At 43.7% G+C, this 144,179-nt stretch overlaps 2 protein-coding genes across 2 annotated transcripts; both read left to right on the top strand.

Moving 5' to 3' along the window:
• Positions 1 to 91,433: 91,433 nt before the first annotated feature.
• CALM2 (calmodulin 2) lies at positions 91,434 to 104,818 on the top strand. The gene is made up of 6 exons (XM_052649499.1): positions 91,434 to 91,514; positions 97,073 to 97,103; positions 102,816 to 102,959; positions 103,075 to 103,181; positions 103,579 to 103,714; positions 104,176 to 104,818. Exons 1-6 carry the CDS (start codon positions 91,512 to 91,514, stop codon positions 104,202 to 104,204), a joined length of 450 nt encoding a protein of 149 aa, XP_052505459.1. The 5' UTR covers positions 91,434 to 91,511; the 3' UTR covers positions 104,205 to 104,818.
• A 3,713-nt stretch (positions 104,819 to 108,531) lies between these two features.
• On the top strand, positions 108,532 to 143,568 carry STPG4 (sperm-tail PG-rich repeat containing 4). Its single transcript, XM_052648238.1, is given in 8 exon segments — positions 108,532 to 108,564; positions 111,253 to 111,312; positions 112,403 to 112,660; positions 124,098 to 124,162; positions 124,374 to 124,428; positions 139,843 to 139,947; positions 143,447 to 143,546; positions 143,549 to 143,568. Coding segments are annotated over 8 exon segments (696 nt in total).
• The last annotated feature ends 611 nt before the right edge of the window (positions 143,569 to 144,179 follow it).

Here is a 144,179-nt window from a genome sequence, read left to right as displayed (position 1 = left end):
TTCAGATTCTCTCCAAGGCCCCACCCACCTCTGCTATGCCAAGCCTATCTCAGGCCTAGATGAACCAGATTTGCAGGCCCTGGAGGAGGAGCCAGAGGGTGTCAGAATGTCACCTGGTGTCAGTGGAAGGTCAGAGCCAGGCCCAAGAAGTTCTATACTTGTTGGTTACTATTCTTTTTGTTGGTTTCCGACTCTACCCATTTCCTTGCTGACCACCAGGCTTCCAAGCCACCAGACAGTCATGGGCCTTCTCTGGCTTTTCATTAAAGTCACAGTCAGACTGACTATGCCATGAGCACAAAGCCCTGCCTTAAAGGAGGCTATTCTGCTTCATGTTATATTCAAAAACAATGCTATTTAGTTAACCTGTATGTTAGGCAACTACTCTGTCCTGCTTGTGGAGGAAATGGCCCCTGCCTTTGAGGTGTTTACAATGCAGTTATGAAAAATAGAAATTAATAAATACAGTATTATAATAATAGATTAGTAGAGCACTGACTGCATACCAGGTGCTGTGGCTTTCAACAAGGACTATCTCATTTAATGCACAGCAACATAAGCGTGTGGCACACCAACTTTTCTCCTGAGACGTAACAGAGGTAGAAAGAGCTGAGGGAATGGCATTAGAAGAACATACATTTAAATTTAAATCCTGTCAAGTACCAGCTGTATGTACTTAACCAGTCTGAGCCTTAGCTTTCATATCTGCAAAACAGGAGTATTTCATACCCGTCTAGTAAAGAGCTGTTTGTGAAGGCTAAGTGCGATAATGCCTATGAAGTACTTAGCATGTGCGTAGGATGGAATAGATGTTTATGTGTTTATTCATCATTTTAGAAATGGGTACTGAGTACTTATTATATGCCAGGCACAGCTGTAGGTACTGAGGATAAAACTAAATAAAACACAAAGTCTGCTTATGTTCTATGGCTTATTCAATCTTGTTTCTTTTCTGACTGTGTATTCCCATACATGTTCATGTTCAATAGCTCATTTTAAGTAGATATATATTCATTTACTTCATCTTTGCATTATCCTGGTCAAATAGGGATAAAAGAGGATTAATTCCGTGTGATGGACAGAGAAACAGAGGCCTAGAGAGATAGCTGATTTACGCAACACATCGGTAAAAAACTTTAAGCCACAGATTGGTATCCTGTTTCACAACCTTGTCTCCACCAGGAACTCTCTCTTTTGGGATAAGTTCCAGGTAGCCCCACAATTCTCCCTGGGGCTTTGAGCTTTCTAGAGAAAGTTCCTGCAGAAAGCTTCCGGCTGGGGGTTCTAACCCCTCCTGCTCTCAGGTGCTGTGTATGCGGGTGGAGTGTTGAGCATCCGGGCAGAACGCTCCACCAGCAGAGACAGACTGGGTCTATTAAGATGGGGAAGAACAAGGGGAGAAAGAGGTGAGTGGTGATTAAGCCCTTGCTCATCCCAGCCCCATCCAGCCTTTAGCCTCTGCCCACTTAGGTTCTTTCCTGCTGACTCCTCCCATCCCTTCCTCCAGACTCAGTGGATGGATGAGGACCCAGCAGGATCCCTTCGGAGTGGGAACAGCACCACACTTACCTGTGTATAAGGTATACAGGCTCAGCAGATAAGAAAACTTGTGTTTAGTAAAGCTGGCCCTCATATTTATTACTATGTAGCAAAATTTATCCCAAGCAAAAGTCCAAGCAAAGGGCAGAGTTGCTGTACGGGCCTGTTCATACATAGAAGAGTTACTTAGAGGTGCAAAACATTGAAAACAAGCTAAATGTCCAACAACAGGGGCTTCATGGAGTCAAACTGCGGCTGTCTCTACTGTAAAGTAGTAGTTCTTGACGTGGGGAAATGACTGTGGTGTATTGTTCAAGGATAAAAAGCAGGCTGGAATATCAGGGAAGACCTCCAAGGGGAGGAGGAGGCCAAGGCCCTCTCTCTTTGCCCCCAGAGAAAACCTGTTTATTGGAAGAGCCCTCTCTCAACTGCCTCTAAGAAGCTTGTTTACTGCAGAGAATTTCAGAAACTGGCTTCACAGTCTTCCTCCTTGGCCCTACTTTTAAAATTTTAGAAATACTATCCTTGATGTTTCCTAAAGTCCAGTAGGAGAAAGTTCTCATGAAAAATTGAGACTCAGCCAGGGCCTTTGCACGAGCTGTTTCAGTTGAAGAAAGCTCAGTTGTTATCACTGAGGAGATAACATATATCCTGGTCCATACACACATGCACGCACTGTCCCCAACATGTCAGTTTTCCTTCTAACACATCCTCATGGCACCATGGACTTCCTCCTCCTGTGTTTCCACTGGTTTCTGGAATTATCTGATGAAGGTCTTTCTCCATCTCTGCTGTCTCCCTCCATGAAGACAAAGCTCGTGCCTGCTGGTGCTCACCACTCTCTTTCCCATTCAGCACGGTTCCTCTCAATAACTGACGGATGCGTAGACAGGTGAGCGGCCAAGGAGTTGGATGGGCAGGTGAGCCTGTAGGATAAACAAGAAGGAGGGAGGGGAGTGATTATAACAGACCTCAAAGCAGAAAGGAGCCTGGAATCAGGACTTGCTCCAGACACAGACCAGTAGGTAGCTGCCTGTAACAAATTACAGGGTCACTAGAAAGGCCCTCCCCGCTTGGCTCCAGTGCTTGACATCCCTTTTATGAAAGGAGACAGAGCCTTCTGTTTTCTGAAGTGTACAGAGCTCAGGCATGAATCCTATGTTGCTGGAGAGAGAGGAAATGCTCAAAGGCTCACCTACATCCATGCTCAGGGGTAAATGACTGAGAGAGCCTTTCCTGAGAGCAAATTGTGATGGGAGGCTGTGAAGGAGGGGAGAGGAAATCAGGGAGCGAGGCCAGGACCCAAAATGGGCAACAGACACAGAAAAAGGAGCCTTAGGGCCTGAGGCCAACCTTGAGCGGACGTGTCATTTTGCCTTTTCTTCACTCAGTCCTATTGGGTATTAACAGACTTTTGGATAAATCGGGTTCTGCAAATATTTGACGTCTGGAAAGCTTTCAACAAAGATGGCGTTCAGAAGCCTGGCTCGGAGGCCCCAGGATGACAACCTAATTACGTTCCTTTTAATAGCTCCTTCCCAAGTGCTCAGTCAGGGACATCTGCTGAGCCGCGGTTGCACCTTCAGGGAGGAATATTTTTATCATCGAGATGCCACAAAAGGAAACTTTTGAAGGCTGGATGAAAATGGCCTCTGTGTTCCCAGAGCCTCAGGGCCCAGGTAGGTAGAGCCTAACACTCTCCCCACCCCCGCCACCCCCAAAACAGGGCCAGGCTCCTTTTCACAGGCAGAGGAGGTGTTGACTACCTAGGAAGCTGTGGTTGTTATGTGTGTGTTTGAAATTTTCCTTTTGTAGTTTTCCCAGAGGTACCTATAATGTGCCAGGCTGTCTCACCCAGCTTTCCACGTAAGCAGGGTGTCAACATGACAACTAAGGCTGATGCTAGGCCTCTCTGCTCAGTGGGAGTGGGGCCCTGTCACCGCTTCTGTCTGCTAACTGTTCTCACCCCCCAGCTCGGCTGATGCTCCCTAAGACAGACCTTTGTCATGTCAGAGGAAGGAAACGGGGAGACAAGCCAGGAACAGCAGCATTTCTCTGGTTTGTTTTATAGGAGATTAGCTTGTTAGGAAGGCCAAGCGCTGATAGGCTGAAGAAGGAGATGTGTCTGGAGGGTCCCTGGGATCAATGAACAAAATGCAAGGAGCCCTAGAGAGGCAAATACTCCACATTCTCTCCTTTTCTACTGATGAGTTCCCTGGGCCCCAGAAAGGCCAATGAACTTGCCCAAGGGATTAACATGGCCCCCTGGGTTGACTCATCTATTTTCAGCCAAAGAGTCTCTTTGTGGGGAGAACTGCTCTGTTACGAGTTCATCAAATCACATTGGTAGGTCCTTGATTGAAGTGGGGCCTCTTTACCTTGGAAGCCAGTTCTCTCTGACAGACAGACCCTCTGAAGCCAGAAGGAGAAAGCGGCCATCACTCTGCCTGGGCAGATCACCTGCTCAGCCCGGGGGCCAGGCCCTCATCTGCCCATCTGGAAGGATCTGCTGGGAGCTGAGGGCACACTGCTATGTTAGCACTGAAACTTATGACCCAGAAATGGTTTATGTTGATGGCAGCTGCTTTTCCTATTAGTTTCTAGCACATCCTAAAGGTGCTTCCGGAGCCTTTGTGCTGATAGTTACTCCAGGTCCCTTCCAGGTTTCCCATGAAGGAGAAGGCAAAAGCCGCAGCGTTTCCAAACTGGTGCTGAGAAGTGCGTGTAGAGTAGAGGGGACCCTGGTGCTTTCCTCCCCCAGACAGATCTTCACTTCCCAGCCCAGAGTCCCTGGGGGGCCCTCTCACCACACTTATACTTTGTGCTGCCCCTTCCCCTCAGCTCTCACTCGACCATCATGGACTTCTGTGGTGTCCTCGCCTTTCAACTTCAGCCTCTGTTGCTAACCAATTACCCAGTCTTTGGGGCTTCCTTTACTCACATTCTGGAGAGAGGAAATCTGGTTGCCTCAACCTGTTTTTGGCTTCAGATGCTCTCTCTTTGGGGTGCCAGTGTCTGGATGCACTGGTTTTGGGTCACGTGGACTTTCAGGGCCAACCCTTAACTGCCCTGCGTAAAGATAAGCCTGTGCTGCTTTCCCGAAGGAGCTCTGGGGCCTAGGTTTGGCCTGGGCAGTACTCAGAGTGCTGGGGAGGGAGTGTTGGAAAAACCAAGGGAGCAAAGGGCAAAGGCAGGATAAGACCTTGGTGATGGGGTCCAGCCTTGGCTCTCAAAACCAAATAAACAAATAATGATGTGTTTCAATAGGCACCATGGTGGAAAAATCTAGGAGGTGTGTGGGGAGGGTTGGGAGCTGGCTAGTGTGCTAAGTATATGAAATTGCCTTTTTCATAACCTCTATCAAGGCCACGATACAAATAATCAAGTACTACCACCATGACTAATGCTTATCCCATGCTGACACTGTTCTAGCCACCTTCCATCCAGAAACTCATTTAATCCTTAAGACAACCTCTGAAGTAAGTATTGTTCCTATTTTACCCATGAAAAAACAGACTCAGAGAGTCTAGAAAGCCCAAGTCACACAGCTAGCAAGTGGAAGAGCTGGGATGTGCTCTTCGTGGCTTTTCTGGGTAGGAGCATGTGGTCACCTCCACCAGGCTGTTTGGGTACCACTGGAATGGCCGCCCACTTCAGCATTCTTGCCTGGAGAATTCCATGGACAGAGGAACCTGGTGGGCTACAGTTCTTGGGGTTGCCAAGAGTTGAACATGACTGAGCAACTTTCACTTCACCATTCAATTCAGTCCTGACTGCCCCAGAATTTCTCCCTGTCTTTTCATGCTTGCCATTCTCTCCTGGGGTTCAGAAATTCCTGCTGTCAATCATTAAGGTAGTGGAGGACATATAACCTGGGAAGAGCCCTTGCCCACTCCCACTAGACCTTGAGTCCTCAGCAACTGCAAAATGAGCATGAAAACTTCACTCTTAGGAGTGAGTTATTAAAGCCTGGGGCTTAAAGGAAGTGGGCGAGCAGGGAAGGGCTCCAGGGTTAACCCTGAATTTAGGCTGAGAAAGAAGGAAATGCATGATGTATTGAGAAGCCTCAAGGCAGAAACCTTGTACCCCAATACCTGTCATTCCACCATGACAGTCTTAGAGCAGCCCCAACCCACAGAACTTGCTGTTGCTGATGAAAGTGCTCTATGTCTGAGCTGTCTAGGTTGGTAGCCACTAGCCTCACGTGGCTATGGAGCACTTGAAATTTGGCTAGTGTGACTGAAGAACTAACTTTAAAAATTTAATTCATTGAAATCTAAATGTAAACTGCCCCATGGGGCTGGTGGCTCTCACTATGGACTGAGCAGTTCTTGAGGCCTCTTTTGTATATATATCTCACTGGGAGGCTCAGACCAGAAGCAATTATCTGCCAAAACCTTAGTTGACGTACTGCAAGCAGGGACAGGGAGTGGGGCCGCTACCTTTCATCTGGCCGGTATGTGGCTTTAGAATCTTTACTCTGAATGCCTCCGGGCAGGGCAAGCACTCTCGTCTCCCCTCCCTCTCCCCAGGCCAGTGCACGCATTTTGCCACCTCTGATGGCATGGGGACTTGCAACCCTAGCCTTGGTAGAGGCGTCAATGGGTCTCAACTTGATTTCATTTGCTGCTTATGTTAGCCCCTAGATGGAGGCCAAGTTGAGATGATTGTGTCCATTTCGTGGGTAAGAGAATGAAGGTTCCCAGAAGCCCCTAGGAAGGGCCATTCTCCCAGGTTACCTCCCCCTCTCGTCTCATTTGCATAGACACTGGGAGCCATGGGCTGGCTTCTAGGGCTGACTTGGCCCTGCTGCAGAATGTTGCCTCTCCTGAGCCACAGGGAGCCAGGAGAGTGCCTCTTCCCCAGCACTCCATTCTTGTTTTCATTCAAACATCACCTTGATTCTTTTTTTTAAAAAAAATATTTATTTATTTATTTGGCTGCACTGGGTCTTAGTTAAGGCATGCAGGATCTTTAGTTGTGGCATGTGGGAATTTTTAGTTATGGCATGCGTGGTCTAATTCCCTGATCAGGGATTGAACTCAGCCCCCTGCACTGGGAGCCCGGAGTCCTAGCCACTAGGCCACCAAGGAATCCCATCTTATTCATTTTTAATGCAGCACAGCTGCTGTCCTGGCTTCCCTGGTGGGTCAGATGGTGAAGAATCCGCCTGCAATGCGGGAGACCTAGGTTTGATTCCTGGGTTGGGAAGATCCCCTGGAGGAGAGCATGGCAACCCACTCCAGTACTCTTGCCTGGAGAATCCTCATGGACAGAGGAGCCTGGCGGGCTTCAGTCCATGGGGTCACAAAGAGTCGGACGTGACCAAGTGACTAAGCACAGCACAGCTGCTATCCTGAGGTTTGCTCAGTACACCCTTTCCACTCAACAGTGTGCGTGCCTGTCTGCCTGGGCTTCCAGCCTTCTGTTGTGCTTTCAAAGTCAAAAACGTTTGGAGTCCAGAATCAGCAGATTCAACTGGGTGAACTTGGGAAAAACCCAACCCTCCAACTCTATCTCCACCGAAGCCTGTGCCTCAGGCCTTTTCTCCACATCCAACCTGATCCTAGCCCCATCCCAGTTTGCCATGGCCTCACACTGCTTATCTCTTGGCTTCTGGAATTTAACACCTGCTTGACCCTCTGCCCCCTCAACCACCCAGCAGGGCCTCCACTCAAGTTTCCTGCCTCCCTGACATGGGAGATCCTGCTGAACTGTCTGCCCTCTGCTTCCCCACTATTTGCCCTCGCTCTTTGGAGCCTTCCAGTTTACACTGCTATAGCACGGGGGCCAAGCAAAGAGACCTGTTTGCCATTAGGAGGTGCAGTTATATGACCTTGGGCAAGTAATTTAACCTCTCAGAATCTCACTTTCCAAAACCAGGATTTTCAGGGGTTGGGTCGAATTAAAAATTTTTCAAACTCTTTCCCAGGAGGGTTCCTCAGAGACTACTCTGATGGCCGGTGGTGTGGGGGGACCAAGTGGACACGATTTCCTCTACCTGCTTTGACCAGAGAATCCACCTGAATCTAATTAATGGACCAGCCTTCTAAAATGCTGCTGAAAGAGAGAGAGATTGAAATCTCCAGATCATCCATAATTAGATGATCCAAAAAGACGCTTACAGCTTCAACTTGGTAGAATCAAAATCTTTTCTCCCCAGTGGGCAGGCTACACAGCTGCGGCCCAAGTCAATGCCTGTGAAAGGAAGGAGGGAACCATGGAAACTTCTGTGGCATTGCATGTTTATCTCCTCTCACCAACCAGACTGAAAGACTTTGTCTTGCATTCTCCAGAGAGCTCCCAGTGAAGGCCTGCAGTCTGGCCTCAAACCCTCTTCCTAACTGGAAGATGGGGGAGAGGGTAGAAGTTGGGGGAAGGACCTCTGGAAGACAGAACCCATTACCCTGACCATATGTGCTTCTGCTCAGTCACTCAATCGCGTCCAGCTCTTTGGGACCCTGTGGACTGTAGCCTGCCAGGCTCCTCTGTCCATGGGATGTTCTAGGCAAGAATACTGAAGTGCATTGCCGTTTCCCCCTCCAGGGAATTTTTGTGACCTGGGGATCAAACTCATGTCTCCTGCACTGGCAGGCAGATTCTTCACCACTTGAGCCACTTGGGAAGCCCTACCCTGACCATAAAGTACAATAAAGCAAATGCAGATGCTCTGGAGGTGAGTCCTGCCTCCATTTACTACCTGGTGATCTCTGACAGAGGACTGAAGACCCTCCAAGCCCCAGTGTCTCAGCTAGGTAATAATGCTTATGATTTATTTATTGCATTGAAGTCAGACTTTGTATCTAGACCCCTCCCTCTTGTCTAGAGGTGCTGTGCTCAGGGCAGGAAAGAAGGATATATTAATTACTTCTTCTGAGTCCACTAAGTCCTGAGTAGAAACCACAGCTGAAAGGTTCAGAGTTGAGACGTGAGAAGTGATAGCTTGCTAGTAAAACACAGTGAGATAAGTCTTAGAAAAACAACCACAGAGTGACAGAGGCTGGAAGAGGTGGTTTAGGAGGGAGAAGAAACAGCTGGCTCACAGGGGGAGGCCATGGGCCCTCCAGCGTTGGACCAGCTCACAGTACATGGAACAAAGCCGTGGGACCCGCCGAGTCTTGGTCTCAGAGCTGTCGTCACATCTCCCAGAACCTGTGTCCGACTGTGACCAGTGGAGGACAGACACAGCCGGTCCTGGGGGACAAAGTGTGATGTCAGAGAGGCTTGTCTTCAGTATGACACCTCTTCTTTCTGTGCTCTTTCCTACCTCTCCTATCTTCTTCAGATGCCCAGAGCTCTGGGAAATAGAAGAATGAGCACCTTAGGGACAAGACAGGATGCGTGTATTGGAGTACCACACCCTCCTGGAGAGGTTAGGCACCTGATGTGAGACCTCTCTCAGAGAGGGCTGCATTCCCAGGGGATCCTAGAGAGAGGAATTCCCAAGCCAGAGTCCACATGTAACCCACAGATGCTTGTGGGTTTGGTCAGATCATGAAAATGTCAAGAGTTTTGTAAATGAAAAAATTAATTGTTGATATTAAAGAAAATAGGTATTTAATTAAAAGGACTTTTAAAAATAAAATTTAGATTTCTGGCTTCTTTTGGAAAATTGGAGAACTGAAAGTGTTGGGCATATATTCCCATTGAGCTGAGCAGCTGCTACTACTTTCCTTAAACACTCATTAAAACATCTGCTTGCTGGTTTGCCACAGTCCTCATCGCTCCCTATTGCTCCTGCGGCATCTGAAGTTGTGAACTTTGACTTTATCCAAAGAAATGACACAGGCATAGGAACCATAAAGCCAATATTCCTGGGCAGAGGAGGGTTTCCCTGCTCCTAACACCATTTTGTTTGGGAGACCACCCTTCCTAAAAGAGGTAAAACCTCCCACACAACCTCACAGATCATGAAGAGCACTCAATGGCCAAAGGGTCTGGGAAAAAACTGTGTAGCTCTGCCCAGCTCCCCACCCCTACAACCTGCCCTGTCTAGCATAAACAGCTGCCCATTTCATCAGCAGCAACAGCAATAGCTCATTCAGGCCCTAATTGTTCATCCTCTGTGACCCAGGAGAGAGTCAGCCTTGAACCTGGGCCCGGCCTGGCCTTCCAGTCTGTTCCAACATCAGGGGCCCCTGCTTTTGCCTGCTGGCCTCATCGTGTCTGGGTAGCCCTTTGTTTGAATCCTGGTCTTTGTTTCCTACTAGCCCTGAAATGCTCTGGAATGCTTTGTGCTCTGCCCTCCCACGCGAGGTTGTCTTCGTAGCTGAGTCCTTGGAATACCAGCTGCTGCCATCAGACTCCTCCAGCTGCAAGACTTCCTTCCTTCCTTCCACCTCTGCCTACCCTAGAGGCTGATCTACCCCCAGCCCCTTAGCACAGGCCTTGTCCTTTGCCTGCCCCGCCCCATGCAGGATGCCGCCAGCACAGGCAAAGCTTGTCTAGAGAGTAGGGTTTAGGTGGGATTTCAGACCCCACTCTCCCCTCAGCCATGCACCTTTGTACACAACTGCACAACTCTGCATAGGTTTGCCTGGCTGCAGAGCCCGGCCATCCTTGTTTGGCCTCATCCTCTCACTGACCCAGCTTCATTTCTGATATCCCTCCCCTAGTTTCCAGCATTTCTTTTTCCTCTTTGTCTGACACCTTATCCCGGGGCAACAAACCATGAATATAATAATAATTAACATATTGAGATTCTATCTGGAACAGTATATGAAGCACTATACACTCATTATATTTAATTCTTACAACAGCCAGGAAAGGTAGTACTGCTGTCCTCATTTTCCAGGTGAGGAAACTAAAACCTAGAGAGATCAAGGAATTTTCCAAGGCCCACCATCAGTTCAGTTCAGTTCAGTTCAGTTGCTCAGTCGTGTCCGACTCTTTGCGACCCCATGAACCGCAGCACGCCAGGCCTCCCTGTCCATCATCAACTCCTGGAGTTTACTCAAACTCATGTCCATCGAGTCGGTGATACCATCCAACCATCTCATCCTATGTTGTCTCCTTGTCCTCCTGCCTTCAATCTTTCCCAGCATCAGGGTCTTTTCAAATGAGTCAGTTCTTCGCATCAGGTGGTCAAAGTATTGGAGTTTCACCTTCAGCATCAGTCCTTCCAATGAACACCCAGGTCTGATTTCCTTTAGGATGGACTGGTTGGATCTCCTTGTAGTCCAAGGGGCTCTCAAGAGTCTTCTCCAACACCACAGCTCAAAAGCATCAATTCTTTGGCGCTCAGCTTTGTTTATAGTCCAACTCTCACATCCATACAGGACCACTGGAAAAACCATCGCCTTGACTAGACGGACCTTTGCTGGCAGAGTAAAGTGTGAAAGTGACAGTGTGAGTCGCTCAGCTGTGTCTGACTCTTTGTGACCCCGTGGACTGTGGCCCGCCAGGCTCCTCTGTCCATGGGATTCTCCAAGCAAGATACTGGAGTGTTTTGCCATTTCCTTCTGCAGGAGATCCTCCTGTCCCCGGGTTTGAACCTGGGTCTCCCTCATTGCAGGCAGATTCTTTACCATCTGAGCCACCAGGGAAGCCCCTGAGTGACAAAACTAGGGTTCAAACCTAGGTCTGTCTATTGCCAGAGCTTATGCTCCTAATCTCTTGCCTCTGTCTCCCAAATCAAAGAAAACTGGGAAGGAGACTCAGAGAAGTCAAGGATTTGTTTAAGGTCACACAGACCATCAGTGGTAGAGCTCGAACTGAAACTCAGATGCGTCTTCTGTCACCAAGCCCAGGGCTCTTTGATCTGTTGCCTCTTTCCCTGCTCTGTTTGCCTCTCAGCTCCTGGTATATGATGGCAAGTACTTGCAGACTGAAATACTCACTTCATCTGACTGACAGGCCCAGTTGGAGTTGTTTTCTCAGAGACTCTCTCCCAGTTGTTTCAGTATCAGCCAAACTGGTCTTCTGTACAAACAGGTTAGATCTTGACTCAACCCCGTCATCCCAAATGGAGACCCTGGAATTCCACTAAGGAACTATTTTCCTATAAGGGGAATAGATGATTACAATTCATTGGGTCTGAAGTCCTAACATCTTAGGATAAATATGTTTTTTTTTCTGATAAGAGGACCTAAGGGGGTATTAGAAACTGAGGTTTTAGTTGGGAGTAGGTTGAGAGTGAACTCAGGGCTACACCTGGCCCGGCAGGGCCTGAAGACAAATTTCACTTAAGGTGATTTTCTGGAGATTAGAGCATCTTGATCTTGCTTCTTGGAACCCTGAATCTCTAGATTGACCCTGTGTTTGGGCCCTACAGGTCCCTGGTCCAGCTCCTGCTCCCAGCTAGGGAGGTTAGTTCAGATACTCTTGGAGATGACCTGTGGACTGACAGCACCCTCAGATAGGGCCAGTGGAAATGCCACCTTCACACAGCAAGTCTTCACACCTGTTCCCTTTGGGGAGCCCTAGGCCTGATCACAGTCTCCAGCAACAGCCCTGCCAAGCAGCTCATCTCATTAGCCTCTGTAGTGGATAGCAAACTGTGAGAGCCTGGAAGTGCTTGGATCCCCTGTAGAAATAGGTTTCTTAGACGCCTGGGCCAGATTAAGTTTCTGGCAGCCTGGTTGGGCTTAAAAACTTTCCAAAACCTTTACTCAATTCAATTAAAATGAGCAAGGATTTACTTAGAGGCTCTGAGTGCCAGTATTGATTCTGGAGACTTCATCACCTCCTCCTATTCCAGTCCATTTTCATATCCCGATAGCAACTGAATTTTCTTAAAACCACCACTGCATAGTGCCCTGAGGCTTCAGGATAAGATAGACTTGGGTTCAAATTCCTCTGCCAGTCAGTAAATGCATGACACTTACCCTAACTGAGCTTCAGTTTCTCCATCTGTAAAACATCAACCTCAGAGGGCTGTATTTTAGAATTAAACGATATTATGCATGAGCTCAGATCAGGGTCCATCACCTGTAAGGTAGCAATCAGACCAATAAGCAGATAAAACCATAATGCCTTCCTGCTCCCATAAAACATTCCTTTGCTCAGATACCACCCCTAGGACAAAGGCCTGCCTTCACCCGGCACTCAAGGACACACACTTCCGTGTAGGGCCACGTTTCCAATGCTTAACAACCTCAGGTGGCTTGTGGCTGCCGTATTGGACAGCACAGAACAGAACATTGCCATCCTTGTAGAAAGTTGGTTGTGCAGCCCTGCTGTAGGTGATACCATAGTTCACTCACTTACCTGAGCCCCTTTCCTTGGTACAGCTTTCAGTGGAGGTATGGGGTAAAAATGATCAGCATGAGGGTCTTAGAAGGTGGGGAATAGGTGCCACTAAGCCGGGAAAAGGAGTAAACGGAGCTCAAGGAACTGAGGTCAGACCACAAGGGTAGTCATCAATATCCTCACTAGCCATGATTTTTCTTTTTCCCCCCATTTTGGCCTTAGCTTCTCTAGGGGTGCCCCAGCGGGGGTTTGGGGCTTTGTGAGCCTCTGTGATTTACTGTAGGCGACCTTTCTCTCACCACTTTTTCTTTTAGTGTATGTGCTGCCCAAGTGAGCACTCTCTCACCACTTAGTTATCCCTACTTCTCTAGCTGCTGGGAGGAGTCAATGACTGATTAATACCCTACCCCTGCCCAGTCACACTGGGAGAGTTTACCACATGATAGATCTTTTTTTCACATTTAAATAAGCACTGTACATGAAAATCTGTCTGTCAGAAGGGGTGTGCATGCACTTGTTTTTATTTAAAAAAAAAAAAGAAAAATGAACAGATCATTTTTTTCAAGACTGCGTTACCTTAAAGCGTGTGCTTCTGACACCGCCCCCTGCCCCCAGCAAAGTTGGGGGAAGGTGGATAAAAGAAAACTGACCGTGAGGTGATCATTTTTGAAGCTGAACTATGATAATATGAAGGTTCATTATATTCTCTCTAGTGTGGCTGGAAAACTTTCATAATAAAACAAGTTTAAAAATCAAGAGCATACTCCCACTGAAAGTTAATGTAACCGAGCAGACCACTTGCTCCCAAATGCCCAAGGAGATCTCTCTCTGTAACACAAGGTGCCCCTGTTCCCATGAGCTGGGGCGAGGGGAGCAGGGAGAGTGATGAGGGGCAGAGAGTGACTGTTCACCCTGGATGTTTCCATCCTGGTATCTGTTCATTTTACAGGGAACATGAGCCTCTCAGGTGTCTCTAATTCCTGATGAAAGGATCTTTGGGTCCTGCAGTCCTGGCCCTTGGCCAGGTTTTCCAGTTGCTTCTAGGTCTCAACCTCTGAAGGAGCTGTTCCCTCTTGCTGCAGCCCCCCACCTTTCACCCTCCTGCAGCCTGCGGGGATCTCATACCTCACTTTCTTCACCCCTCGGGGCTCCTTTGTTTGTTTCCCAAGGCCTTACTTGTCACTTCCTGGGCCACAGAGGATGTTTCACACAGCTGGACAATCAACCCACTGGGGAATCACTTCCCTGGACCCTTTGCTGTGCCCTATTTTGCTGTTTCAGAAGCTAGTCTGGTATCTCTGGCTACAACCTCAGTTCCAGGCCTAAGCTCTCTTATCTCTTTTATTTCCCATATCACCTACTATAAGATTGGGTATCCACCAAGGGAAAATGAACGAATGAATGAATGGGTCTAACAGGCAGTGAGCCCTTGCTCTTTCTACCTGCCACCCTCCACCCCCACTAGGGGCTCTGAACCAAAACAAGAACCATGAAGGATGGTCTGCCATTCTGATTCAACGGGGGCCAGTCACGCCAGGGAAGGAGTGAGCCACCATGATGCTGTTATTCTGTCACTGTGTCTGCGCACCCACGCTGGTTGGAGAGGGAATGATTTGAGCCTGGGAAGGGTGGTGGCTACTCTGAGTCTCGCCAGAAGGGTACTGAGAGAGAACTAGCAAAGCAGGAGAGAGGAAAGTGGGGGCGAACAGAAATCAGAGAGGTGGGAGTAGGGAGGCTCAGGGAGGAGGTGGGAGAAAGGGGGAAAGGCGCACGAGGGAGGAGAGGGAGAGAACCTAGCCTGGCCCTGCACATCCCCAGCCCTCTGACGCGGCTGTGCTGATATCTCGCGCACTAATTGCTTCAATTAATAATACCGCTCTATAAAATTTCAGCAGCTGAGGCCGAGTGAAAGGAAGGATGACATAGTGCATTAATAATGCAGGAAGCCGATCGAGCTGGGCTCCTGGGAGCTCCATTAGGGAGCCCGGCTGTCGTCCCCGCAGCAGCTAACACTTGGACAGGGCGGCCAGCGTCCTTGGGCCACTGCGGACCGCGGGGCTGAGGAGCCGCAGAGGCGGCGCCAGTGCACGGGAGGCTGGGGACGGCTTTAGCCTTCTCCGAAACTCCGGAAAGCACCCCTCCCCCATTCTTTGATCCGAACAACTGATGTTTTCTCTATCTTATGTAACTGCTGCTCAAGGTTTCAAGATCGCTGCCCTAAATCCTACCCCTCCCCCCAACCCCCGCCCAAACTGCCCCTTTCTGGACCTAGCGCTGATTAGCAGCCCCTCCCCCACCTCCACCAGTGAGGGAAATTCCAAGGCAGCTCTGATGGTTTTTGCTTTTGTTTTGAAATCTCTGTCCCATTTTTGATCTTTCATCTCAGTCTTCTCTGCTGTTTGTCTCTGGATTCTTAAGACCTCTTAGAGCGGTGATCTTCTCTCCCAAAACAAAGAACCTGTCATCCAAAACGCATTAGGCTGGTTTCTCTGAAGTTAGCAACAATATCAGCATCACCCAAATCCTCCTTAAGGGTCTGCACGTGCACAGCCCATCCCCCAAACTGTGCCCAGGCCAGTCTGAGCTGTGGAGCCAGGAACAAAGGAGCCAGTGGCAGACGTCCCCATCTGAAGCTGCAGGTTCCTATGCAGTATTATGCTGGTGCAAAGCCAGTTCTTTCCCCATTTGCTAGCAGAAACCAGACCTGGACCATCCCAAACCCACTAATTAGGGCTTCTCATTCTGGGGTCTAACTGTTAGGGGAAACACTGACTGAAACCGCCCACCCTGGCCAGTCACCATAGTAACCATTAGCGTGAATTATTTTATGACAGGAGGTCTTGGTAAGGAACATGGGACTAACAAGCTACCACCAACCAGAAGAATTCAAGAAAGGTCAAAAGGAGACACGATGTGTCCTCCCACCTCCCTGAATTCTGCTTGCTGGAATCCATCTTGGCTGAGCAATGCGTGCACCACTAGAAAGGACCCTGAGTCTGAATGATTGGCAACAGACAACCCAGAAACTAACCCATCACCATAAAACCTGAGGCTGCGAGCCACATGGCAGAGCAGTCCTCCGGGGTTCCCTTACAGCCCTGCTCTCTGGCCAGGTGCCCCTTCCTGGGGCAATTTCGGCAGAGTGACCTTTTAAAAAATGGTGTGAGTAGATATCAGGTATACCAAGGAGTGGGCTGCAGTGGACACTTGATTTTTAGCCAGAATTCGTCCTCGCATTTATACATGTCTAACAGATCCTAATTTCTATGGGATATTTACTCCTCCTTTTAAACTCAGTGAGTGGATTGTGGTTGATCTATGCCAGTCTCAGAATCCTACTCCTCTCACCAGGAGTCAGCCTGGGATTGGACATGTGGCCCAGTTCTGGCCAGTGAGACAAAGGGAGAAATTGCTAGGAAGCTCCTGGGAAAGAGACATGAGAAGGGACAGTTTGTCCTTTTTCAGTGGGATGTTTCCACATCTGGAATTGCTGTGGGCATCCTGTCAGCCAACCTATCGATGAAAGCCACTCGAAGATGGCAGAGTGGGAGGGAAAGGACTCCTTGAGACACTGAGCCTGCCCTTCCTCTGAACATGAGCTAGGAAAGATAATAAATTCCCTGCAGTTGAGGACAGTTTGAGTTGAGGATTTTTTGTTACTTGCTGACAAAAACATCATAGCTGACACACTCTCCCTGCTTTAACTGCAGTATTTGCACTGTCTGACATGTTTCACATATTGCCCTGTCATCTTTATTATATTGTTGTATTGTTACTTAACTTTCTCTGTGTTTATGTCTCATCTATGAAGTCTACACCAGCTCTTCCAACCCACGTAGATGTTCTCTGAATTCTTATAGAGCTTCCAAATAGCAGTCAAATCTGTCATCCATTCACACCAGAAATACTTACTGAGCCCCTGTTATATGCCCTGATAGCTCAGTTGGTAAAGAACCCACCTGCAATGCATCCAGTTTGATTCCTGGGTGAGGAAGATCCTCTGGAGAAGGAATAGGCTACCCACTCCAGTATTCTTCGGTGCCCCTTGTGGCTCATCTGGTAAAGAATCTGCCTGCAATGCAGGAGACCTGGGTTCGATCCCTGGGTTGGGAAGATTCCCTGGATAAGGGAAAGGCTACCCACTCCAGTATTCTGGCCTGGAGAATTCCGTGGACTGTATAGTGCACGGGGTTGCAAAGAGTTGGATACGATTGAGCGACTTTCACTTTCACTGTTATGTGCCACACTCTGGGCAAGGGCTAAGGATACAGCAGTGAGCAAGACAGACGTGGTCCCCACCCCTACAGAGCTTATAGTCTGTTACGAAATGTTTGTGTCTCCCCCAGATTCATATGTTGAAATCCTGACCCCTAATGTGATGGTATTAGAAGGTGGTGACTTTGGGAGGTATTAAGTAGGTCATGAGGGTAGAGCCCTCATGAACGGAATTAGTGCTCTAATAAAGGGACCCCAGAGAGTTCTCTTGCCTTCTTTCTACCATGAGAGTCAACAGTCCTCATAGCACTTCACATAGCTGACCTCTAAATAAGCATTCATATGTGTCAAATTAATGAAGGGATGAATGTGTAAATGGATGGATGGAGTTAAGTAAATGGTTAAACACTTTCATTCTGTCTCTTCAGTTGGGAGATTACAAATGAATCCTTCTGATGCCAGAATCCTCATGGGCAGGTCTTGGAAGAAAGGCTTCCTTCAAAAATGAATGTCCATGGGGAGTTCCCTGAGTCTCGATCCTCCTGGTGGTACCCTGACTCCTTTATTGCCCAGGTTGGCTTCATCTTCCTGGCTGAAGAGTCTGAAGGAGCCAAGATCCTAGGGTTCCTAGGCACATGTGACCCCAAACTTTCCAGGCTGGATCCCCACCTCTGCAATTGCACTGATTGGTGGCTAAGTAACCCTCGTGGATTATGTCCCAGGAACTCTGGCCTTCTCTTCTCCCACCGAAGTGACTTCCTGGCCAGAGCCTAGGAGACCGGATGCGCTCCTGCTAATGGTCTGAAAGTGCTCTCTGCTGCTGGCCCAGACTCCCAGGAGGTCGTGAGAGAGGCAGAAGTCTGGAGAGATAACGCAGACTGCTCACTCACCCCCGGGGTCTAAACTCTGGAAACGCTGAGCAGCTCCATGCTTGAGGCAGTCCAGATGACAGCCAGCAAGGTTCGCTGAGGATAGTCTCAGCGGACTGTTAGAGCCGGATCCTGGGAGGCAGGCAGGGAGGAGGAGGCCAGGAAGGAAGCATCAAGTCCATTGTGAAGTCTCCCTTAAAAATCCATCACTTGAGCCAATTTGCAGGCAGAAGTGAGGCCTTTCCTGGAGCTGAATGCAGAGCCTGCCTGGGGGCCCAGTTTTGCACCCAGACTGGCCAGTACTCAGCCAGTCACCCCCAAGTGCGACCTAGGCTGGTCCTGACAGTTTCTGAGCCTTCAGGTATTGCAGAGGAGCAGGACCAGTTATGTAACTTAGGGGGCCAGGGCGACACGGAAATGTGAGGTACTTGTTCAGAATGATTAAGAATTCCAGAATGATGACAGAGCCTTAAACCAAGCCCAGGGTCCATCGAAGCACCAGGCCCTAAATGACTACACAGGTTGCCCTTGTGAAGCTGCGGGGTTACTGGAGAAAAGTGTGAGGCGGGAAGAGTTACCAGCAAAGGTTAACTACCAGCCCTGAGTCTTAAAGAAAGGGGCTTTAACTTCCTTAGGTCTCCTTCCTGGGACCCAGAGACACCCACCACTGACAGGGTGAAAGTGAGGGGAGTTTTAGTTTTGTTGGCCTTGGAGTAGAGACCAACTTCCTGTGTGTGGAGTGGATCCAAAATGAACGAATCCATGTTGGAGGTCACAGGGCCAAGACACGTTAAGATGGCCATTTGTCCCAAGGCCTTTTGGTTTAAGTTAAGGCAGCTAGGACGCACCCTTTAGAGTGTAATTCACGTCAGTACCAAGGATGAAGTAACACATCACCCCCTGGGTGAGGAAGGGTCTGTAGGATCTTTGTCAGTGAGCTTTCAAGGGAGGTAATTCAGAGACAATGTGGTGTTTTAAAAAGTCCTTGGATAGCAAAGCTTTGTTTAAATGGCAAAACATACTGTAATTTGAATAGAAAAGACTCACTTTTGTAAAAGTGAAAAAATTTTCCCTAAATGAATCCAGTTCCGTTTCCTTGCAATCAGTGTTTTAAATTTGGCAAAACTAATATAATTGATTTGGGAAAAATAAACTTGGGAGAACAAGGAAAACAGTTTTTAGATTTACTTAGAGGATAGGACTTTAGATATTAAAGTGCATTTTCAACAGCACATAAAGATGCCTCTGGGACCCTCTTCATCTCGAGCGGGTCCAGAGGATGGTCTTCTTTGCTCCTGCAGTCTTGGCTGCTGAGCCCCTGGACCAAGACTTGGAGGTTGTGCTGTTTAGACCCCAGGCTGCTCTGCCCAGGTGCTGCACAGGGCATTCTGGGAAGCCAGAGGCATTGCCCACTGCCCTCGGGTTGCTCCCAGAGACACAGGTGGCTTCAACCTGTGGCTTCACAGGTGGGGACCTTCTTGCAGAACCTCCTATCCTGCAGGGGAGACTCTTAAGGAAATCTGCACCAGTTCCTGGTGCCTGGCCTTGACTTCACCCCAGAGGCTAGGAGAGTCATCAGGCCACGGACTCATCAGGCCAAGGACGGTCTTGGGTAGGAAGGCAGCCTGCTGTGTCAGGGTCCTGTGGGTTACTGAGTGTGGTACACACATTGGCTATGACCCGGGTCCTCCTGCTTTGTCATCTTTGAGTGTCTCCACCCAAAATTCAAAGCATTAACGTAAAGGATGGGGGAACAGTCATGATCAACATGTGGTTCAGAGGGAAGCTGAGTTGACTGAGATGGATGTCACATTTCTCTGCGTGTTGGGGGCTGATCCTCCCTCAGCCCTCTCCCCCACCCCCAGTTCTCATGGATAACCGAAAGTGAGGACTATTCCAGAAAGTGGTGGGGGTCCAGACACATGGACATCCTTAGCCCCTCCATCAGCGTTCCGGGTAGCCCTGGGCTCCATTCCCACAGAGGTCACTTGCTTCTCTTGCTTCTCCGTGGATTTGCTTTGGAGAAAAATGGTTCAGAGTGAGTATTGGAAGCCAAATCTCACTGCAGCAGTTTCTCCTTTTTCCAGAAACCATTCTTTGTTTTTGCCAAATGCTGGGCATTCAAAACAAGTTGCCTTTTGTCTCAGCGGGGAGTGGGCTTTGGTGGGCCTGGGGTGGATTTCTAATCTTCTTGCCCTGTACCTGCCTTAGGACTGGTGGACGGAGTCACTGGGGTCACTGCAGGGGTCTTGGAGAGAAAAAGCAAATTTGCTGGAGATGTTAGCCCTCCCCCCAGCAGAAGCCTGAGTGGGGTCTGCTGTGCTGACACTCGCTGGCTGAGTCCGAGATCAGCCGTCACTGCAGACAGAGTTGTTTCTTATTTTCATCCTGTGGCATAAACGGAGAAGCTCTGAATGCAGCCTCCAACAGGGGCTGCAGCTCAGGGCCCTTAATAGGCCCTTAGAACAGGCCTGCAGAGACTGGCTTCCTAGGAGCCGGAAGAGCTGGGGGCCTCAGGCTCAGCACCACACCTGCTCCTCCCAGCCCCCGCCTGCTGCATTGCACCACTGATTCAGTGAAGACATCATCCTCACCCACTTGAGAGCGGCTCGTTGCTCGGCTCTGACAGTTAGACTGAACTGCTGCAGAGAAACGCTCATCCTCACCAACATAAGGCTTTTTAAAAGTGATCAATTGCATTAGCAAATTTCTTATTAGCTCTGCTGTCAGGAGGGAGCTCCTGCCACATTAGCTTGCTGAGGCTGATGCAGAATTTCCCAGCTGTTAATTACCATGCCAAGGGCTAAAGGGACTCAGAGGCTGGTAGGTGGATGGGTGGAGGCCCCCATTCTCTTTTGCCTCTCCCGTGGGAGGTCAGGGAATCTGGGGCTTGGTGTTGAGCTTCTCAGGTCTGACTCTGCAGTGGGGTAGGGCCCAGGACGCCCACATACCATCTGGGCTGATAGAGTTTGGGTTGTCCAATAGAGCCTCTGGGATTTGGCAGCTTGGAATCTGCACAGCAGCTCTTTAGGAGCTGCAAGTTCAAGGCAGAGCCTGGACTGCATCCCAGAAAGGTGCTCCGGCCTCTCCTTGGCGGGGTGGAAGGTGGGGGGGAGGGAGAATGGGGGGATTCAAGGCCACTGATCCTCCTCATTTCTCCTCCCCTCCCTCCAGACAGCTTGAGAGTCTCCTCCCTGAAGGTGACATCACATCTCCTGCTCAGATCATCTCTTGGTGACTATCCAAAGAACTGCATATTCAGGATACCCAACGCGACTTCCACCGGCCCAGGCTTAGACAAGGAATTGCTTAAAACTCACATGCATCAGGGAGCAAAATGAGAGAAGGCAGATTTTGATTTCTTGTTGTACCTAGTGCCCCAAACTAGTCAAACTATTCAGAGGGTGTCTGATTCCTTTGAGAATCTGAGAGAACAAATAGATCTTCATTCCCAGGAAAAATGTGTCTTCAGTTTGGGAATGCTCTGCAGTCAGTTTATGAATCCCCGTTTTATAAGTGCCCTTCCCAAGCCCATGCGGGCAGCTGATGCCTGCAAAGGGCCCAAGCAGCCCCCTGCCACAAGAAGTGAGGTCAGCTCCTAAAACAGCAGCAGAGCCAGCTCCCTGGGGCAACACCGGCCCTGTTTGGGTGAAGGCTGCAAGACACAATTGCATCATTCCTTGGGTTACAGTAGACATGGCCAGACTGAGACATAGGTTCAGGGCAGCACTGACTTTGTGGTCAGGTCTGCATTAACTGCTCCTTCTGAGAAACTAGTTCCTGTGGCTGGGAGGCCCCTGGTCCTGGTGTGTTCTTGCTGAGAAAGGAGGTGGCGGGGAGGAGGAGGAGGAGGAAGCAGAGACTGCAGCAGAGAAAAAGAGAAGATTCTGAAATGGGTGCGGGGGAGGGTGTGTGTGTGTGTGTGTGTGCGCGCGCGCGCGCGTGTGGAGAAGAGAAGTGGGTGGGGAAGAGCACCAAATTCCTCATTGTTTGACTAAAGGATACTTGAGATGAAATCTCAGAAAAATTGTGAGGATGAATTTGCACTCTTTCACACACAGCCTCAAATTCTGCCTTATCTTGAGTTTTGGTAGGCGGAATGCTCTGCTCTGTGAAATCAAGAAAACACTTTGCTTTCTTGGCAGCTCTCAGAAGGCTGGGCTTTAGAAAATCCCCCACGGAGAGCAGAAAGGTGGGAAGAGGTCCTCTAGCATGTGAGGGGGCTACCAAATTATTCTCCAGGGCCCCAGTGGTTTCCACGACTCCCTGAGGGAAGCAGGAGGGTAAAACTGCTGATAACACCAGACCAAGCCAGATTCTTTTGAGGGATGGAAGACACTGATAACCAACTGGGACTGCCTTCTTCTCTGTATTGAGGAGAATGTGCTGACTTTAGCCCAGATCCTGATACAGCCTCAGGGCCACAGCCTGTCCAGGGCCCACCTTACCCCTCCCTTCCTGGTTCGCCTCCCTCCGGGTTGAAGCAGTCATGAGCTAGGCTCTTGCTCCAGCTCTAGCCTAGTGTCTGCCTGGTTTCCCAATCTCCTTCCAGGATGGCCTCGCTCGGGATCCAGCCCCACCGGTCGGACCTGCTCACCATCCCTTTCAGGCATGTAGTCCCGTCCCAGCAGGTCCGCTCCACTTCTGACACTCGTTTCTGTGGGCCACTCCTTGGGCTTTCTAGGTCCACATCGCAGCCCTCCTGGTGTTTTCAGCCCCATGTTCCAGAAACTGTGGCATGACAAGCTCCCCTTGCCAGCATCCCACGTGCTCTTCCTTCACTCTCAGGATGAACCGATACCAGTCTGGTTACCGAGGGGGGAGATGAGAGACATTGAAAGGGCTCAGGATTTTGTGAGCTGGGGAAGAGATGACTCAGGCTGATTCAGTTTTTCTGAGGACCGTGGGCCTGGGCTTATGTCTGTCTTCTCCCTGCCTGTGGGAAATGGCCAACACTGGGCCCTGAAGCAGAGGAAACGGTTCAGAGGAAGAAGAACCCTGTTGGCCACCAAGAAGATGAAATTCTGCAGCAGCTCATGGGTGACGGGAAAGGAACCCCTCCATGGAAAGGTCCTTCAAACATCTTCCATCTGTGCTGTGTGGCCTCTGTGGCCTCTGCAATTTCTCCTTCCCAGCTCTGGGCTTCAGGGACTGCTCCCTGCAGCTGCTTCAGCCCGTGCCTACTCACTGGTTTATTAAGTTAGGAGAGGCAGCATCAGTGTCCCAGGAATGCTGGAAGCATGATTCTCCAAGCACTTAATTCAGAAAAGAAGGTGAAATGGGGAAAATTGATTCCCCACCCACCCAGTTCCCTGTCCTAACGCTCCTGATCCCCATATCAACCAGAAGAGGAAAAACTCACGGAAGCAGCCTCGCCTCCCCACCCCCAACTCTCTCATTTATGTGTTTTGTTTTTGTCACATCACCTATCGTGATCTTTTATTTATTTTTGTGTTTGTTTACTAGGTATTGCCTGTCTCCCTCAACCACCCACTCATCCATTAGGCCCTTGTCTTGTTCATTGCCACATGCCCAGTACACAGCACAGTGCCTGGTCCACCATGGAAGGGTACAGTCAGTATCTGTTAATATGAGGGAAGGTGGTTAGGATTTGGAGAGGAGGCCAGGACCAAGGCGGCCATCAGTGTAGATGGAGTCAGCGGGACATTTGGCACCATCCTTTTCATTACCCTCTGAGGCTTTCCGTGGCCAAGTGGATAAAGTTCACATTCATTATCCTGACATGCAAAGCCTCAGTCTGTCTTTCTAGGTTCATTTCTTGCCAATCTCCTTTGAAGACTCCAATACCTCAGCCTCTCCAAATTGCTAAATGGTCCCCACATTCCCAAGTTCTTTCATGTGTGCACGTTTGCACCTGAAATGCCTTTTGTCTATGCAATTAGGAATTATTGGGTTGACCCAAAAGATTGTTTGGGTTTCTCCGTAAGATGGTATGGAAAAACCAGAATGAAATGTTTGGCGCATCCAATATAATATCTCTTTTTATGATGACTGTGAGGATTGAAGGTTGCAGTATAGAACAAGCTCCTACCTCAGTGCTTTGCCGAAATGAAGTCCTCACTAAATGCTGATTAGCATCCTTCCCTTCCTCTCTGTCTAGGGCACCTACCAGCACAGGGGACTGGAACTGTGTGAAGCCTCCGACCCAGCTGATCACCCCAGGACTCCACAGTGCTTTGTTCTTCCCATAGTTAGTGACTTGTTTCAGGGTCTGTGTCCCCAAGCTGCCACCTAGGGCAGAGGCATCTGTGTCTCCTTTGTGCTTAACATGGTGCTTGGCACACAGTAGGTGCTGAATAATGCCTGTTGGATAATCGGAAACAAGATCGGTCTGGAGGGTGTTGGGAAGGAAAGTCAGTATCTGTGCCCTCCTGGGCTGGGGGAAACTAGGAGGGGAGGAGGAGGGTAGTGCCTCCCTCCTGGGGCCTATCAGTCACCTGGGTACACTGTTCATGAAATCAGAATCTGTATCCCAAGCACCACGGCCACATCCAATTTTCCATCAATGAAATATTCAGTGGCTCCACAGTCACGGTCTGCTCTGTATCCAGAAGGGAGGGGCTCCCGCCTGCTCAGTGCCTGTCTCCCGCTCCTCCTCTGCGTACACCCACCCTTAATCTCCAGACCAGTCCCTTTGTTATCCTACCTCTGTGCCTTACTAATGCTCTGTATTCCGAGCGTTCCCCCCATGCCCCAAATCAGGACTGCCCTTCTTCTGCTTCCCTGACTATCCAACTCCAACTCAGCCTTCCCTGAGGCCCACCATCTCCACGAAATCTTCATTAGAAGTGATCTTTCCCTTCCCTGGACCCCAAACCTATATTTCACCACCCTAGCCAAGTGGGGGTTAGTTCTTAACTGGATCCATCCTAGTTCATATGAGATATGAATTTTGGCTCAAAACAATGGTTTACTGCTGCCGTGGCTTTCCCCCCTGGAGTTTGGCATTGGGACCGGAGTGCTTAGAAGAAAGTAGGAATGGGACTTTCGATGAAAACAACAGGGGATTTTCAGGGACCTCTGCCGGACTTGGAACCCTAAAGCTTCCCTACTTTAATCAAGGACAGTTCTCCAGCCTTGCCCCTACTCTAGACAAGTACTCTACACAAGCAGGGCAGGGGGACCTTTGGGGTCAAACACGCAGCCACAATGATCTCCAGCCACAGTGTGCTCCTCTGAGTACACAGTGACTGCTGTTCAACATGGTGAGTTTGGGCATGTTGTGAGATTGCCGAGTGACACAGCAATGAGCTGAAGGCTGAACATGACAGAGGAAAGGGACCCAGCGTGGGCCCCTTGGCCAACTCTGTCCAATCAGAACAGTCAGGCCTGGTTGTACACACCTTGAAATTAGGTGTGAATCAGGTGTGAATCACTATTCGTATGAGTCTGACCCTATAGTTTCTACATGGCGATGCCAGTGAGCCCATTGCCCAAGGATGGAGTGTGGAGAATGGACATACAGTGTGGATTTGGAGCTGGGGACTGGGACTTGAGTCTAGACTCTGCCTCTTGCTCAGCTGAGTGACCACAGGGCAGACCTTGACCTTCCTGAGCATCACTGTGGACATGCATATTGATGTTTAGCTCTATCCACACAACACTTTCACTTCTTTTTTTTTGGAGCATTCTTTATGTGCTAAGCCCTGCATCAGACATTTTATTTTCAGTACCCTCTTGTCCTCACAACAATTCTGGGAGGAAGATATTATTACTATCCCCATCTTAGAGTTGAGCAAACAGAGAATTAAGAGAGAGGTTAAATAACTTGCCATAAAAGCCACTAATTAAAGGGCAAGTCTGGGATGCTACATGAGGGTTCCTGAGCACTGTGAAATTTTGCGTCTCTGTAAGTGGGAATAAAAATCTCTCCATCAGTGGTGTCTGAAGAGGAAATAGTATAATCTATATCAAAGAATCTTATAAACTGTAAAGCATTATTTTCCATAGAGAGAAGACTCTGTTCTTGCTCTCAAGCATTTTATAATCTGGCTGAGCTGATCCATAAGATCTGCACAGTGTTTGCTCAGATGAAACCAGGTTGTCAAGTTGTCCAGCGCACACCTTCTTTGAGTGACCCAACTTCTCATCACTAATGGGACAAACAGACATGGTGTGCATGCCTCCTGACACCTTGGCATGCACAGGAAGGTGTGCCACACCTTTGTAGTATATCCTTGCCCCAAAACATTTAGCCTGGATCAAATTAGAAAAACCCAGATTGTGGGACATTTTTAAGACAGTTTGCTTGGATTCTTCAATGATGCCAATGTCATGAAACAACAATAACAACAAACAAAGACAGGGAGACCGTTCTAGATGAAAGGAAACTAAACAGACACAGTAATTAAGTATACTGTGTAAATCTTGATTGAATCCTGGATTTTTTTTAAAGGCATAAAGAATATATTGGGTTAATTGAAGAAATTTAAATATGTTCTATAAGCTAATATTATTGTATCAATGTTAAATTTCTTAGGTGTGATGATATGGTACTTATATGAGGAATTATTGTTAAGAATGTCCTGGTTCTTAGTGCTTGGGATAAGGTGTCAGGAATATTTGTGATTTTTAAATGCTTTTGCAAGAAGAAAGTGTATATATATATATATATATATATATATATATATACACACACACACAATATACATATATATATCTATATATATATATATATATACACACAATATGTATATCTCTTGCACTGCAGGCAAGATTCTTTACCCTCTGAGCCACCAGGGATGCCCGCATATATATATTCAGTTTGGTAAATCTGGATGAAAGATTTGTAGGTTTTCCTGCACTATCCTTTCATCTTTTCTCTAGGTTTGAAAATTTCCCAGTAAAGACTGAGAAGTTGAACAAATAGGTTTAATAGTGAGGGCTAGTAACTTGCCATAAAACCTATGAAATTAAAGGGCACATCTGGGGCCTAAAGCCTATTACAGTGCCAAGTGGAAATAGCTATTTAAAGAAACCTAGAGCCGAACACCGTTATCATATAAAAAATATCCCCATATTTTTTGGCTCCACATTTTAATCAATGGGGCAGCTTAGGCAGGGGCCCACGTGGCCGCAGGGTCTAAGGCAGCGTCTCCACTCTTCTACAGGGTAACTCTTCTGTTTTGCTCAGCGGGGCTGCTTTTCCTTTGGCCACTACGTAGTCAAAATAGTTTCCTGCCCTAGCCTTCAGGTTCCTAGGAGACAAGGCTCAGCACCGTCACAGAACCCGGGAATCCTCCGTAGCCCCGTGGTTTCCATGGTGCTAACAAAGCCCAGCCTTACCCACAGGAGGGACAAAACAGCCGGAAGAGGACCGTCAGCTACCTCTTCTGGGAGCCACTATCAGAGTCAACTAGGATATTTGTTTAAAATGCCCCATACCTGGGACTTCCCTGGTGGTCCAGTAGTTAAGAATCTGTGCTTCTACTGAAGCAGGTACGGGTTTGATGCCTGGTCAGGGAACTAAAATCATGCATTCCAGTGTGGAAAAAAAAAAAAAAAACCCGAAAAACAAAAAACAAGCCCCATACCTATAGGACCAGGGCCTGGGAACCCTCAGTTTAACCAGCACCCCATGTAATACTGCAGTGCACTGAAGTGGGAGATCCAATAGCCTAGACTAAAACCAAAACCTCTAAAGCTAGCATTCAAGACCTAAAAAAGTTGGTGACCCTTACTCCCAAGTATTAGCCTCCGCGCCAGCCAGGCTGAAGGGTTCCCTAACCTGCCCTTTAGTCTGGGCTTTGGTGCACCCTCAGTTCCCTGGAATCCTTCTACTCTCTCCTCAATCCAGGTTCCTAGGATGCCAATTCAGAGTCAAGGTCTGCCTATTCCCAGGAGCCTTTCTGATCACCTCAGCCCATGCATGGCCAGAGGGTTGCTTGCTCCCTGTCTCTGATTTCATTCAATGTGAAATTGGTCTAATTTCACATTGATACTGAATCTAATACTTTATGCAACACTCTCTGCTGTGGTTTTGACTTGCTTTGGTTAATGTCATCCCTCTGCCAACTTGTGAAATTCTCTAGGGCAGGGATGTCATCTTTATGTCTTGCATCCTCAGTTCATGGGACAAGGTTAAAGTCCCAGGTAGCTCCTCAGAACCAGGTTGCTAATAATCAAAGTGAGGGAAATTTGGGAGAAGAATAGTATAAAAGAGAGGCTGTAGAGGAGAGAGAGGAGGGAGACGATGGGCTCTGGCCGCAGTAGCTGCTGCGCCGGGCATGGGACACTTTGTTGAGTCTGGGATTCCAGGCTCTGTGGATAGGTATTGTTAGGGTGACCATCCCTCCCCTCCCCCATAACTATTTGCATTTGGGGCTGGGTTGTTTTGGGGGTCTCTGCCCCCTTATAATAATTTGCATCCACAAATTTACATAGACATTAAGTGACAGAGCTTTCTGAGAGGAGGCAAGGCCTGGCCACCTTGCTGTATTCCTCTTTTGTTGTTCAGAGTCACCCGTGGTGGACCCTGGCCTGGAAGTGTAGGCAATGGAGCCAGGCTGCAGAACAGTATGGCTTGAGTATCTAGCGCCCCTGACTATCTAGACTTTTCCCTGGGGCTCACAGTAATAGCAGTCCCCTAGCTCCTAGGTGCGGAGAAGGTAATGGCACCCCACTCCAGTACTCTTTTTTTTCCCCCCAGTCCTTTTGCCTGGAAAATCCATGGACAGAGGAACCTGGTAGGGTGCAGTCCATGGGGTCGCTAAGAGTCGGACACGATTGAGCAACTTCACTTTCACTTTTTACTTTCATGCACTGGAGAAGGAAATGGCAACCCACTCCAGTGTTCTTGCTTGGAGAATCCCAGGGATGGGGAAGCCTGGTGGGCTGCCGTTTATGGGGTCGCACAGAGTCAGATACGACTGAAGTGACTTAGCAGCAGCAGCAGCAGCTCCTAGGTGACCTACAGGGGATTCCTCCGCAGACTTCTGCCCAGCTCTGCTAGAAGCAGTTGAGACCAGGGAGGAGGGCTGTGTGGGCAGGGGTGACCTTGGATACTTTCTGTAAATGCAAATGGGACTTCCCTTGTTGGCCCAGAAAGGGGAAACCTGCCACATTCACGCTGTTCCCAGACCCCCTTCCACTGTTCCCTCTGTGTGGACTGCCCTCTCCCCTGGACCAAGCTTGATACACTCCCTGGGGAGACCTGGTTGGACTCCCCATGAGGAGGCCTGGGGGAAGATCTACTTGAAGGTCCCTGAGAGCAGCTCTGTCTCCTGAGTAAAATGGTCACCATGACTATCTCCCAGGGTTGTGCAAGAGGAAAACCAGAGCATATTCCAGCCAAACAAAGGGCTTGAAATTGCTTCTTTACTTCTGTTTCCCCACACTTCGTCTGTAAGGCTGGCAACCTCCAAGCCCCTGTTCTGGGAGCACCTCAACCAGCCGTTCCCCTGCTGACGGTGCTGAGCAGATGTAACCCCAGCAGAGGGACGGCTCTATGCCTTTTGGGATGCCCCTCAGCCTCAATTTCTGGCTCTGACAAAGGACGTCCTCAGTCTCGCGGCCAAGGCACCCAAGGCCTGGAGGCCGATGGAAGCAGAGCTGCAAAGAGAGCAGTCGTTGGAGGACGGCAAGGTCAGTGACCCTGTGAAACCAAAGCACGGTTTGGAGGTTTGGATGGAGAGAGCCAGGAAGCGCTGCTAATGGAGGAAAGTGAAAAGAGAAAAATCAATGGTGCAGGAAGCTTTCCTCACATCCTTCAAAAGGCTGCAGGGGGAAGTGGGGGAGGGCGAGCGGAGCTGGGAATGCATTAGCTGCCAGATCGCGTTACGGAGGGAGCTGTGGAGCCCAGGTGCCCTGAGGCCTCTTGGGAGACAGCAGATAATTACGGATGGGTCTCTGGTTTGATACAGCTCCGTCTCCAGGATGGGGATGGAATATATGACCCCTTCAAGGTCCCCTTATCTATACCAAAGCAGGTTACTGCAGGACAAAGAGAATTCAGGCGGCTGTCATATAATTAGTGCTGTTGTATGCTTCCTTTGGCGTTTAAGAAAATCTCCCATGAAAGTCCTAAAGTGCTCAAAACCACAATGAATTTGGGGATTTCACTACCCTTCCCCCAGCTGTCTTTTATTTAAAATAATAAAAACTCTGAGCTCCTGACATCTTGATGACAGAGGCTTGATGGGCAACAAGAACAGGATCTTCCGTTTTCCTTTAATATGTATGTTTCTCCTTGGTTAAGGGAGGGTGCGGTATGTTGGAATATTAATACGGATCATTTAGATGAGGCTCTTAATTTGAAAGAACGTGAGAATTAATGCTTGAGTTTAATCGGAGCCTGAATCATCACAGATAGATTTGTACCCTCTTCTCCTTAATCAATTTCACCCTAATTAATTCCTTCTGTGGCTCAGTCTTGTTACATTAGATGGTCTGCTGATTATTTCCACAATCAAGAGACTGTGTATTCATGCATTTTTAATAAGGGATGACTGCATCCTTTTTCATAAGTGATCCTGCTGGTTGGCAGTTGCAGCAGCTAAAATAATTATAGAGCAGATTACTTACTTTTAAAGCATTGTTTGCTGTCATATTCATCCTAGGTGACAATTTGGAAGAGCTCTGTAGGCTGCTGTAATCGGGCAGAGGAGCTGGATATTTAATGTGGCAATTTGCAATGTCAAGTGCTGTTTATTCATAGGTCAATGCCTTTAAAAAATAATAAACACAGGGGTAATTTGGTCCTGCTGGCTGATGAAACCATTCTAATTCTGTGCTTAGTTTAAAACCTTGACTCTTAGAAGGACCTTCTTCTGAAGACTACCAGGCACCTTTTACCTTCAACCATGACTGGTCCAAATATGGTTGCTCATGTCTGGTTATGACTTACGTGAAGGGGTACTCTCGTATCAGACCCTGCAATCTAGAAGGCTTGAGGCAGGGAATACCGTAATTTAAAAGCCTTAGGTGTTTTCTGTTTAGCAAGAGGACAAAGGGAAATCCACATGAGGGAAAAGACTGCTTTTTATTTTGGAAAAAACACTGAACTTTTTGATCATGCGGAGGAAAGCTGGGTGCTTTTCTGGAGTGCACAGGTTGAGACAAGAGGAGAGCAATGGCTGCGCACGCTAATACAGAAGGCTGTCTTCCCAGTGGGCAGACAGAGCCACCCCTCAGGGCGGAATTTATTCCAGGGGTCACGTGGTAGAGGAGAGGCTTTGCTCTTCTTTGAGGGAAAACAGAGTAGGGGCCTGAACTCCAGGCAGAGGGGATCTGGCCAAGGGCCCTCCTGCCTGTGAGAACTGAGTTAACCCTGCAGGTTGATGGTGGCCTAAGGCAGTCGGGGCCAGGAATGGTGGTGGTAAGAGGTGGTGGTGGAAGGTGGGGACATGCAGGGAACCCCAGGTCATGGGTCAGTGGACTCCAGGAGAGTCTGTAGACAATCTTCAACTTCACTGTTTTTCTTCTGTAATTTTAACTCTCTTTTGTCAACCTCAAGCCTTCAGCAGTTTTCTTGACTTTACAACCTTAAGAAAAATAACAGAAGAGCCTGTGTCTACATTTGTCACAAAGGTGGGGCAAGAGAATGTGATTTTCCTTTTGATCCCCTCCTTAAAGGCTGTTCAAGAAGGCCTGGTGGTCCCAGAGCCCACATCAGGGGCCTCAGATTGGCCCTGAGGAAGGTGGAGACTCATAGGATCTAGGGGACAATAGAGGCTCAGGTTGAGGCCTTGCTCAGGTGGCAGGTGCAGAAGTGGGAAGGGACAGACCTGCTTCCCCATATCCTGGAGAGAGAGACCTTCAAAAGGAGAAAGTACAGCTTGCAAATTACCTGGCACAGGTTGTTGGCTAGTGGCCATCTGGGCTGCCCTTAATATATACTGCAGTTGGCTAGAGTCTCAGAGGTTGTTCTGCCCTCCCTGCTCTCCACACCAGCTGTTCAGGGAAATTACCAAACTGTAGCAACCTCCAGCTCATTTCCCAGGAACGCCACTGCCAGCTGCTCTGCAGAGCTCAGAGCCAGCAACTAGAGGTGTCACTGAACCATAGGTCATAACTTCCACCCCTACTGTAGATGAGGAAACTGACCAATTCTGGGGCCATCACTATCTACAGTGAAATGATCAAAAGAGGTGAGCTGCCCCAACCCCGGATCTCTCACTTCACTGGTAGGGAACCTGGGCTCGGAGAGATAACATGACTTGTTCAAGGTTACTCTATTATCAGAGACAGGTTCATGGTTTGGGTCCCAGGTCTCCCAACCCCTAAATCAATGCTTTTTCTAGATATCTCATTCCTCACGTGAATTTATTTCTCACTGGAGAAAAGTGGGTGGGCTCCAAACATCCAGCCAGCTGGCTCTTTATTGACCAGATCACCAAACACTTGTGTTGTCCTTCCAATCTCCAGCGCTCCTTCAGGAGTCTTAAGGACATCTCCTTTGATCATTTCGCTACAGATAGTACTGGCATTTTTCAGTCTTCTTACCTGTAATATGGAAATAAGAATGTTGATCATTAATTGAGTTAATTCCATGTAAAGAACTCAGAACAGTGTGGGGTGCATAATAAGTGCTCAAAAAGAGGGTGTATGTGAGCTCAACTCACTTCGTTATGTATGAAATGCTGTGCCTGAAGGTGGCTGGAATCCAATGAGAGTCAAATTTGAGTGGGGACAGTGCTCTGAGCCCAGCACTCATCAATCAATCGGTAGTCCTAGAAGAGGAACAGCGAGACCCTAATAGCTCCCAGTCATCTGCTCTGGTCAACCAACCCACAGGGAAGCCCAGCCCCAAGGCTGCGGATGCAGGAGGTGAGAGAGAGAGAGCAGAGCACTTCCCTACCAGGCCCCCTTGAGCTCTAGGCTCACCTACCCGGTTCAGTTCTGCAACTTCGGTCCTGTGTTTCCCAACTGGGGAGCCTTAGTCAGTGCGCAGGACCCCCGAGAGGTAAAGGTTTAGTGTGGAAATGGAAGAGGGCAGAGGATCTTCATTTCCTCAGAGCAGTGGGAAGCTCCAGGCTACATGCAGGGAACTCATCTTGCTTATTTTTTCCTGTATTCTCTGTCCTCTTCCTCTCCTTTCCTTCATTCTCTGCCTTCCTCTAATATTAAGTCCCTCACTCCTCGCCTCCCAACCATAGAGCTCACCACAGAAAATGAGTCAGACTGAAGTGAGAGTGCCAGTTGAGGAGATCCCCTCACACCCCGGGGTGGGGGTCAAACCTGGTTTGACCCCTTCACCAAGGTGAGTTAATCCTTCAGAATTAGTGTGCAAAGTGGACTGGAAAAGAAGATCTGCCAAGGAAGCCTGAAGCCCAGGGCTATTGGCTGAGCTCTTAGAGCCCCTGTAGACAGACCAGAAAGCTAGCTAAGCTAGGTTTTAGCCCCAGCTCTGGTGGTGCTGGAACACCTATGAGGCAGGTCTCAACTTCGACCTTTGCTCTAAAGTCTCTCAGGCCAGGGTTGGGGGTGGTGGGGAGGGGCAGGTTGCAGGTGCTTTTCAAGGGAGTCCAAAGATCCAGCTTGGCTGTGTGAACTGAGGTGAGCCTTAGCCACTTTGAACTTCAGTGTCCTCATTTGTAAAATGGGGAAAATACTCACCTCCTGGCTCTGGCTGAGATAATGTATGCCAGTGTTTTGCGAACTGTGAAGTTCAATACTGAAGGTAGTTATGAATACTTTCAGTGATTAAAAGAAATCATCATCATCTTTTTCAGCTCCCCTTGAGGGACTTCATACAGTGCATAGGTGCTCAGTAAGTAACTGTGATGTTGTGATTTATAATAAAAAATATAGATTTTGTAGTCTTCCTTTTTTGGGCTAAGAACTCCTAAAATCCTTGAAATTTCCTGAGTTATTGGCGTGATAAAGGTGTCTTTCGTTATCCATAACAAGCCTCTTTCAACCACTTTTGAGTTTATGCTAGTGTGGTGACTTTCAGAAAACTGGTAGGTGACCTAAGGATGGGGACTAGTTGCCAGGGGAACCAGTCATGATTAGAAGGCTTTCAGCTCCCCTTCCACCTCTGCTGCTGCTGCTAAGTCACTTCAGCTGTGTCCAACTCTGTGCGACCCCATAGACAGCAGCCCACCAGGCTCCCCCGTCCCTGGGATTCTCCAGGCAAGAACACTGGAGTGGGTTGCCATTTCCTTCTCCAGTGCATGAAAGTGGAAGGTGAAAGTGAAGTCGCTCAGTCATGTCCGACTCTTAGCGACCCCATGGACTGCAGCCCACCAGGCTCCCCATCCATAGGATTTTCCAAGCAGCAGTACTGGAGTGGGGTGCCATTGCCTTCTCCCCCTCCGCCTCTAGGGAAGATTAAAGTCAATGATCGATGATTTAATCAGTTGTGCCTGCACAATGAAGACTCTATGAGACCCCAAAATACAGGATCCAGAGACCATTCAGGTTGGTGAACACGTGAAGATTGAAGAGAATGGCACAGAGGCTCTGTACCCCTTCTCCATCTCTTGCCCTGTGTATCTTTTCCATCTGTCTGTTTCTGAGTTACATCCTTTTATGATAAACCAATGATCTAGCAAGTAAAATGTTTTCCTGAGTTCTGTGAGCATCTCTAGCAAATGAATCAAGCCTGAGGATGGGGTTGTGGGAATCCATGATCTACATAGCTGGTCATTCAGAATCACAGTGACACCCTGGACTTGCAGCTGGTATCTGAAGAGGGGATGGGGGACAATCCTGTTGGACTGAGCCCTTAACCTATGGGATCTGATGCTTTGTCCAGGAAAACAGTTTCAGAATTCAATTACATTTTAGGACATCCTCCTAGTGTCACAGAATTGTTTTTTTAATCTTATATGTGTATGTGTATATATATATATTTTTTGAAGCATAGTTAATTTATAAAGTTGTATTAGTTTCAGGTATATGACACAGTAATTCGGTATTTTTTGTATATATATAAATATATATATATATATATATATACACATATGTAAATATTCTTTTTCAGATTCTTGTCCTTTATAGGAGTATACTTCCCTATGCTATGCAGTAGGTCCTTATTGGTTCTATTTTATATACAGTAGTGTGTGTATGTTAATCCTAAACTCATAATTTATCCTTCTCCCCTCCTCCAGAATTGTTTGATGTGTGAAAAACCCACACATCTGGTGTCAGAAGTGTAACGGTGTTGTAGTGGAGTATTGAGAGTATAGGAGACATGCGGGAAGAATGCATGTTTTATTTTACACTGATGATGTCAGTTTTTTCTACATGAAGCTTGCATCAGTCAGCTTAGACTAAATTATGCTGCGTAACAGGCAATCTCAGTCATACAGGGTTACTTCTCACTCATCTTATTTGTTCTTTATTCAACTCTGCTCCATGTCTTCTTCATTCTTGGACTTGGGCTGTGGAGGTAGGACCTCTCTGGGGCATGTTTACCTTCTGGGAGAGGAAAAGAACAGTGAGGAACTACTCAATGGCTTTCACAGCTTTTGGATATGATGTACATCACTTCTCATTGGGAAATGAAGTCATGTTCAACTCTAACATCGGTGGAGTAGGAAGTATACTCTTCCTACAGGGAAGAGCATCAGGGAAGGGCAGTGTAGGAATGGTAGCAAATATCCTTAAACAACTAATAATCTACCTGTGAAGCAGCTTCATATTTTGAATATGCTATAGCTTTAAATGGCTTCCCTGATATCTCAGATGGTAAAGAATCCCAAAGAAAGGCAATGCGAAAGAATGTTCAAACTACCACACAATTGCACTCATCTCACACGCTGGTAAAGTAATGCTCAAAATTCTCCAAGCCAGGCTTCAGCAATACGTGAACCATGAACTTCAGATGTTCAAGCTGGTTTTCGAAAAGGCAAAGGAATCAGAGATCAAATTGCCAACATCTGCTGGATCATGGAAAAAGCAAGAGAGTTCCAAAAAAAAACATCTATTTCTGCATTATTGACTATGCCAAAGCCTTTGACTGTGTGGATCATAATAAACTGTGGAAAATTCTGAAGGGTATGGGAATACCAGACCACCTGACCTGCCTCTTGAGAAATCTGTATGCAGGTCAGGAAGCAACAGTTAGAACTGGACATGGAACAACAGACTAGTTCCAAATAGGAAAAGGAGTATGTCAAGGCTGTATATTGTCACCCTGCTCATTTAACTTATGTGCAGAGTACGTCATGAGAAACGCTGGGCTGGAAGAAGCACAAGCTGGAATCAAGATTGCCGGGAGAAATATCAATCACCTCAGATATGCAGATGACACCACCCTTATGGCAGAAAGTGAAGAGGAACTAAAAAGCCTCTTGATGAAAGTGAAAGAGGAGAGTGAAAAGTTGGCTTAAAGCTCAACATTCAGAAAATTAAGATTATGGCATCTGGTCCCATCACTTCATCGGAAATAGATGGGGAAACAATGGAAACAGTGTCAGACTTTATTTTTGGGGGCTCCCAAATCACTGCAGATGGTGATTGTCACCATGAAATTAAAAGACACTTACTCCTTGGAAGAAAAGTTATGACCAACCTAGATAGCATATTAAAAAGCAGAGATATTACTTTGCCAACAAAAGTTTGTCTAGTCAAGGCTATGGTTTTTCCAGTAGTCATGTAGGGATGTGAGAGTTGGACTATAAAGAAAGCTGAGCACCGAAGAATTGATGCTTTTGAACTGTGGTGTTGGAGAAGACTCTTGAGAGTCCCTTCGACTGCAAGGAGATCCAACCAGTCCATCCTAAAGGAGATCAGCCCTGGGTGTTCATTGGAAGGACTGATGTTGAAGCTGAAACTCCAATACTTTGGCCACCTGATGCGAAGAGCTGACTCATTTGAAAAGACCCTGGTGCCGAGAAAGATTGAAGGCAGGAGGAGAAGGGGACGACAGAGGATGAGATGGCTGGATGGCATCACCGACTCAAAGGACATGAGTTTGAGTGAACTCCGGGAGTTGGTGATGGACAGGGAGGCCTGGTGTGCTGCAGTTCATGGGGTCGCAAAAAGTCAGACATGACTGAGTGACTGAACTGAACTGAACTATCTGAATTGCAGGAGAACCAAGGTCAATCCCTGAGTGGGAAGATCCCCTGGAGAAGGGAATGGCTACGCACTCCAGAATTCTTGCCTGGGAAAATCCTACGGACAGAAAAGCCTGGCAGGTTACAGTCTATGGGTTGCAGAATCAGACATGACTGAGTGACTATCGCACACATAGCCTTACATATACTAATGTTTATGTAATAACAAACTACATATTATAGATATTGCTATACATTAAATCCATATGACTTTTGTCTGTCTACCCATGTGTTGCCTAACCTTCAGTTCCCACATTGTCTCACCTTCTCCATGCAGCCTTCTTTACTGATCACAGCATTTATGCCTCTGCCATGCACCCTGCCACTCTTGCCAGCCTTTACTGGCAGCTGTTCTATGTCTTATCTCCCATAGCAGATAGGGAGTCTTGAAAATAGGGACTCCATTGCACATTCCACTGAGGATCTCAATCTGTTCATGGAAAATAGTAAGTTCTTAAGGAGTCAAGTTGAATACTTTAATATGGAATTTCACTTTTAGGGAGTAGTCTTCTGTGCTAACATGATATGATTCCCATTTTGACAGATGGGAAAATGGAGGATTCAAGAAGTTTAGTGCACAGTCACGATCAGGATGGCCTCCCAGACTCCTGAGACCACCCCAGCACTCTTACCACCCACGCTGCCTTTCACTGCTCCATGGTATGCATGACTAAAGCACATTTAATCTTTATGAATCATTTCTGAGACCCATGTTCAGGATGGTCCGTGATCTGTATTGTTGAAGTAAGATAAATGGCATCCACTGGAAGGTCAGCTGCTGAGTATATTGGGTTAAAGGAGCTAAGGAAGTAAATCACTCAGTAAGTGAACTTCGAAAGGCCAAGGTATTAAACTCCAAGTCAACCAGGATTTAATTTTTTTGTTACTGAGGCAAATGCCATTTTTACTGCATGCTAATAAAAGCCTGAGCTCTGTTGCCAAGATTCAAAAGAAATCTTAGCGGTCATTTCACCCTCCATTGGTAAGAAAATGGAGACTGTCAAACTCAGGAAAGCTAGAAAAAATAGAATCAAGGGGAGAACACAGAGCACTTCTCCCCTCCCTTGGTGTGTCTTCTCTCTTTTCAGGACACATGGAATCACCTCATCTTCCTCATCTGGATCTTGCTGCTCTGGGAACAGAGATCTCTTCCTGTGGCCAGCATCCCCTTTGGATAGCCAGTTACTTTGGGCTAGAAGGTGGAAAATTCAGCATTTCTGCAGATGTCAAGTTCAACAGAGGAGCCCCTCTGCCCCTCTAGAGCCCCTGATTCCTTACCTTTGCTCATCCCAGGCTTCTCTTGCTTGTTCTCTTTAACTAGCAAGGCCACTGTCAACTACACATATGTCCAGTTCACTTAGACGAGAAGTCCCTCAGAAAGCTTCTTCTCCTCCTGGAATTCCCTCTTCAGCTCTCAGAGTCAGGCCATATTCCATGCTTGCTCCAACATCTCACATAAAGACTACTTGTTTCAGGAAGGATGCCAGGCTTGGATTCATCTAGGTGCCCTCATTCCAGGATGCCACCCCAGTTCAGGACAGTTACAAAGAGCTATGTACGTTGAATCTACTTAACATCAGCATGGCACAGGGAAAGGGCATGGACTGGGGATCTAATCTTACTCTTACAGGTGCTGGAAGTGTAGCTTTAGGCCAATCACTTGATATTGCTAGGCTGTCTTTCTTATCTACAAATGTAAGTGCCTACCTTACTGACGTCTTCCAGTAGTTCGTGAGATTCAAGAGGGTTGACATGTTCATTCATTGAATAAATTCTTATTGAGCAAGTATCATCTGCTAGATCCTATGGATACAGCTGTGGATAAGAGGAGCTCAGTTCTCTTTCTTTTCTTTTAAAATTTATTTTATTTATTATTTATTTTTAGCTGTGCTGGATCTTCAATGGTGCATGCAGGCTTTCTCTAGTTGTGGGAAGTGAGGGCTACTACTCTTAGTTGCGGTGAATGGGAGCTATACTTTGTTGCAGTGCAAGAGTTTCTCATTGCGGTGGCTTCTCTTGCTGTGGAATGAGAAGAATGGTGACATCATGTCACAAGAAGAGCATGTAGGATGGGATGTATTCTTGCAGCCATTTGTTTTGGTTTTTTTTCGTTTGTTTTATTTGGTCACACCATGCAGCATGTGCAATCTTAATTCCCTGGCCAGGGATTGAACCTGTACCCCATGCAATGTAAGCACAGAGTATTAACCACTGGACCACAAGGGAAGTCCCATGACAGCCGTTTTTGGAAAGTACAACTTGGTCCATTATGATAACTTGTAAATGCTCAGGTAGTTCAGTTCAGTTCAGTCACTCAGTCGTGTCCGACTCTTTGTGACCCCATGAATCACAGCACACCAGGCCTCCCTGTCCATCACCAACTCCCGGAGTTCACTCAGACTCACGTCCATAGAGTCAGTGATGCCATCCAGCCATCTCATCTTCTGTCATCCCCTTCTCCTCTTGCCCCCAATCCCTCCCAGCATCAGAGTCTTTTCCAATGAGTCAACTCTTCACATGAGGTGGCCAAAGTGCTGGAGTTTCAGCTTTAACATCATTCCTTCCAAAGAAATCCCAGGGCTCGGTTAAGTGCTGGGCAAATGGGAAATGGTCAGCCAGTGTTAACTGTTTGCCGTTAGGTGCTTTGAAGGAAAATCATGTGATTTCTGTTGCCTCCAAGAAAGTCCAAAACATTATGCAAATGTGAGGGATTGGTCTTTTTATTCTGTATTCCATGGTATTTTTTTTTTCCCTTTAAGGCCATTTTAGCTTCAAGTTTCCCAAGAGCAGAGACCACACCTTCTTAACTTTGCTGAATTATTTCACTCTTTGATTTATTACCAGAAAATATGAGCTCCCTTATTGATTGTATAGATGAGATATAAATGAGACATAAGATTGGCCTGTGAGAATGAAACTAGAAAATCAGCACATAATGGATGTAGTCGTGGGTGTGTTTTATGTATTTAGTTATTATGCTGCTGCTTAGTTGCTCAGTCATGTCCAATTCTTTGTGACCCAATGGGCTGTAGCCTGCCAGGTTCCTCTGTCCATGGGATTTTCCCAGGCAAGAATACTGGAGTGGGTTGCCATTTCCTTTTCCAGGGTATCTTCCTGACACAGGGATCGAAACCCTCATCTTTTACTTGGCAGGTGTCTCCTGCTTGGCAGGTGGATTTTTTACCACTGAGCTATTTTTAGTTATTTATATATGTATCAGTTCAGTTCAGTTCAGTCACTCAGTCGTGTCCGACTCTTTGCGACCCCATGAATCTCAGCACGCCAGGCCTCCCTGTTCATCACCATCTCCCGGAGTTCACTCAGACTCACGTCCATCGAGTCGGTAATGCCATCCAGCCATCTCATCCTCTGTCGTCCCCTTCTCCTCCTGCCCCCAGTCCCTCCCAGCATCAGAGTCTTTTCCAATGAGTCAACTCTTCGCATGAGGTGGCCAAAGTACTGGAGTTTCAGCTTTAGCATCATTCCTTCCAAAGAACATCCAGGACTGATCTCCTTTAGAACGGACTGGTTGGATCTCCTTGCAGTCCATGGGACTCTCAAGAGTCTTCTCCAACACCACAGTTCAAAAGCATCAATTCTTTGGCGCTCAGCTTTCTTCACAGTCCAACTCTTACATCCCTACATGACCACTGGAAAAACCGTAGCCTTGACTTACATATACATATATATTACATATAAATATATATATATTGCAAACCACCCCACACCCAATGGCATAGAAGAATGATCATTTGATTGTTCAGGATTTTAGGCAGGCAGGAATTTGGGCAGGGCTTGGTTGGGACACTCATCTCTGCTTTATCTGGTGTCAGCCATGGCATCTTAAGAACCAAGATGGCCTCACTCACATGTTTGGCTGTTGGCTGTCCACTGGGGTGCCTCGGTTCTTTCCTATGTGCCTTCTCATCCTCTAGGGTCTATTTCTCTCTGTATGACCTCCCCAACAGGTTTGCTCAGATTTCTTTCCATGGAAACTGTTTCCTGGAAGTAAAAAATATGGCACAGGACAGCAGTGGGCATCTGGACCCCCACCAGTTACCAGGCACTGTTCTAACAGCTTTATGTGGATTAACTCATTCCATCTTCACAGCAACTCCATTAAGTAGGGTCTATCAGTAGCTCCATTATGCAGGTGGGCAAACTGAGGCAGAGAGTTTAAATATTAATAACTTGCCTGGGGTTGTGCAGATCATTCCTGTGCCCAGAGCCATGCCTATGGGTCATCCCTGTGCTCCACTGCTGTTTTTTTTTAATTTTTATTTTTTTAAAGATTTATTTATTTTTTAATTGAAGGATAATTGCTTTATAGAATTTTGTTGTTTTCTGTCAAATATCAACAAATTTTTATGTTTTTTAATTATGAAAGTCATTTAAAAATGCTTCTAACACATATACAGGAGACTTGGAAAATACAGAGCAAGATTACATATAATTTCACTATATACTACAATTATTTTTTTAAGTAGATAAATTAAGCTGTTTAGTTGGAGCTTCAATATCAAACTCTCAAAAATTAATAGAATAAATATACAGAGATGTAGAAGGATATAGTAGACTTGAAAAGCACTGTGAACCGATTCAATATAATTAAGATTTAAATAATTTTCACACAACAGTAGGATGCAAATTCTATTCAAGTTCCTATAGACTGTAAACTAGGAGACACCAGAACATACTCAGGGACATGAAACAAGGTACAAAAATTTCATCATCTGAAAGCATTGAAATCATACACAGAATCTGTTCTCTTATCACTGTGGAATTTTGTTAGAAATCAATATCTAAAGATATTTGAAAATAACCCACATATTTTAAAGTGCAGTGTGACACTTATCAACAGAGATCTTCGACTTAGTCATCGAAAGGCTCAATAAAGTTAGACTGAAAAAAACACAGAGAGTGTTGGCAAAGAAAGCATTTAAATGAGAAATTAGTATCAAAATGAGAAGTTAATATTAAAGATACTTTAAACAAAATTTCACATACTTAGAAATTAAATGTCCACTTTTAAATGAGTGTATCTAAGAAACCATAACAAGGAAAATTAGAAAATATTCGTAACAGAATAAAAATGAAAAGAGAATTTACCAGAATTTGTTGCCTGCAGCTGAAGGTGCTCGATGCAGTGAAATACAATATGGAGTCCTGGATAAGGTATGAAAACAAATAATGGACACTGTAGCCCGCCAGGCTCCTCTGTCCATAGGATTCTCCAGGCAAGAATACTGGAGTGGGTTGCCATTTCCTTCTCCAGGGACTCTTCCCAACCCAGGGTGTGAACCTGGGTCTCCTGCATTGCAGGCAGACACTTTATCCTCTGAGCCACCAGGGAAGCCCCCTAGCGTAAAATTTTGTGAAATTTGAACAAAGTCTGTACTTTATCTACTGTCATTTCTTAAATTGCTGACAAGGCTCACAGATTGGGCCAGAATAGTCAAAATAATGTGGATAACAGCAATTAAACTAACTGACTATTGAATGGCTACTTCCAGCACAAGGGGCTTTCCAAAGCTTCTTTACCTCACGGACTCCTCCTTTCACCCCAGAGCCCTGCAAAATAGCTCTTTCCACATTTTGTAGACAAAAAGCAGATGCAGAGAGGTCAAATTATTTGGATAATTTGCCCAGGCAAGATTTAATGGTAGGAGACTAACTCGCATTAACCACCCTGGAGAAAGGGTGTGTGGAAGGCAAGGGCGAGGGGCCAGAGCCCCCAGAACTGCCTGTGGGAAGCGGCCTTCATCTCCCACTGGGCACTTCACTCAGGACTCGAATACTTGCCATTCCCTTCGCATGAAACGCCTCTGATCTTGGCTCTAAGGAGGTGGCCTTACCTTAGCTAAGTGGCCCTTCTTCCTCATATTCCCCACACCTAACCCTGGTGTTTATCATTCTCTGCTAGCTATTTATAGATTTAAAAAATTAACAGGGACTTTCCTGGTTGTCCGATGGTTAAGACTGTGCTTCCACTGCATGGAGCATGGGTTCGACCCTTGGTCAGGGAACTAGGATCCCTTGTACCACACAGAGCAGTCCCCCACCAGAAAAAATTAACAGACTCTTGTTTGCAGCAGTTTTGGGTTCAGCGCTAAGTGGAGCTGAAGGCTGCGACGCTCCCACACAAGCCCTTCCCCCACCCCTCCCATACGCACCAGTGTGACACACTCATTTCCTCAGTATCGACCAAAGTCCATAATTTACATAAGCAGACACTCTTTTTGTTGTACATTTTATGGGTTTTGACAAATTTGTAATGGCATACAGCCAACAGTATAGGATCATTCAGAGTAGTTTTATAGCCCTAAAAATTCTCTGTCCTCTGCTTATTTATCCCTGCTTCCCCCAAACTCCTGGCAACCTTTGATCTTTTTACTGCAGCCATAGTTTTGCCTCTTCCAGAATGTCATGTAGTTGGAATCATACAATATGTAGCCTTTTCAGATGGGCTTCTTTTACTTAGTAATATGCATTTAAGTTTCTTCCATGTCTTTGCATGGCTTATTAACTCATTTCTTTTTATTGCTGAATAATACTTCATTGTCTGGATGTACCACAGTTTATTTATCCATTCCCCTTCAGAAGAACATCTTAGTTGCTTCCAAGTTTGGGCAGTTATGAATAAAGCTGCTGTAAATTTTGGGTGCAGGCTTTTGTGTGGACCTAAGTTTTCTACTCCTTTGGGTAAATATCAAGGAGCTTGACTTCTGGATCATGTGGTAAGAGCATGTTTAGTTTTGTAAGAAACTGGCAAACTGTCTTCCAGGGTGGCTGTTCCATTTTACAATCCCCACCAGCAATGAATGTGAGTTCCTGTTGCTCTAGGTCCTCCCCAGCACCTAGTGTTGTTAGTATTTCTGATTTTGTTCATTCATAATAGCGGTATAGAGGTATCTCGTTGCTGGTTTGTTTTTTATTTTTATTTTTATTTTTACTTTATTTTACTTTACAATACTGTATTGGTTTTGCCATACATTGACATGAATCCACCACGGGTGTACATGCGATCCCAAACATGAACCCCCCTCCCACCTCCCTCCCTCGTTGCTGTTTTAACTCACGGTTCCCTAATGACATGTGAGGTTGGGCCTCTTCTCATATGCTTATTTTCCATCTGCATTTTCTGTGGTGAGGTATCCATTTGTTCAGATTTTTCCTCCAATTTTTAATTGTGTTCATTTTCTTATTACTGAATTTTAAGAGTCCTTTTTAAACATTTTAGTTAACATTCCTTTTCGGATACATCTTTCGTAAATATTTTCTCCCAGTCTGTGGCTTATTTTCTGATTCTCTGGATAGATATTTATTTTTTTCTCCCCAACTAAAATATATGTTCTGTTAGATTAGAGACTTTTATTTATAGGTATTCATTAACTATTATCAATAAGGGAAGAAAGAAGAATGAATTAGCATTTTGGTCTGTGTATCTTTGTTTTATTACTCTGGTTGAAGTAAATCTACCCCTAAAAGAGAATCCACCCTCAGCCTGTTGACAACATCAAGTTTTGGAGCCTGATGAGGGAGAGTCTCAGACCTTGGGAAATTCATCAAGGTTTGCTGTGGCCTTGGAAACCCTCCTGGGTACCAGCTGGCCTCTTCCTTGGCACCGTCCTCTTTCTTGTTATACAGCTTCTTTCTATCATCAGCAGATTGTATTTCTTACTGATGATGATGGGTTTTCAAAACTGAGACCCTCTCCCAACTATTTGGCCTTCTACAAAGGAGTACACAGTTATGTCCAATTTTGCCAGTCCTGTGTCAAAGAGTTCCTAAGGTCCTGCCCCAAAAGGACCACTAGCACTGTGGTGGGGTTGTTTGTATGTAGCTCACTTGGCACTGGTCACTTTACTCTCCCTAGTTTCTTTTCTTTTTTTAAAAAAATGTATTTATTTATTATGGCTCTGCTGGGTCTTCACTGCTGGGTAAACTTTCCCCAGTTGCAGCTAGTTGGGGCTGCTCTCCATGGTGCACAGGCTTCTCATGCGGTGGCTTCTCTCGCTGCCGTGCACAGGCTCTAAGGCGAGCAGGCTTCAGTAGGTGCAGCATATGTGCTCAGTAGTTGCAGTAGTTCAGTAGTTATGGTTCATGGGCTCAGTTGCCCCAAGGCATGTGGGATCTTCCCGGGTCAGGGATCAAACCGGTGTCTCCTGCATTGGCAGGCGAATTCTTTACCATTAAGCCACCAGGGAAGCCCTCTCCCCAGTTTCTGCCCTTTTACTCCAGCAGCCTCTGGACCCTGCTGGGCTGTGAGAGTTGATTTGGACCCAGAATTTGTGTTGCTATATCACCTTCCCAGAAATAGGTGTTCAAGATATTATGTGCTAATCTCCTAGCAACCCTTGCTGTCTTTGGAGCCGGGAAAAAGTAGATGGAAACAGATGGGTGTGGTGGTAACATTGATAAAAGCTAATTTTTTGAGCATTTAACATGTGCTAAGTCCCATGCTGAGTACATAGTAAATATTATCTAATGTAATCATCAGAAACTCGATAACACAGGCATGTGTGTGCTTAGTTGCTCAGTCGTGTCTGACTCTCTGTGACCCCATGGACTGTAGCCCATCAGGCTCCTCTGTCCATGGGGATTCTCCAGGCATGGAGAAAACCCAGGGGATTCTCCCTGGGTTGATTCCCAAGCCAGGGATCAAACTCAGGTCTCCTACATTGCAGGCAGATTCTTTACGATCTGAGCCACCAGGGAAGCTAACTTATTACTATTATCATCCCCATGTTTCAGGTGACCAAACTGAGTCACAGAGAGGGTAAGTACCTTTGCCAAGGTCATTCAACAAACAAATGGCCAAGCCAGGATTTAAGCTCAGACCCTGTGCCATGCTTTTGAACACCACACCATAGCCCTCTTGCCTGCTGCAAAAAATATCTTCCTCACAACTCTGCAGAGCACACAGAATCAGCCTTTTGCACCTGTGATTCTGGCTGCCCTGCCTGAACCCTGGAGACTTCCCCAGGGGCACCCCCAGTTCTGGCATCCTCTTCTCTCCAGACTCTGCTGCTCCCCACAGAGCCTCCGTCCTCCCCCAGAAACTTGCAGCTTCGAGGCAAAGGTGCCCTAATCTCCCCCTCCAGTCCTCCTGGAGCTCCTATTAGCAGTACCTTCTCATAAGCCATTCAGGGAGACCTTGCGGGTTCCAAAATACAGCATTTAAATAGTTTACTGCCTCATAAACAGCACTCTGCAAGGACGCTGCAGGCCTGTGTTGGTTGAAACACTCAGCTCCTGTGTTTTCAGGTTTGGCTTTACCTTTCTCGGCTGCGGTTACTTTCTTATTCCGGGCAGGCTGACTTTTGTCAGGGCAAGGTTGATGTGGGGGCTGGCAGAGTGCCCCTCCTGTATTCCCATGTGTGATGAGGCACCAGGAGGATGTTCTTCTTCTCTCCTTCGTTCTGAGTGAGCAGGGTTTATCCAAGGGGCTAAAAGACTGGAGAGGGGGCACGAGAAAGGACTAGGAGACCTACAGAATACAAAAGTCACATCCTGAGGGTCCTCCACTAGAGTGTTTCCCGGGAGATCAGAAGTGGCTAACCACGTCCATTAACCTCAAGTCCTCACATCCTCTGGTGTCCCCACCACAAATGAGAAAGTGGAGCCTGGGGAGTGACTGTCTCCAGTTATTATACTGCTAACAAGTGGATCCACTGAAGATGGTTCAAACAGATTTCACTTCACAAGGCGAGGGCGAGGTTAAGACTGATAAGGCACCTAGACAGGAGCAACCACAAGATGTTCTGAACACCCACAAGCCTAAAAGATCAAGGAGTGGAAAGAGTGGGACCAGAGATGGGTGAGAACTGGACCCATGGAGGTCGACCTAGAATCACAGAGGGACCCAGCCACTGCCAGGACCAGGATTCAAAGCAAGGAAGGAACAGGGAAGAAATATCCTGACTCTCATTTCTCCTGATCTCTAGTCCACCCGGAGGCTCCCATTGGCCAAACCCATCCAGAACCCAGATGATGCAGCCTAAAGGGGTCAGTCATCCAGGCACAGAGCAGGATGGAGGAGGAGGGGACATGTGTGTGCGTGTGTGCAAATGGAGTGCGACCAGCAGAGCAGTGCAGCTGGATTTTGAGCCCTGAGCTCTTAAGAGCCCTTGTCTTTTGTTGCAGTTCTTTCAAGATGCCCCTCCACCATGCGGTAGCAGATGGATGCCCTGGCCTGACTCACTTCTGTATTAATTAGAATGATTCTTCTCCCACTTTTCCCTTCCTCCTTCCCCCTGTAGGAACCTCTCCCAGAGAATGAAATCGCCTGGGCCCAGGCTTCTGGCCAGCTGGATCCCACCACAGCCCTGACTGCTGATTTCATGGGTTTTTTTTTGTTTACTTGTTTTTTTGGATTTATGCTTACACGGCTTGGTGATGGATCCTGGAGAATCACCTCCAGTTTCTAACCGGCCGTCTTCCCTTCTCACCCACCACCTGCACCAGTTCAGTATTTCCCCCGAAGTCTTGCATTTCTCTGGATTTTACTGCCTTTACTATGAGTGGTCAGCCGATGGCATTACCATTGCCCTGTTGCTGTTCTTCTGGGCAGGGACTAAAGCTAGGTGAGTGCTTTCAGTGCCCAGACCAGAGAGAAGCTGAAGCAGTGCTGACTGTCTTGGGTGGTACCCCAGGATCTAGTGCAAGACATGAGGGCTGTCAAACACAAGGGGTGGTTGACTGGAAAGCACTGGAACACTGATATGTAAGAAAGCCACTGTCAGGGCAAGAGGGACGGAGAAAAGTTTGTCTTCTACTGTGTCTAATGTGATACCAACAAGGTGTCTCTCTTTTCCTTGCAGTTTCGAGACCTGCTAAACCTGGCTGGTCAGATGTTTGTCCCAAAACACCATTCCTTGAGGCAGTGGGACTTCTGGATATCCCTGTCAGACCTGAATTCTTGACTTCTCACAGACTCCCTTCCACACACCCGCCTGGATGCTGATCTCCACTGTCTGTCTGTCTCTCTTGCATTTCAATTATCAGCTTTAAAAAGGATGATTATGACAGTGACGATCTCAACATTTCCCACACTTGAGCTGCTGTTCCAAGTACTTTATAAATTTCATAGCACTGTTATTATCCCCATTCCCAGGTGAGGGTAGCAGGCTTTAGCAAGATCACATGATTTGGTCAAGATCATAGCTCAGTTGGTAAAGAATCCGCCTGCAGTGCAGGAGACCCTGGTTTGATTTCTGGTCAGAAAGATATGCTGGAGAAAGAACAGGCTACCCACTCCAGTATTCTTGGGCTTACCTTGTAGCTCAGCTGGTAAAGAATCCCCCTGCAATGTGGGAGACCTGGGTTCAATCTCCGGCTTGGGAAGATCCCCTGAAGAAGGGAAAGGCTACCCACTCCAGTATCCTGGCTAGAGAATTCCATGGACTGTACAGTCCATGAGGTCGCAAAGAGTTGGACACGACTGAGTGACTTTCACTTCATTTCACTTCATACACTAGTCTTACATAGATCCTGAATCCAAGCCTAGAGAAGCCTCCAGGGCCCACATCTAACCATGACCCTGTATTGCCTATTGATGACAGAGGTGGGTTTTTCTTTCTTTCATCTACTTTATAAAGTGTTTATTAAATTATAATTGATATACAATTAACTATACATATTTAACAATACAAACTGATGAGTCCTGACATATGTATACAGCCATGAAACCATTGCTATAATCAAGATAATGAATATGTCTATCACTTCCCAAAGCATCCTATGCTCCTTTGTAATCCATCCTTCACTTCCCCCCCACCTCGTTCCTAGGCAACCAATTGTCTGCTTTCCATATCTATAGATTAATTTGCATTTTCTAGAATTTTATATATGGAAACAGACAGCATGTTGTTTTTTTCTTTTTTTTTTGGTCTGACTTCTTTCAGCATAATTATCTTGAGGTTCATCCATGTTATTGCACATGTCAGTTCCTTCTTATTGCTGAATAGTGTTCCCCTCTACATGTATACTATATTTGTTCATACTATATGAACTATATTTGTTCATATATACTATATTTGTTCGTACATTTGAATTGCTTCCAATTTTTGATGATTAGAAATAAAACTGCTAAGACAACTCAGGTACAAGTCCTTTGTGGACATATGCTTTTATTTCCCCAGGGTAAATACCTAGAGGTTGAATGGCTAGATCTCATAGTAGATACATATTTAATATGATAACACACAGCCAAACTATTTTCCAAAGTGCTTCTGCTGCTTTACATCCCTTCCAGCAGTGCATGAGGAGTTCTAGTTGCTCCGCTTTCTTGTCAACATTTGGTATAGTTTGTTTTTTAAATTTTAGCCATTCTAGTAGGTATATAGTTTCTCACTGTGGTTTTAATTTACATTTTCCTGATGACTAGTTATGTTAGGCATCTTTTCAGGTCTTATTTGCCATCTGTTATCTATTTTAGTGATATGTCCTTTCAGATGTTTCGCTCATTTTAAAAACAATTGGATTGTTTGTCATCTTATTGAGTTATAAATGTTCTTTATATATTCTAGAACATGTCCTTTGTCAGATAAGGTTTTGCTGCTTTTCATATGCAACCTTTTCATTTTTACAACAGTCTCATTTAAAGAATGAAAGTTTTATTTTTTATTTTTCACTGAAGTATAGTTGATTAACTGGAGAGGGAATGGCAATCCACTCCAGTATTCTTGCCTGGAGAATTCCAAGGGCAGAGAAGCCTGGTGGGCTACGAGTTCGTGGGGTCACAAAGAGTTAGACACGGCTGAGTGACTAACACATACATAGTTGATTAACAATGTTGTTAATTTCTGGTGTATAGCAAAGTGATTCAGTTATACATATACATATATCCGTTCTTTTTCATATTCTTTTCCATTATAGTTTATTCTGAGATATTGAATATAGTTCCCTGTGTTATACAGTAGGATCTTGTTGTTCATCTATTTTATATGTAGTAGATTGTATCTGCTAATCCCAAACTCCTAATTTATCCCTCTCCCACCCCATTTCCCCTTGGTAATAGTAAATTTGTTTTCTATGTCTGTCAGTCTGTTTCTGCTTTGTAAATAAGTTCATTTGCATTCTTTTTTATATTCCACATGTAAATGATATTATATGATGTTTGTCTTTCTCTGTCTGGCTTACTTCACTTAGTGTGATAACCTCTAGATCCATCCATGTTGCTGCAAATAACATTATTTAATTATTTTTTATGACTAATATTCTATTGTACATATATATGCCATATCTTCCTTATCCATTCATCTGGGGATGTACATTTAGGATGCTTCTATGTCTTGGCTATTGTTAATGGTACTGCAATGAGCATTGGGGTGCATATATCTTTTTGAGTTATGATTTTCTCTGGATGTATGTCCAGGAGTGGGATTATTGAATCATACGATAGTTCTATTTTTAGTTTCTTAAGGAACCGAAATAGTGACTGTACCAATTTACATTCCCATCAGCATGTAGGAGGGTTCCCTTTCAAAAAACAAAAGTTTTGAATTTTCTTTCACACTTTGTGGGGTTTTTTTTTCCTCTGGCAATCATCTGAAGAGAAGCTATTTCTTTTGTTATGATTATTGTGGTAAAATATATACATAACACAAAAGTTCCCATTTTAACTAATTTTAAGCATACAGTTCAGTGGCATTAAGTAAATAACACTGTTATAGTTTGTGTTTTTTTCAATCCTTTTAAAGAATTTTTGGCAAGTTCAAGGTCACTAAGACTTCCTCCTGTGTTTTCTCTGAAAGATTTCGCAGCTTTAGTCCTTACAGATCAATCTGAGGTTAAATTGTATGTATGAAAATGGTCAAGGTTCATTTTTGTATAGGGTTAAACACTTTTTCCTGCACCATTTGTTGAAAAAGCAATCCTTTTTTCATTGGATTACATTGACACTTTTGTCAAAAATCAATCGGTTGTTTCTGACTGTTTTCCTGGTTTGTTCTTCACTCTAATTCTGGACAAGGTGCCTTCTGATTTTCACATACTATCTTCCTGTATAGACTCCCTCACTTGTCACTCCACACTGATCTGGCTCTGACCTTCCCTCCTCACTGCTTGGTAGATTTCTAGTGGTATTTTCCAGATATGACCTCATTCTTGCCTATCCCCTAAACTGCAGTCAGCCTTGCTGCAGCCTCTGTTGTCTGGGCTTAGTGCCCAGCACCTGGGTCCTGCTGTTGTTGCCCACAGTCCTGGCACCGTCAGAGTCCTGGAGGGTGAGGGCTGCAGATAGGCCCAGCTCAGGGCCCAGAGAGCGGTAGCACAGCAGGCTTTCCCAGCCAGTTATCCGGAAACCCTGATATGGGAGCCTAGAGATCCAACCCTCGTAGCAATAACACAACTACCAGGTCTTCTCAAGACTTCCCTGGTCATTGCATGCATGCTTGCTAAGGCACTTCAATTGTGTCCAACTCTTCACAACCCCATGAACTGTAGGCCACCAGACTTCTCTGTCCATGGGATTCTCCAAGCAAGAGTACTGAAGTGGGTTGCAATGCCCTCTTCCAGGGCATCTTCCAGACCCAGGCATTGAAACAGCATCTCTTACATCTGCTGCAATGGTAGGCAGCTTCTTTGCCACTAGCGCCACCTGGGAAGCCCCCACTGGTCATTGAGGGCCCATTAAAACCAAAAACAAGATATTGCAAAAAAAATATATTGATGGATAAAACTGAACAAGGGGAATGCAGAGCCTTTCTCCCACAAGGAAAGAAAACCTTATTAAACCTATCTATTCAAGGATAGCACTATGGAGCCCTTCTGACCTTATGTGAGTTAGAGGCAGAGGACCAAAGTGGTGATTTTTGTCTAATCAGCCATCATGCCTGATGAACAAAACTGGGGAAAACCTTGGGGATGAATTCCCTACATCGTTTAGGCTTCTTTACTAACCTGGAAGACGGGGAGAGTGGCTCAAGTTTGTGGAGAGACATTACTCTGTATCCCTCAGGGTGGACCCAGGGGATGATGATCTCAGCAGTGACTGTGCAGCTTGTCTCCCAGACTGTTCATGGAAGAGTCTGCAAGAGGGACTTCTGGAAGGATTTTGCTTTGAATTCAGTTAAAAGGAGACACTGCACAGAACATCCAAATCAAAGGTAAGGCTTTATCATGTGGCAAAAACATTTTCCACAAGGAATAAAGAATCCCTGTCATCAGCATATGTTCAGGGGAGCATTTGAGGGAGGCTGTATCTTAGCACAAATATTCCTCCATTCCTAACAGGCTGGAAAGGCAGACACCATGAATGAACATGTCTTGCGTGGACACTGGGCTCTGAGTCGTTTCTCCAGCCATTAGCCACGCTTAGGCTCTTGCCTTTGTGAGCCAACAGCTCTAGTCTGGGAAGTAGTCAGATGTGAAGAAAGTTTTATTTCAGTGTTGTCCTACCTGGTTCATTCAGGGATGACCCCATTGACACCAAGTCCCAACCCAGGGGTGGGGACCATTTCTGGCAGGAAATCACATGGTCCACTTCCCTGGAGATGCACACAGCCTGCTTTGCTTGTGGACAGAGTGTAACTGGATGTGATTGAGGTCATAGAATGAAGGAAGGAAGTAGGGATGAATTAGCACCACCATGTACTCATTTGCCGCCTGGCCGTGGGTCTTGTCCTGGAAAAACTAGACCAGTGCTCTTTTCCAGCTTGCTTGTGAGCAGAGGTAGATCAAAGAGGCTTATGCTGGAGGTTGACTCTGACATTCTGGGATGTTAGGGACTTTCATCTCTTCTCAGGCTATCACTTCCCCAACAATAAGTGCTGTGAGTACCAGCCGGGAGAGGTAACCTTCACTGCTCTGGGAAGTGGTAAGGGTGAGAAAACTGATAGAAAAGTTTTTCACGGTAAGTAAAATCTAATTAAAAATGAAGCATTTTATAAACAATATGATCATTACGGGGTTAATATCCAAAGTTGTTTATGTATGAGCATAAACAATTTATACAACTCAACATCAAAAAAAAAAAAAAAACCTGCAAACAATCTAATTTTAAAAATGGGTAGAAGACCTGAACAGACATTTCCCCAAAGAAAATATACAGATGGCCAGCAGACACATGAAAAAGTGCTCAGCATCAGTAATCACCAGAAAAATGCAAATCAAAAGCACAATGATATATCACCTCACACCCATCAGAGTAACTACCGTCAAAAAGACCACAAATAACAAATGCTGGAGAAGATGTGGATTAAAGGGAACTGGTACACTGTTGGTGGGAATGTCAGTTGGTATGGCCATGGTGGAAAACGGTTTATCAAAAAACTAAACATAGAACTATTGTATGATCCAGAAATTCCATTCCTGGATATATATCCAAAGAAAATGAAAACATGAATTCAAAAGATATATGCATCCCCGTGTTGAAAAGATATATGCTTCCCAGTATTTATTTACAAGTGCCAAGATATGGAAGCAATCTAAGTGTCCATCAGTAGATGAATGGATAAGGAGGATGTGGTACACACACACACACACACACAATGGACTACTACTCAACCATTAAAAAGAATGAAAATTTGCCATTGGCAACAACATGGATAGACTTGGAGGAAAGTATGCTTAGTCAGGCAGAGAAAGACAAATACTATATAATATCACATGTAGAATCGAAAAAATAAAACTAGTAACGAACAGACAAAAGAGAAACATTCACAGATACAGAGAACAAACTAGTGGTTATCAGTGCAGAGAGGGAAGAGACGAGGAGCAAGACAAGGGAAGGAGACTAAGAAGTACAAACTATGTATAAAATAAATAAGCTACAAGAATATATTGCACAGCACGATGCATATAGCTAACAGTTTATAGTGACTATAAATGGATTATAATCTTGAAAAATGCTGAATCACTATGTTGTACACCTGAAACCTATATAATAATTGTAAATCAACTATACTGCAATAAAATAAACAAAAGTATGAAAAAAGAAGCATTTTAGGGCACACTTCCCTGTGTGCCCAAGTTTCCGACCAGACTCACTGGTAGGCAGATTAAACTGAAGCTTTTGTGTTTGAAATCCAAATGATGTTATAAGAAAAACACATCTTTAGAGTCAGATACATCTGGATTTAAATCCTCGCCCCACATCTATCATCTGAGTGGGTTTGGGAGGTCATTTACCTTTACTGTAATCTGTTAAGTGAAATAATACACAACTCATTGGGTTGTCACTGAAGATAAACTTTGCAGGCCCTGCTTAAATCACCCATCAGCAGTAGAATTAAGGAGTTTAAAAGGGAGCTTTCATAAGCCGATTGGGAACTTTCTGACTTAAAAAAAAATCTGGTTGCGTGGACATGAAAGAGGATGACATAAAGAGCTCTCAAGAATTCTGTGTTTTCGTTTTTGTTTTTGAGAAGCACCTTGAATGAGGGAGAAGGCAGTCTCTGAGTCTAGGGGAACCACTGTGGTAGCTGCTGGGGCAAGAGCAAAACCCACCTCAGAGAAGTTTATGGCCATTTCACTCCAGACTCACATCCTTCAACACTGGGGACCTCAGTGTATAAATATTAATACTGCATGTTACTGTATTATATGCTGTCATATTTAATAGAGTCAGTAATTCTTCTTTTCTTTCATAATCACTGTTTTGATTACACAAGCAAAATATTGTTGGCCATGTAATAAGGTGGTACATTGAAGCCTTGTGGGTTTGATTTGATTCAAATCCTGACATCATGCATACAGACCATTTTAAACTACGTGGGCAAGGCTGGCAAGTACTGGTCAAGGACAGCTACTAACCTGGGGTTAGAGTGGACCACAAGCTGGACAAGCTAAAGATGTATGTTGTCCCTTAGGGACCCTGAAAATTGCCAGATTCTTTGGTAGTAGGGACCTGAAGGTCTTCCAACGGGTTTGCAGCTGGGGCAGCTGTCTCTCAGGTGCCTGCCATGGAATAGATAAAAATATCCTGGTTGTCTGTTTTCATAACTTATAAAGTGGTTCCAGGAAGCAACCATCTTCAAGGGCAATTAGAACGCTTGTAGGTTTCTCCAGTGCTAGGCAGTGTTGAAGCAAAGTGAAACGTTTCCAAGAAAGGGTTCTGGGGAATTTGCGTAAGGCAATCTCCCTACCAGCCCTGCTCCCCTAAGAACCCTGATCCCACAAAGTCCACACTTTTGGGCTTTTATTGGTTTAGAAAGATATATTTATACGTTTATGCACTTTTATTTCTGTTTCTCTTTGATTTTAAAAGTACTGTTTTTTGGTGTATATATTTCAGTAGCCTTTGAGTTTTACTTCTAGAAACAAACATAAAAAGTGATTGTTTACCCATCTATTAAATGGCCAAAATGGCCAAAATTCAAAAAAGTAGCAACATGAAATGCTGGTGAGGCTATGAGACAACAGGAACTCTCACTCATTGCTGCTGATGGTGCAAAATGTTACAACCACTTTGGAAGACAGCTTGACAATTTCTTATGAAAGTAAACATACTGTTACCATATGATCTAGCAATCGCATGCCTTGGTATTTACTCAAAGGATTTGAAAGCTTATGTTTATGCAAAAGCCTGTACTTGATGTTTACATCAACTTTATTCATAATTGCCCAAATTTGGAAGCAACCAAGATGTCCTCCAGTAGGTGAATAGATAAGCTAGTACATCATACAATGGAATATTGTTGTTGTTTAGTCACTAAGTTGTGTCCAACAGTTTGTGACTCCACAGACTGTAGCCCGCCAGGCTCCTCTGTCCATGAGATTTCCCAGGCAAGAATACTGGAGTGGGTTGCCATTTCCTCCTCAAAGGGATCTTCCTTACCCAAGATCCATCCCATGTCTCCTGCTTGGCAGGAGGATTCTTTACCTCTGAGCCACCTGGGAAGCCCACAATGAAATATTTTTCAGTACTAAAGAGAAATGGGCTTGCAGGCCATGAAGAGATGTAGAGAAGCCTTAAATGCATGTTACTAAGTGAAAGAAGCCCATCTGAAAAAGCTATATACTCTATGATTCCAGCTATATGGCATTCTACAAAAGGCACAGCTATGGAGAAAATAAAAAAGATCAATAGTTGCCAGGGTTTAAGGAGGGAGGGATGATTAGGTGGAGCACAGAAAAATTTTAGGGCAATGAAGCTATTTCTGTATGATACCATAATAGTAGAGACATGCCAATGTATAATACATTTGTCTCAGCCCATAGAATGTACAACACCAAAATGATCTCAAATGTTAGCTATCCACTTTGGGTGATAATGATGTATCAATATATAATCTCCAGTTGTGACAGCTGTTCCATTCTGGTGGTGGATGTTGATGATGGGGAAGGCTGTGCATGTGTGGCAGTATATGGGATATTTCCCTCTGTACAACAATAGATGTATCCTCTCAATCTTTCTATGAGACTAAAACTGCTGTGAAAAATAGTCTATTTTTTTTTTAAGTGATTCTGGTTGTCATAGCTGCAGTCAGGAGAAAAAAAACCCATCCACCCAAAGTTCTACGGTTAATCTGACAAAGTCCAGATTGAAAGTGGCGGTGAAGAGAAAGGAGGTTGAAGCACTAGGCTGCCCAGTTCACACCTATTTTGTGCCATACACTCTGCCAGGTGTTGATAGAGCAAAGAACAGACAAAAGTCCTTCCCCTCATGGAGCTTACTTTCTAGCTTTCTTACTTCTCCATGTGGGAGATGGCATGAGCAGGGGCCCTGAAGTGAGAGTGGTGTGCCTTGGGTACTGGAGCAACAGTGAGGATGTCTGTGTAGCGGGGGCAGAGGAGTCAGAATGGGCAGGAGCAGGGAAGGTGGGGGAAGGATGGGGCCAGACCATGTGAAGGTCATGGGTAATGCTTTCACTTTACTCTGAGTGGCAGTGAGGGAGCTGTTGGGAGGACATGAGCAGAGGAGTGATGTGGTCCAGCCTACCCTATCACAGCATCCCCCTGGCTGCTGCTTGGAGAGCAGACTCTAGGGGCGCAAGTGGAAGGGGTGCCCCCCAAAAAGAGGCTGCTGCCATAGTCTGGGCCAAAGACCTTGATGGCTGGACCAGAGTGGTGGCAATGATGGTGGTTAGAGGCATTGTTCCAGTTACAAATGTGCTTCGAAGACAGTGCTGGGAGGATTTGCTGACAGATGGACTCTGTGACACTGCCTGGTCCTAACTTGGTCTTAACTCTGTTTTCATTTAATGGCAGATACTGGACCTGCAGGGTCTTGGGACAGCAAGCATCAAATCCCACTCACACAAAGTTACAAATGGGGATTTTTCTGGAAGAATATGCAGACCAAAAGGAAAAACTTTAGAACTGGGTTTTGAAAGAATGAGTCTGGGATCTTAGAACCAGGATAACCTTCAGGCAAGGCCCTGTTGATGATATGAATAGCTCTAGCAGTCTTGATTCAAGTTTCAGATTTCAGTGGAAGAGCAAGTAGGACTACACTGGGCCACGTGGTTAATGCTAGATAGAGCCACCAGATGGAGGGGTGGGTGGGGACAGGGTAGGGAAAGGTACTTCACAAGAGTCAAATTAGGTGTTGAGATCAAAAGAAAGAAGGGGAAATGGGTACTGGGAAAACAAAACAAAACAAAACAAAAAAACCCACAGATACTATACTCAATTCCAGCATAGAGTTTAAGAGGTGAAGGAAACAGAGGCTCTGGTTTTGACTGACCAGGGAGTGGGCAGGGAAGGAAGTCAGCTGGCAATATGTAATTGAATTGTTCTCCAGGCCACTCGTACCAGAGCCTCCCACCTTTCAGCCTGCCCACTCCTACCTCCCAGTACGCTGGGTTTACAATCTCCATAAAACCTATAGTCTCTTTCCCTTGCCATGTTCTGTCATTGAATCAGAACCCTACCCCCGACTTCCTCATCTCCTGTGTTTAGCCCAAGCTTCAGGAGCCATGTCATCATGCTCCTTTGCCTGAACCCTCCCTCTCCTCTGCGGGTCCTACTGCCCCTGTCTGGCTGTCCCCTAGCCTGCTCAGGCCAGCTCTTCTCTGTGACATCTGGGCTCCTGGGCTCCAGAGCTGTGCTGGAGCAAATCCGCACACAACCTAATTTGAGGAAAGAGTATGGCCGGGTCTGGCCTCTGCTGCTCACTGGCTGTGCTACTTCAGGCCAGGACTTTACCTCTCTGGCTCCAGGCTCTTGTGGACTACAGTGAATGCTGTAAACCTTGTCTTCATCAAAGACAACCTTGATGATTTTTCCCCTCTCCATTCCTCCAAACCTTTCACATTACTTCACGGCCTTATCTTGTGGAAGTGTGCAACGTGCATTAGGCTTCTTGAAATTTCCAGACCAGCTGAGGAGAGGGAGTGTGGACATGGTGTTAAAGGGGGCTTGAAGCAGGGAGTGAATTGAACAGGCCAGGTCCGTTTCAGGGCACCACAGCAGCATTTCATAGGGAGAATTGAGAATATTTCATAGTCTCTCCTATTGTTCATTTTCCACCTCTGAAGAGATGAAAGGAACTGGATCTCAGGTTTGATCCACCCAGTGCCCTCTAGGCTTCAGGATACTATTAAATTCCCTACTGGGGGTGCCTTGCAGGCTCTAAATGTTAACACAGCAAATTGCACTAGATTTCTCCCACATCCACACTGAGCACTGCATTTGAAGTCCCTCCACCCTCCTCCTCAGCACTTAAGCCCACTTACGTTTCATATCATCCTACTTAGCCCTTGATTACATATTGCCTTGAATTGTTCTCCAGGCCACTCATACCAGAGCCTCCCACCTTTCAGCCTGCTCACTCCTACCTCCCAGGACGCTGGGTTTACAATCTCCATAAAACCTACAGTCTCTTTCCCTTGCCATGTTCTGTCATTGAATCAGAACCCTACCCCCGACTTCCTCATCTCCTGTGTTTAGCCCAGGCTTCAGGAGCCATGCCATCATGCTCCTTTGCCTGAACCCTCCCTCTTCTCTGCGGGTCCTGCTGCCCCCTATGCTGTCCCCTAGCCTGCTCAGGCCAGCTCTTCTCTGTGACATCTGGGCTCCTGGGCTCCAGAGCTGTGCTGGAGAAAATCCGCAGCCCACGCAGATTGGCGCTACTACAGAGTCATCTGCAGTCACCATGGGGCCACCAAGCAGCCTGGAAACCCGTTTAAAGTCCCTGCCAGCAAACTTGTCCTTTCCCCATAGTGGTTCTTCTTAGCATTTCCCACTCCTTGAGCTTTGTTGAAAAAATAGAGGCCATTAGGTAGGAATTCCCTCAGCCTTATGTCTGCCCTTCCGCCGTCCTGCTTCGCCCTCCCTGCCTCCCTGCATCTGAGAGGCTGTGGGATGGCTAAAGGGAACTTCTTCTGAGAGCTCCTCAGCCTCGGCCCCTCCTTGGCATCATGGGTTCTCTCTCCTCTAGCTTCCTTTTCTCTCGCTCATCTTGTCTTTCTCCTGAGCACATAAATATGTTCCCTCTCCATTAATGTTAGACCTCCTTCCCAAGCCAAACCTCACGGTATGCTTGGTGAGGCCGTACCCACCATGACCAAAAAAGTGTGCAGGGGACGCATTGTCAGGTCCATGGCCATTTTCAGTCTGATTCCAGACTGTGCTGAAGTTGAGACACTTTTGACTCCTTTCTCTTCTCTCCCTCGATTGTCACCTCTATGAACACGTGGTTCTCCTGCCCCCCCAACCCCCCACCCCCACCCCGTTCCCACCTTCTTACACTCTGCTTTTCCCTGGTGCTCTCCTGCCACGGGCTTACCCTCTCCTCCGCTGGCCGCTTTCTGTCTTGTCGTGCACCCTCGTGCATTTCTGTCCTCAGTCTGGGATGCCCATTCTCCTTCCTCACAATCTCACCAGGACAGCTCCTGTTCATCTCTTGGGGATCAACTCAGGTGTGGCCTCATCTGTAAGTCAGTCTTGCATGATCATACCACATCTAAATTCTCAAAATACTGCAAGGATGTCTTAGTCTTAGCACTTATCACACTTTATTGAAATTATCTATCTCTTTGTATCTGCTCCGGTAACCTGTCAGCCCCTTGATGTTGGGGACTGGGCTTCTTAGCTCCCATAGGCCTGGCACAGCTTGCTCAATTCATTCATGTTTACTGAATGAGCAAATGCGTTAATGTATTAGTTACTAGTCTCAGCTAGACTACTCCAGGGTAGTAGATGTGATTGGTCTTCTCAGAGCATTCAGTTCAGTTCAATCGTTCAGTCATGTCCGACTCTTTGCGACCCCATGAACCGTAGCACGCCAGGCCTCCCTGTCCATCACCAACTCCCGGAGTTCACTCAGACTCACATCCATCGAGTCAGTGATGCCATCCAGCCATCTCATCCTCTGTCGTCCCCTTCTCCTCCTGCCCCCAATCCCCCCCAGCATCAAAGTCTTTTCCAATGAGTCAACTCTTCACATGAGGTGGCCAAAGTACTGGAGTTTCAGCTTTAGCATCATTCCTTCCAAAGAAATCCCAGGGCTGATCTCCTTCAGAATGGACTGGTTGGATCTCCTTGCAGTCCAAGGGACTCTCAAGAGTCTTCTCCAACACCACAGTTCAAAAGCATCAATTCTTCGGCGCTCAGCCTTCTTCACAGTCCAACTCTCACATCCATACCTGACCACTGGGAAAACCATAGCCTTGACTAGACGGACCTTAGTCAGCAAAGTAATGTCTCTGCTTTTGAATATGCTGTCTAGGTTGGTCATAACTTTTCTTCCAAGGAGTAAGCATCTTTTAATTTCATGGCTGCAATCACAATCTGCACTGGTTTTGGAGCCCAAAAAAATAAAGTCTGACACTGTTTCCACTGTTTCCCCATCTATTTCCCATGAAGTGATGGGACCGGATGCCATGATCTTCGTTTTCTGAATGTTGAGCTTTAAGTCACCTTTTTCACTGTCCTCTTTCACTTTCATCAAGAGGCTTTTTAGTTCCTCTTCACTTTCTGCCATAAGGGTGGTGTCATCTGCATATCTGAGGTTATTGATATTTCTCCCAGCAATCTTGATTCCAGCTTGTGTTTCTTCCAGTCCACCGTTTCTCATGATGTACTCTGCATATAAGTTAAATAAGCAGGGTGACAATATACAGCCTTGTATGTATGGGGTACTCCTTTTGCTATTTGGAACCAGTCTGTTGTTCCATGTCCAGTTCTAACTGTTGCTTCCTGACCTGCTTACAGATTTCTCGAGAGGCAGGTCAGGTGGTCTGGTATTCCCATCTCTCAGAGCATAGTCAGGTGATTATATATATATGAAGTAAAATGAAGTGAAGTTGCTCAGTCATGTCCGACTCTTTGCGACCCCAGGGACTGGAGCCTACTAGGCTCCTCCATCCATGGGATTTTCCAGGCAAGAGTACTGGACTGGGTTGCCATTTCCTTCTCCAGAGGATCTTCCTGACCCAGGGATCGAACCCAGGTCTCCCACACTGAGGTAGACGCTTTACCGTCTGAGCCACCAGGGAAGTTATATATATGTGTGTGTGTGTGTGTGTGTGTGTATGTGTATTTATATAAAAATATTTTAATTGTGGTAAAACACATATAAAATAAAGAATTAAAGTGTACAACTCAATGACATTTAGTGCCTTCACAATGCTGTGCAGCCTTCTCGACTTTCTAGCTTCAGAACATTTTTATCACCTTCAAAAGGAGACCCTATACCCAATGAAGAATGAAGCAGTCATTCTTTATTCCTGTCTCCCCCAGCTTCTGGGCACCACTAATTTGCTTTGTCTCTGTGGATTTGCCTGGTATGAATATTTCATATAGTAGAAATCATACAATATGTGTCTTTTATATCTGGTTTATTTCACTTAGCATAATGGCTTGCACATTCATTCCTGGTGTAACATGCACCACTTTGTTTCTTTTTTATGGGCAAATAGTATTCCATTGTATGACTGAACAGCTATACTACATTGTCTAGCTGCTCATCAACTAATGGACATGTGGGTTGTTTTCACCTTTTAGCTCTTGTGAATTGTGCTGCTATGAAAATTTGTGAATGACTTTTTGTTTGAACACTTTGTTTTGAATTCTTTGGGGTATATATCTAGAAGTTGAATTGTTGAGTCATATAATAATTCTATGTCTATTGCTGTGGTTGTTGTTATTTAGTCACTCAGTCGTGTCTGATTCTTGCAACCCCATGGACTGTAGCCTGCCAGGATCCTCTGTCCATGGGATTTTCCAGGCAAGAATACAAGAGTGGGTTGCCATTTCCTTCTCTATGTTCAATCTAGTGAGGAAATATCAATCTGTTTTCCTTAGCAATTGCATCATTTTACATTTATATTCATATAGCATTTACATTATATGAGGATTCCAATTTCTCTACATTCTTGCTAACATTTTATATTTTCCTTTTTTTTTTTTAGCATAGCCATCCTAGTGGGGATGAGTGTTAGATATATTTCAAAGTACATGCTCAGCTTAAATGATTCCTATCTACAAATGCCTTATTGTCAGCTGTAGAGAGTGACTCCCAACAGCTGTTTATGTCTAATGGGACCTTGACTCCTGGTCACAGTTGATTGGGTCAGGAATTCCTGAGCCAATCTGGCCCCAAAGAGTTCCTTCCATGGGAGCTTTGTTTGAGAAAGAGGGATGGAGGGGAGAGAGACTGGGTTCATATGGCTGAGATATGAACTTTAGGAGCTGTGGGGGCCTGTCTTTGGTCCTACATGTGGACAGAGTAGCAGAGCCTAGGGAAAAAGAATGGACACAAATACTCAGGGAGAAACAGAAATAAAAGCTGGGGAGAACACATGTCCCCTGAGTTTCTGACAGTTACAAGTTCCCAGTTCTGAGTTTTCCTTGGGCCTGAGGCATTTTCGCCCCTAGGGTCTGTAAATCACCTTCCATCCTAACACGGGTGAGCCAACTCTGGCGAATTTCTATTTCTTGCACATAATAGAATCCAGGGCAGCAACAATTCATGGCTACTCTCACCACCTACTTGACTGAAGAGGGGCTTGCACACTGTAGGCCAGAAGAAAATATCTATAAGACCGCTTCCATTTTTTTTTTCTCCTAAAAATCTGTTCTTGTGTCCTCACTGACATTGCCTTTGCCCACCAACCCAATGTACACTTGGAGGCAAATCGAATATATTAACTTCATCTAATATTCATGAAACACCCTCAAGGGCAGGGTGTCCAGCACTTTGCTACCACTTTGATGTGTCTCTTGGCATCTGTTCTAGATTTTTCCCCCCAATAGCAGAACTCTTTCGTTCAGCTCCCCACGTGTCATGTTTTCCTGATTTGGTGATCACAGTAACCTTTCCCAGTCTCACAGAGCTGTTCAAGGGCAGCAAGGTAACATGGCGTGGCAAAAAGGACACTCAACAGGGAGTTTTGTGGAACCAAATTCTGGTCCTATTCCTGTACTCACTTCGCTCTGCAATGCTGACTAAATCATGAGATGCTCTTGATCTGTTTTCCCATCTGTGGAAGTGGGAGAGAAAAATAATACTTTCTCTGCCTACTTCACAGAGACACCAGCTAAAATTAGGTCATGGATGTGAACATTCTATGAGGCAAAAATATAGAAATTGCTGTATCTAAAATGACAGTGAACTCTCTTGATTTCTATCCCACCCTCAGACATCAAGTTCAAAGTCCTCACTTAATATTACTTGGATTTAACTCGTTTTTTTTTTTTTTTCTTTTAAGATATATTATGACTGTATTAAAAACCTAGAGAGCCCCTGAGAGCTGGGGCCCTCTGCAGACTCCTCTGTGGCTTGGGGTGTCTCAGAGGGTATGCTGGGATAGGACGGATGCCTTGGAAAATTCACCACAGTTCCAGCTCTGTAAGGAGACAGGACAACTCAATGTAAGGTGGAAGCCTGGGTGAACATGCAGGAAAGGGCTGGGCTCTTCTGGGCACGGTGAGCGGTCCTCCCCCACACCATGACTGCACGACGGTGAAGGCAACCCTGGGGTTCTACCTTGCAGTTTTTGGCTTACATGTTAGACAGATGGTGTTGGTAGGTGGGGACTGAGGAAAGTCGTTTGGAAAGGGTTATGCCTTTTCTTCTGCTAGGACTTCAGTGTTGGTTTTTTGTTAATGCCTCATGAGTTAGGCTGCCTTGGAGGTTTGTTATTGCTATGGTTACCCTGAGCATACCACAGACCTCAAGACACAGAGAGATGTCTTATGTTTAGGGAGAGGCTGGTTTTCCAAAAGGTTTTAATTCGTGTGTCTTTGAATTTGTTTTAGTTCTTGGCCCCATGCTGTGCTTCAGTTTAATAAGAGTCTCTCTTCCAGCTCTCCTGGCAGCGTCCCCCTGCTGCTTATAACTGATGCTCAGTGGCCCAGTGGTGGGGAGCAGGGGAGTATTTCTGAGGATCTGGTTAATATTCAGGCTTGGGAAGGCCCTGTGTTGCTGGTGTCACGGTGTGGCATGTTCAGCCTTGCCTGTCGCTGTAGTTACTCTTGTACATGTTTCTGCCTCTCCCCTGGGGATAGAAGTGTGTGTGTGTGTGTGTGTGTGTGTGTGTGTGTGTGTGTGTGTGTACTCCCCTTCCCCAGTACCTCAAGAGTGATACTCTCTATTACCCTTCCTTCCCAGATTAAGACTCTGCTTCCATCTAGGAGGTGGGGAAAACGGCCCAGGTTCTGTGTCCCAACCACAGCAACTGCATTGCTTCTCCTGCATTGCTCCATGAGGGAAGCTTCCTCAGAATCCACCGCCATCTTCCTTCCCTGTGAGCAATGGCAGAAGGCTAGGTAACAAAGCCTGCAGGCTGAACCTCTCCCTTCAGACACTGTCCTGAGTGGCTGAACACTTCCCAGATTTCCACATGTAACATTCACCGATTCTTCAACTACTCTCAACATATCCAGGGTTGACATAAGGGAAATGCTGTGGTCCTCACAACTGGCTGAGTGCAGGAGCTGAGACTTGCATTCTGAAAAACTTTCCAATTTTCCAAGTTGGTTGAAGATCAGCAGCCACTTCTATGTGTTAAGCATACGTTTTTCACTTTTTCTTGAAGAAGAATAATATGTTGAGGAATGCTATTATATGCAAATAGGAGCCATGATAAGATGAATCCACACTAAAAACACATCTTTATCTTAGTCTGTTTTACCAGGTAACAGTTTCTGCCTCTGGGTATAATTTTTGGCTGAGATTCATTGCCTCATGGATCATGTGTTATGGGAAAGGCAGTGAAATTAAGGCTGTAATCTCCATGCCTTTCTTTGAGTTGATTTACTGCTTTGACCTCTACACATGGTAGAAAATGTGTTTCTCAGAAGCTCAAAGATCATATGGTTTTTACAACTTGAACCTCAGAAAGAGAATTTATCAATTCAAAAATCTTGCCCTGTTTCTTCTGAAGGGATCATTAGACTTAGGTTGATTCTGTGACATATTATTTGTGGTGTGGGGATAGGGAGAGTGTCTGTGATGTGTGGTCTCCTTACCTGAGACCACATCCATCAGTCCAGAGTTTGTGCTTTTAACCCCAAGATGCCACTGACAGAATTAAAATGGAGCCAACAGGTTCATTTCCCGTTTTTAAGAGCTGGATGACGTTGAACTTGGAAAGATTATATCTAGGCAAGACAGTGTCCGTGTTGGATCCACACAGCTCCCTTTCTTGGTCCACAGTGTTGTCGTAATTAGGAAAATTCCTGCTCATCTTTAGAGGTGAAACACTCTAGGCATTTTCCTGCTGCAGTGACAGCAGCTTCATCCGATGTGCACCTCCTCTCATTTCCCAGCTGCGTAGGAGTCACTCAGCCCGTTTTGAGGCTTTTTTTTTTTCAGAGGAAGTTCTTCCATATGTAGCTGTACGTTCAGTGTGTTCGTGGGAGGAGGTGCGTTCAGGACTCTCTTCCATCGCCATCTTGGGCCCATTTCTCTGTTTTGAATGTGGCTCTGTCTCTTCATCCATTCCTCTTGGACGCTAACACACATTTTTTAAAATTACAAATAAAGGAAGTGAGAGACATGCCTCCTGTTCTGTTTTAAGGCAGGCTAATTTCTTGTCATTTCTTAAGGACTGTATTTATTTCCCTTTAACCCAACAGGCCATCTCCTAACAAATCTCCACAGTGTATGTATGTGCCCATCAGACTGGTTTGCAAGCTTGTCTGCACCTTAGACTCGAGGGGAGCTTCGGAAAATACAAATGCCTGTGTCCCACCCCCTAGAGATCATGATGTCACTGAGCTGTGGTATGGTTTGGGCTTTGGAAATTTATAAAGATCCCTAAATGATTCTAACGTGTAGCTAGGTTTGGGAATCAATGTTTTTAAGGTTTTGTTTTTTTTTAAATCTAATCAACTTGGGGTTCATCCCAGCTTGGCTCATCAGAAGCATTTCCCTCATAAATCACTGTAGGAAACAACAGGAGATTAATCCTAAATCCATCCTTCTTCCTACTGTGATTGCCTTGGTCTTCATCAGGTTAATTGAAACCCCTTCTGATAAGTGCAGGGAAACCATTAATGGAGGCTTCACTTATCTGCATGTACATTTCCTGTTCTGCTATGTCCTCCCTCCAGTAATTTAGTTATGATTTGCATTTTTTTTTTTTCAATTCAAATGGTTTCTCACTGTACCTGAGTGGCTGACTGGGTCTGTCTGCCTGCTGTCTTCATTTCTGGGTGGACAAAATTTCCCTTTCCACGAATGTCATCTCCATCTCTGGATCTAGCCAGCCAGCTTGGCAAGCTTGTTTCAAGGGTTGCTTGGGCAACACCTCAGACTGAGACATTTCACAATTTGGAGCCAGACTTGGATGAAGCAATTCTGCACTTCTGCGTTTATCTATTCCTGTCTGACTGGGGGCAGATTGAACCTACTGTTGATTCTGTAACATAAGTAAATCCCATTAGGAACCCTCTGGTAGTTATAGCCAATACCATATCGGCTTTCATTAGGAGCTAATGCAGATACAAACCTGAACACAAATTCTCTGGGGTCTTTTGGGCCACCCCCTGACCCCTGGGAGTTTATGAACATCATCTCACTGTGGATCTGAATTCGAAAGTGCAAACTAAGACTGCTGTTTCATCAGAGCATCGTCCCCACTTAGCATGAGTCGCTGTGTTTCATCTACCTTAGCCCTCTGGGTTTATAACACCATCTGATTTCCAGGGAGTAGGGGTGATAGAAGATTAAATGCTTTCAGTCAAACAGGCATTACTGAGTCCTGGGTTATTTTAGGCCATGTGGTGCCATAGCCGGTGGCAGTCCTTATCCTCTCCCTTCTTCTGTGGTTCACTGCTTCTCTAATTGGCTAGAGCCAGGGCATCAATCCCAAGCAAGGATGAGAGTCGAAACTCACCCAGGTAATCAACAGAGGGCCAAAATCATTATTTCCCTTTTAGGTTTAAGACCTTCTTAATTTTTTTAATCGTTTAAATTATTTTCTTCTCTGTCTCTTTGAAGTAAGCTATTGTTACATTAAACTATCATTTTAGATATTTTAAAGAAATTTATTATTACTTTCATTGATTAAACTGTAAAGGCATTTTTTCCCCACTTTACCTTTGCTTCAGGGACCCAAGAGAAGTCCAGAAAGGTATGTGATGCCCAAGGCCACGTAACTTCTCTAGATTAGGGCAAAAATGGGACATTTCACTTACGTATTATTCATGCAGTATCGCTATTAATAATAACAGAATCTATTGAGCATTTACTATGCGCCAGATACTTTACTAAGCTCTTTCCATAATTTATTTCAATTACTTCTTGTCCCACCCTATGAAGTAGATATTATTTATTATCCTCATTTTACATATGAGGATGTAGAAACTTAGGGAATTTAAAGCTCATACAGCTATTCATAGTAAATGGTGGGATCAGAACTTGAACTTATCCTGACTGCTACAGTGTTCATGTTCCTAATCTCTAGAGTCTTCTGAGATGATCTACTTTTATGGAAATTTTATCCTTAAATCCCAGTAATATATATTTCTACGACTTTAAAAACTAAGGCCAGAATGATTGTTGGGGTTGTGAATATGAGGGATCAATAGGTTAATGAACATAATAGTCACTGGAAAAATCATTATCAATGGGTTGATTGGCAAACAGCATTTTGTTCACTCAGATTCTGGACTGGGTTCTAGATGTTAGGAGATGATGGAAGGAGGGCAATTTGGCCTCCTGGGGGTTCTATAGCCATATCTGTGCTCTGTCACTGCTCATTCCAGCCCTGCTCTAAGGCCTCCTCATTGCACCGACCTCATATAAAAGTGATGGAACTGGCTGACGAGGCTGAGGACTGCTGAGGCTTTTGAAGGAAAAGACAGCAATTTCAGAAAATGAATCCTGTGGTTTAGAAAGAAATCAGCTGAATTTATGATCTGAGCTCATTTTGTTCTGTTCTATTTTTTTTAATAAAGAAGAGAAAAAAAATGTTCTCATCACAAAGAAAACATTTTTGTTAGGTCTGGAGAATTACAGTCTATGCATGAAGGCTTTAATCCTCTGAGATACCTAGATTTTGGAAGTCAAAAGGGACCATTACAGATAACTTTTTCTTCTGAGTCCTAAATTTTACAGAAAGGGAACTGAGGCCTGGAGAGAGTTTGGGACCATGTATTAATAACTAATTAGTGGAAGCTAACAACCAGTTTTACTGCCTTTTCTATCTCAATCCTTTTTATTTCTGCTCTTTAAATGACAGGATATTCATAGGCCACTGGGAGAGAAAAGAAAACAAGATAGCTTCTGCTTCTTCAAGAAAGGTCAATGAGAGCTCTGAAACTTCTAGAAGCAGAGTCAAATTATTTAATCTAATTTCAGGAATAGTCTTGATTTTATTAGCTGAGGGAACTGAATAAGGAGGTAAAGACCCCACAAAGCAAGATTTATTGCTGCTTTCCATGAAAGCACAGGGAAAATAAATATTGGCTTAATGGGAATTTGGGCCTATAATTTAATTCTCTGTCTCAGCTTAGAGAAACAACCCACAGACAAAAGGTCCATAGATCCTACTTGTGATCTCCTGAGCCAGTGAGGAAAGGGATCACCCCATTTCTCTAGGGACCCCTACAATGAGAGGTTACCTCTATAATATGGATACCTAGAAAGGAAGAAATCTACTGGGCTCTTATCGGCATGGAAAGCATGTTAAAAGGGACAGCGTGAGACTTCCCTGGTGGCTCAGTGGTAAGGAATCCGACTGGCAAGGCAGGAGACATGGGTTTGATCCCTGATCTGGGAAGATCCCAGGGCTGAGGAGCGACTAAGCCTGTGCACCACAGCCACTGAGGCCTTGCGCCTGGAGCCCATGCTCTGCAACAGAGGAAGCCACCGCAGTGAGAAACCTCAGCACAACTAGAGAGCGACCCCTGCGCTCTGGAACTAGAGAAAGGCCTTCGCAGCAGCAAAGACCCAGCACAGCCAAAAATAAATAAATAAATAAAATTAAACAAAAAAAAATTTTAAGTGCCAATGCCTCATCACCAGACCTGTGAAGTAAAGGGAAAGGTTTTCTTAGAAAATCTCTAGCAAGGATGCAGCCAGCGGTACTAATGTTAGTTCCCAGGGGAAGGGTTTGGAGGCACAGCGAAGAAAAGGAAAGAGGACTGGGGCTGTGTCAATTCAATAAGCACTTACTGGATGCTAACTGTGTGTTGGGTTGGTCAAAAAGTTCGAGTTTTCCCGTAAGATCATATGGAAAAAACCCAAATGAATTTTTTGGCCAACTCAATAGTAGGCACCAAGAGATAAATAAAATCTTCTCTGTCCCTGGAAATACTTGCAGATGAGTAGGAACTAGCAACCACAGAGGAACTTGTTCCCCGGATTTCAGACACCAACATGCAAAACTGTCCTGCATCCTAGCAGCTCATTTCCATTTTGAGACCTTGTTCTGTTACAGTTCTTGGGCAGCTTAGTTCACTCCTGTGGGCTACGAAACTCCCCAACCAATTAGCAGCTCACAGATGTCAACCCAGCAGCTGGGTGCTGGGTGAGGCACACACAGCCAGTCAAAATCTCAGGATGCTTGAAAGGAAAAAAGAGAAATTCAGAATCAGCTGATGCACCCAGTTTCCTTCCCCAGACGCCATCCGTGCAAACTGGCAGCAGGCCCTGTCCCAGCCCAGCTCAGAAACTCAGTTCTTGACGGCAGCCTCACTCTATCAAGACTTCAGTTATTGAGGAGAGGGATTGTTTGCTTGTGTTTACAAAAAAAAAAAAAGCATTATCTATCATGGGACCCAATCCAGGCCAGTGCCAGTTGGATCAATCAACCTTTTAAAAATCTTTTTAGGATAAAGATTCAGCTACAGTCATGAATTAAAAATGTGAGGGAGAGAAAAATAGTACACAGCTTATAGTGGTTAACACTGCGTTTAAAACCAAAGTGTGACACTATATTAATTTTGTTGAGGCCTAATAGACATTGACTAACATTTGTTTTCACCATTTCATTTATGATTGGTAATCAGTAAAGATTATTGAGTTTTGCGGAAGGTGAAAAGGAGAATGGGTTCAGTGGGGAAAGGGAACATAGGTCATGGCTAAATCAATCTTTTTAAAATTAAAAAGCCCTCAGAATTTCCCACCAAAGCCTTGTATCTGATTGCTAAATATTAAATGAGTGCCTTGTTGGCCAGTTTTACTCATCCCTACAGATGTATTTCCAAGTCATGAATCTTATATATACATACAAGATAGTAGATGAGGTAAGTGGTGGTATCCATAGCTGTTAGGGTAAGTCTCTGCATCCCTAAGTGAATCACCCAATGTTCCTTTGTACTTTTACAGGTAGAGTCATGGCAAAGATTTCAGGAAACTGCAGGCAGGCCTCATGGGCGTGCCTCCAGCGCTGTTACCCAGAGCTTCCCACTCAGAAGTGCCGTACACTTGAGTTTTAATGCTCACCATTCACCATCTTGAAATTGTTGGTAATTTTATCTTTGATTTCATTTCTGGAAGTGAAGTCTATCGGACAATGGAGCATGAGTCCAGGGACTGCAGCCTTTACTTTCCTACAGTCCTGTCTTCTAGACTTCCCGCCTTCCTGACAGATCTTGACTGTCTCTTCATGCCACTGTCACCTTCTGTTCCTGGCAGGGACCTGGACACAGGTGTGGGGAGGGTCCAAGTTGGGTGTATGCTCATGGCATCTCATGGTAGGGTGAGGGGGCAGGAGTCTCTGCTCTGGGCTCACAATGCCGCAGAGGGCGGTTGCAGATCTGGATACCAAGTGCAGCCAGCATGGAGGCTGCAATCTCCCAGGGAAGCACTTGTTGACCATGGGTTGGGGCAGCAGGCCTACGAGAAGGGGGAAGTTGATTTCCTCACTCCTGGCCAGGGCCCTACATTTTCATTTTTGCAATGGACCCTGTTGGCAAGGGGTCAACTTCAAAGACTGTGAAAGTGGGGAGAACTTCTTGATACACAGAGTTTTTAACATGGTATCTAGCTTGATATAAGAGCTTCCCTGGTGGCTTAGTGATAAAAAATCCAACTGCCAAGCAGGAGACTGGGGTTTGATCTCTGGGTTGGGAAGATCCCCTGGAGAAGGAAATAGCAACCCACTCTGGTATTCTTTCCTGGGAAATCCCATGGCCAGAGGAGCCTGGCGGGCTACAGTCCATGGGGCCACAAAGAGTCAGACACGACTTAGTGACTAAGCAACAACAACAAGCTTGATATAAAACTTGTTAGTAAATATATTAGAAGAAGAAAAAAAAAGTTCCTGCTCTCAAGGGATTTACAATCTAGTTGGAAATAGATGAAACTGACAAAGATGAAATAACAAGACTTCATCAAGGATGCAGAATTAGAGGACCACTGTCCTGAAAGTATGATTTAGGTATAGAGGAGAGGGAGGAAGTGCTCCACATTGTAGGGAAACCAGTTTACCCTAAGAACTTAAGCTGATTCGATGACTGTTGTATATTTCTGGTTCAAGGCCATTCACTCACAGCATTCCAAGGGCAGGACTGTCCTGGTAAGAAGGGAAGATGTGGCAGCAGGCGTGGCTGATGTGGATCACTGAGTGAGAGGCCTGACAGAACAGAAGGATTGTGATTAAGGTGGGAGGCTCACTGCATGGAACTGAATTGTATCAGGTAAAGGAGAGAAAATGGGTTAAGAGCCTCCCAGTTGTGTACACTGAGGTGTATATAGCAGGCTGCTACTATTCAACACAGTAGGCCACTCCAAGTTCTTCCTAGACCAGCTAAGAGAGAATAAAGGGAAATGACCTTGTGCTTAAGATGAAATGAACTCGAATTTCACAGGGAGCTCAACGATGAGGGGAAAAAGCAAATATTCTCTGGTGAAGGTTGACTTAATTAGCTGTTTTAATAATTCATGAGCCTTTAAAATGTTTGCCAGAAGATTCAGAGCTCAGATTCTGCTTCTGGTGTTTAGCTCTGGGTTTTCTCCATCACAGATTGTGCTGCCTCATGAATCAACAGGAGCCTGGGAGTGTGAGGCCTCGTTGGCCAGATCCTGCACAGTCCTTAGCCCTTTGGGGCTTAAAGCCTCTTTGCGAATCTGATGAAAGGTCTGCACCCCTGCCCTAGGAAAATGTTTGTATATACAAATTTGGGGCTTTACAGATCCCCCTGAGGTCTACCTTGAACTCCAGGTTAAGAATCCTTGATTTAGAAGATCTCTAGGGACTGGAACATTCTCTTTTCACTTACCCACAAGCTGTTGTGTCAGTGTGTTACCTGGACATGCTGTGACTCCTGGGCTTGTGGGCAAGCAGCCTCCTGTGGCTGTTTTTTGCAAAGTGAGAGATGGGAACTGTGGTATCTGTTTATCAGGCTGAAGTAACAGCACTAATGCAGGAAAAAACTGAACGAATCAAAAGCTGTGAGTCAGCTCCCTCCCTGCCACCTGCTAGCAGGAAGCCTTCTGGAGCTGAGGGGGTGAGCTCCAGAGTCACCGCCTGGAGCTCCCAAATCCCAGTTCATGCATTTTCTGGCTGTGACTTGGGGCAACCACTTAACCTTTCTTAGCCTCACTTTCCTCATTTGTAAAATGGGATTTTACAGATTCACCCTGCTTCCTCATGTTCTGAGTAAACCACCTCCATCATGTACAGGGCCTGGGCCACCAGCGCTCAGGAAAGGGAGCTCGTACCCCTCATTCCACCCACAATGAAGAACAGTGCTGTGAATTTGGGAACATCTTCTTGATTTAATGCTGGGGGAGGGGACAGACTGAGCAGTGGCCGGGAGCTCTCTCTCTGTACCCTTGCCTATAGGGTGCCTCTCCCCTCCTCCACCCTCCAGAGGACTCCCCTCAGGGAACGTAGAAGGGGTGCAGCTCAGGAGCCAGTGGTCTGAAGTCGCTCCTCCCCTCATCCTGTCCGCCTCTGCTCGGGTGCGTGGAGGCTGCAGGAAACGTTGGACGGACATACTGGGCTTTTTCTGGCTGCCGGCCTGACTGCTGCAGAAGAGAGAGAGAGAAGAGGGGGAGAGAGCGATGGCTTCTTTCTCCTCTGTTCTGAGGAGGCAGCTGCGTGCGATTCAGGAGGCCACAGTGACACTGGGGCTGTTCTTGGGGGACCTGCAGAGCTGGGCAGGCCGTAGCTGCTGCTCCCAAGGACCTTGCAACTTTGACGTGGAAATAAGACAAGCCCCAGGAAGGGGGATGACAAAGGGCTGCCTTGCTGGATGCAGAACGTCCTGCCCAATAGAGTCCGGGAAGGGTGGGGACAGTGAGGGCAGGATGCTGGAAAACAGGTTTCTGCGGTGCCAGGCGGTCGACGGGCACTGACTCTAGCTCTCACAGTCCCCCTCCAGCATAGACCCTGTTACCCTTCACGGTGCAGCGAGGAAACGAGGAAGCTCAGTGTCGGTGACTCAATCAAGGGCCATCGCTGTTCCGTGGAGCCAGAGCATTCAAACCACGTTTTCCTGCCTCTGAAACGCTTTGCCCCCATTTCTTCGCCGGGTTAGCTAGGTGAAGCGGGAGGCGTCCGTAGCCCTAACCCGAGGCCGGCCAGGCCCTTGCCAGGTGCCTAGAGCGCTGCGCAAGCCCGGAGTCCGGCTGGGTAAATATTTGCCCTGGGATCGGGAAGGGGAGAATGCCCCTTTCTTGGCTCTCGGCAGCTCTGGGCAGTTCACGCGCGCTGTTTACCTTTCCTACCACTTTCCCCCGCGAGGAATCCTCCTGCCTCGCTTCCCTCCGCCGCAGACCAGGCGGAGTGGACTGGAGGGCGGTGCCTGGGTCCTAGAGAGCAGGTCTCAGACCTGCCTGGGACCGCCCCACGTCTCATTTGTCTTCTTTCAAATTGCAACCTCTACCTGAAAAATCCTAGTTAAGAAAAAAATACCTCACCGCATTTAACAAGGCCGACTTAGGAGGAATGAATGTTTTGAGGCCTTTGCAACCCCAGCGCGGAGGAAGACTGCGTGTGTTTGAGCTCCTACGGAGGAGGCAGGTTGCATTTACCAGGATAAGCCTGCATCTCACAGACTGACTGTGGATCAGTGAGAAGCAGGTCTACAGCCAGCAGCCTCAGGCACGCTCCAGCCGGGCTTGGGCTTCTGCTGAACAGGAACCCTGTCATCATTCTAGGGAGTTTTCTGAGCCGTGTCCTGATCTGATTTGTAGCTGGTGATGTGAGTGCGTTACCCAATGCTGGGTGCCAAGCAGAAAGCAAAATGAGACCCTCTCCATTCATTTTCAGCCATTGATTTGATGACGTTGATGGACTATGATTTTTAAATGGAAAGGGCTTTGTCATCACGATTTTTCAATAAAATTCTAGCACAGCTCTTTATTTCCTGACTAAGGCCCTAGGGATCTTTTCTACCATGTTGGGTATGACATATTCCCCAGGGTCAGCTGTTTATTTCATTGCCATTTTAAGGGTATCAGAGCATGTGGCTAGAATTTACATATAAATAATAGATTTCTGGATGGTAAAAGCTTGTATTATTACTTACACTTAGTAATGTCCCTCTGGATGGTAAAAAACCCAGCATAATATTGATTTTTCTTGCTGTCACTTGAATATGAATTGACTTTGTGTAAGGACCAGGAGCTCACTGGATTGAATTTAGGAAATTGGTAAGACAAATTTGACCTCAGTGGGTTTGAATGATTACAATGTAATAAACATATAAAGGCTAGGGAGCTAATTTATCACTGCTTTCAGTTTTATTTATTTGAGATTGCTTCATCGTTGGTATAAATAAGCTTTATTAAAGATTATGGATTCAATTTTCAAATGACCTATAAATGGCTTTCTATTGAGAGATTACTTGGATTTGTTGGTTTCCTGAATAAAACATGTTTTTGCCCAGTGGGTTATATAGCCCATATATTAATATTAGAAGGTTATTCTCTTGAACTTGGCATCTCTGATGTGCAACGTTTGATTTGTTCTCTGATCTATTTGTCTTCACTCTCTTTAATACACTGAGATGGAATGCATAACCTCTGAGGACCTGCACTTCAATGAATCATAAGAAAATGTCTGTCTGTGTGGCAGTTCATCAGCTGAATGATAATTCTGGTTCCCTTTAAAAATGTTAAAGTGTCTGCGCTTCAAAATAGACTGACTGCAGTGAAAGGCATGAAAACTGTTGTGGGTCACTGATGGGGAACCATAGTTGACCTCAGCTTTGGTCGCATGGTAACAGAGATCACTGCATACCACAGAATTACCAACACACTGCCCACAAAGTCGGGAAATTTCTGCATTTGCAGTTCAGAAAGCTCCACAGAGCAGACCCTTGTAGAGAAGAGGCAGCCTGACAGGAGAGCTGGAGCTTCTAGGAAGATGGCAAAAGGGCCCTCTAGAAGCCCGCCATGTTGTAAAAACCAGTTCAATTTCAGTTCTTTCACAAAGGGGTTGTAACTTTACAGCCCTACCGGCTAATGAAAACGCTGATGGGAAAATTAATTAGTATATATATGAAGCATCTCTGAATGCTGAGACTGGGGAGGATCTTGGGAGGCCATTTATTTTCATTTTCTGGAGGCCAGTTGGCATATTTCAATGTTTTAAAGCTATTGTCTAAAGTGTTGAGAAAGCGAAATGCCTAAAGAAGGAAGATTCTACTTCTCTCCAGGAAACTCCATTTGTTGCTGTCATTGTTATCTTCTTGCATCATAAAACTCCAGATTGAAGGATATAAAGTTCCAGTGGAAAGGAAGTCATCACCCAACGTCAGTTTTGGAAGAAATGATTCCACTTGTTGATGACAGTCAACATGATCTCAACATGACAGTCAACATAACATGATCATTCCATGATCAACAGCTTTAAAGGGGTCTCCAGTGAGGAAACTTGGGCGGCTCAGGTCAAACTAAATTGGGCCACAGACCAAACTGGTTTTAAATGTATTGACTTTAAGATTTTAAGTTGACTGAATAACTCCAAAGTCTAACAAAGCAATACAAATAGTTAAACTATTCTCTCATAAAGGTGTTGAGATCCAGGAGTGAGTCAGTGCACACTAGTGCAATGAAGACAAATCAAATTCCCATCTTAAGGGAGCCTGCGCCTAAATGGAGAGGTTGGTGAGAAGCCTGGAGGGCTGCCTGGCTTACTGAGTCCTCACTTCAAACCCCAAACTTCCTCTCCTCTTTTGAAACCCTCCAAATACCAAGTTTGTCATTTTCCACTTCCCATTAAAAGATAATTCTCTTTCCCCAAGATGCTTCAGATAATCCTAAAGCCTAGCCCCTTCTGACCACATCAGCAATAAGGCACTATGCACACCCCAGTTCAGCTTTACCTCTGATTGGTCTGAGTGTTCCCACTGTCTTCTTGTCTTTCTATCTTCCAGGCACCCATCATTGTACCTATCATATAGTAGATACTCAAGTTTTCTTGTTGCTGGTAGTCCGTTGACACAATTTTAGTGGGATCTGAAAGTTCTGTACAAACAGAGAACTTAAGTTAGACTCTCAGCAGTAAACCTGCTTTTTCAATGCCAACATCGATTTTCTGTCTGACAAAAAAGATTATTTCCATTGTCTATCTAGAGCCCACTGTATTCTAGAAACTGTAGGTTGAAACCCTGCCTTTGAAAAGCTTTTAGTTTACTAACATAAAAAAAGAACTACTTTGAATTCCTATGTCATATATATTGCCTTGAAATGTGTTCTAGTTGTTTTACATTTATAGATTCTGTATCTCCTGTTAGAATAGGGTCTTCCCTTTCTTTTTATTTCATATAGTGCCCAGAACAGTGCTTAGCACTAGTAGGTGCTAGTAAGAACCCAGATAATGAATGGATGGATGACTAAGTACTGTATTCACAGACAGAAAAGTGAAGTGGATAGGTTTGGAGGTCAGATAGGAGTTGAGTTATAAATCTAATTCTGAACTCTACCAGCTTGTGTGACTGGGAAAATTATGTAAATCCTTTAAGCTTCAGCTATTCCATCTATAAACTTGGATGGTTGTAGAACTGACCCTACAAGTTTGCTGTGAGGATTAAATGGGATACTAACTGTAAAATGCTTAGCACAGAACCTAGAATATAGTGTTTGAAAATTTTAGCTACTGTTTTAATCAGAAGTGATAAAAACAGGGAAAGAAAGGTAAGGAGGGTGGGAGACAGGGATTACTGAAGTTATCATGGCTGGATTAGAGGGTTAGCAGAATTTTAAAGAGGATGGAGGTGGGCGCCAGCAGTGTATGGCGTAGAAAGGAGTTGGGGACACTGGCTTCTAGACCTGGCTCTCCATTCAGCTGGATGCGGGACCTTGGGCAAATCATCTCATCTTTAGGGCCTTAATTTCTTTGGTAGAAGGTTACATTAAATGACCTCTGGAATCTCTTCCCACCCAAACAATGTATATTTTTAGGGAAAAGATTTCTATGATGTCTCTCTCCCTCTCCTTACTAAAAAAGAAAAACAAAACAAAACAGAGCAAACCCTTCAAATAAGAAATTACATGACTATTTGCAATCTGAGGTCCAGAGAGGTTATGAAACTTACCCCAAGATTACAGAGCTCATTGCTGGTGACTTGGATACAAATCCCTACCTCCTGAGTCCCTGGGTAGTGGTGGGCCCTCTATATGATGTCAGATGACTCAAAGGCAGAAGAGGGCATAGCTCAGGAGGCACTTTCTGGGGCTAGGAAAGCATAATGCAGGGCCTGCTATGAGATAATGCCACTAGATATAGAAAGGCATGGATGAAGGAGAACTTTGATCCACAGCTAAGAGCTTTAATAAGATGTAGATAGCTAGGAATCAAGGTACCTAATAATAGTTCCACTTTATTTACTGTTAAAAATATAGGCAGTCTGGAGAGAAGATATTCAAATATAGAAACAAACATGAACACAAAAGAAAAATTAGCAAAGGAGTTTTCTGTACAAATAGCCAAAATGATAGTCTTGTGGGTTCAGATGAATATGGGAATGACTTTTGGGGACCTAGAACAGTAGCTACCTCCCTTTCTTTCCTGGTCTTAAGGTAACCCAGCTGTGGATGTGACTGGTGATAGAAGCAAGGTCCCATGCTGTAAAGAGCAATATTGCATAGGAACCTGGAATGTCAGGTCCATGAATCAAGGCAAATTGGAAGTGGTCAAACAGGAGATGGCAAGAGTGAACGTTGACATTCTAGGAATCAGCGAACTAAAATGGACTGGAATGGGTGAATTTAACTCAGATGACCATTATATCTACTACTGTGGGCAGGAATCCCTCAGAAGAAATGGAGTAGCCATCATGGTCAACAAAAGAGTCCGAAATGCAGTACTTGGATGCAATCTCAAAAACGACAGAATGATCTCTGTTCATTTTCAAGGCAAACCATTCAATATCACAGTAATCCAAGTCTATGCCCCAACCAGTGACACTGAAGAAGCTGAAGTTGAATGAAGTTCTATGAAGATCTACAAGACCTTTTAGAACTAACACCCAAAAAAGATGTCCTTTTCATTATAGGGGACTGGAATGCAAAAGTAGGAAGTCAAGAAACACCTGGAGTAACAGGCAAATTTGTCCTTGGAATATGGAATGAAGCAGGGCAAAGACTAATAGAGTTTTGCCAAGAAAATGCACTGGTCATAGCAAACACCTTCTTCCAACAACACAAGACTCTACACATGGACAGCACCAGATGGTCAACACCAAAATCAGATTGATTATATTCTTTGCAGCCAAAGATGGAGAAGCTCTATACAGTCAACAAAAACAAGACCAGGAGCTGACTGTGGCTCAGATCATGAACTCCTCATTACCAAATTCAGACTGAAATTGAAGAAAGCAGGGAAAACCGCTAGACCATTCAGGTATGACCTAAATCAAATCCCTTATGATTATACAGTGGAAGTGAGAAATAGATTTAAGGACCTAGATCTGATAGAGTGCCTGATGAACTATGGACTAAGGTTCGTGACATTGTACAGGAGACAGGGATCAAGACCATACCCATGGAAAAGAAATGCAAAAAAGCAAAATGGCTGTCTGGGGAAGCCTTACAAATAGCTGTGAAAAGAAGAGAAGTGAAAAGCAAAGGAGAAAAGGAAAAATATAAGCATCTGAATGCAGAGTTCCAAAGAACAGCAAGACGAGATAAGAAAGCCTTCTTCAGCGATCAATGCAAAAAAATAGAGGAAAACAACAGAATGGGAAAGACTTGAGCTCTCTTCAAGAAAATTAGAGATACCAAGGGAACATTTCATGCAAAGATGGGCTTGATAAAGGACAGAAATGGTATGGACCTAACAGAAGCAGAAGATATTAAGAAGAGATGGCAAGAATACACAGAAGAACTGTGCAAAAAAGATCTTCACGACCCGGATAATCACGATGGTGTGATCACTCATCTAGAGCCAGACATCCTGGAATGTGAAGTCAAGTGGGCCTTAGACAGCATCACTATGAACATAGCTAGTGGAGGTGATGGAACTCCAGTAGAGCTGTTTCAAATCCTGAAAGATGATGCTGTGAAAGTGCTGTATGCAATATGCCAGCAAATTTGGGAAACTCAGCAGTGGCCACAGGACTGGAAAAGGTCAGTTTTCATTCCAATTCCAAAGAAAGGCAATGCCAAAGAATGCTCAAACTACTGCACGATTGCACTCATCTCACATGCTAGTAGAGTAATGCTCAAAATTCTCCAAGCCAGACTTCAGCAATACGTGAACCATGAACTCCCTGATATTCAAGCTGGTTTTAGAAAAGGCAGAGGAACCAGAGATCAAATTGCCAACATCCACTGGATCATGGAAAAAGCAAGAGAGTTCCAGAAAAACATCTATTTCTGCTTTATTGACTATGCCAAAGCCTTTGACTGTGGGGATCACAATAAACTGTGGAAAATTCTGAAAGAGATGGGAATACCAGACCACCTGACCTGTCTCTTGAGAAATCTGTATGCAGGCCAGGAAGCAACAGTTAGAACTGGACATGGAACAACAGACTGGTTCCAAATAGGAAAAGGAGTACGTCAAGGCTGTATATTGTCACCCTGCTTATTTAACTTCTATGCAGAGTACATCATGAGAAATGCTGGACTGGAAGAAACACAAGCTGGAATCAAGATTGCCGGGAGAAATATCAATAACCTCAGATATGCAGATGACACCACCCTTATGGCAGAAAGTGAAAGGAACTAAAAAGCCTCTTGATGAAAGTAAAAGAGGAGAGTGAAAAAGTTGGCTTAAAGCTCAACATTCAGAAAATGAAGATCATGGCATCTGGTCCCATCACTCCATGGGAAATAGATGGGGAAACAGTGGAAACAGTATCAGACTTTATTTTTGGGGGCTCCAAAATCAGTGCAGATGGTGATTTCAGCCATGAAATTAAAAGACGTTTACTCCTGGGAAGAAAAGTTATGACCAACCTAGATAGCATATTCAAAAGCAGAGATATTACTTTGCCAACTAAGGTCCGTCTAGTCAAGGCTATGGTTTTTCCAGTAGTCATGTATGGATGTGAGAGTTGGACTGTGAAGAAGGCTGAGCGCCGAAGAATTGATGCTTTGAACTGTGGTGTTGGAGAAGACTCTTGAAAGTCCCTTGGACTACAAGATCCAACCAGTCCATTCTGAAGGAGATCAGCCCTGGGATTTCTTTGGAAGGAATGATGCTAAAGCTGAAACTCTAGTACTTTGGCCACCTCATGCGAAGAGTTGACTCATTGGAAAAGACTTTGATGCTGGGGGGGATTGGGGGCAGGAGGAGAAGGGGACGACAGAGGATGAGATGGCTGGATGGCATCACAGACTCGATGGACGTGAGTCTGAGTGAACTCCAGGAGTTGGTGATGGACAGGGAGGCCTGGCGTGCTGCGGTTCACAGGGTCACAAAGAGTCAGACACGACTGAGTGACTGAACTGAACTGATCCCAAGCATTGAACTCTGAGATTATAGATATGCTCCTGCCAGCCTCCAGTTCTCTCTGGTTTCTAGAAAGCAAACAGGTGTGAGGATGAGAGCAGGGGCTGAAGGAAGATGTGGCCTCTCTGCCAAGGGCAGTTGCTGCTGCCTCATGCCTGTGGAGGGTCTGTGCTTCTCTCTTGCCCGGGCCCTTCTTGTTTAAGCTTTCACCTTCAGCTTCCCAGTGGGCTTTGTGAGGTTATCCATTTTCCAGTTTGACTCAATGCTCACTTTTTACACCTGCCAGTATGACACCTTGGGAAAGGACTGAAGGAGACATTAAGAGCTGTATAGAGACAGCACTGAGAGCAAGGATAAAAGCCGCACTGAGAAGAAAAACACCTGAGCACCTAGGGAGAGCCATTGAAATGTTTATTGGTTGGCTGAGTGCAATAAATACAGAATGATGAGTTTTTAAAAGTTTGGAATGAAAAACCAAAAAGAGAAGGGTGCATTTAGTATCTCTGAGGATCCTTGAGTTAAACAGCTGATTCCAGTTCTGAGCAGAGTAAGTATAAGGTAAGCCTGGAACATTTTGTGCCAGAAAGTAAGAAACTACTCAAAAACTGATGGAGATGTGTCAAAAGTACACTAGAGCTGGCATGAACCGTGCATACTGGCCAAATTTGGAACAACTTGAGCATGAAAAACTAAAATGAATGTAATTGATAGTACATTCAATTTTTTTTTAAACATACCAGTTAATAGGAATACTCAGAAAATGAAAGAAGAGGAGAGGAATGTACTTCTTTACAAAAAAAAAAAAAATGCCAGCTAATATATATCAAAGGGATCATAGAATTAAAAAAAATTTTTTTGCAACCTGTAATGTATTTATATTATTAAGCAAGGATCATCAGTGGATGATAAAATCACTAGGTGAAAAGTTATTAGGAAACAGGATATTCACGCAGTGACAGAGTATTGTCCCACAGATTACTTTTTTAATTAAAAATTGAAAATATACCCTTACAATGATGAGGTCTCATAAATGCCATCTTAACTACATGATCAAATTTGTCATCGCTAAGAGTGGAACAATGGCTGTTACGTGCTCTTGAGATGATGCAGTGTGAAAGACACAATATTACCTGTGGAGTATTTTTGCCAAGAGTCTTCATCCTGAATCTGTGAAGCCTTAAGACCTAAATTCTACTGTATAGGAAACAGAGGGATAGAGGAACAAGTTAAATGACACTAGAAGGAAACAATCAGACAAATCTAGCGTATGGACATTGTGAAACAAACACTGTCCAGGATTCTTCAAAATATCAACATCCTGAGCAAACAATGAAGGTGGGGAAACCGATCCAGATCAAAACAATTAAAAGAGTCTAAGGAGGCACAACCTTGCAAAGTATAATCCTTGTCAGATCTAGTTAGGAAAAATGAAACAGCCATAAAACACATTTTGGTGACAATTACAGAAATTTAAGTATAGATTGGATCAAAGATAAAATTAAAGAATTTAAAAAAATGTGGTAATGGTGTTGTGCCTTTTAGGAAAATATCTTTATTCTTAGGAGAAATATGCTGAAATGTAGGGCTGAAGTGTAATGTCTGCAACTTACTGTCAAATGGTTCATCCAAAAAATTCCACATTTGTGTGTGTGTGCACGTGCACGTGTGTGCTTAGAGAGACAGAGACTGAGCAAGAGAGAGCACATACAGCGCATGTCAGCCACTGTTGGACCTAAGTGGATGGCACATGGATGGTTTACTGTACTCTTCCTTCAACTTTCCTGTCCAAAGTTTTAAAGATAAATTGAGAACTGACTTTCTGAGGAAATTGGCAGTCAGAGAAAAAGCTTATATCTGGAACATCCTAATCAATCCTATTGTTGTAATAGGGGCACCTCTCTGCCCCCCAGCCCCCACATGAATGGCAGGGGCTCTGCCTGCTTCACTTGGAAGCCCGTGAACATGAGAATATGGCAGTAACAGAAAGGAGATGTTTTCGCTAAGTGACACCCCTTTTCTTAGGCAGAGGGAAGTCACTTGAGGAAAACATCTCACTACGTTTAGTTTAAGACATTAAAAATGAAGATTTACTCTAAGTTCTTTGAACAGAACCTAGAAATATTGGCTAGATAATCAGATAGGGAATGGAAAACAATGAGAAAGAGAGGACCCCCAATAATGATAACTTCCCAGTCTTGAGAATGGGAATCCTGATTTTTACCTGATAAAGCTAGTATGAAGAAAATGAAGTTAAAATTTGAGGTACCATTGCAGAGAATTCACACCTCCATGGAGGCCCCCATACTACCAACATAATGTGAACCAAAACATCAATTAGTTCTTTTCTGTGAAACCATTCAAAGTTGAAAGCACAATTTTTTTAGCTTAATTATGTGATGATTAATTGCTTTAATTCTTAATTTCATCAAACTAATATAGTCTGAATCATAAATTCTCAAAATAAGATGAGAAAAAATTACAATCTAAAAATTGTATAAACAATTATTGTATAATGACATCCAAAAAATTCCAAGGAAGATGAAAATTATATTTGACTAAGTACATATTTAGCATTTTCAAATTGATTTAAATAAAACTTACATAAGAAGATGAGAATTATCCTCTGGCTACTCTCTCTGATAAAAAAGATTTTGGTATTCATAAGACATCTCATGCTTTGTAAAAATCTTCTGAGTGCTATTAAAGTCACGTGGAAAAGGCATGTACAAAACAATAATATCTTTGTCTGTTCATCCACTTATTCAGTCAACAAATTTACTGAACATCAGCTATGTCCTAGCACCATGCAAGATAGTAAGGGTACAAAGACAGTTAAAATCCCTGAAGGAAGTCAGTCTCACTGGGGCAGCTAATCTATAAGGATATTTTGAGAGAGAGTGATTCTTTCTCTTTGGACAAAGGAGAGAGGGCTTGTGGGGTTAGGAAGACATCACAGGGAATATGATGCTCGGGGCAAATATGAATGGATGTAGCATTGAATGCTACAATGAATGAATGCTACAAGCAATGAATGAATATGCAGCAGGTAGTAGGAACACAAAGAAGGATGTTCCAGGCAGAGGAAGCAGCAGGAGCGGACATAGGTATCCGCAAGTAGTGTGGCTTGGATGATGGGATGGAGGGAAGCACTCTGCAATGAGACCAGAATACAGGAAAGCAGATCCAGGTGAAATAATGCTGGGTTCAGTGTTTGATGTGATGTTTCAGGGCCTGAAGGCCTGTAAGAGGAGTTGTCAGTAGACACATTTAGGATTGCAAGAGAGGACCCTGTCTTAGGGCCCCATTCTGGCCCTCCTCCAGGTGCTCACCTCCACACAGGGCCACAGGGACCTCCCTACCCAGAGCCCACACTCTCTCCTACTCAAGACTCCTCTAGGTTTCCAGGATCACAGAATTCCTTGCTCAGATAGCACAGATCCTGCTTCTAGGCTCTGAGGGATGGTTGAGAAGCAGCTATTTGTGGGGCTGATGATGGACTTGGTCACAAGGACCAGAGTGAGTGCACATGTTGATGCCAGCCCCCTTATAGTATGTGATGGACTGAGGGTGAGAGGAGGACTGTGCGCCGTGGGTTGGAGGATGGCTTCCTCACACGTCATGGTCTGGTGTGGAAATCTGAACTTCTACAATTGACCACAGCCTTCCAGGTTATTATGAAAGTTTATCCATCAAGGTAGGAGGATAGAATATATTTTATTTGTTCATTAGATTGATTTATGAGGTTAACACATTTAACATATTGCTGTGTAAGCCTCTATTTGTACTCTCTACTGAGCCTACAAATGTTAAGGTGATCCTGAGCAGCTGAAAATACTAATCAGGAACTGAGGAGAGACTTTACCTCTGGCCATCTGTATCTGGGGGTGATCAGCACAGAGCCACTGCTGTGCAAGTGGGAGAGGGTGTTACAGTGGGTATCCAAAGTCACAAGAAAAGAGAGCCATGGTTTAAACTTGGAGACATGCCATCTTTTAAGCAATAGGTGAAGGAACCAGCCAAGGAGCCTGCAGACACTGCCAGAGAGGTAGGAGAAATACTAGCAGAGCTAAGTTCCAAAAGCCAAGCAAGAAGAGGGTTTCAAGAGGAATAGAATGGTCAATAAAATGGACAGTGTATATAAAATGATCAGCACAGGGCGCGGCCGGAGGTGAGCAACCAGTCACCAGTGGCTGCAAGCGTCATGAGGATGGTAGAAGTGATGACGGTGATGACGATGTCTCTGTTCTTTACTGCTTCTTCTCTCTGCTTCAAACACCTTTCCCTCTTTCTCCACCTGAACCCAAATTCCTGTGGATTACATTCTCTAGGAAGTCTTCCTCTTGCCCATTGGGCTGTCTTCCTATGTGCCCCTGGGGTCATTCTTATCATAACTCATTCTTCTCACTGCACATTTATAACACATAATAGACTGCTGATATTTATTAAAGGAGTGATCATGGTTTCTAGGGTGACCAACCACCCTAATTTAACTATAACTGCCTGGTTTCAGCAATATAAGTCCTATGTCCCAGGAAACCCCTCAATTCTAGGCAAACCTATATGGTTAGTCACCCTAAATTGATATCTTTTTTTAATGAATAAATGAGTGAGTGGCAGAATGTCAATATCAAAGTTAATGACGCTCAGCTTTTTCCATGTGTATATGAGCATAAGCCTATTCAGTAAGTCTGGAGGATTCACTGTTTTCCCTATACTCTTCACTCATCAAACTGACGATGCTGTGGACGAGACATTCTCATGACCTGGTTGTATTCTGGTCCCAGCTCTGTTTTGCCCTGTAGTCCTGGAAGGGGATAGCTTCCTTTTCTCAACCAGGGCTCCTTATCTGAACCACAGAAGAAGAAAATCATCTAAGTACTATTTTGTCATCTCTCTCCAGGTTGGTGCATAGGAGAGAAGTTGATGCACATTGTCAGCGCCTTAGGGCATTTAGGGCTTAATTCTTTCACCTGTTGAGAATCACACAGGACCTGCAGTCCAGAATGCCACTGGGGGACTTCCCTGGTGGTACAGTGGATAAGAATCCACCTGCCAATGCAGGGGGGCATGGGTTTGATCCCTGATCCAGGAAGATTTCACATGCTGCAGAGCAACTAAGCCTGAACACCACAATGAAGAAGTAGCCCCTTCTCTGCAACTAGAGAAAGCCTGCACAAAGCAACGAAGACCCTGCATAGTCAAAAAAGAATGCCACTGAGATTGTCCTCTGCCTTTGTTCATAGCAGAGCTGGCTGGAAGAGAAAAGCTACAGAAAAGAAGTGTCAAAGGATGAGGCTTGTGTTATCTCTATTCTGCAAATTGGGGAACTGAGGCCTGGAGAGGAAGTGAATTATTATTTTCCCAGGATAGACAAAGGTAGAAAGCCATAAGATCTCACCAGTCAGGAGAGGAAAGTAGACAACCAACCTCCCAGGCCTTGAGGCAATGGTTAGTCACCAACTTTGCTTCTCAGCTGGCAGTTGCCAAAGTCAAGCTGCACTGTATGTCATCTTGTGGAAAACAAATGCTCTATAAATAAATTGATTTGGAACAGTCTCAAATACACAAAACCCACAATGTGTTTAAATGTATGTCTTGACTTTTTTTTTTTTTTTCTCATTTTCTTTCTCTTATTAGAGAGGTCAGCAAGGAAGATTTTGCAAGAGAGGCCTTAATAAAATTCAACGTAAGAAACCAGGAAGATCTTTTCTGTATTGTCTTTAAACAGACATATTTCATTACCAAATATTTATTTAAAAGCTCTTTGATTCAATACATCTGTCTGTAAGCATGCACCTGTATATTATACTCAAGCTGGTTATACATAATACATCAATCCCTTTAAAAACTCATTTTCTAGAAGAACTGATTATTCATTTTGTCATTTAATTTCTGATCATTAAAAATGTCATGTGTAAAAGCACTGCATACTGGTGGGGTATTGTATAAAGAGAGAATATTCTTAATGATCAGCCTGAAGGAAAAAACTGTCGATGGCTCTTCCATCTGAGGAAGAATCAGAGACAAATATCTGAAGAAAACTTAGACTTGGGTGATATCAGAATGAGGGGTAATGGGAGAGTGGCCTTAGGGCTCTGATTTCAGCTCAATTCTGATGCAGTTACCCACTTTTAAGTAACATTCTCAGTGATACAGTGTGTTTCATTTGTGAGTGAAAGTAGTTCAGCTGTGTCCAACTTTTTGTAACCCCTTGGACTATAGCATGCCAGGCTCCTCTGTCTATGGAATTCTCCAGGCAAGAATACTGGAATGGGTTGCCATTTCCTTCTCCAGGGGATCTTCCCAACCCAGGGATGGAACCTGGGTCTCCTGCATTGCAGACAGATTCTTTACTGTCTGAGCCACCAGGGAAGCCCTTGTTTCATTGGTGGGGTAAGTTAATTAAGCCCTCCCCCTGTGGCATCAATGCGTCACCATATTAGCAAGGACAATAGAAGCACACTGGGGGGTCCAGAGTTTTTATTGAGTAGTCATTCATCTGACAGGAAGGTCACAGGGTTGCCAATACTAACTGAAAGAGCTCTTACTTTGTCTCTGATTTACCAGACTGAAAGAAAGAGAATCCACCTCTGGTCTATTGAAAGAAATACTTTAGATGGCTTGAGAAAATGTCTAAGTTTGAAAATGCTCGTCTCTCAGTGTCTGACTACTGTTACCCCATGGACTGTAGCCTGTCAGGGTCCTCTGTCCACAGAATTCTCTAGACAAGAATACTCGAGTGTGTAGCCATTCGCTTCTTCAGGGGATCTTCCTGACCCAGGGATCAAACCTGGGTCTCCTGCATTGCGGGCAGATTCTTTACCATCTGAGCCACCAGGGAAGCCTAAGTTGTTTGCTGCTAAGTCGCTTCAGTCATGTCCGACTCTGTGCGACCCCAAAGATGGCAGCCCACGAGGCTCCCCTGTCCCTGGGATTCTCCAGGCAAGAACACTGGAGTGGGTTGCCATTTCCTTCTCCAATGCATGAAAGTGAAAAGTGAAAGTGAAATTGCTCAGTCGTGTCCAACTCTTAGCGACCCCATGGACTGCAGCCTATCAGGCTCCTCCATCCATGGAATTTCTCCAGTCTAAGTTGTTTAAAGCAGGTTAAATTCCACTGAGGCTTTCCAAGTTGGTTCAGATAAGCTGTTAAGAAAGTATTTTGGTCTTGCTGGGCATTCTGGAGGTATTCTGGAGGGAACCTTCTTCTCAATAAGCAGAAATTACCTTGGTTTGCTGAAAATGCTATTCATTAGGTTTTACAAGGTTGTGCTTTTTAACCAGAAAATTATGAAGTCTTATTGTGGCCTAAGAGGATTTTTTCTGGTTCTACCAACATTCTTGAGGAACTGCAGTTTGAGCATGAATCCCTAGTTTCTTCCTAACTTCCCAGCACTATCTCCTGAAGTGGGCTCATCCTGGTAATGCCTAACCATTGACACTCCTCCACTGTGCCATGTAATTGCCTGCCTTTGTTCTTTCTTTCATCTGAACTTGCTGCTCTATTCCTCCCTGCCTTTTCGCTTTTTCCTGGCCCATTATCATGTCGGACTCAACGAAGGAGTCATGTTCTCTGGAAACCCTCTTTGGAAACTCTGTGGTGGGCCAAATCCTCTAAGCCCCCTCTAAGGTAACAATTACATTATTTTCAAATGAGTTTATACGATATGTAAATTATTGCTATTCACTTGTTAAATATTCCGGGTTATACACACCCTTGCTTATTTTGGGTGGGACCAAGAAGGCAATTGTTTTTAAATGGGGTATGGGGAATATATGAAACAAGAATGACAGAATGCTGTAAACCTGAGTGATTGGTACTTTTTTTGTTATACTTTTCTCTCCATTTGTATATCCCTGGAGAAGTGAATGGCTGCCCACTCCAGTATTCTTGCCTGGAGAACTGACAGAGGAGCCTGGTAGGCTACAGTCCACTTGTATATAGTTTATATCTAAAGTTTTCCAAATTAAAAGTTCAAAAATTAAAAAAAATTTTTTCATGTGTGACAAAATGCACGTAAAATTTACCATCATAACCATTTTAAAGTGTAGAGTTCAGTGGTACTAAATACGTAATGTTGTGCTACCATCACCGTCCATCCCCACAACTACTTTCATCTTGTAGAATCGAAACTCTTATCTATACTCATTAAACAATAACTCCTCATTCCCCCTTTCCCTGACAACCATCATTCTACTTTCTGTTTCTGTGATTTTTGAGTATTCCAAATACCTCAAATAAATGGAATCATACAATATATGACTTTTTGTGACTTACCTCACTTAGCATAATGTCCTTGAAGTTCATCCATGTTGTGGCATATTGCAGCATTTTTAAGGCCAAATAATATGCCATTTATGTACAACAGATGTATACCACATTTTGCTTATCCATTCATCCGCTGATGAACACTTGGATCCCTTTTACATTTTAGCTGTCTTGAATAGTGCCATGAACATGGGTGTAACAATATCTCTAAGATCCTGCTTTCAGTTCTTTTGAGTATATACCAAGAAGTACAATTGCTGGATCATATGGTAATTCTATTTTTAATTTTTTAAGGAACTGCCATGTTATTTTCCAAAGCGGCTGTACTGTTTTACATTCCCACCAACAGTGGTTGCCAATTTCAGAGCTAATTTCTATGTGGCTTCAAAAATGTTCATTTAAACTTAAGAGATTAAAGACTCAAAAGGGCAAATTCATTAGGAAACTCAGTATGATCATATATACACAATATTATGGTTTTATTATGGTAACCACTGTGTGCCTATCCTGTACCGGGTACTTCAACACTTTACCTAGATGGTAATCTTTGCTGCTGCTGCTACTGCTGCTAAGTCGCTTCAGTCGTGTCCGACTCTGTGCGACCCCATAGACGGCAGCCCACCAGGCTCCTCCGTCCCTGGGATTCTCCAGGTAAGAACACTGGAGTGAGTTGCCATTTCCTTCTCCAATGCATGAAAGTGAAAAGTGAAAGTGAAGTCGTTCAATCGTGTCCGACTCTTAGCGACCCCATAGACTGTGGCCCACCAGGCTCCTCGTCCATGGGATTTTCCAGGCAAGTGCTCGAGTGGGGTGCCATTGCCTTCTCTGAGATGATAATCTTCATATGATTCTAATTCTTATAACGTTTCAAGATAGGTATTGTAACCTCCATTTTACAAATGAGGCTAAAGATTAAACGTCTCATCCAAGGTCGTACATCTGACCCAACCAGTACTCATACCCAGGTCTCACTCCAAGCCAGAACCCTATTATTCCACAGTATCAAGGGGCTATTGGAATTTTGTATACTGCGTTTTTTAACCCCCCCTCCCCCGGTAAATTACCCCCATGATGAAGGCAAAGCGAAGTTGCTCAGTCGTGTCTGTGACCCCATGGACTGTAGCCCACCAGGCTCCTCCGTCCATGACTGGAGGGGGTTGCCATTTCCTTCTGCAGGAGATCTTCCCGACCTAGGGATTGAACCCGGGTCTCCCGCATTGTAGGCAGCCGCTTTACTGTCAGCCAGCAAAGGGGAAGTATAAACGGAAGTTCCTTTAGGATTAGTCAGGTGAGCAGCTGCATTCGCCCTTACCAAGATTTTCATGGGCTTTGTGGGCTCAGCTGGTAAAGAATCTGCCTGCAATGCCGGAGACGTGGGTTCGATCCCTGGGCAGGAAAGATCCCCTGGAGAAGGAAAAGGATACCCACTCCAGTATTCTGGCCTGGAGAATTCCATGGGGTCACAAAGAGTCGGACACGACTGAGTGATTTTCACTTTTCGCTTTGTGGGGGAGTTACATGGTAAACGTGTGGCCTCCATAAGGCGAATAAACGAGGCTGAGATGAAGAGCGCGGGGTACGGGTTTCACTGGGTCTTTCAGCTTCATTCTTAATCGCTATTTTCGTAGACCCCCTACAGCGGGGCGGGAAAGCTTTCGTGCAAATGTAGCGAGGAAGGATGGGTGGAGGAGGAAAGCTTTCCAGCCAACCGCAGTTGCCAGGACAGCGCGGCCCGAGCCGCAACGGCAGAAGCTGCACCGCGTCCCGGCAGCGGCTGCGAGCCCCAGTGACGCATTGCAGGTACGAACCAGCCAATCAGAGGAGGCTTCAACGATCATCGCGCTGCGCGTCGTTACTACGATGCTCTTCCGCGCCGCAAAGTAGCGCCTTTCAGGCGCCACTCCACCGGCTCTTCAACGGCTCGCTAGGGAGTGAAACACACTTACGTCATCCGTTCGTCCCCTTCCCTTTATCTTTTGCATCGTCTATCACATAATTGTGGATAAAAGGGTCTCGAGAGGAGTTGGAGGGGAGGGGGTTGGCCGGGACTCGTTTATGATGTTCCGTTATCAGAAGTGTGGCGGAGGGATCTGGCGGAGGGAGGTGTTTATGAGGCGCTGGGGGCGGAGGGGGAGAATTAGTCCGAGTGGAGCGAGCGAGCTGAGTAGTTGTGTGATTGCGTCCCGGAGGCCGGTAACGCTTGCAGCATGGTGAGTGCGTCGCTAAGCTGCGGGCGCTCGGCCTGTAGGGGGTAAGAGGCTGAAGCGAATGGACGAAAGGGAGCTAGCCTTTCTCACACTCTCTAGGATTGGTCTTCGCCAGGGGGATGGCGCGCCAGAGGCTGGGGGCGTCCACGGCGGTTGTGTCGCAGGTGCTCCCCCACCCCCACTCTCCTCAGGGAGGTGTCCCGTGGTGTACCGGGGGCCAGGCGCACCGCCCCCGGGACCTTGGAGGTCCTCAGAGGCTGGATGAGGATGGAGCCGGGGCGGGGGCAGCCTGGGTAGGCGAGGGTGGAAGGGCGGGAGGAGCGGGAGCGCAGAAGCCTTGGGTCGGGCATCTCAAAAGGTCAGCCAGGGGCCGTATTCAAAAGCTCAACGGACGGTTGGTGCGGGCGCCAGGAAGCGCCTTTGTCCGCGCGCGGCCGCCGTGCGCCGAGGGGGCGGGCGGGAGCGCGCGAGGCCCGGGGCGAGCGCCGGCGCCGCCGTTAGCCCGCAGCCCCCGCGTGCTGGGCCGGGAGGGAGCTGGGGGCGCGCGAGCGGGCGGGCGGACTAGCTGAGTGGGCCGAGTCCGCGGGGAGCGGCCGGGGGCGGGGCGGGCTCGGGACCGCGGCCGTCGCTCGCCAGACCCGGCTCGCGCCCCAGCTGCTGCGCTGGCACCTGCAGGACTGCGGAGGTCTGGGCGTCCCGCGGCGCTGCGGGGTCGTCCGGTCGGGCAACGTTTGGGGAGGTCAGCCTCGTCCGATTCCCATCCCCCACCCCCACCCCCACCCCCGGCGGCTAGGAGGAAGCTCGGTGAATCCTGATCTTTCTGCTACATATGGGCCTTGAGGCCTAATTCCACTTCCCAGGCTAAATCTAAAAAAAATTTAAGTGGTTTTGTCGTTGAAGGAAATGACTATATCTGAAGTTAAGCGCAGCCTCGCACTGCGCATCTCGTTAGAGAAAGCCAGAGACTCCAGCTGGCGTTTGAAAGGCGTTTTTCTATTCACTCACCGAAAGCCAGCTCCGAGGTGACTCCCGTTCTGTTGCCAAAGTCTATCTTACCCTCTAGTAACAATCGGAAGGATGCCTTTGACAGGGGCCACAGTCCTCTTTTGAGTGCTCACGTGCACGTTGAAATGTTTAAGATCCGTTAACACTGTATTGCCCCGCACCAACACCCTTGAAAATAGCTATTTCCGTAGCGAAAATGCCAGGTCATCTTTTAGGTGGTTTTAATTCATTTGTACATTAATGATTGTCAAAGACTATGGTGATAAAAGAGTATATTGGGGGACGGGATTTTTTTTAAAGCATTTTCCTGTCACTTGAGACCGGAACTCTTGTTCTTTCCTGTTAAAAAAAAGTCTAATGAGAGCGGTAATTTGCAGTACTTATTTTGTGGTTCCTTCTGCCAAGTGGTTACAGGCGATGGGTGTGTCCAGGAGGCAAGGTGACATCTTAAACAGGAGTTGGGAATCCTTGCCAACTGAAACCTCCACCCTGTATGGGTGTGGGGAGAGGAGTTCACATTTGTTTGATGTACTCGTTCCATTTTGATATTTTAATTATTTTATCCTAAATTTGAATATGCCGGTTGAATTTACTCTTTTAGGTGAAAATATAAGCATGTAATTAAGGTTCTGAATTGTGGGGTGAACTTTTTTATGTTATGTAAATGAAAAGTTTGTTTCTAATCACTGATAATTAAATCAAGATCTCAGATTTTCTTGATGAGGCACAGTTTGTATCTACCCTTTCGTGGTCCTTTGCCAAAAGTAAGCTTTTGTAGTTACCGATCACGTCATCACTGTTTTGAGTGTTTTTGACCGTCATTGTTAACTAAATTGGGAAGCATCCTTGCTAAGTCACTTCAGTTGTGTCAGACTCTTTGCGAACCTATGGACTGTAGCCCGACAGGCTCCTCTGTCTGTGGGATTCTCTGCGCAAAAATGCTGAAATGGGTTGCCCTTTCCTACTCCAGGGGATCTTCCCCACCCAAGGATGGAACCCTCCTGTCTTACACCTCCTGCATTGGCAGGCAGGTTCTTTACCGCTGGCATAGGTAATTTTATAATTACAAGACCTGAAGGTTTAAAATTAGGATTCCATAAAGTCAAAGAATGAACATTTATTTGATACGGAATAAGTTTGCTCACATGGCTCTTGGGTTTACATATAGTTGATATATAGTCATTGAAAGGGAAATTGATTAGTTTAAGAAGATTTGAGGCAGGGGTGATGAGATTAGTAAAAGATGTGAAGACGTGGAACTTTTGGTCACTTGACTCCAAGTGAATACCCATCGAACAGCAAGAAGATCTGTTTCTGTTAGACTAAAGAAATTAATTATGCCTCTATTAAAGTATTGAAAGTTCTAAGCTCAGATAGACTGATCAAATTAGGCCTTCAGTAAAGGTCCTAATTTTTAAGTAATTTATTCTAGTTTCCCTTTTGGGCCAAGATACTGTTCTATCAGAATTAAAGATATCTTTTAAACTCTATTGAAATAACTTAGAGACTGCTTTTGATATAGGTAAAACAAATGCCCTGACTTCTGAAAGAAAAATTTTTGCTTCGCATGGAAGCATTTGTTGTATCTAAGTAATACTTGCAGTAAACAGGAATGAATGCAAAATGAAAGTTTGTTCCATTTCAAGCCTATGGGCTCATATATTTATTGAGATAAGAATTTTGGATTATTTTTATACCACCTTTGACTAGATAAGCTCCATGGTTATCCATACCTAATTCTGAATGCCATTTGGGAAATGTTAAATAGGCACATAATTCCCTTAAGGTCACACATGTAGTCTAGATTAGTGGACTCTGTTTTTCTCGGTGTTTACAAACCACCTGTGGTTCTTCAAAATGCAGTCTAGTCCAGTAAGTCTCACCTGAAACCTGAGCAATATACTAATGTTTGGGAGCTTTCTCTAGAGTTGACAGTAGCAGTTGAAAGCAATATTTGTAGAAATAAAGGAGTAAGAAGTAATCATCTCTCTAGTGAATTACTCTTCACTGAGATAAACACATTTTAATGAGCTTGAGTTTTCCCAAAAGTATAATTCTTCTAGTTCTTCTGCTAAGAAAATGACACTCTGCATAGACAAAAATAAGAACCAAATTTATTTGCATGTCATTGGAAAAAGCTTACAAATCACAGTGCTAGGGAGCTTTGAGTTTTTACTTTCAGTAGTTTTTAGTCTGAAAGTTACTGATGAAGGTTATTTTAAAGCCTGGGACTCTGGGTTAGTAGTAAATACAAAAGAAAGTTTTTTTTTCTTCCTAAAACCTTCTCAGCTTTCATATGTGAGTCTTCCCAAAATCTCTTCCCTCACAACTTGTTGGAAAAACCCCACTGTCTCAGTTTCTGCAGATAGCAGTCAATCAGCTTTCACGTATGTTACTGTGTTTTCCACACGGGTTAACATTTTTAGTCCTAAACTGATTTCTTCTGCCCTATTTGTTCCTGGGCTTGTGGCTTCTGTTTGTGGAAATAGATTGTCTCATCTTAGAAAAAATTTAAAAAGAAATATGGAGAGTTTGCTGTAAAGGGCTTGATAATGCCCCACCTGTCTACCTTCATTGTGAAAGTTGAACTAGTCAGGTTGGTGTTTAATCTTAACATTGTAGGTTCTTTGGTTAATTAACTTACATAAAATAATTTTCACTGAACTTTTGGGGCTAGCCCTTTATATAGCTTCTAAATGCACAATGACTCTGCAAGGTAGGTATTAATATTCTGTGTTACAGATGGAGTTGACAATGAGAAGTTGAGTAACATGTCCAAGGTCACATGGTGGCAGAGCTGGGATGCTAAACCAGTGATGCCTCAAAGCACCATGCCATGTTATTGTTATTTTAGAAATGATAGAAATCCTGCAGGATGGAATTGGATCAGAGGTAAATCGTCTATAGCCTCTAACAAAGTAAAAAAATAACAGTGGATTTACTGGATTTTAATTCTTATTTGTAGAGAACACAATCTGATTTTATACCAAATACTTGGAGAATTGGGATTTGTCAGGATAAAAGTAGATAATTTTTATTTTATAAACTTGTGCATTTGAGCTTGATTATTGGCTTTTCAATTTTAAATTGCTAGACTTGGCTTTTTTTCTAAAGACCTTGCGTTTGCTTCAAGGTCAAATCAAAATTGATCAGGGAAAGAAATTTCTGCTTTTCTGGGTTTCTTCTCAAATGTTCTCATGCTGTCCCCTAGAGAAAATGTGAATGCCATCCTGTATTAAGGTTATTATCCTTTCCAGGGGTGTGTTCATTTAAAATGAAACCAGGCAGTGTTTATTTTTCTTTCATATCAATAAATGAATGGATTAATCACAGTATGCTTGACTTGTCAGTGCCTCTGAATATATGTTCCAATAAGCAGTGCATGTCCAGGGAGGAAGGCCACGTGAGGAACAGGGAACCTTGTTATTTTGCAAGTATCTTTATAGTGTGCTCTGAATTTAAAACTTGAGGTATCTGCTGTGTCCAACAAGTGTTTAATCCTGACCCTACATGTTAGTAATTTTGTACTCCTGCTCCCTAAAATTTAACCTTAGCCTTTTTCCCCGTCTGTAAGATAGAGTATTAATGGTGGTATTACCATTTAGGGTTGTGAAGATTGAATAAAAACATATATAATGGGTTTCAGCAAATGCCTGAACATGCCCTTTTTTTTTAAGTAAAAACAAGTAACTGTTCTCCATTTGCTAAAAACATCACAAATCTTATCACTTTGGAATTTTAAACATCAAAAGAAAATGAATAACTGGACTTAACATTTTGTAAATAATGTACTTCAAATATTCAGAATCCTGGATTCTCTGCAGTTGCATGGCAGATGAGGAGGAGCAAAAAACTGGTAACTTTCATGTTGCCCCAACCAGTACACCTTGGATTTTTATCTTTTTGATAAAGAGTTTGCTTAGTAATCTTTGGGTTTTTTGAGGTTTGGAACATCACATGTTCAAATGAAGTATGTAATCACTTATAGGGAAAGTTTAAATGTAGTTCTTGTTTATTGTTTTTGATTCAGTGGAGATTTCTGGTATTAATGGTTTTTATCTACCTGAGGAGATGAGCTTAAGTTTAGAAATACTACTTTGAGAAAGGAAACAATGCTTCTTTTGCATCATCTATCCTTGCTTTAGAAGAATACAGTTCCAATTAAACTTTGTAGTGTTAGTGTGCTAGATTTGCTTTCTTAAAATTTATATAAAATTTAGACTTTCTAATATATTCTGAAATATTTTCACGTCTTAAACTTGGGGGCAAGGTAGTTTAGCTTTGGAGATAAGTGAAGTGAAGTCGCTCAGTCGTGTCCGACTCTTTGCGACCCCATGCACTGTAGCCCACCAAGCTCCTCCGTCCATGGGATTCTCCAGGCAAGAATACTGGAGTGGGTTGCCATTTGCCCCCTGTGTTTGGTACTAAGGAGTGAACTAAATGAAGTTCAGAAGTATATGAAACCAGATAAACCCTAAATGTTTTTAAACTTGTTTCTGTAACTGTTAAACTACATACTGTCAAGCCACTTACCTATTTCTTTGATTTCTTTTTAGGCTGACCAGCTGACTGAAGAGCAGATTGCAGGTGAGAAATAACTTTGCTAGGTTATACCCATTGAATTTTATTATAAATTGAAAAGCCATTCTCAAAAAAAGATATTTGTATGAAAGAATTTACTTTGATCTGTGTAGTAGATGGGAACAAGTGTAATGTAAGAGAGTAATTGAACCTGCTTTGGCAGGTGAGAAGGTAAGCTTGTCTGTGAAAGATGTGTGGGGCTAACTGTAATTAAAGACATGTTTTTAGGTTATGTAGATATACTTTTGAGCCTGGTGTTGGGGTGCTCTTTGTTTTGTTTTTCTTGAAGTTATTTTAGTCTAAAGATTAATTCTGGGCAGTTTTTAACACTGAAACTTCAATCTCCACAAGAAAAGAGGCCAAGTAGTAGTTAACTTGAAATGTAAAATCAGAAAATGAATGTTGAATTTACTGTGGTTTAAAGTAGCTAATATTTTAACCTTAGAATTGCATATACGGTCGGTCAATCAGGGAATAACCATTTCTCTAGTGAAAAACTTAGATCCAAAAGTTAGTATTCTGTTTTACAGACACAGTAAATTTGAGTTTTATCTTAAAAGCGGTGACAGCTATTGAATGAAATGTTTGTCTTGTATCCTTTAGTTTGCTGTGAAAATGTGAAATTGTTACATAAAACCTGATGTCATGTAGTCATCATGCTGAACCAGTAGTACTTTTGATTTTATTCTAATGTTTTTGAGGTGGCTAGTTAACAAAATGTTGGGGAAACTTCTAAAGGGTTGTTTTAGTTTTTTTTTTTTTTTAAATTTCAGTGTTGAAATGCTTTTCAAACTGTATTCCTTGACTTCCATTAAAGAGAGACTTAGTAACGAAAGCATCAGGAAGTTTTAACTGCAGTGGTTTTCCTGATAGGCAAAGAGTTTCAAGTGCTCAAAAGCACTAAAGCTTTTTTTTTTTAACGCTAGAGAAAACTGAGAAACCCAGTTGGAACTCAGGTATTACTTTATTACCCCACACTTGATACACAGACTTGGCAGAGCCAGAAATCAATAATTTCAAATTCTCATCACAGATAATATTTGCTTGGACTGTATAAAGTAGAAGGCTATTAGCACTGAGGACTTCTTACTATGTGCATTTGACTTAAGCTGGGAATTTGCTCTTTAGGGTTGGTAAATTTGTATGTATAGAGTATATTGAAGTAGGCAGGCAGAGCTTTGGAAATGATTTCTTTTGTTCATATATAGTATTTTAGGTGTATTGATGAAATGTAAGTTATTCTGGAATAGTTTTTTAATGTATGACTCGGGCTATTATTTCCAATCTTAAGTTCTTACCTTCTCTAATAGACCTGTCTTCTTTGCCTTTGTTTCTCTGTAGTCTCAGTCAGGTAGTTGTGCATGGCACAGCTTGTTCACTTTAGGGTAGATAGTGAATTATTCAAAGTGTCAGTTACATAGCTGGTGCTCATTACTCCTTTCCCAAACACACATACAACTCTTTTAAAAAGTAGTTTGTGTCTGTTAAATTCAAGAGGATCAATCCTCAATACTTGATAGCATTTTTGTAAAGAATACATGCAGTTCATGGAACATTGTCCTTATGATAAATTCTATCTTTTCATTGATTCCTGTCATACAATTAAATTCTAGTGAGAGTAGCAGGAAAATCTGTTCTAGGTTCTTTCCCTACCCTGCCTTTTCCTAGGCTTTTAATAAAGCTGTTCTTGGATGCCAAGTTTTAGTGAACCTTTAAAGTAGAGGAGCTAAAGCTTTCATGCTACTAAAATAAAAATCCTTATTTTCTCTTGTTTCCCCACTACCTCCCACACAGTAAGGACTGAGTAAATATTTCCTGAATATATAAATTTTCAAAGATATGTGCCACACAGATATGTTCTAAAGCAGTACCTACTCTATCCTAACAATTACTCTGCCTCCTCCTAGAGTCCCTTACTTTTGAGTTGCAAAGTTGAATATACTAAGGTACTTTTTCAGTTAGCTTTATCTTCATATGCTGACCGATTTAAAATTCCTCTAGCAGGTAACTTGGCCTAGAAAAATGTATGCTTACAGTTTAGGTGAAGTGTCTAGAATTGTTTATGTTACCCTAGTCTTAAAGAGCAATCCAGAACAGTCTAGTGTGACATCAGTAATAACAAGTTAATTTTGTTGATGACTTGCCATGATGTCGTTAGTTGTTGGTGTTTAAAGGAAAAATGTAAAATAATTTTTTTCTTTAAAGAAATTTATGCCTAAACTTTTAAATTTCAGTGTAGGGATAAAACTTCAGTTCAGTCGCTCAGTCGTGTCTGACTCTTTGTGACCGCATGAATCACAGCACGCCAGGCCTCCCTGTCCATCACCGACTCCAGGAGTTCACTCAGAGTCACGTCCATCGAGTCAGTGATGCCACCCAGCCATCTCATCTTTTGTCGTCCCCTTCTCCTCCTGCCCCCAGTCCCTCCCAGCATCAGAGTCTATTCCAATGAGTCAACTCTTGGCTTGAGGTGGCCAAAGTACTGGAGTTTCAGCTTTAGCATCATTCCTTCCAAAGAAATCCCAGGGCTGATCTCCTTCGGAATGGACTAGTTGGATCTCTTTGCAGTCCAGGCTTGATTTTAAAAAAAAGTACTAATCTTACTCAATAATAAAGGCCTTTAAGGATTTAAATACATGGCCTTTAAAGGATCATTAAGTTCAGAATTTTATAAATAAATAGAAATTGGTAAACAGACATTAGGTTTTTCTTAATTACGATAACCTGTTTTAATAATAATGTGAATTTATGTAAAACAGAATTAGAAAGGTATCCTGTGGTTGCTAATGAAAATCTAAAATGAGTAATAATATATGACTTCTGAAAGTTTCAACTTAGGCAAAACTCTAATAGATTTTGGGAGGTTCCATCAGTTATATTGAAGAGAACTGTTCTACTGTGTATTGGAGTTTTGACTCCTAGGTTTATATTTCAAGTCATTCCTGGGAATTACTTGTTTAAAATGATATGCTTCTATATATGAAGATTAAACAAGTTCTGAAGCACAGGTGGCGAGCTATAAAAGCAGGTGAATTGATTTTTCAGTTTATTTTTATTTCAGGATTTTACAGGTATTTCTGCCTCTTAAACTTCTTGAAATTTAGAACATACATAAATGTGTAGCATGCATCTTTCAGAAATACTTTTTGAAATTAAGTCATTTAGTAAAATGATTATGTCTGATAGTTATATCTGGGGATTTTTGTACATAATGGTGTTAAATGATGCCTGTATTATAGCAGAGAATGTAATTAAATATAAATCTCTTAAGTAATTTTCCTGGAGGCCAAGTTACTAGGTGATAGATGCTAATGTACATCCTGTTTTTAAAAAAACTCGGGTAAAGTAGAAATATTTTAATCAAATTCTGCTGTTTGCAGGACTTACTGATTTACTTTTGTCATTGAATTGGTCTAGGTTAGTATTGCATATTTTCATAAGATCAGTCAGTAGTTTGGTTCTAAGCTTCTAATATCGGGACAGTTTCTCTGAAAACAAGTTAACATTTAAATGGAGTGGACTGTTTAGCACTGAGAGTAAGTAGCACTTACTACAGTGATACTAGTCTAAAGCTAAACAATTAAAAGAATCAAAGCAGAAGAAAATAGTGTGATAATCCAAAATGGTAATAGGACTCAGGTACTTGTGTGGGTAATTTTAAATAAAGAACCCATTTGGAGGCTATTGTGATAGTCTGGATAAAAGATGATGGGGTCATGAACCAAAATGTTGGATGTAGGGATGAAAAAAGAATCAGGCAGTATTTCAGCAGCAGAATTCAGCAGGCCTTGTTTCAGGGGAAAAGAGTTAAGGTAACTCGCTTGTATTCCTAGGGTTGCTGTGTATGGAATTCATTTTCATTAAGTTTTCCCTGAGGTCAGCTAGGGGAGATGTCCTGTAGGATGTCAGAAATAAAAGTATTACGTTGAGAGAGATGAGTGGACTAACTGAAGTCTTCATCATTAGTGGGCATAGATGAAATGGCCAAGGAGAGAGAAAAGAAGAAATTTGGTCAGATCTACATGCAAGAGACAAATAGTGAGACCCTTTGGCAGTATAAGGTAGAAAGTAAAGGGCTTGTGAAAGTCAAGAGAGGTTTTCCTCTGTAGTTTTGCTACAGGAAAATGACATCATCTCTTTCTTGATATTTAAGTACTTGCCAGGCATAGTTCAATGTGCTTTACTTATATTAATTATTTAACTTAGGAAGTAGGTACCAAGTGAACAAGTGAAAGTCACTCAGTCATGTCCAATTCTTTGTGACCCCTTGGCCTATGAGAGGAATTCCCCATGGAATTCTCCAGACCAGAAGACTGGAGTGGGTAGCCTTTCTCTTCTCCAGGGGATCTTCCCAACCCAGGTCTCACATTGTAGGTGGATTCTTTACCGGCTGAGCCACAAGGGAAGGTACAGTTAGCCTTAAGTAACAAAAATGAGGAAGCTGAGGTGGAAAATTTGCCCAAGGTTCAATCACTAGTTAGTAGCAGAGCTGGCAATGGCACCCCACTCCAGTACTCTTGCCTGGAGAATCCCATGGATGGAGGAGCCTGGTGTGCTGGAGTCCATGGGGTTGCGAAGAGTCAGACACGACTGAGCGACTTCGCTTTCACTTTTCACTTTCATGCGTTGGAGAAGGAAATGGCAACCCACTCCAGTGTTCTTGCCTGGAGAATCCCAGGGATGGGGGAGCCTGGTGGGCTGCCATCTATGGGGTCGCACAGAGTCGGACACGACTGAAGTGACTTAGCAGCAGCAGCAGCAGAGCTGGAATTCTTTTAAGCCCAGGCAGTTGAGTTCCAAATTCTGCTTTTAGTTTCTGCTTTATGTTTTTGTATTTACTTGCTGATTGAGCCTAATATCTCTGCTCCTACTCGCTTTGTTATTAGCTTATTAATGTGCTCTCTTGCACTGTTAAAGTAAATCTCTAGTTTCTCTGTATTTGGGTATCCTAGACTGTTCTAGTAGCTTTCCATGTAATCTAGTAGTGAACTATTGATAAAAACAACATCATTTCACAATAGTACCTTAAAGATTTTAGGCAATAATACATTTCATTCTGTTGCAAGCTTGGAATTTATATTCTGAAGAGAGGTCTAAATTATTTTTGTTTTCAATGATAATAACAGTTAAAACTGGCCATACATCCCTTTATCATCCCATTGTTAACATCATTACAGATTATTTGGTGATAGTCTCTTCTGTCTTCCAGAAAAGGAAACTAGCTTAATGCATGTTGTTCTAAAGTTTAAAGTTTTTTGTTTTTGATTTAGTAAGTGATTAAATGGACTTAATTTTGACTTTAAGGTTACTGTAAGTAGTACAGTTGCTGTATAGAAATAAACATATTTGGTCCTTTTCTACTGTGAGTGTAGGTTAGATCTGCAATTTAGAATTGTGTTCCACAGAAAATACAGAAGGCAGACATTTGGGGTTTTTTGGTTCTGCTTTTTCAACAATAATTTGACTTTTATCTAGTCTAGATTTTGTAGTTCCCTGTGAGATTTTAGATGGAAAAAACTCCCAGGTAGATCAGTATGAGCATATGATTAGCTTAAAAAGTTTGAAATACCACAAGGTTTTCCACCTTCAGGAATAAAAATCCCATTTCAGGTCCTATCTCCATATAATATCTTTGCTTTGAGAGTTGATTAATACATTTCGCTTAGGTTACTTTATTTTTAACCTGTACATTTGGATTGTGTTTTCTTTTTCAAACAGAATTCAAAGAAGCTTTTTCACTATTTGACAAGGATGGTGATGGAACTATAACAACAAAGGAATTGGGAACTGTAATGCGGTCTCTTGGGCAGAATCCCACAGAAGCAGAGTTACAGGACATGATTAATGAAGTAGATGCTGATGGTACATCTTCTTAATTCTGGGTTTGAGAAGAGGGCGTTGAAGAAGTGGCATTTAAATTCTATTGTAATATTTCAGTATTTCAAATATTGTAATATTTCAACCAATACCATTGCAGGTAATGGCACAATTGACTTCCCGGAATTTCTGACAATGATGGCAAGAAAAATGAAAGATACAGACAGTGAAGAAGAAATTAGAGAAGCATTCCGTGTGTTTGATAAGGTAAGTATTTGAAACTGGATTTGTTCCGTTTTAATTTGAGGATTTTTAAATTTATTAGGATCTCTTAATCTCTGAAGATTTGTTTTTGTGATTATTTGCCAACATACTTTAATATCAAGCAGAAGCTTTCTAAGAATTTAGTGTAGGAGATTTCGTAATAACATTATTTACCAACTGAGCCATGAGGGAAGCCCAGTAGTTTTATATATATATATAGAGAGAGAGTATTAGTTTTGTGGCAGAAGAGGTATTGACTTTGAAACTAAGAAATAGTTAAATAAAGGTTTGTGTGGATTTCTAAAGTATATTTTGCTCCTGAATGTGAAGTTTAATAAACTTCTTATCTAGCTCATTACATCTGTAATATTGCTCAGACATTTCACTAAATTTTTTGTAGGATGGTAATGGCTATATTAGTGCAGCAGAGCTCCGCCATGTGATGACAAACCTTGGAGAGAAGTTAACAGATGAAGAGGTTGATGAAATGATCAGGGAAGCAGATATTGATGGTGATGGTCAAGTAAACTATGAAGGTAAGTCTTTCCACTGTCAGAGCCTTATCCTGTGCATTACTGTCAGATCCTACCCTTTTAAAAGAAGCACTGCACTCCAAACTAGGATAAAACAATTTTTGGTAACCATTGTGGAACAGTTTTAAAAGCTTATTTCAGGATCCTCAAAATTAAGGTGACTTTAATGTCTTTCATTGGATTCTCCTTCCTCCAATTAGCTTTAAGTCTGAAATTATACATGCTTCTGTTCAGAAGTATTACATATGATAAACTAAAGCAATAATTGGTTTATTTGTTGATAATCATAAGTAATTTTTGATTCATGAAGGACCCAGCCTTAGCAGTAAATTAGCTTTCCTCTGTACTTTATAATTTTGAGGAAAGACAGGGGAGTGGGAATTGCTCAGTAGTTGAGTAAATGTGATTGGTTTTGTCAGACTTTGCCATTGACTCAGCATCTTTGTATACTTCTTCTTTTTCAGAGTTTGTACAAATGATGACAGCAAAGTGAAGACATTGTACAGAATGTGTTAAATTTCTTGTACAAAATTGTTTATTTGCCTTTTCTTTGTTTGTAACTTATCTGTAAAAGGTTTCCCCCTACTGTCAAAAAAAAATATGCATGTATAGTAATTAGGACTTCATTCCTCCATGTTTTCTTCCCTTATCTTACTGTCATTGTCCTGAAACCTTATTTTAGAAAATTGATCAAGTAACATGTTGCATGTGGCTTACTCTGGATATATCTAAGCCCTTCTGCACATCTAAACTTAGATGGAGTTGGTCAAATGAGGGAACATCTGGGTTATGCCTTTTTTTTTTGAGTAGTTTTCTTTAGGAACTGTCAGCATGTTGTTGTTGAAGTGTGGAGTTGTAACTCTGCGTGGACTACGGACAGTCAACAATATGTACTTAAAAGTTGCACTATTGCAAAACGGGTGTTTTATCCAGGTACTCGTACACTATTTTTTTGTACTGCTGGTCCTATACCAGAAACATTTTCTTTTCTTGTTAACTTGCTTTTTAAACTTTGTTTTAGCCACTTAAAGAAAATCTGCTTATGGCACAATTTGCCTCAAATCCATTCCAAGTTGTATATTTGTTTTCCAATAAAAAAATTACAATTTACCCAACTGTTGCTCTGAATCTGAGTCATTTAATTAATTTGATGTTGAACAATTTTGACAGTCAAATTGGGGGTGTAATTTCTTCTACTTGGTATAATTTAGATATTTAATTTATTTATTTTTACTATTTAAGATTGTATTTAGTTTTTAGATTGTGACACTTCCTTCAAAAGGTTTAACTGAAAGATTAAAAACTCTGGTGTGAGTGTACTTAGCATGGGGACTGACATAAGGTAGGTATCCAGTGTTGCCTACTTTTGTAATTTTCAGCTTTGGCTTTGTTTATCCATATTGACTTAAGCCATGTAATGATTTTTTTTAATATTTGGGCTTTAAAACCCCAAAATCCAAATTGGGGCAGGGGGTAGTTGTTTCACCTGTTTTCTAATTTTTTGCTCATAGTGTTTTTTAATTCTACTACATAAAACAAAGAATTTTCTGTTGTGCCTAACTATCTTCAACATGTTTTACAAATCCGATATCTTCGGTAGTGGCATGACAGTAACTAAACTTTGTTTTATTTAGAAGTTTTCCTTGCTTCTAGACTATTGCTTTCTTTGTACAAAAGGTGGCTATCAAGGTTTCTGTTTTTCTAATTAGTTTTAAATCTGTAGCAAACCAGAGCCAGGATGAAAACACTGAAGTATGTTCCTTGATTGTTAAAGCCACAAGGCATTTAATTTCCTTGAGGGCAGTTTGTTTGACAGGTTACTGTGCATTGTTGACTAGTTTAATACCAATGTTACCTTGCCAGAAAACGGAAAACTGGATGGTCGTGAAGGAAAAGAGACATGATTTAAATAGGACAAGGGAAGTTACAGGAATTGATCATCCTAATAGGGTATTATTACATATTAGGCAGGTGATTAAGTAGGAAGACCTTCATTAGATACAAGTTTCATGTGCTATTGAGGCACAGTAATCTCCAGAGTATTAAACATGGGCTTTGGAGTTTTATTGAAGCAGTAGTCAGATCACTGTTCTGTATAACCTTGAGGTCAGTACTACCTGAGCCTCCGTTACCTTACATGTAAAATGGGTGTAATTTACCCAGGTGGTTTCTAACTTGGCTTTTGTAATAATCTTAGGTAAAGCACTTAGCATAGCTTCAGACATGACTGAGCGCACACACAGCACTTAGCACAGTTCTTAGTATTTGCATTGTATTATATGCTGTTAATCAGTTACAATCCTTAAAAAATGAGGGAATTAGGCAAAGTTAATATTGGTGCTTTTCTAGTTCCAGTAGTTTGAAGTAAGGTGGTAAGGTGGAAGGGGAAAACATGTTTTTTGGTTACTTGGGCGCATCACACTGCTAATTTTATATTCTTGTAGTCTTAACAAAAGTCACACAGTTAAGCATTACATAATCTTAAATCAGAACTATAAAAAACCTTATCTTTTAAGTCTTAACCATATTACGTGGTTTATATTAGAAGCATCATAGTAATTGTTAATTTTTTCTCAATACAATCTGTAGCATGTTTGCTTTCAGATAAGTTAACCAAAACTATCACTGTGCAGTTAAAAATGATTCTACAATATGAAGTATTTTATCTAGAATTTTTATTAAAAATCTGATGCATAGCATAGGCACCGTTGATCTCTACGTAGTGTAATCTTGTATTCACAAAGAGAACGGCCTCCTCCCTTTAAAACTGCTGTTATGGTAACCTGAAAATCAAACAGTATACTGTACAAGACAGTGTTTTCTTAAGGGGACATTTTGTTTATTCTACATACTTAGTCTGTTTTATTGGCAAAGTCCTTGAAATCATTGACCCATGCTGTTTCTATTTTTGCAATACCCAAAACTATTTTCTCATCTAGGTGTTCCCTTATATTTCATACCTTCTATGGGTTTCTGGACTTCTCTGTACCTTTCATTGTATTCAGTCTCTAGGGTACCAGTCCCTAGTCTGCTGAGCCAGTTTTACAGGCTCAGCCGAAATAAGAAAGTAAAATGAGGCACAGTAATGAACTGGCTTAATCACTTTTGGTGAAAGTTCTGTATTTTACTTGTCTCTTGGTCTTACAACTTCAGCTTTTTATTTCAAACCTGGTGCCTGGCTCCTCCTGCCCTTGGGCTGTTTTTAAGGCTTTGTTAAATGAATTTATTGAATAGCCCCAGTATTTTAGGAGTTTAATGGTGTCCTCTCTTGCAACCCAGAAAAGTCACCCACACGATTACCTGTGAGTACTTGTTAGAGAATCTCAGTCTGTATTTTAACAACATTGCCAGATACTTCATGTGCACATTTGAAAAGTGCTGCTATAGTCCATTTTCTGGTTTTAACATAAAAAAACTTACTGTGTTGAAAGGGCTTGGATATGTTTCCAATTAGGGGAGACATGGTTTGTCACAGTGAGTCTTCAATAAAGAAGGCACAGGGTGCTTCAAGAGACTTAGAGGAGCTGACCCTTGAGGGCTGCCAGACCATGAAGAAGGGAATAGCACTTCAGGCAGAAGGGTCAGCGTTTGGGGAGACACGGTGGGCGGCATGTTTGGGATTTGTAAGTGTACCTCAGATCAGGAGGTTCTAATGGGAAGATGAGACTAGATTGTAAATTTTGCTTTTGTTCTAAAGGCAATAATTATTGAATGCATTGTGCTAAGACTGTTCAAGCTTTCAGTGAAGTTAATCATGATTATCCCATGTGGGTTCCAATATATTTCACCTCTTTATAGACAATAAATCAGCAAATACAAATCCTGGTAAGGGAGAAGAGGGATTCAAAAAGGATGGAGAAGGAATCGATGCAGTGATGAACTGAAGTCAAGCTTGCTAAGAGCTTGAGGAATCCCCATTGGTTTTGGCAACTGAATAACTGGCTAGTTTATTTACTAAGTGCAGTTTTTAACTTAAAGGTGTATGATGTCAGAGTAACGGTTTCAGGGAAGTATGGGGCAGGTGAGGAAAGAGATGAATCTACACTACTCTTGAAAGTTTGTGACAGGAGCCAGAAACTCCATGGTATAGTGGACCATTGCGGGCACTGGAGTCAGGCCTGGATTTGAACTTGGTTCTGCCACTGTGTGTGATGCAGAGTCTGCTGTGCTAAACTGTCCAAGGAAGCCTGTTTCCCCCCTGCATAAAATGGGATTGATACCTAATTCACAGGGTTATATTGAGGATTAAATACATGTGAAGTATTTGAAACACAGCAGGTAATCGAACTATTAAGGTTGAGGGGACATTTGGTTTTAAAGATGGAAATATGTATAGGTTGAGGAGCTACAGCCAAGATAGGCTGACAATGAAAAGGGTCTATACAGAGGGTAAAGGGTGGTCCGTGGTTTCACAGAATTGTATCCAGAGCTCACTGCACTTCTCAAAGCAGTGACACCCAGAAATTTCCTTCTGGAGGAGTTTAGAAACAATCTTAGAAAGCGGATGCTAAGGTTGATTTTCCCTTAAGCATGCTATCTCCTAGCATGGAGGTGATTTGGGAAAGGGCAGATGGAGATCATGGGATGCTCTAGCTCCTTTACAAGCCTCCTTGGCGCAGGCTCTTGGTGACTCCTGAGCCCTCGAGATTTTCTTACCATGCACGTGCGTGACGGTCTCGTCCCAGGGCGTGCCTGCCTCGCTTCCCCCACCAGCAGAGCCAAACCTACTGGCGGGTCTCCTGCGCATGCTCGAGAGCCGGCGGCCCGAGGCGCCTCCTGGCAACCGAACGGCAGCCTCGGCCTAGAGTGAAGAGGCAGCAATGGATCAATCTATCGCCATCACCTCCACCGCAGTAAGGAAGACCTGAGGCATGGGGCTTCTGCCTTGGCCTCGGTACCGCCTGCCTTCCCTGCCTTCAATTCTCAAAACACTGTTCCCCTTGCTGGGCTCCGCCAAAAACACCAGCTGTCTCTGATCCTGGGTCCTGGTGCCCCTCCGCTTCCTACCTCCCTGCCTACGCCTGCAGTCCTTTCTTCCTGATCATTGAGTGCCCTTCATTTGCTTTTCTGCTGCCTAGCTCTCACTTATCTTTCCCCTTCGTCCTTTGTTTCCTGTCCTGTTTCCCACCTGCCACCCTCGTCTTAACCTACTGCTAACTTGCGCTGGACAACTGCTTTTACAGGGTTATTAGATTCCTTCGTCTCCCTCCCTCCCCCACCATCTGCCAAGAGAGTGGGTTTTTCCTTCCTTGGGCAATTGGACATGTTTTTGCCTTGCTTCCTACTGTAGTATTTATAAAACATAACTGTCTTGTTTAGTTTTTAAATAAATTTGGGCAAGGGATGTTTAGCTAACTTGTGTAAAGTAATTCACCCCTAAAGTGAATATGAAGTGGGAGATAGGGGAAGTTGAGGTCACCTGTCTTGGGCTAAACAAAACAGCAGCTGCCAGGTACCTTCCTTCAGATGTGTCATGTTTACTTCTCCCTTCTTCACGCTTCGTTTCCCTTGCCCTAGATAGTGGTGCAAGGAGGTCCAACCAGTCCATCCTAAGGGAGATCAGTCCTAGTTGTTCACTGGAAGGACTGATGCTGAAGTTGAAACTCCAGTACTTTGGCCACCTCATGCGAAGAGTTGACTCATTGGAAAAGACTCTGATGCTGGGAGGGATTGGGGGGCAAGAGGAAAAGGGGACGACAGAGGATGAGATGGCTGGATGGCATCACCGACTCAACGGACATGAATTTGAGTGAACTCCGGGGGTTGGTGATGGACAGGGAGGCCTGGCGTGCTGCGATTCACTGGGTCGCAAAGAGTCGGACACGACTGAGCAGCTGAACTGAACTGAACTGAGGTAGTGGTGGAGGCCTGTCTTAACTTGCCTGAAAACGTTCAATTTCTGTGACTATAAATGTGCAACAGAGAAGATTCAACATAAATCTAATACAGGGAATGTATAGGAAGAAATTCAGACTTAGCAGTGCATATGAAGCAATGCTTTTTCAGAGAAATGCCTATATTTCATAGTAAAACTGAAGCCCAGAGTTCCTTTTACATGGATATATGTTAGGAAGAATGAATTATATCAGTTTACTGATTAGATTATTATTTTTAATGCCTTGTTGCTTGAGATGACCTGTATTTCATAGCAATAAAAAAGCATTCTAAATGAAAGTGAAACTCAGTATTTTAACGATTTTCCCTAGTGGAAATAACAAAAGGAAAAAACTAAGCAACTGCGTTCTGTTGTCTTCACTGTTGACAGTGAAGCACCAAAATAATTTTCTTCTTAACTTGGCAGATAAGGTATTAAAAATAAAAGCCACCACTTACTGAGTCCTGGTTGTGGGTACAGGTCTTCATGATGCCTTATTTTTGTGCCAGCTCTGGTGCCTTTTGTCCTCCTAAGAGGAAGCTGAGGTTCATGAGGGTTAACTTGCCTAGTGTACCTAGATAGTCGCTGAGCTGGAGTTCAAACCCAAGTCATAGCATATGGAAATCTAGAAAATGGCACTTTCAACATTTGCAATATGGCCAGGAATTTGAGCCCCAATATTACATTAATTGGATGTCTATACATTTTTACCTTGAGCTCCCTGAGCCATAAATCATAATAACAATTAAACAATTTTGGGTTTACATAACTCTTTGCTTCCCGCTGCTGCTGCTAAGTTGCTTCAGTCATGTCTGACTGTGACCCCATAGACGGCAGTCCACCAGGCTCCTCTGTCCATGGGATTTTCCAGGCAAGAGTACTGGAGTGGGGTGCCATTGCCTTCTCCGCTTTGCTTCCTGCTGCTAAGTCACGTCAGTCGTGTCCGACTCTGTGCAACCCCACAGACGGCAGCCTACTAGGCTCCTCTGTCTCTGGGATTCTCCAGGCAAGAACACTGGAGTGGGTTGCCACTTCCTTCTTCAATGCATGAAAGTGAAAATCGAAAGTGAAGTCGCTCAGTTGTGCCCAACTCTTAGCGACCCCATGGACTGCAGCCTACCAGGCTCCTCCGTCCATGGGATTTTCCAGGCAAGAGAACTGGAGTGGGATGCCATTGCCTTCTCCGCTTTGCTTCCTAAGAGCACCAAATTTTGTCACCTAATTATTCTTATGACATCTTGGTGAGATGGGGACGGTTCAGTTCAGTTCAGTTCAGTTGCTCAGTCGTGTTCGACTCTGCGACCTCATGGACTGCAGCATGCCAGGCTTCCCTGTCCATCACCAACTCCTGAAGCTTCCTCAAACTCCATCAAGTGTGTGATGCCATTGAGTCAGTGATGCCATCTAACCATCTTGTCCTGTGATGGGGATGTTTATTACTCTAATTCACCCAAAGGAAATTTAGATGCTTAAAAAGCACTTAAGATCTTAAAATAGCAATTTAAGGAAATATTATAGGCAAAATTGATTATGGAGCTCTTGTTTTCATTCAGGGTGACCAGTTTCATACAGTACCAGTTTCTTCAAGTACATGTTTTATAAGTGATATTTAACTTCTAGTGATCACTTCTCAAATGAATAAGTACATTTTTATGTTTACTAATAGAAACCAACCCAGAAGTCATCATCTTTTGAAAGAGAAGGATGGTGGAGAACAGCATTAACGGTATGTGTATTTTCATCCTTTCCTATTTGAATCAGTATTTGAGTCTGACCTTTTAAATCACTAATATTTAATTTTAAGGAAACAATGGTTGTTCAAATCTACCTGGGCTTGTTTTATATTGATAATTTTAGTATCAGCACATGACTGAGAAACTAAAGTTTGAATGCAGTAAACCTTGGAAGTAAAACAACTATAGGAGTCTAGGTGTTTTACACTACAGGTTATCTTGATAAAGCCAACTAAGCTTAGGCATTCTGGAAAGGTGTTTGACTTCAGTTTTTATCTTACTTCTTCAAAAAGTAAGAGCCCATGATAGCTTGTGTTAACATGGTCAATGTGTGAAAGCAAGATGGTGATATAGGAAAGAAAGATGACCAGAAGGATCCTTCTCTCAAGATACATTATTTCTGTGTGGCAGAAATGTTTTCTATTCACACCTTTCCATAACAGAGGGGCCCTAGGGACCAAAGCCTCTTTGGAATGGAACTAATTTTAATGGTATAACTGAGTCGAGTGCTCAGTGGGAAGATGGTCACAAAAGCAGCAGTGACTAAACTGTCGGGCCTGGCCATTCAGCCATACTGTGGTTGTGATTTGAAAGTCCCAAACCTCTTATTGGACTAATTAGACCATATGTTCTGCCAGTTCATCCTCAATCTCGTGTTATTATCCCATAGCTTCCCACTTGGTTAGAAAGAAACACGTGGTATCTATCCACTAAGCTGAAGTAGGATAACTTCTATTTAGTCAGGAAACTTATCCAGAGGGTTCTCATGAGAGACCTGACATTGATAGTCAAATAGAATCTCAAATTTAAGTATCTTTGAGGCTACTTTTTAAAAAGTTAAAGCTTTATCTATGGCCATAACCCATTTGCTATAGTTAAGCAATTGTCGCAGAAAGGAAGTCATCATGATTGTCTTGAAATGTTGTTCTGTGGGGAGTGTTTGCTTGATGGAATTTTATTAAAACATTTCTCTAAGTAAAACAAAGAGAAATGCTACTTAGGAGTGACCTTTGAAAGAATGATGCTTTAGGAGATGTTACCAATTTACATACTAACTTGAAAAATGATATCAATTCTCCACAGAACACTCCTAATCCTGGCACTTACCACTTGAAAACTTTTATTGAAGAATCCCTGTTAAATCCAGTGATAGCAACCTACAATTTTAAAAATGAAGGAAGGAAAAAACCACCTCTTTTGCAAAGAAATGATCCGGTGCTAAATGACCTTCCCCAGTACATGCCTCCTGACTTCTTGGACTTGTTAAAGAAGCAAGTGGCCACTTACTCATTTAAGGACAAACCACGGTCAAGTCCCAGCATGCTGGTTTACAGAGATCAGGTAAAGTGCTAGTAGCAGTTGGCTTTGTGTGGGAAAGCTATCAAGAGGCCCAGAGGAAAATATTCTCTATACTTAGTATCTTCCCCAGGAGAAATTGAAAATCTATAGGATGCCTTATTTCTTCCAGAAATCAAACAAAGCGTGCTTCACTTGCAAATATGTCCAGCAAGATGTTTCCCTTCTCAGCCTAACGTGGACATGGGAATTTTTTTTTTCCTTGCTAGGCACTCTTGGTAGGATTCCCCTGACTTGGGGTCTTATCTATGATGGGGCCATGCTTCTGGTCTCTTCAAGCAGTTGATATGGTGTGTCCTCTTTTTCTTAAAGAGAAAACTGCCTTTCAGTGACTTGTCCTCATATTAGAGTGTGAATATGACTATACACCATAGGAAAGCTTTTGCAAGAATTTCTTGCAGAAATGAGCATTGTGATATCAGTAGAGTCAGGTTGTACTCTAAGCTCTACCAGTTCATGCATCACATTAAGGATACTGAGCATGGCTGCTTATAGCCCTGGGCTAGGTTCTGTAAAGGGAAGATGTTTCTGACATAGAAATATTTAAGTAACAATACAAGAGCAAATAGATCAAGTGCTGAGATAAATGGTGTTGCAGGAAAGGCCTAGAGAGAGCTCAGTGAAGGTGGGATTGAAAGGCTAGAATGCTCCCTGGATTGAGTAGGACTGAAGTTGGACCTTGGATAATATATAACATTCCTGTGGCTCTTAATAATTTACTGTGAGCTTCCACGTATATTCTGTTAGTAGTTCTTCCCAGGCATTCTGAAATAGGCAAGATGGATGTCACCCCCATTTTACAGATGAGAAAACTGAGGTGAATAGGGATGAAGTAACTGGTTCCAAGGTGCATAGCTTATAAAGAAGGCAGTGCTTTTTTATGGTTGACCCAATTTTATTTTGTTATTATTTTTTATTAAAGTATCGTTAGATAGCATCACCCACTCAAGGAAATGGATTTGAGCAAACTCCAGGAGACAGTGAAGGACAAGGAAGCCTGGCGTGCTTCAGTCCATGGGGTTGCAAAGTCTCAGACATGACTTAGTGACTGAACAACATAGTTGGCTTACAGTGTTGTGTTAGTTTCAGGTGGACAGCAGAGTGATTCAGTTATACATATATATATCAGTTCAGTTCAGTTCAGTCTACCTCGTGCCTCTGGCCTTGAATGAGGGGCAGGGTTTCAGTGGGTGGAACCCAAAGGAGGCATTTCACAAGAAGGGTGGAGTTGAGACATGGACTTTGTCATTTGGGACTTTGGGCCATAATATCTTCTATTTATAAAGGAGCTAATAATATGTATGAGTCTTTACAACCTTATCAGGATAGTATGATCATAATCTGAGACGATGCATTGCCACGTGGAGGTTGAATTGAATGGAAGGGGTTGTGGTTATTAGAATGGACAAGAAATCTTCAGCAAAATGAACCCATGTTGTGTCCAAGCAATGAACCTTTCCTAAGGCTTTGCAAATTATGGCTTTGAAACAGGACAGAATGATGAATGTGCACAGGGTAAATCTTGTCCTGTTCGGTTCAGTGGATGAATACAAGCACTGAATTATACATAGACTTTTATGGCTTGGTATCAGGTAACTAGGCGATATGTGAAATTGTCTTGGCCACATCCTATGCAAAAATCATTCTTCCTCAGCCTCCTCCACCATTTACTTCCCTTCTGCTTCCTCTCTTCTGACTTTTTTAGGTTTCTGAAGGTAGACACAGGCCCACTGCTGAGAGAAGAAAAAATAGATGGTTGGTATTAGGCAAAATTTAATGCTTTAGAAGACCAAAAGAATTTGGCTTATCCAGAGGGATGGATAAAATGTTCTAAAAATACTTTCCTTATTTCCTTTTTTTCTTTCTCCTCTCTCTTCCACCTCCCAGAAAGGCTTGAGCTCCAGAAACTAGAAGAATCAAATGTTTTCCTAATTTTCTATTTCAAAGGTATATGATAACATATTCACAAGAGGAGAGATATTCAGATGTAACTCTGTTTACTCACCAATAAAATTCATAATTCTGATTTTTTAATGGCAGAACTCAGTAAAACAGTCATTTGAATTCAAGGTGGTAGATACAGTATACATTATTGTTATTTACTAAGATCAGCATTCTCGGGCTTCATAATTCTTAATAGAATAGTCCCGTTATACCTCATTAATTCTGTTCTTTATTTGTAAGAAAGTTTTTACTATTTTTAACACCTTTATTCTGAAGCATATGATTCAACTAGAGAATCTGTATCGAAGAATCATCTGTGTGTTTATATTTATATTTTCACGTGTGTGTGTCTGTGCACAGTGGTTGTTCAGTCACTCAGTCGTGTCTGACTCTTTGCGACCCCATGGACTGTAGCCCGCCAGGCTCCTCTGTCCATGGGATTTCCCAGCAAGAATACTGGAGTGGGGTGCCATTTCCTTCTCCAAGGAATCTTCCCAACCCAGAAATCGAACGCACGTCTCCTGCATTGCAGGCAGTCTTCTGCACTGCAAGTGGGTTCTTTACTGCTGAGTCACTAGGGAAGCCCCATGTCTGTGTATATACTCATCTATATCTGGCTCTTTCCAAAGAGTATTTGATATGCACCTAAAATTTTTACAATCATTTTTTTTCTCATCAGAGAAATAGTATATTTTTATTTTAGCATGTATATTCAAATATTCAAAAGTGGGACCATGTCTCTACAGTATGTGGTTTTATGACCTGATTTTCCCCAGTGTTGCTAACCCCTGGGTTACTTCCTCGACCTTATAGCTCCTTTGCTCCCTGCCACTCTTTCCACTACTCCTGTCATAATTTCAGTACATTCAGAGATGATGATGATTTTCCAACAATCTGGCTTCTCAGTGTTTTGAACTCTTCACTTCAGCCACTCCCTCCTTAGATTTTTTTTTGACCCCAATCATTTCAGCCATCCTTAATTTCAGTTGCATGCGTTGCGCTATGATCACTGTCCCCAGATCTTCTGCCTTCCTCACTCTGGCATCCCAGCCTCCACAATTTTTCTGTTCCCCCCAGTCTACAATCCACTGGTCCTGCTGTTACTGGAAAAATGGTTTTGCCTCTTGGTAGATGTTGAACCAAAAGATACAACCAAGCCAAAGAGCAGAGAAGGAAGAATTATTGCTGCTGCTCTCAAGGCCTCGAATCACTGTCATGCCTTGGGTGTCCCCACCATCCACAGGCTCTGGACGAGCTTGTGCAAGTGTGTGCATGTGTGTGCAGCATGTGTCTGTCCAAGACCCTATCTGCTTACACAACCACCTTTCATTGCCTCTCACCTTGCTGATATTTTCCTTCCTTTCAAAGCTTAAGTTCCATAGTTACTCATTAGAGTTACTCCCTGCACACAGCCTCGATTCCTTGACCTCTTGATGGCTCATCTTGTTTGGCAAAGTCACAACCCTGGTCAGATCTCTCTGTGCACTTGGACCCTGCATTTGTATAGCTGAATGACTAGTCCCATTTTCAATTCTTTACCACCCATGGGTACAGAATTGCTGTCGTTCAGTCCCTAATCTGTTTACTCTCCCATTCTCCTGAGGTAGGTTTCTCTCACATCTTTCTTCTTTCCAAATCCTAAACACCTCCTCCTCAATCCTCATTCTTTTTTTCTCTTCTCAGCCTTTTGGCTTGTTCAGCCCCTCCTTCCTGCCTTCTTCCATTTGGAGGCCCAGGCATGCATACCTCTTCCCCATCTGCTCTCCCTCCCTGCTGATCTGATTTAGTCTCAAGGCTTTGAACACCAGCTGTTTGTTTGTGATTTCCGAATGTTTATCTCCTGCCCAGACTTCTCTGTTGAACTCCAGGCTTGTATATCCAGTTGTTGTTTTGACTTCTCTGTTTTATGTCAAATTCAGGGTTTCTCACCCTTGGCTCTGTTGACTTTTTGGACAGGATAATTCTTTGTGGTAGGGGGAAGTCCTATGCTTTGTAGGATGTGTAACAGCATTTCAGGATAATTAGATGCCAGTTAGCAGCCCCCCGCTCCCAGTTGTTCTTCGCTAGTGGCTTAGACAGTAAAGAATCTGCCCTACAATGCAGGAGACCTAGGTTCAATCCCTGGGTTGGGAAGATCCCCTGGAGGAGGGAATGGCAACCCACTCCAGTGTTCTTGCCTGGAGAATCCTCGTGGGTGGAGAAACCTGGTGGGCTACAGTCCATGGGGTTGCAAAGAGTTGGACACGATTGAGTGACTAAGCATACCTCCCAGTTGCAACAACCAAAACTGTCTTCAGACATTGTTCAAATGTCCCCTGGGGAAGGAGGGAAGTAAAAAAAAAAAAAAATTTGATTGAGAACTTCTAGGTTTACTCTTTGTAACAGTGGGTGTGATCTCTGAGTGGCTCTTTTCAAGGCCAGCAGGTTGATGGTGAACTGGCTTCATCTGTGACCTCAACTCTTGTGTCTCCCCTCATTCTGGTCCTGACCAATGGCCTCTTCCAGGCTGCTTCTTGACTTTGCTACTCCCAATCCAACCTCATGTCTTTGCAACGGATCTTCCTTCATCTAGAATGCTCTTATCACAGATATCCATGTGACTTATTCCCTCTCCATCTTCAAATCTTTGTTCAAGGGTCACTTTCTCAATGAGCTTCATTTAAATTGGCCATCTGACACCCCGACCTTTCCTGCCCTCCTCTTTTGTTTCCTAAGAACCTAGAGCCATCAGTATACTATATAATTTATTTACAGTTTGCATTTATTATTTGTTGTCTGCCTCCTCCCATGAGAGTAAAGCTTTATGATGGCCTGAATACTTATCTGTTTTGTTCACTGTTAACATTTTTGCCTCTAGAATAGTGTCTGATTGGTTAATATTTGTTGAATGCATGGAATGAATTGATTGCTTGTATTTCTGAAATCCGACTGGGCCTTCATCATTTTGTTTCCCTGGATGTGTGATTATCTTTGACTGTGCATTGTTCATTGCCCCTGAAAGGTTGTTTCCTTGGATTCCCTAAGATGAAAGTGTTTTTCCTTCAGAGAAAGTTTGTTTTTGGTTTCTGCTAATATTTAGGGTGGTGCCACTTGAAATACACTGCTTATATATTCTTGGGTCACTCTAGTGATGGGAATTTGGACCAGAATCCATGAAAGGAACCAGCCCACGGTCATACTCTTTCAAGGATGGGTTTCTCCCTGTTGTCTCAGTTCTGCGTAGCACCAAGACATCTCTTGCTGTACTCCCCTTAGCACTGGGGTGAGGTGGGAGGGTGGCTTTCAGGAAACTCCCTTTTGGGCCTCCAGTTTCTGTGGGTAGGACTCCCACCAGATCACCATCATCGATGATCCAAGCTTTGGCCTCTGGATTCTTCTAGGGCTCTAAAGTTCACTCAAATCCAGGTCTGTTCCTCTGCTGAGTTTAGTCTGGACCAGCTTAAATCCTTTGAGCAAAACTAGGCCATTTGTATCTCTGGTTTCTTGCTATCTCTTGGTTTTTGTTGCTCAGTTGCTCAGTTGTGTCTGACTCTCTTGCGACCCCATGGACTATAGCCCTCCGGGCTCCTCAGTCCCTGGGACTCTCCAGGCAAGAAGCTGGAGTGCGTTGCCATGCCCTTCTCCAGGGGATCTTCCTGACCCAGGGATAGAACCTGAGTCTCTGATGTCTCCTGTCTTGGCAGGTGGATTCTTTACCACTAGCGCCACCTGGGAAGCCCATCTCTTGGTGTAGGGATCTTATATTCCTTATGACTTTATTATCAGTTTCATATCTCGTTAAAAGCTCTTGTTTATTTTGTATATTTTGTCCCTCATTTCTAGTAGTTGTCTACAGTGGGAAGGTTCATCATCCAAATAACCTAGCCTGCCATTAGCAGAAACCAGAACTTTTCTTTTTCCTTTGAAATATATTTTGAATTTTTTCCATGCATCATGATGCAAAGAAATGGAAAGATATCCCATGTTCATTGTTCAGAAGAGTTAATATAGTTGAAATGTCTGTACTACCCAAACCAATCTATAGATTTAATATAATACCTGTCAAAACACCCATGAATTTTTTTTTTTACATAACTAGAACATAATCCTACAATTTATATAGAACCACAAAAGACCTTGAATAGTGAAAGCAATCTTGAGGCAAAACAACAAAGCCAGAGTTATCACCCTCTCTGATTTCAAACTATACTACAAAGTTACAGTGATCAAAACAGTATAGTAATGGCATAGATAAATGGGACAGAATAGAGAGCCCAGAAATAAAACCATGCCTTTACGGTTAATTAAGTTACAACAAAGGATGCAAGAATATACAGTGGGAAAAAGACTGTGTCTTTAGTATTGATGCTGGGAAAACTGGACAACCACGTGTGAAAGAATGAAATTAGAGCATTTTCCTCCGTCATCCTAATGAGTAGGGTTGGCTCTTTTAATTTACCCCAATTTTCTGACCTTGGAGTTGGTACAACACAACTGAAATACATATCCACACTAATAGCTTCCTGTCTTTTTCTGTGACTCCAAGCTACTGCAGGATTTCTGAGTGCCTAATCAGCATGGATTGAAACATTGATTAACTAGGAGTAGCTGTTTTTATGGGCATATTGTCTAGATTCTCTGAGCCTTACATTACAAGTGAGGAATGAAGAAGCATAGGTAGGAATTAGAGTAAAATGTACTTACTGTATATAAATGCATGCATGCAAACATGCTTTACATATATGGACAAGGGAGCCCTCCAGATAGCTTGCAACATGTTCAGCGAAGAACAGAGAAGCAATCTCTTATGTAAGGCAGCTGAGTATTTAAGACTTCCTGGAAAAGTCTTAGTCCTCCCGCAGCTATATTGAATAGCAAAGAGTGGCCAATGCCAAGTAAAGCAGGACAAATAAAGAAGCTATGGATAACCAGTATTCCTTTCTAGAGTAAGGCTAAGAGTTTTTCCATGATTGCTTCATTGAAAAAAATCTTAGGCAATTGCTGAGTATAGATGAATGAAGAGTGGCTTTAAAGTTTTTTTCCCCCTCACCTTTCAGTTCTCTTTCTTCCTTCTCCTCCTGTATATGTGTATATAAGGTGCCTGAGTGGGAGAGAGAGGGGGCAGAGAGCAAGGAGCATGAAGCATGCATTCACAGTGTAAAGTAAGTAGAAAGCAAACACCTGTGTCATCGTCATCAAAATCAAGAAGTAGAATGCTGTGCCCCCCAAGAAAGCCCCCTGCTTAAAATACATTTCTATGCTTCCAGCATATAAGAATAATAATAAATACCTATGTTCCCTAGATGTTTATTCTGTCAAGTGAGCAATTAACAATGCACAGGTGCATTAGGACATTGTGTCTATTTCATCATAAAATTTGTATTTACTGTTCTTATCACTGAATCCACAGAAAATGCCTCTGCAGTCAAAATTCTGTATTAATATAAGAAAGATAGCTGTAGGATCAGATACAGTAGGTGAACTTACATGAGGCAGATAACACCAGGATATGAACGTCTCGTTTCCAACAAGAGCAGTATTGTATTTTTAAATCTGATTTTAAATTAATAGGGGTGGAAGAAGAGTGTCTGTTTTGAGACGGATTCAACTCCTCCCTGCCAACTCCTTGAACACAGGAAGTTCCCATCTGTCTTCCCCTGGCTTCTCATTCTCTTTCTTTTTCTCCATCCCTCCCTTCACAGAGCCAGTTTACCAGTTCTATACTTACCAGTTCCTAACTCTCCCTTACTTCTCTTACTCTGGGCTGACATCCACAGACCCAGGAATAATGGAGCTATCCAGGTAGTTTATAACAAGTTTCACAATGGGCAGAGAGACAGTCTGTTCTACAATGTTCTTCCTTCTTAGGATCTCCCCCTTGCCCCGCTCAAGGAAGTCTTACCTTTCTTTAAAGCATACTCAAATCTTGCTGTCTTTACCATCTTTATATCACCCAGTTAGATTTATTTATTTCTCCCCCCAACCCAGCTTTACTGAGGTATAACTGACAAATAAAATTGAACATATTTAAGGTGTACAACATGATTTGATATATGTATAAATTGTGAAATGATTACCACTGTCAAGTTAATTAACACATCGATCACCTCACACAGTTACCATTGTGTGTGTGTGTGTGTGATAAAAACACATAAGATGTACTCTCCCAGCAATTCTCAAGTGTACAATACAGTATTATTAACTGTAGTCACTGTGCTGTGCATTAGATCTCCAGAACTTATTTATCTTATAATAAAGTTTGTATTTTGACCAACATTTCTCTATTTCCGCCATCTGTCAGCTCCTGGAACCACCATTTTACCCTGTGTTTCTATGAGTACAACCCTTTCATATTCCACACATCAGTGTTACAAAATGGTATTCGTCTTCCTCTGTTTGGCTTATTCGACTTAGAATAGTGCTCTCCAGGTTCATCCATGTTGTTGCAAATGCTAGGGTTTCCTTTTTTTTTAACGGCTGAACAACATAATATATACAGTAAGGGGCTATATATCACATTTTCATTACCCATTCAACCGTGGATGGACACCTAGTTTATTTCCATAGCTCGGTTGTCGTGAATAATGCCGCAGTGAATGTACACTGAAGATATCTCTTCCAAATATGGATTTTGTTTCCTTTGGATATATACCCAGAAGTGGGACTGCTGGATGATATGGTAGTTTTGTTTTTGATTTTTGAGGAATCTCCATACTGTTTTCCATAATGGCCATACCATTTTATATTTCCACCAAAGTGCACAGTTCAGTTCAGTCACTCACTCGTGTCCGACTCTTTGCGAGCCCATGAACTGCAGCACGCCAGGCCTCCCTGTCCATCACCAACTCCCAGAGTCTACCCAAACTCATGTCCATTGAGTCGGTGATGCCATCCAACCATCTCATCCTCTGTCGTCCCCATCTCCTCTTACTCTCAATCTTGAAAATCATCAGGGTCTTTTCAAATGAGTCAGCTCTTCACATCAGGTGGCCAAAGTATTGGAGTTTCAGCTTCAACATCAGTCCTTCCAATGAATACTCAGGACTGATCTCCTTTAGGATGGAGTGGTTGGATATCCTTGCAGTCCAACGAACTCTCAAGAGTCTTCTCCAATACCATAGTTCAAAAGCATCAATTCTTCGGCACTCAGCTTTCTTTATAGTCCAACTCTCACATCTATACATGACTACTGGAAAAACCGTAGCATTGACTAGACAAACCTTTGTTGGCAAAGTAATGTCTCTGCTTTTTAATATGCTGTCTAGTGGTCATGTATGGATGTGAGAGTTGGACTGTGAAGAAGGCTGAGCGTCAAAGAACTGATGCTTTTGAACTGTGGTGTTGGAGAAGACTCTTGAGAGTCCCTTGGACTGCAAGGAGATCCAACCAGTCTATTCGGAAGGAGATCAGCCCTGGGATTTCTTTGGAGGGAATGATGCTGAAGCTGAAACTCCAGTACTTTGGCCACCTCATGCAAAGAGCTGACTCATTGGAAAAGACTCTGATGCTGGGAGGGATTGGGGGCAGGAGGAGAAGGGGATGACAGAGGATGAGATGGCTGGATGGCATCACTGACTCGATGGACGTGAGTCTGAGTGAACTCCGGGAGTTGGTGATGGACAGGGAGGCCTGGCGTGCTGCTATTCATGGGGTCGCAGAGAGTCGGACATGACTGAGCGACTGAACTGAACTGAACTGAGGGGGTGACTTCACTTTCACTTTTCACTTTCATGCATTGGAGAAGGAAATGGCAACCCACTCCAGTGTTCTTGCCTGGAGAATCCCAGGGACGGGGGAGCCTGGTGGGCTGCCGTCTCTGGGGTCACAAAGAGTCGGACATGACTGAAGTGACTTAGCAGCAGCAGCAGCAGCATGTTACACTTAAGCATTCAGTAATTTTGAAGGGTCTAATTTTGTTTTTTGCACATGGATCTCCAGTCTCCCAGATACCATTTATTGAAGAGACTATAGCTTCCTTATTGTGTATTCTTGGTGCCCTTGTCAAAGATTAGTTGGCTATTTCTGTCTGGATTTATTTCTGGGCTCTGTATTTTGTTCCATTAGTCTATGTGTCTGTTTTTATGCTAGTAACATACTGTTTTGATTACCATAGCTCTGCAGTATAGTTTGAAATCAGAATGTGTGATATCTTCAGCTTTGTTCTTTCTCAAGATTGCTTTGATTATCTGGGGCCCTTTGTGGTTCTATGTTGATTTTAGAGTTATTTCTTCTATATCTTTGAAAAAATGCTGTTTTATGATAGGGACTGCACTGAATCTGTAGATTGCTTTGGATAATTTAGATATTTTAACAGTATTAATTCTTTGAATCCATAACCATGGTATATCTTTCCATTTATTTGTGTCTTCAGCTTCTTTCATCAGTGTCTGATACTTTTCAGTGTACAGATCTTCCATCTCCTTAGTCAGGTTTATTCCTAACTACGTTACATTTTTGATGCTATTGTAAATGAGCTTGTTTTCTTAATTTTTTTTAGATAGTTCATTATTAGTATATAAACTCAACTGATTTCTGTGTTGTTTTTGTATCCTGCAGCTTTACTGATTTTGTCATTAGTTCAAACAGTTTTTTGGTGGGGTTCTTTGTTGTTTAGTTGCTAAGTTGTGAACCCATGGACTCTTTTGTGAACCCATGGACTGTGGCTCACCAGTCTCCTCTGTCCACGTGATTTCCCAAGCAAGAATACTGGAGTGGGTTGCCATTTCCTTCTCCAGGGGATCTTCCCAACCCAGGGATCAACCCTGTATGTCTGTATTGGCAGGCAGATTCTTTACCACTGAGTCACCTGGGAAGCCGGGAGTCCTTTAGAGTATTTTATATGTAAGATCATGTCATCTGCAAACAAGGACAATTTTACTACTTCCTTTACAATTTGGATACCTTTTATTTCTTTTTCTTGCAGAATTACTCGCTAGGACTTCCAGTACTATGTTGAATAGGAATGGAGACTTAGGCACCCCTATTCTGTTCCTGGACTCAGAGGAACAGCTTTTCACCACTGAGCATGTGATATTAGCTATGCGTCACCCAGTTGGGTTAATCTCTCTCTACCCCCAGATGTCCAGTCTTTAACTTTTAGTATTGGTTATAGTGTTTTATGTTAGAATTGTTTATGTATTATGAGAACATGGCCTGTATTTCCCGCCACTCCTTGCAGTTCTTTACCAGCAGAGCAGGCTCACTGTTTTGTGGTCGATTGGATTTGTTGAATCAAGTATACTTAAAATGTGATTAATTGTACAACATTTTTCTACATACCACTGCAGGCGTACTGTCATAAAATTCACCACGTAAAGCGAGTATCTGTTAAGTGTTTTTAAGCTCTACCTTTGAAAATATACCTTTTCCATTCTTAAAGTAGAAAATAAATGATACAATGTTGGTATGGTCATAAAATAAATTATATGAACGATAGATAACAAAGTGAGTTTGGGACCTCTGTTAATCTTTTATTGGTGTCCTTGTCTGTTCTGTGTAGTCAGTTAAGCTTTCGCCAGGGCAATACGAGCTGCTTCCTCCACCAGTTCCCAAGCAAGCTTCCAGGTAACTAAGTACTGATTAAGTTGCTTTTACTAATTTCACTCATGCCTTTCTATTTACATACTTAACAGCCAACACTAATGACTTTTAAACCTCATTTATGCCCATTATATTCAGATTAGCATTTTAAAATATTTAATAAGAATATGTTAAAGATCCTTACATTTAAAAATATGTTTGGAAAATCGTATCTTTTTTTTTTTTTTTAATATAGGAGCTTCGTATTTCGTTCTACGGTTCAAAGGTTTCCAACAGGCTGCTTCACTCCTGTAAGTATATTGATAGACCATAAACTCATGATGAATTTGATATTTAAAATAGGCAGTGATTCCTTTTGAGATGTCAAGATTAACATTTCACTCATCATAGTAGAAAGGCAATGAATGATTAATGTGTTGATTCAAGATATACTTAAAATATATCTGAAGATACACTGGGGGTGGCAATGTAAGTAACACATTTGTAAAGTTATAGAAGAAAAGTAAAGGCTCTTTTACTTTCTTTAGCTCTTGATTCACATGACTTCTTATTGAGGTCATCCCTAGTCACTTGTTCAGAATTCCCTGTCCCCCTTTCTTGGTTTGTCTTTCTTCATAGTGCTCATCGCCATCTGATACACTGCATCTAAAAGTTTACTTACCACGTTTTCATCTGTCTCCCCGCAGAACGCAAACGTCACAAAGGGGGGGATTTTTGTCTGTTCTTGCCTTGTATACTGAGCATCTAGGAAAATGGCTCACACAGAGTGCATAGTATTTGTTGAATTAATTATTAAAACCATCAGAGATATTCAGTAGATCACTGTATTATTAATAAGAAAGAAAAGTATACCTAGTTTCTTTCTTTTCAAAAATGTAAAAATTCTTTCCTGTTTCTAAAAACTTTCAAATATGTGTACATGTGTTTGATAAAAATTAACTATTTTAGATAAGTAATCAGTAGGATGCCAAAAAATAAAAAGGGAAGAATGAGAAACTATGAAGTTATTTCAGGGTGTTTGGATGGACTTTAGTTATTTATTTGTAACTAGAAACTTAGCAGTGTGAGGGGGGAGACATACAGTGAACATCTGAAAGAGGAGCTGAGATGACTGAACTGAGCTCAAAAACAGGCTCCAGAATACATAAGATCTCTATATTTGATAAAGAAAGTATGACAACTCAGTAGGAGAGATATTTTATGCTAGATGATTAAATAACTTGTAAATATTAGACTCTTCCTACCACATACAGTGAATTCCATATTGAATAAAGAATTAAATACTTTTGAACTATAAAACTAGAAGAACATATATTAGCATATATTTAATTTTGGGCTTCCAGGTGGTGCTAGTGGTAAAGAACCTGCTTGCCAATACAGGAGGCATAAGAGATGTGGGTTTGATCCCTGGGTCGGGAAGATCCTCCGGAGGAGGGCATGGCAAGCCAGTCCAGTATTCTTGCCTGGAGAATCGTATGGACAGAAGAGCCTGGTGGGCTACAGTCCACAGGGTCGCAGAGTTGGACATGGCTAAAATGACTTAACATTTTAACACAGACACATACACAGACATATTTAATTTTAGGATAAGGCAGATTTTCTGAGACAACAGAAATGGGTGGATTGCAAAGGAAAAGAAGCCTCAGGTTTGTTACATAAAATTTTGAATTTTTTGTACACCCGGAAACAAACTGTAAACAAAGTAGGCAAATGCAAATTAGGAAAAGTATTTTCAACATACATGGCAGATAAATAGTTAATGGCTTATCTTAAATTCTGTTAATAATTTATAGGAAATAGAAAAGTAAAACAGATAAAGACAGTGAATAGACCATTTGTAAATAAGAAATTCAGGTATCCAATAAAGATGAAAAAATTTTGGTCTCACTAATACTTAAGTGTGGGAAACTGAAAAGCTGACTGAGGGACTTCCCTGGTGGTCTAGGGGGGTTAAAAAATCTTTTTAAATCAAAGTATAGCTGATTTACAGGCTTCCCTGGTACCAGGGAAGAATCTGCCTGCAATGCAGGAGACCCCAGTTCGATCCCTGGGTTGGGAAGATCCCCTGGAGAAGGGAATGGGTACCCACTCCAGTATTCTTGGGCTTCCCTTGTGGCTCAGCTGGTAAAGAATCCGCCTGCAGTGTAGGGGAGCTGGTTTTAATCCCTGGGTTGAGAAGATGCCCTGGAGGAGGGAATGGGTACCCACTCCAGTATTCTGGCCTAGAGAATTCCACGGACAAGGAGCCTGGCAGGCTACATAGTCCATGGAGTTGCTACGAGTCAGATGCAACTTTCACTTCATTTGATTTACAATATTGTGTTAGTTTCAGGTGTACAGCAAAGTGATTCCATTATATATATGTATTTTTTCAGATTATTTTCCATTATGGGTTATTGTAAGATATTGAATATAGTCCCTGGCTATACAGTAAATCCTGTTGCTTATATGTTTTATGTGTAGTATTAGTAGTTTATATCTATTAATCCTGTATGTCTTAATTTACCCTCCGTCTCTCCCCTTTGGATAACCGTCCGTTTCCTGTGTTTTTGTTTTGTATATAGATTCACTTGTATTATTTTTTTGATTCTACATGTAAGAATCTAAATACATATCATATGTATTTGTCTTTCTCTTTCTAACTTACTTCACTTAGTATGATAATCTCTAGGTCCATCCATGTTGCTGCAAATGGCAGGATTTCATTTTTTATGACTAAATAATACTCCACTGTATTTCTATCACATCTACTTTATCCAGTTTCTGTTGATGGGCACTTGAGTTGTTTCCATGTTTGGCTGTTGTCAGTACTGCTGCTATGAAAATTGGGGTGTGTGTATCCTTTCAAATTAGAGTTTTCCTCTTTTCCAGGTAAATGCCAAGGAATGGGGTTGCTAGATCATATGGTAACACAGTTTTAGGGTTTTTTTTCCTTTAAGTAAGACGTGACTTTATTGCTAAATAATTGCTCAGTGATTATCTACAGAGTACTAAAGAATGAGATCTAATGAATTTGCAAATTGTTATCAAAGTATACATTAGAGTCATTGTCCCATGTTTTCCCATGAGTCTATTTAAATATTGAAAACGCCTTTTTCAAAATAGATATCCGAAGAATTTGCTGATTTACTGTTTGCCAAGCATTCTGCTAGGCATTTTTAAAAAATTTTCTCTATTTTTAATTGGAGGATACTTGCTCTACCATATTGTGTGGGTTTCTGCCGTACATCAGCATGAGTCAGCCATAGGTGTTCTGTATGTCCCCTCCCTCTGGAGCCACTCGCCCGCCTCCCATGCTGTCCCGCCTCTCTAGGTGGTCACAGAGCGCCAGGTTTGAGCTCCCTGCGTTGGGTGGTAACTCCCCACTGGCCGTCTGTTTGCGTATGGTAATATGTGCATCTCAGCGCTGCTCTCTCCATTCGTCCCCCCTCTCCCCCTGCTGTGCCCATGAGTCTGTTCTCCGTGTCTGCGTCTCCACTGCTGCCCTGCAGATGAGTTCAGCAGTACCATCTTTCTAGATTCCATATATATGTGTTAATATACGATGTTTGTTTTTCTCTTTCTGACTGACTTCACTCTGTATAATAGCCTCTAGGTTCATCTCCCTTGTTAGAACTGACTCAAATGTGTTCCTTTTTATGGCTGAGTAATTGTGTATATGTACCACAGCTTCTTTATCCATTCATCTGTCAGTGGACATCTAGGTTGCTTCCGTGTCCTGGTTATTGTAAATAGTGCTGTGATGAGCACTGGCACACGTGTCTTTTTCGATTATGGTTTCATGAGGGTATATGCCTCGTAGTGGGATTGTTGGGTCATACGGTAGCTGTAGTCCTAGTGTTTTAAGGACTCTCCATACTATGCTCCATAGTGGCTGTATCAATTTATTTTCCCACCAACAATGCAGGAGTGTTTCCTTTTCTCCATATCCTCTCCAGTCTTAATTGTTTATAGATTTTTTGATGATGGCCGTTCTGACTGGTGTGAGGTGATACCTCATTATGGTTTCGATTTACATTTCTCTAATAATGAGGTGGTTGGATGGCATCACCACGTCATCCACGTGATGTTGGGTGACATCATCATGTCAATGGACTTGAGTCTGAGCAAGCTCCAGGAGTTGGTGATGGACAGGGAAGCCTGGCGTGCTGCAGTCTATGGAGTCGCAAAGAGTCGGGCACGACTGGGCGACTGACCTGCACTGAGCAATGAGTGATGTTGAACATCTTTTCATGTGTTTATTAGACATCTGTATGTCTTCTGTGGAGTATTTTTAGTTTCTGAAGGCACCTGCAGACTGTTCTCCATAGTGCCTGTACCAATTTACATTCCCCCCAGCACCGTAGGAGGCTTCTCTTCTCCACACCCTCTCTAGCATTTATTATTTGTAGACTTTTTGGTGATGGTCTTTCTGACCAGTGTGAGGTGATACCTTGTGCTTTTGGTTTGGAGCTTCTAATAATTAGAGATGCTGAGCATCTTTTCATGTGCCTGTTGGCCGGCTGTATGTCTGGAGGTTCTCTCAATTCCTGTTTTCAGTAAAGGTCCCTGTCTTCCCATCCCCTGGGATCCTGGATCCAGATCTATGGCTCAATCTCTTCAGAAATGAAACCTTTCATCTCCTACAGGGATGAGGAAAGGGCAGCTGCCTGACTGCTGAAAGTAGGTAAGTAGGGACCTAGAGAAAAGAGCTCAGTCAACCCTGCTGCACTTCACTGATGCTTAAGGCCTGAAATTCCTGAGCTTTTCTTGGATTCTGTGGAGGAAAGCAGCCCACTTCTCATCAGCAGGCCCTCTCCATGCACCAGGCTTCAGCTTTCTCCACCCTGCCACGTCAAGGACCATTCCTCCAAACTGCTTCACGTTCTCTCAATATACATGATCTCTGTTGACTGTTATCTCTTCTCTTGATTGTATGTGTGTGTATATATGTGTGTATAGCGGTGTGTGTGTCTGGGTGGAAGAGGTAGTTGTGCCTTTTTATTTGACAAGGGAGGAGTGATAATAAATGCATTGGCTTTGGCAGTAAGCGGTCAAGACAGTTCCCTTACCCTCACACACTGGGTGATATTATATTTCCTTTGAAATGCATGCTTTCAATGAATGCCATGAGTTGAATAATGATTTGTTTATTATTAGTAAACAGTTAAAATTGAATGGGTTTTAGTCCAAGTTAGGCAGCAGGCATCCTGAAGGGTAAGCAGCCTGGTATGTGAAATAGCACAAAGCTGTTGGTTCTGACAGCTTTTGCCTTTGTTCTCATTGCTTTCTATGGAAGAGAAGGTTTTTGGAGATCCTTATTCTGCCATTTTCATTGATGTCACCTCATCCATCCCGTTTTATAAATAAAAGTGACTCACAGCTTGGAACATCCTGTCCTTCACCAAAGTGAAAAGAATACTTTCATGGAAAAGGTTCCAAGATATAGAATTAGCCCAGGGCCGTGATTCATGTCTGTCCTAAACATGCATTCCCAGAGCAGACTTGTGGGTTTAGTTTAGATCCACAAACTGGTAAACGGCGGAGAGCAAACTGCTTTGATCCCAATGGTGGGAGATTGTGGCACTCGGTGTGAAGAAATGATGGTTGCTAGGAGAATATCATCCCAGATGTTCTGGAAATCAATGCCTTGATCCTTAGTATTACATTAATTTACACCTCTACCAGCAGTTAAAAGAGTATCCATTTCAAGAAATCTGTATAAATCTTGTTTAGCATTGTTAATTTGATAGTAAAAGAATGATATCTCATTATTTTAATTTAATCCATAGGATCTGAGGCTACACATTCTAATTATTTGTTAGCTAGTTCCTTGTGGCTTTTCTTGCACACTTTCTGGTCACATTCTTCCCCTAGTTATCTACTAGGTGGAGTCACAACATTTTCTTTTTAAGGTTTTTTTGGTGTGGACCATTTTTGAAGTCTTTATTGAATTTGTTACAGTATTGCTTCTGTTTTATGTCTCCTTTTTTTTTGGCATGTGGGATCCATGACCCGGGATCGCACCCCTTGCACTGGAAGGCTTTTTTAAAAGTTTTATTGATTTCTTTTTGGCTGTGCTGGATCTTCATTGCTGTGCGCGGGGTCTAGTTGCGGGGAACAGGAGCTGCTCTCTAGTTGTGGTATGTGAGCTTGTCGCTGTGGCTTCTCTTGTTGGAGCGTATATTGGCTCTAGAGTGCAGGCTCAGTAGTTGTGTGAAAGGGTTGCCTTGTGACACGTGGAATCTTCCTGTACCAGGGATTGAACCTGTGTCTCCTGAATTGGCAGGCAGATTCCTAATCACTGGACCACCAGGGAAGTTCCTAACATTCTTTTTTTGTTGCTTTGTATACACTCTATAGTGAAGAAATAGTAATGCTTGCATTTGCTGAAGTTTTTCAGGAATTTTAGCTTTTACTTTTGTGTTTTCATATTTACACAAGTTTAAAATGTAAAATGTTTATATCGTCAGATCAGAGTTTGTAATTACCTTCTGGAACGTAAGTTCCATGAAAGAAGGGGCTGTCTTATTCACTGATGCCCCCAGCTCCTAGTACAGTGCTTCAAAAATGTGCTGAATCAACAAACGACATCTTTGTATCCTTTCCTTTTCCATTTCTCCCTTAAAAATTTAAAAAATTCCCTCCAGAGATATAATGTCACTTGTAGTTCTCTTCAGTTTTGGGGGGCATTTTTTTTTAAACAAATGTATCACTCTTTTAAAATGTATTATGTGTAAGATCACAGTGTCACTTGAGCCCTCTTGACTTAGGACAGGTTGCCTCACCACTGGTACACATGAAACCTACAGTCACCAGAAATCTGACCTGCAGATCAGGTGCAAAACAGCATGACGACGTACAGACATTCACTGAGTCACTTTAAACCCTTTAGAGAATAAGGCAAATTATAAAAGGTGGATACTTACAAGTATATCTCCTCCTCCTTTCATTCCATCATCTGTGAAAACCAGCTCGTTGAAATGTGTCAATCATTTATACCTAGAATCCCCAGGGGCAGCCTATCAAAAGAATGAAGAACCAGGTGAAAAGGTGGCAGGTCACTACGCCATTTTTTAGTTGTAAAAAGGACAGTTACTTTGAATTTTAAAATACTTTAGGATCTTATGTGCCTGAAAGCCCCTCCATGTGGACAAGCCATTAGCACTTGTTAAAACACACAGCCTTTTCGTTTACGTCAGAAATTCCGTAGATGAATTTACACGTTGTCCCAGAGGTGTAGGTGCCTCTCAGGAGAGGCGGTCGCAAAGGGATTTGGAACCCTGTTGGAAGATGGTTTCTAATCTTTAGATTACCAATATAAGGTTGTATACTTACTGGATACTTCAGTTATTGATGAAATAATAATAATAATTGATTGTGGCTGGGGCGGATGCATGCATGCTCAGCCATGTTTGACTCTTTGCCACCTGGATCAGTAGAATTGCTTTGTGTGTAGGAAAGACTGAGGGGAATGTTTGCGTGAGCATTTTGCAATAGACACCAGAAGCTATGTTCTACCAAAAGTAAAAAGGGCCCTTTTGTACTCACACAAAAAAATTGTATTTGGAAACTTGTACCAGTCACCATTTCCTTTTAGCACCATGATAATAATGACCAAGTCCTGCAGATCCCAAGATCCAATGCAAACACACAGTTCCCTCATAGCAAGTTTTTTTTTTTTCTTGGCTGCATGGCAGGCATGTGAGATCTTTATTTCCCCAACTAGTGATTGAATCTGCACCCCTTGCAGTGGAAGCATGAAGTCTTAACCATTGGACTACCAGGGAAGTCCCCAGGATTTTTTCCAAGAGTAGAAAACAAACTGCAACAAACCATAGTCATTCTTACCCAAGCAAAGCAGACAAAGTAGAACTTGCCATTTGCAGTTTCTCCTCCCCTCATCCGTCCCTTTAATTCTTGACCTGCAGAAAAATTGCATGAACTTTGTTCCCTCCTGAATGCATTTCACAGTTTGGGCGTTAAGGATGGCAGATATTCTGCACAACTTCTTTGAACATATAGGGAATACTGATGACTTTATTTAATACTCCCATTAAGGTAAGGAGGAGTAAGGAAGATTTTGTTTTTCCAAGTCTGTTTTCCCCAGTATCTATGAACCATAGCATCAGTGCTTTTCTAGTCTCTTGCTGGTGGAAGTATACAGAATACAACCCCTTGCAAAGCCACCAAAGTATTGAGCCACCAAAACTGTTTATATCTTTCAGCCAATTAATTTCATTGTTTGAAAACTCTCCTAAAGTAATAATTTATTTACAATAATATTCATCTATGCAAAGAATATCAAGGGATTGTTTATAATAGCAAGATGATGAGATAGCAACAATTTCATAGCTAGGAGAAGGAAATAATTTTAAAAGAATATTACATATCTACACAGAGGAATATTTTACAGCCATTAAAATAATTACTGTTAACATTATAAAATAGCACCAGAAATGTTTATGAACTAACTTAGCAATCTCCAGCCTTTTTGGCACCAAGGACCAGTTTCATGGAAGGCGGTTTTTCCAAGGAATGGGTGTGGAGCAGGGGAGATCCCTGATCTCATGCATAATGAAAAAATGCAGGTTGCAGTTTGGTATATCTATCATGATGAAAGTCATGTAAGAAAAGTTATGTTATTAAAAACAGGAAATGCAGCAAAATGCTTTTAGTGGCTATGCTGAGATGTTGTGATTAAGGGTGGGTGTTTGCTTCCTTTCTCTCTTTTGCATTGCTATTATAATCTTTCAAAATACAATTTTTAAAAGTCAGAAAAATAGTTTGAAGAAAGGAGCCATGGAAATGGTCAACATAAATATATTTTGTTACTTTAATAAAGATAATGCCATTACTGCTACTTAATTAGGACTCGGTCATTCATATGATTTGGGACTTCCAACAGTGATTTGCTGAGCAGATTCTTTTCAATTATTTCTCACAGTTGCATATAAAATGAAAAATGAGAGATACGCATCTTTCCTGGCAGTAGAAATAAAATCTTACAATGTCAAATGAAAAAAATGGGTTTCTTTTATTTGATGTCAGAAGTATTCAAGAGGTTTCTGTATTTCTTAAAACCTGACAAGCCTATAAAGAATAGGAAAAGATCAGATAAACAGGAAAGAGTCTGTCCAGACACAAATGAGTGTTATGTGATTTATCTGTCTTAGTCGCATTTGACAGAAGTTTGAAGAAGGGAGAGCAGATTCACGGCATACTCTCTGCATTAAAACTAACATTATGGGGACTTCCCTGGTGGCCCAGTGGTTAGCACTTCGCCTTCCAATACAGGGGGTGGGGGTTTGATTCCTTGTTGGGGAGCTAAAGTCCCACATGCTTCACAGCCAAAACACTAAAACATAAAACAGAAACAATACTGTTACAGACTCCATAAAGACTTAAAAATGGTCCACATCAAGAAACCTTTTTAAAAAAAGTACTAGCATTATGAAAGAATGCTGAACCATTTCAGTTATTTCTGCAATTAAGGAATTAATTTGATTAAAAACTCAGCTTAAAATCCCGTGAGGAGTAGAAAAATAATTAGTAAACATGGTCACATTGAAAAAAAGCCAAATAGATGTCTGTTTGAATGGAATCTGAAAGTTAAGATGATTAAAACAGGCCCCAGTGTCAGTGTTCTCAAAGAGTTCACTTGTAGGTAACATTTTTGAAAAAATCAGTTCAGTTCAGTTCAGTCGCTCAGTTGTGTCCAACTCTTTGCAAGCCCATGGACCACAGCACGCCAGGCCACCCTGTCCATCACCAACTCCTGGAGTTTACCCAAACTCGTATCCATTGAGTCGGTGATACCATCCAACCATCTCATCCTCTGTTGTCCCCTTCTTCTCCTGGCTTCAGTCTTTCCCAGCATCAGGGTCTTTTCAAATGAGTCAGCTCTTCACATCAGGTGGCCAAAGTATTGGAGTTTCAGCTTCAACATCAGTCCTTCCAATGAATACTCAGGATTAATCTCCTTTAGGATGGAGATCTCCTTTAGGTTGGATCTCCTTGCAGTCCAAGGGACTCTCCAGAGTCTTCTCCAATACCACAGTTCAAAAGCATCAATTCTTCAGCGCTCAGACTTCTTTATGATCCAACTCTCACATCCATACACAACTACTGGAAAAACCATAACTTTGACTATACAGACCTTTGTTGGCAGAGTAATGTCTCTGCTTTTTAATATGCTGTCTAGATTGGTCATAACTTTCCTTCCAAGGAGTAAGCGTCTTTTAATTTCATGGCTGCAGTCACCATCTGCAGTGATTTTGGAGCCCAAAAAATAAAGTCAGCCACTGTTTCCACTGTCTCCCTATTTACTTGCCATGAAGGGATGGGGCCAGATGCCATGATCTTAGTTTTCTGAATGTTGAGTTTTAATCCACCTTTTTCACTCTCCTCTTTCACTTTCATCAAGAGGTTCTTTAGTTCTTCTTCACTTTCTGGCATAAGGGTGGTGTCATCTGCATATCTGAGGTTATTGATATTTCTCCCGGCAGTCTTGATTCCAGCTTGTGCTTCATCCAGCCCAGCGTTTCTCATGATCTATTCTGCATATAAGTTAAATAAAGTGAAAATGAAGTTGCTCAGTTGTGTCTGACTCTTTGCGACTCCATGGACTGTAGCCCACCAGGCTCCTCCATCCATGGAATTTTCTAGGCAGGAGTCCTGGAGTGGGTTGCCATTTCCTTCTCCAGGGGATCAGCAGGGTGACGATATACAGCCTTGACATACTCCTTTTCCTATTTGGAACCAGTCTGTGTTCCATGTCCAGTCCTGACTGTTGCTTTCTGACCTGCATACAGAAAAATATAACCTTTCAAATATAACTACAGATGTACTAGGGCTTTTTAAGAAGTATGGAGCTTTAGAGATACCATCAATTCTTCAAATTTACTTTCATTTGTTTATTGGACTGTGCTGGGTCTTAGTTGCAGCACGTGAGATCAGGGTTTGAACCTGGGCCCCCTACATTGGGAGTACAGAGTCCTAGCCACTGGACCACCAGGGAAGTCCCAGTACTGTCAATTCTTAATTTCACAAACGTGGATAACTTTTGGCCCCCGCCAAGTTTACTTCTACCCTAGCCACCAGCATACTTGTCTCCTTTCTCCTCTGAACCTTTAGACGTATTCTTACGGAATTCTAGAGTTTCCTGAGTTGGATACACCCTGCCACATGCCTCCTCCTGAATTCCCACAGAGGCATGTCCAGCTCCTCTATGTGCCCTCTCCCCTCCTTGCTGGGGCACCTCTTTTCTTCTGGGCAGTGTGGTCCAGTTATCACACCATCCACCCCACCAAATTTGGGTGAGATCATCTTTACCACCATGTCTAGTAATTTCAGTTTATGTTGTGTATTTCTTGTGTTTTGCATGTGTGTGTGTGTATATATATATATATAGACATTTGGGGCTATACATTTTATTTTATCTCTAACTTTTTCTCTTTTCAAGTATGATTCATTGAAAATTGTTTGTGCCTAGGATCAGTAGAGACAGACCATGTGCTCTTTCTAGGTTCCCTTTAGCTTTATGACTTTAAAAGGAAAATAGCTTAAAACTAAGTACTGACACCTCCCAGCACCAAGAAGCATTGGATTAGGGTCCGTTGTAATGACCGTATCTTAACTTATTATATCTGGCTGTTGCTGTTCAGTCTCTAAATTGCGTCCAACTCTGCGTCCCCATGGATTACAGCACACCAGGCTTCCCTGTCCTTCACTACCTCCCTGAGTTTGTTCAAACTCATGTCTATTGCATCAGTGATACGTCCCACCATTTCATCCTCTGTCACCCCCTTCTCCTCCTGCCTTCAATCTGTCCCAGCATCAGGGTCTTTTCCAATGAGTCAGCTCTTTGAATCAGGTGGCCCAAGTATTGGAGCTTCACCTTCAGCGTCAGTCCCTTCCAATGAATATTCAGGATTGATTTCCTTTAGGATTGACTGGTTTGATCTCCTTGCTGCCCAAGGGACTCTCAAGAGTCTTCAGCACCCCAGTTCAAAAGCATAAATTCTTCTGCACTCACCTTATTTATGGTCCAACTCTCACATCAGTACATGACTACTGGAAAAACTATAGCTTTGACTATATGGACCTTTGTCAGCAAAGTGATGTCTCTGCTTTTTAATAAGCTGAATAGGTTTGTCATCACTTTCCTTCTAAGGAGCAAGCGTCTTATAATTTTGTGGCTACAGTCAGGAGTGACCCTATTTCCAGACAAGGTCACACTATGAGATACTGTGAACTCCAAATCCGCAGGTCTTAAGAATTTTGAGGGAACATCATTCAGCATTCAGCATAATGAAACACACCTAAAACTCAGAGGATTTATAGATTTTTGGAGAACTTAATTCAGTACACATCTTGGGATAACTTCATCTACCCTCACATATCTACCTTTCAGAGGTACCTGGCACCTTTCGGTTCCTGAGCAGTGTTGTATACACAAGCCAGTCCCATCTTCTCAGCCCTGGAGAGTTGGAGGTGGTGGTGGCAAAGCTTTAGCAGATGCCTGCAATGGTACTGAGCATTATGGTGCATGGAACTGGAACCAAATAAGTCAAGAAGTTCAAGATCAAGGCCATAGTATGTCTTCATACCATATGTCCATTTCTCTTCACATTCAGAGCCATCGTGGACCAAGCTCTCTTCTCTCCTTTCAGCTCTTCCCACTCTGCCCACCATCCTCAGATGCGGCAGAAGCAGGAACTCTGTTGAAGCTGCTTCCCACCCATTGCAGGACCCTGGCCTGATCATTACTTCTCACTTAGAACAGGATTCCTGTGGCTTCTGGAATTAGAACTTGGGCCTGCATCAACTTCCTTAATGTTCCCCACTTAAGAGGTCCCCTGTGACACATGGGGCGGGGGGGAATAGCATGCAGTAATTTCTTTCTGTCCCAAGTCAGATGGCCAAGCACATGCAGGAAGGCCACTGGATGGCATGGGCACATATCAGGGCTTTGCCAGGCCTGGCACCTGGACTCTCAAGCAGCTCATGATGTAGAAGCTTAAAAGTGAAAGCCACATGAGGCTTGTGGGGAAAGGGCAGTGTTCACAGTGTTTCTTAGCCATCCCACAGATGGATGGATGGGCTGTCAAAGGCATGGAGTCAGTGGTGACACCCTCAGCAGCATCTTTTGCCCCAGCTGCCACTCCAGCTTGAGAACTTGCATTTATTATGGCCAAACCAAGGGGACTCTGGGCAAACCATTCCTGTCCAGACTCCCCTGACTTTCTATCCTGTGTGCTTATGGTGGCTCAGACTTCTCTAGTGAAGAAGCCTTGCCCTGACAGCGGTCTCTGTCCCACAGATGCATCAGGTTGAAGACACTGCTGTTTCATCTCTCTGCCGTGAGTTGTAAAATGATGAGACACAGCCCTTGATTATCAGACTTGTGCTTGGCTGATAATAACAGACTTCATTTGTGGCGGATAATTGAGAATGGCACCTCTAATTGTGCTGCTGTGCCACAGAAGGAAAACAGGGTTTTGAAAGCCTTGCTCTTAAATCGTGCAGAGGGGCCACATTTGGGTGCTTATTCGGCCAAATCCATTGGGCTAACCTGTGGCTCAGTCTCATGTGTTACAAGGATCTTGCGGGATACATTTCTGTTCTAATCTTTCTGCTCATTTTATCTTTTTTCCCTACCCCCTTTTTCACTTACCCAATTCCCATATTCATTTATCTATGCATTAAGTATAACTTCTTTTCTTATTTCGAGAACACTTTCAAGTCCATCATAGAAAAATTAGAAGCAGCCAATAAGCAAAAAAAAAAAAAAAAAATTATTTTTACTCAGCATCTCACCACCTGGAGAAAACTGCTGTCGGTGAACATTCCATTCCCAGTTTTTTAATGCACATTTTTTAAAGCTTGTATTGTTCACTTAACAATATTTGGGAGCATTCACTTAATGATATTTGAGAGTAGACTTTATGTCCATAGACATTCATCAGCTTATATGGCTGGATGGAAGAATCATAATTTATTTAACCAGGCACACGTCATTAGTCATTTCTTTCATTTCTGATTTTTCAACTCTTAGAAACAATGTTGTAGGGAATGTCTTTGTGACCAAATATTTGTACACATTCTCAATTGTTTTCTTAGGAAGAATTCCTAAAAATGGAATTGCTGGGTCAAAATAACAAATATATATTGTCTTTAACTTTGTATTGTGAAAACTTCAAATATATATACCACATAGAACTTGCATGTACTCACCCATTCAAAAATGCCCAGCTCTTGGCCAGTCTACACCCCCACCTACTTCCCCTAGTTCCTGCGTCATTCAGAGACAGATCTAAAACATCATGCCAGAAAGATTTTTTTTTCTGTCAAATAGCACTGGTATTTGAAAATGAGAGAGGAAAAGAAGTGAATTGCTAGAAAGGAAAAAAAGGTTAACATTTTCTCTACATTATCTACTGTGGCGTTTGGGCTGTACTCATTTTCCTGCCATATCTGGGCTCAGGACTCATTATTTGTCTTCTGGATTCCTGCAACAATCAGGAGTAACCAGACTCCTTTTTTCTTTCTCTCCCTTTGGATAGGTATATGTGTTTTTAAGCTGTTTCAAGCTTGCCAAATTATGCTTCAGAAAGGCTAATCAAATTAACAGTTCTGCCAGAGTCATGTAGGAATATCCGCACTGTGGATAAAGTTTTGGTTTCTTGGGAATTAACTGGAGGTTAGGACTTAGGGCTTTCACTGCGGTGGCGCAGGTTCAGTGCCTTCTCTGGGAACCAAGATCCTGCAAGCTAAGTTGTGCGTGCCCTGAGCTCCAGCCCCCACCCCCCTTCCCCCCCACCCCCGCAAAAGGTCTTGGCTTCTCCCTCCCTTCTTCCTTTTTCCTTCCTTTATCTCTTTCTTTCTTTCCTGACCCCACAAAAGTATATCTCATTGTTCTTTTAATTAGAACTTCAGTTCAGTTCAGTCGCTCAGTCATGTCCGACTCTTTGCAACCCCCTGAATCACAGCACGCCAGTCCTCCCTGTCCATCACCAACTCCCAGAGTCCACTCAAACCCATGTCCATTGAGTTGATGATGCCATCCAACCATCTCATCCTCTGTCGTCCCCTTCTCCTGCCCTCAGTCTTTCCCAGCATCAGGGTCTTTTCCAGTGAGTTTGTTATTAATGACCTTAGAGCTCCGCCCCCCTCACTTGAGGTTTCCTCACTGTCTTTCCTCTCTGTGAGTTGCCTTTTGCTAACTTTTCTACTGAGCTGTTTGTCTTTTTAAAATTGTGTCAATCTACGTATGTTAATCTCATGGCATTGTACGTAGGGCAGTGAATTGCTAGGAATACTTTTTGGGGGGACTAAGAGAACATATGCTGCATTTGTGTGAAGGAATAAGTGTGTTTTATAAAACTAACAGCTCAGAGCAGTAAGTCACCATCAGCAAAGGGACAAGAATGCAGTGAGACCTGCTGGTGTGGGCAGGGGGCCTGGGAGAGGGGAGACTTTCACATGTCATTTCCTCTGCAGTCTTCACAGTCATCCACAAGGCAGGTAAAGCAGGAAAAGTGGGTATTATTCCCACAGTGCCTAGTGCCAGGGGAGACCTTAACAAGATCTTCCATGTCCCAATCCAGGGATTTTTCTACCATATCACTCTGATTCATATGTTTATTCATAAAAGACAAGTAAAGCATCAAAATATATCAGCTATCACTATTTATGAAACAAAAACTTTTTTTTTCCTACAGCATGAAGGCCCAGGACCAGGTCATTATGACTTGAAAATACCTTCAGCAAGTTCTGTAACTTCTTGTTTTCAGTCCAGAGTACCTCGATTCTTGCCTGCCTGTTCAGTAAGTGTCCTAAAAGACAGACACAGTTGTAGGTTTTGTGGCTGATGTGGGGGGTGGAGTGGGCATTGCGAATGGGATGGGGGCAGAAGAGTTATATACAATTCTGGTGTGCAAGTGTGTGTGCTAAGTCGCTTTAGTTGTGTCCTACTTATTGTGACCCTGTGGACTCTAGTCCACCAGGCTCGTCTGTCCAGGGGATTCTCCAGGCGTGAATACTAGAGTGGGTTGCCATGCCCTCCTCCAGGGGACCTTCTCAAACCAGGGATCAAACCTGCGTCTCTTATGTCTCCTGCATTGGCAGGCAGGTTCTTTACCGCTGGCACCACCTGGGAAGCCCCACAGTTCTAGTATATATACATTAAGATTGCTCGATAAGGCAGCAGAGTATCGAGCTCACTAGATAAGCCCTCAGCCAGCTTCAGGCTCAAAGTGACTCCAGGCCCAAAGACCATGAATTATGAGTCCAGCTGAGAACAGCCAGCACAGTGATTAGCCATCAACATTATGTCCTGGCTGCTTTGTGGGGAAACCCCTCTAACGAATAGAGGCCCGCAGTGGGCCCGTACAGAACTGCCCTGCTCTCTGTGTGTGCCTTCTGGGAACAAAGTCACAGCAGAAACATTATCTTTGAACCAAAGGAGACCATTGAGTCCTGACCCATCACCCTGCCCCCAAGGACTCAGGACAGACAGGAAAGAGGCTCAAGTCCATGGAGATATACACGGAGGTAGATTCTGGGAGGGTGTGAGCGCCTCGGAGGCCTGCTGCTGCTGCTGCTAAGTTGCTTCACTCGTGTCCGACTGTGCGACCCCATAGACGGCAGCCCACCAGGCTGCCCCGTCCCTGGGATTCTCCAGGCAGGAACACTGGAGTGGGTTGCCATTTCCTTCTCCAGTGCATGAAAGTGAAAAGTGAAAGTGAAGTCGCTCAGTTGTGTGCGACTGTTAGTGACCCCATGGACTGCAGCTTTCCAGGCTCCTCCACCCATGGGATTTTCCAGGCAAGAGTACTGGAGTGGGGCGCCATTGCCTTCTCCGTCAGAGGCCTAGAGGAGACCAAGAAAGATGGCGGAAGCACAACATGGAGCTTATGAAAGTGGCTTGGGTTGTTTGTTTAATTATTTAAAGTTTTCATTCCTGTGGCCTTGTTGTTCCTCAGTCTGAAAGTTCCCCAGACTCACTGGTTTGTAGCCTGATTGGAGGTGTTAGTTGGGTCTTTCTCTGGAGGAAGACTGGGGAGGCCTCACCAGAAAGACTTCCTGGTAGCTCAGACAGTAAAGCGTCTGTCTACAATGTGGGAGACCTGGGTTCAATCCCTGGGTTGGGAAGTTCCCTGGAGAAGGAAATAGCAGCCCACTCCAGTACTCTTGCCTAGAAAATCCCATGAGCGGAGGAGCCTGGTGTCCATGGGGTCACAAAGAGTTGGACACGACTGAGCGACTTCACTTTTCACCGGAAAGACTAAAAGCAGACAGACAGCTGGAGGCTAGTGGTTCCCTCCAGCAGCTCCTCACACCCTAGTGGCATGATCACGATCCAAACAGATTTTCATCCAAGCTCACGCGGCTGAGCTTCTTCAGGAAGTTGGAGTCTTGCTAACCAAAATCCCAAGAGACTGATGGAGAAGCCGGAAGGTGGTGGTATTCCTTTACAAGTGTCCAGCAAGGGGGCTGGTGTCTGGAGCCACTGCTCCGTGGAGCGTCTCCCCTAGTAGGAAACTCGGAAGGAGGCCAAAAAACAGTGGATTATGCTTGGTAGCAGTGACATCAGGGCTGGGGGACAGAGCCGGATGTTCTCAAGGTCTGAGGACTGCGGCCGGCAGCTTCCTGAAGGATGGCCTTTCGGGGTCCAGGCCCCCGAACCTCCTGTTCAGGCACTGGCCTTCCTGGACTCCACACACAGGCAGCTTCCTCATTAAGAGCACTAATAAGGGCTTCAGCTTCCTTTGACGTCTGGCCAGGACTTGATTAGATTCCCAAGCTGCCCCTTTGCATTTGGCCAGGGAAACATCCTGTCATTTAAAGCAGCTTCTGCAGGCAGCTGATCTCATGCACCCTGGGCTGACCGCTCTGGTAATCTTGTTTGTACTCTCACTGCTTCCTGCAGAGATAGCAAACTGCAGGGAAGGATGGCAGTGACAAGCTGGTGATAATAGGGACTCATAATAGTGGTAGTAACTGGTGTGTGGAGCGGTACTTGCTGCCAGCCTGGCAGGTGCTGTCTGTCCCTGGGGGTCCCCGTGAACCTCAAAACCTCATTTGATGGGTGAGGAGTAAGAACCATGTGTCATATCGAGCCGTTCATGATAGGACTAGGACTTGAATCCAGGCCTGTCTGACATTAAGACCTTTTCCTTAACCATACATAGAGGTACCGTTGTCTCTCTAAGATAAAATTTTGGGGGTATTCAAGAATATTGCGTGCACCTCAGCATAGACAACACTGACATGAGAATGACATTCATTGGCATCTTACCATGACATAAGAGGAGCTTTGTTTAAATAATTTGTTGAATAATTTTTCAAGAGTCATGTATGGGTGTGAGAGTTGGACTGTAAAGAGAGCTGAGTGCTGAAGAGTTGATGCTTTTGAACGGTCATGTTGGAGAAGGCTCTTGTCAGTTCCTTAGACAGCAAGGAGATCAAACCAGTCAATCGTACAGGAAATAAGTCCGGAATATTCATTGGAAGGACTGATGCTGAAGCTGAAATTCCAATACTTTGGCCACCTGATACGAAAAACTGACTCATTGGAAAATACCCTGATGCTGGGACAGATTGAAGGCAGGAGGAGAAGGGGATGACAGGGGATGAGATGGTTGGATGGCATCACCGACTCGATGGACATGAGTTTGAGCGAACTCTGGGAGTTGGTGATGGACAGGGAGGCCTGGTGTGCTGCAGTCCATGGGGTTGCGAAGAATCAGACATGACTAAACTGAACTGAATTTTTCAAGCATTTCATCAAAATGAAAACAGGGCTTTTCAAAATCAGAACTCACCCATCCCTTGAGCTTGAGGTCCACGCGCCTTGGTGGTGCTGCACGTCACTCTGTACTGGGGAAGATGATGGGAACGCAGGAGTTTGGGCTTCTGAGGTCAACTGTTCAGGTTCAGAATCCATCCTCTCAGACCCATGACCACTAGCGTGAAGTCACTGGGGGCGCTTGGATTCGCAGGGATGGGGTGCCCCAAAGAGAGTATGTCCTGAGGTGTGGGGGAGAGTGAGCCCACCTCCCCTGGGCTGTCGCTTGCTTGTCTGACCTTCTCTCAGCACCTCTGCAGCCTTGTGGAGAGCTGGGGACAGGAGCAGGCCTCCTGGGACAGGGGCCGAGGACAGGCTCCAGTTCTTAGGTGCACAGGCCTCAGCCCAGACCAGTGCAGCCCTCGTCTCCCTCTGTGGGGGTTTGCCAGCCACGCCTGAGTCCACAGCCAAGCTCAGGAGGCTCTAGGTTCTGGTGTCACTATATCATCATTTCCTGTTCTCTGCTGTGTTTTCAGAAAACCCCGGGCCCAGGAGCATATACAGCTTCAGCGCAATTCCCCAAGCAGCCCCGCACCATAGCCAAAATGGGCCGAGAACACAGCCTTTTCTTCAATAACACAATTGGCTTTTAAAATAAATAAACCCCACCTTGGCCCTAAGCAACTCTTGAGTTTTACTAAGTTCTATTTTGTCTCCTCTTTAGGAGAGTTTGACCACAGACCATATTCGATTGCCTGGCCTGACTGCCCAGCCCACTTATCTGGAATAGTTCCAGCAAAACGTCCAGTTCCCTCTCAGAAGTCTCCTGGTTTGAACAGTAAATTATATGCTCTCTCTGTGTATTGTCAGAGGCTGTGTCCCCAGAGGCTGGGTCCCTGGACTGCTCTCACAGCACCTGGACGGGCCCTGAGATGTCCGCTGGGCTCTGTGCCGCCTTGGGCTCTCTAGCTGAGTCTCCCCTGCACTGAGGTTGTCATTCCTCATGGACTCCTGGACGCTTCAACAAGGGCCATCCTGAACTTGACGGGAACCCAATAGTTTTTTCTCTATCTCATCTCCCTGAAAAGAACAGTATTGCTTCAGCCTGATGAGCATTTGTGGTTTCAAGTTAACAAAAATATTTTGACGATATGCTCCAGGCAAAGCGCTGTGCTGGGGGTGGGGAGTGGGGGTGAAGACAAAGATGAACGAAGCATGTGACTGAATTTAGGGTGGGTTAAAGGGGAGACAAAGCCAGAAAGGTAGTTT

This window comes from Budorcas taxicolor, chromosome 11 (assembly GCF_023091745.1).
Source record: "Budorcas taxicolor isolate Tak-1 chromosome 11, Takin1.1, whole genome shotgun sequence".
Lineage (NCBI taxonomy): Eukaryota > Metazoa > Chordata > Mammalia > Artiodactyla > Bovidae > Budorcas > Budorcas taxicolor.
Note: the sequence above shows the minus strand (reverse complement) of the source record. Positions and strands in the feature narration are given on the sequence as shown.

Bases quoted from the DNA above. Each gene is read 5' to 3' on its own strand.
- CALM2 (XM_052649499.1), top strand. The intron at 97,104-102,815 runs GTGAGAAATAAC...TTTTTCAAACAG, and splicing joins GACTGAAGAGCAGATTGCAG to AATTCAAAGAAGCTTTTTCA. The intron at 102,960-103,074 runs GTACATCTTCTT...ATACCATTGCAG, and splicing joins TAATGAAGTAGATGCTGATG to GTAATGGCACAATTGACTTC.